At 52.8% G+C, this 137,880-nt stretch overlaps 6 protein-coding genes and 1 long non-coding RNA gene across 29 annotated transcripts; 4 read left to right on the top strand and 3 right to left on the bottom strand.

Annotated features, from left to right (window-relative positions):
- Positions 1-9,889: 9,889 nt before the first annotated feature.
- DCAKD (dephospho-CoA kinase domain containing) lies at positions 9,890-27,309 on the bottom strand. Of its 11 annotated transcripts, none has more exons than XM_070044425.1 (6): positions 27,190-27,309; positions 21,052-21,221; positions 18,024-18,216; positions 17,456-17,659; positions 14,152-14,239; positions 9,890-11,134 (listed from the first exon to the last, which is right to left on the bottom strand). In XM_070044425.1, the coding sequence occupies exons 3-6, from the start codon at positions 18,133-18,135 to the stop codon at positions 10,843-10,845; spliced, it is 696 nt and encodes a 231-aa protein (XP_069900526.1). In that variant the 5' UTR covers positions 18,136-18,216; positions 21,052-21,221; positions 27,190-27,309; the 3' UTR covers positions 9,890-10,842. The 11 variants fall into 11 exon arrangements, with proteins under 11 accessions (XP_069900526.1, XP_060146135.1, XP_069900527.1 ...); XM_060290152.2 differs by lacking the exon at positions 21,052-21,221 and adding an exon at positions 18,970-19,168 and having other exon boundaries at positions 18,024-18,212; positions 27,190-27,304; XM_070044426.1 differs by lacking the exon at positions 21,052-21,221 and adding an exon at positions 19,033-19,168 and having other exon boundaries at positions 18,024-18,212; positions 27,190-27,304.
- A 4,430-nt stretch (positions 27,310-31,739) lies between these two features.
- On the top strand, positions 31,740-69,203 carry NMT1 (N-myristoyltransferase 1). The gene is made up of 12 exons (XM_030848911.3): positions 31,740-31,888; positions 43,449-43,557; positions 46,024-46,168; positions 55,836-55,954; positions 56,516-56,607; positions 57,511-57,627; positions 58,428-58,598; positions 59,621-59,729; positions 63,014-63,184; positions 63,783-63,950; positions 64,961-65,098; positions 65,844-69,203. Exons 1-12 carry the CDS (start codon positions 31,758-31,760, stop codon positions 65,862-65,864), a joined length of 1,491 nt encoding a protein of 496 aa, XP_030704771.1. The 5' UTR covers positions 31,740-31,757; the 3' UTR covers positions 65,865-69,203.
- Positions 69,204-71,281: 2,078 nt separating this feature from the next.
- On the bottom strand, positions 71,282-90,967 carry PLCD3 (phospholipase C delta 3). Of its 4 annotated transcripts, none has more exons than XM_030848907.3 (15): positions 89,891-90,967; positions 79,929-80,090; positions 79,602-79,830; positions 79,137-79,266; positions 77,923-78,151; positions 77,255-77,456; positions 76,939-77,083; positions 75,953-76,105; positions 74,682-74,825; positions 74,389-74,539; positions 73,430-73,546; positions 72,635-72,801; positions 72,346-72,481; positions 72,106-72,255; positions 71,282-71,963 (listed from the first exon to the last, which is right to left on the bottom strand). In XM_030848907.3, the coding sequence occupies exons 1-15, from the start codon at positions 90,039-90,041 to the stop codon at positions 71,875-71,877; spliced, it is 2,355 nt and encodes a 784-aa protein (XP_030704767.1). In that variant the 5' UTR covers positions 90,042-90,967; the 3' UTR covers positions 71,282-71,874. The 4 variants fall into 4 exon arrangements, with proteins under 4 accessions (XP_030704767.1, XP_060146349.1, XP_060146348.1 ...); XM_060290366.2 differs by having other exon boundaries at positions 90,101-90,963; XM_060290365.2 differs by lacking the exon at positions 89,891-90,967 and adding an exon at positions 88,456-88,693.
- Positions 90,705-99,134, top strand: ACBD4 (acyl-CoA binding domain containing 4). 10 transcript variants are annotated; one of them, XM_060290368.2, is made up of 10 exons: positions 90,707-90,855; positions 91,740-91,817; positions 92,212-92,341; positions 92,599-92,719; positions 92,776-92,875; positions 93,156-93,276; positions 93,499-93,585; positions 93,907-93,977; positions 94,068-94,146; positions 94,866-97,254. In XM_060290368.2, the coding sequence occupies exons 3-10, from the start codon at positions 92,254-92,256 to the stop codon at positions 95,255-95,257; spliced, it is 1,059 nt and encodes a 352-aa protein (XP_060146351.1). In that variant the 5' UTR covers positions 90,707-90,855; positions 91,740-91,817; positions 92,212-92,253; the 3' UTR covers positions 95,258-97,254. The 10 variants fall into 10 exon arrangements, with proteins under 10 accessions (XP_060146352.1, XP_060146351.1, XP_060146353.1 ...); XM_060290373.2 differs by lacking the exon at positions 90,707-90,855 and adding an exon at positions 99,003-99,134 and having other exon boundaries at positions 90,884-91,817; positions 94,866-95,005; XM_030848917.3 differs by lacking the exon at positions 90,707-90,855 and adding an exon at positions 97,394-98,083 and having other exon boundaries at positions 90,887-91,817; positions 94,866-95,005.
- Positions 99,135-102,121: 2,987 nt separating this feature from the next.
- HEXIM1 (HEXIM P-TEFb complex subunit 1) lies at positions 102,122-104,413 on the top strand. Its single transcript, XM_030848918.3, has one exon. It carries the CDS (start codon positions 102,770-102,772, stop codon positions 103,811-103,813), a length of 1,044 nt encoding a protein of 347 aa, XP_030704778.1. The 5' UTR covers positions 102,122-102,769; the 3' UTR covers positions 103,814-104,413.
- Positions 104,414-110,445: 6,032 nt separating this feature from the next.
- On the top strand, positions 110,446-115,799 carry HEXIM2 (HEXIM P-TEFb complex subunit 2). The gene is given in 4 exon segments (XM_030848989.3): positions 110,446-110,630; positions 112,087-112,321; positions 112,323-112,358; positions 114,807-115,799. Coding segments are annotated over 4 exon segments (1,245 nt in total). The 3' UTR covers positions 115,596-115,799.
- Positions 115,800-117,295: 1,496 nt separating this feature from the next.
- On the bottom strand, positions 117,296-119,469 carry LOC138842479 (uncharacterized). The gene is made up of 3 exons (XR_011377086.1): positions 119,413-119,469; positions 118,789-118,805; positions 117,296-117,470 (listed from the first exon to the last, which is right to left on the bottom strand). It is a non-coding gene; the product is annotated as an uncharacterized lncRNA (long non-coding RNA).
- Between the last annotated feature and the right edge of the window lie 18,411 nt (positions 119,470-137,880).

The raw sequence follows: 137,880 nt of genomic DNA, 5'->3' as shown, positions 1-137,880 counted from the left end.
CCCAGGGAAGGAGGATCAATGGGCTCAGCAAAGGCCCAGGATGGGCCGCTCTGAAACGTGCCATTTGCTGGGTGCCAGAGACAGCACCTGGGGAAAGAGAAAGCAGGACTCTTTCACCTCAGCTTCCTCTCTCATTTTTTATCTTGTCACGTGTGTCTCTGAAAGCTTTGAAATCCTTATTTGAATGGAATGGGAAAAGGAAAGAAAGAAAAACAGAAAGACAAAAAAGGTAGGTCCTCACATTCCCAGAGATCCCAGTCTGATGAGGGAGGCCAGATGTCTCCTGGGAACACAGACAGAGATCAGGACTCAGAGATAGAGAGACACACGTCTCTCCAGTCGAGCCACTCAGGCTCTGGACATCTGGACTTGGGGGGATGGGGAGGGGCCAGAGGGATCAGAGCCAAGGGCTGGCAGGAGTCCAGGAAGAATATTGGGAGGGGAGCATCTGAGCAGAGTTTACACTGTGATTTGCAAAATGATGTTTCATCTATTTTTTCTCACATCTGACCTTGGTATTACCTGGTGCTGGGGGAAGGTGAGCAGGATGGGAAGGGTGGTGGTGGGAGACGGATTCAAAGAGGATTCACAGACACCCCCTCCCCTTAGGCCCTGCCTGCCAGGGGCTTACAGTTTCCACTGGGCGACAAGCTAAGTGCCGTCTCTGGTGACCCAGAGTCTGAGGCCGTGAGAGATAAGGGTTCAGGGCCTGGGCCATGCAAGGGACTGTGGGAGACGGACTAGAGGAAGGCAGGCACTTCTGATGAGGTTGAGGAAGGCTTCACAGAGGAGGCAGCATGTGAGCCAGGTCCTGCAGGCCTTGGGATTCCAATAAGTAGGAGGGGGTGTGGAGAGGAAGGGTGTCGCAGGAGGAGAAAATGGCCGGGGCAAAGGCAAGGAGAGTTGGACTGAGTGCAGCAGGTTAGCTGACCCCACAAGCTGGGCTGAAGACAAGGCTCCTGCTTGTGGCGGGAAGAGAGGGCTCTATGCTAGGGGGGCTCTTTGAATGCCAAACCCAGGGGTCCACAGTTGAATTTGGTAGGCACTGGGAATCACTGCCAGTCTCTAACTGGAAAGAATGGGCTTACAGCATTTTTTGGAGACAGTATGTCTGTGGGGGCAGCCCTGTGCGGGATGGAACCAAGATGGAAGAGACCTGAAACAGGAAGAGAGAAAGTGTGTGTGTGTGTGTGTGTGTGTGTATGGGGGGAGGGGCTATGTGTGTACATGTGTGTACGTGTGGTCATGTATATACATATTTGCATGTATATGTGAGTGTGTGTGTGTGTCTAGAGCAGTGGTTCTTACTCTTAGGAGTCATAGATCTCTTTAAGCCTTGACGAAAGCTTAGACCCTTAGCTTAGAAAAATGCACGGACTCAAAATTTTGACTTCAGTGATGGGGACAGGAGGCGTGTTCACGGATCTCCTGAAGCCCATTTGCTGGACCTCCTAGGGTTCAGATCACCTTAAAATCCCAACTCTCCTGTTTCGTTGCAGAGTCTGCAAAAAGCTGTAACTGAAGGCTCACCACGGTCTTGGTCCTGGGCAGCCTGGAGCCTCTCCCCATATCCTTCCTCTGGCAAGACAATTCTGCAGCCAGGACAGGGAGGACCAGTGGGTAATAGGGGCTTCGGGGCCACTTGGGCACAGGATCAGCCAGCCCGGGTGTGAGAGCTCCAGGCTGCCGGGTGCCCTTCCCTGGTTCCCAGCATCAGCAAAAAATGTCTGGCTAGACCCAGGAGAGCTGCCTCCCTGCCAGCACTGAACGCCCTTTGAGTTGCCCTGAAGTAGCCCTGTTCACTCCTTTTCACAAATCCTAGTGCTGAGAGCAGCTGAGAAGCGGGACCCAGGTGTCCTGGCCCCCAAGAAGGGAGCTCCAGCAAAGCTGTTTCTGGGTTTGCTGTGTCACTCCTGGGGAATCACACCCTTCCTGGGCCTCTGCTCCTGCCCTCTTCCTGCGGCGGAAGCCAGCCTCCCCCAGGAGTAGGGTGGCCCCAGCAGACCCTGAGAACACACCCAGCAAAAGCCACCCAGGATGGGACGGCCTTGGAAGGGGCTCCCCTGCCCTCCCTCCTCATTTTCTCTTTCCGTCGCCCATGCTCACGGCTTCGGAAGCATACATTCTTTGTGTAAGAAGCCTTTCTACCCCTGTTGAAATGGTGTTGATCATGATCATGCCCTTTTGATCGACAGTGGAGCTCAGAGAGGGTCTGTGCCTCAGATCCCACAGCCAGGAAGCAAAAGCTCCAGGAATGAAAAGAGTGTCCAAGTCCAGCTGGCAGGCTCTTCCCTCCACACCAGGCTGCTCCAAGGCCTGGGGGATGCCAGGGGGGGATGCCCCGCCCCACCTCCCTAGGCCACTCACTCCTCCCAGCCCCCACTGAAGCCACTCTCCCCTCCCCATGCTCTGGAAAGCTCCTGCTAGAAACATCCCCCTGACAACTGCATTAAGACTAATACCCCTTGGGACTTCCCTGGTGGCGCAGTGGTTAAGAATCCTCCTGCCAATGCAGGGGACACGGGTTCAATCCCTGGTCTGGGAAGATCCCACATGCCTAGGAGCAACTAAGCCCCGTGCGCCACAACTACTGAGCCTTCAAGCCACAACTACTGAAGCCCGCGCACCTGGAGCCCGTGTTCCACAATGAGCAGCCCGCGCACCGCAACAAAGAGTAGCCCCCACTCGCTGCAACTAGAGAAAGCCCACGTGCAGCAACGAAGACCCAATGCAGCCAAAAAATAAAAATAAAAAGTCTAATGCCTCTTGGTCCTCCACTGAAGCCAGAGTCTGACATTAGACTCTGGCCTATGATTCCCCCATCAAAGCTGGTGCATTTGCCCTGTCGTTAACAGTGGGCTCCTTTGTACCTGCTGCCACTCACATAAGCGCTCCAGCACATGAGAAGCAATGGCCACGCCCCCTGGGACGCACCCACTGTCCCTCCCACTCGCGATCTTCCCCTTGCCCTCCCCACCTGGCTTCCACCCCTTCTGCCACCTCCTTGGAGATGAGCATATTCAATGAGGCTCTGCTGGGGGAACTGTTTCTTTAATTTACGCCCCCCGCCCCACGTCTGTCCCTGGAATGTGATAAAAATACCCAGAATTGATTTTTTTCTTCCCCTTCTGCCGGGGATAATGTTTACCCAGGTGTCAATCAGGAGAAGAATTTGGCTTCCTAATTTCTCTTCTCCTCCCTGGGGGCCGTGCGTCTCCCAGCGTCACAGGGACACTGAGCTGGAATCAAGGTTACTAATAATCCCCCAGCACACACAGACACCGAGAGCACATATATTAAAGTCACATATTGATTTATGTTTTCGGGTCCCTCTGCCTTGCTGCCCAGCCTCAGCCTTTCTCTCTGCCAAGGAGAAAAAAGAATTACACAGCTCTATTTATCGCCAAGATGTTTAGTGCAAAGAGCACTGTGTCCGAAGGTAATTCCCACCCCACACCCTCTTTGGGGGTCTTTTTAAAAAATAGTGTGGCATTGCCTATCCATAAGCATTTACCTTTTGTTGTTCATTCTTTAACTTTTCCCTGAAGGAAGCAGTGAGACATTTGAGGTAGACTGTCAGATGGACTTCCTGACGTGACAAATGATGGCTGCCACCGCCACGGAGGTGGTAGGGTTGTCTTGCCAGCGGAGATAATCTTGTGGCAGGTGTGCGAAATGGATGGGTAGGATGTGTGTGGACAGTGGGGCAATGGATTCAGTAACTTCTAGAAGTCACCCACCAGTCCAAAAGGCACCTTGTGATTAGTGGCTCACAAGTTATGGTCCCATTTAACAGCTGGGAAATTCAATAAGGTGAGGAGTGAGTTTACTTCCCAAGGCTTCAGGCTTGCCTTCCATCTGGACCCTGAGTTTGATGGGAAAAAACTTTCCTCCAGGCATGGGTGACTCCTGCCCTGAGGTGACTCCTGCCCTGGGGGCATAAGTCTCTGGCTGGGGGGAGGTGGAGGCGGGAAGGAGGACAGACAGTCTGGAGATTCTGATTCTTTAATGTGAGATGGGGTAAGGAAGGGCTCTCAGAGCCCTAAGCCTGGCAACCAGAGCCTCCCGCCACACCTCCCCTCCCACCCAGAGTGCGAGTCGCTCCTTTTGGTGGGGCAGCCATTTAAAAATGCCAAACTGGGCTTCCCTGGTGGCGCAGTGGTTGAGAGTCTGCCTGCCGATGCAGGGGACACGGGTTCGTGCCCCAGTCCGGGAAGATCCCACGTGTCGCGGAGCGGCTGGGCCCGTGAGCCATGGCCGCTGAGCCTGCGCGTCCGGAGCCTGTGCTCCGCAATGGGAGAGGTCACAACAGTGAGAGGCCTGCGTAACCGGGGGAAAAAAAAAAAAAAAAAGCCAAACCATTTGACTCCAGTTCCCCCAAGGAAGCTCTTGGAATGGAAGCAGTGCTGAGCGTGGGAACTCACATGGACTCAGCACCACTCTGTCCATGTCTGTCGGCAAGTTCCCTTCCCTTTCATATAAATACATCATCTCCTTTATTCTTCACAAATACTCTGGGAGGGAGAGGGTGTCAGCCCCATTTTACACATTGGAAAACGGAGGTTAAAGAATTTGCGCAGGGTCACAGAGCAGGGAAAAGGCAAGCCTCGACTACAGCCCAATTCCTGATTCCTCCACAGAGCTCACCTGGGCCCCTGCCATGGGCGCAGCCTCCTGATAGCCACTGGTGACCTTCAGATCCCTCCAGCCTCCTTCCCCGGCCCAGCCTTGAGGGCATGGCTCACCTCCAGGCCCAGCTGACTCTCCATCCTTGGTACTGGAGAAGCAGTTCCTCTTCTGATTGTGCCCAGATGTACCTAGGCTGGAGGTCAAAATATTCCGTGATGGAGGCTGACCCAGGTGCCCCCTCCCGCCCGGCTTCTGCCAGGGACTCTGGGGGGCTGGCTGCCCCCTGCCTTCCCTTTGCTGGTCTCCAGGATCTTGGCTGAAGTGCTTACAAACCCAGTGTCCCTCACTTCATTCTGGAAGTTATTTTACCCCTCTCGCAGGGCTGAGAAGTAAAGCCACGATATGCCAGCCCAGGGCAGGGCAGGGTCCCTCTGCCGTGTTAACCCCATAACCCTGCAACGTGAATGTTGAGCCCCATAGTACAGATGGGGAAACCGAGGCTCAGGGAGCATAAGCAACTTCTCCTAGGTCATCCAGAGGATAAGTGGAGATACTAGGGTTGGGTCAAGTCCACGTGACCCGAAGTCCTTGCTCTGGAGCTCCCTCTTTATCTCACTGCTCCTCCCGGGCTGTCCCCATCTGACAGGCTGGATGACGGCCGGGGCGGGCGTGTGGGGGGTAGACAGCACAGGGCGCGGCGGGAGTCAGCAACGAGGACCCTCCCAGGGAACTTTTCCCATTGAAAGTCTGTTCCCCTCGCGGCCACGGGTGATGTAGGGCTGGAGCTGATGAGAAGTGTGCGGCGGAATGGAGGCGGGCGGCGCGGGCGGCCGGGGCTGGGGCAACGCATTGAAATTCCGCGGGGCGCGGGGGGCGGCGCAGGCCCTGACACGGGTCGGGTAATTGATCTGGAGGTGCCAATTTGCAGCAACTAAATATTTGGTTTCTGCCTCTGCCCGCTTCGCACTCTGGTCAAACTTCAATTAAAAGCGAAAAGCGAGGGGGTGGGGGGCTGCACGCCCGGGTCTTCGCGGCCCGATCAATGGCGCGGAGCCTGCGGGCTGCGGAGAGCGGCGCGCCGGCCGCGGGGCACCGTGGACGAGGGCGGGCCGGGCGCCCTCTTCCGTATCGCCGAGCACCGGGCAGCGGGCCGCCCGCGAGAGGCAGCGCCCGAGGGAGGGCCCGCGAAAGCGGCTCCACCAGCCTGGAGCCGCGGCTAGGTCTCAGCCTCGCAGAGCCGAAGCCGCCCGCTTTGTGCCAAACAGGGCCAGGCCTGACAGCCCCATTGCGGACGTCCAAGCCTGTGTCCTCGGGCAGGGATCCCGGGGAAGGAGGGGCCCCGGGTCGCTGACCCCCCTCTCCCCATGCACCCACCACTTTGAGGCCGACCTTGGCAGTCAAGAGCATTTGCTCAGCCTCTTTCCTGAGAGCCGCTGGGTGCCTGGGGGCACTGGGCGCAGAGGTCTGTCTCCTCTCTGGTGTCTGCCCACCTGTGTACCCTTGGGTTGGCCAAAGCGCCAGGGGTAAATCCAACCCAAGCCCCTCCAAGGGTGGGGGTCTGAAGGAGACAGGGCAAGATGCTGAGAAATTGGGGAGGGGTCCTGGGGAGGTGGCTACAGCCTGGAGCAGGGAAAGGGATCACTGGGTCACAGCTGCTTCATATCGGGGTTCCAGATAAACACAGTACCCTGTTAAAATTGCTGTATTGTTAATTAAACAGGTGTAATCAGCAAAAAAAAAAAAGAAAAGAAAAAAAATCCCCTGCATTAGCAGGTGGATTCTTAACCACTGCGTCACCAGGGAAGTCACTGTGTGCAGTTAGTCCCTGTGGAAATTCCTGTCTGTCAAGGATCTTTCACTACTTTGGGGGAGAGACTCCAGCACTGGTAAAGGGAGCTAATCATTGGTGCTGGGAAGCAGGGGGACCTCAGGGTCTGTTGGGTGGGGCAGCCTGGAAGTAGTTAAGGCAGTTCTGGTAAAGATATGATGAGGCTTGTGGATGAGGGTGGGGGTGACAAACAGGCATCCAGGTCAGAATGGAAGGTGGGGGTAGATTCAGATGGATGGAAAGTGAGGGAGTGGGGATTGGGATCTTTTCATCTGAGTGAAGGTTTCTTAAGGGCCAGAGCTGGGAAGTAAGGCAGAGGGGCTGGGAAGGTAAGTGAGGAAGCCCTTGTCCCCTCCCACATATCTGTGCCCCACCTTCTGGGGTGGAAGGATGCTACCAGACTTACCCCTTCACCAAGTGAGGCTGCTGCTGGACCACACAGCTGCAGGCTGCAGCCCCTTTCCTCCCCTCCTCCTCTTTAAGCCCCTTCTCCCTGTCCCCCCAGGATTCCCTTGGTCTGCGGCTGGGTGTGGAAGCAGGGTCCTGCCCGTGTGGGCCCCAGCTTCCAGATACTCAGATGGCCCTGCAGGATCCTCTGGACCAGGGAGGCCTGGGTACCAACCCCATTCCCAAACACAGGGCTCTGGGGGAGGTTGGTCTCACCATCCCCCCTTTCCACCCCCTTCTACTCCAAGCAGAGGCCTCACCTCCTGGGCCCTCCTCATCAGCCATCAGTCCCATTCTCTCTCTTTGTGGCTTGGGCCATGTTTGGGGATGAGGAAGAACCCCTGCTGGGCCACCACCAGAAACCTCCCCATCTACCCCTGCTCTCCCACCCCAGGCCCTCCCTGGGGCTGCAGCAGGCCCCACGAAAAGCCAGAGCCCCTTCCCAGCCTGCAAGCTGGGTGCTTGCTCCCTCACATTCCCTCCCTCCCTCCCTCCCTCCCTCCCTCCCTCTCCCTGGGCCCTGAGCTGTGGAGAAGAATGATTTCCTGTAATTGGCCAGCAATCCGGCTGCCCGACTTGTTCTATCGACATGCTGGTTAGCTGGAAATTGTATTGGAATCTGAGCGATGGGGAGGGGAAGGTGGGGAGCAAAGGGAGGAGGCTCTTTGGGCCCCAGCTGGGTGCAGCCTCAGCTCTGCGGGTGGGACAGAGGAGCCACCAGCCACATCTCCCCTTCCCGGGGAAGGAGCAGGAGAGCAGCCCACAGAGCCTCAGCATCTCCTGCACTTTGCTCCTTTTCATCTGCCGTCTCTGGGGTCTCCCCTGGCCACCCCCTGTGGCCCCGAGGCCTCGGGTCATCACTGCCACCCTACTGCCTCTCCTGCTTCTGGGACTGGTTCCTCCTGACCTGGAGTGCCTTTGTGACAGCAGCCCTGGCTGTCCCTCTCCCATCCAATTTCTAGCCATGGTGGCCTGTTATGGAGTGTCCCAAACCTTCCCCTGCCCCTCCCTTCACCCTCCCAAGGACAGAGAGAGACTGAACATCTGAAGAAGAGTTGACAATAACTCCTAGCTAAAGACCAGAGGCGTCATTAATGGGGACAGTGCAGGTAGTGGGAGGGGCATTGTACTGGGAGTCCAGAGCGTGGGATTATGCCTGTTGGTTACTTGGGCCCCCGCGGCTCAACCTCTGAGGCTCCTGCACGCCTTCTCAGAGTTGAGGGACTTCAAGGAGATAGCTGCGGGATGTGCTTTGGAATCTGTAAGGCTCTGCTAAGTACCCTATGGCCAGCCTGGGCCTGGGGATGGGGATGGTTTTAGGGGCCCGCCTGTCCCCTTCATCCCCCCCGCCGCCGGGAGGCTGGTGCGCCTGCAGCCCTCGCTGGCGTCTTTACTGCTCCGCGCCGGGGCGGTGAGGCCCAGAGTGGGTGAACGGAGGGCAGGGCCCGAGCGCGCGGTTGCACGGTGGGAGGCCTGGGGAGCGTGCCGGTCGCCCTCGTACGGGGTGGAATGGGGACACATCCGTCCGCCCGGCGGCGCCAGCAAAGAGGACGCAGAGAGCCGCACGGCTTGTTAATTAGCGCCCGGGCCGGGGCCTAGCGCCCGCGCCTCCGCGGCTGGCGGGGGGATCTGACGCCGCCGCGGCACCGTAGGAGAGGCGGAAACGCCACCGGGAGAAAGTTAGTAACCGCTCGGCGAGCACCTGCCGCCGAGGCCCGACCCCAACCTGGGTGGGTGCTGCCACCTGCCGGCCGGAGGGGAGACCGCCCGGCCGGTCGCGGGGCCGGGGCTCCCGGGGTCCTGGCTCCTGCTGTATCCAAGGGGCTCCCGAGCGACCTAGACATGAAGCGACGCCCCAGGGGAAGTAGGATTCTTGTAAGGCCGTCTTGGGCCACCAAGCCTGGGAAAGGGAGGCCGTGGGGAGGGAGGCAAGAGGAGGTGAGTGGGAGCTGTAGGAGGACCTGGGCAAGGAGAGGACGGGATGGCATTTTCTCCACACCTTAACAGGCTGGCCATCCTCTGACATTCTGGCATCCAACTCAGTAGACTAGGTCCGGGAGGAAAATAACTCTGGAACTCTATAGTTTGCAAAGGGCTTTCGCTGTTCTCTGACATAAGCATCATGAAGTCAAGAGGTCACGTAAGTAGGAGACAAAGCCCAGTGGGCCAGAGCGATGCCAGGTCTGCTGCCCCTTCCAGGCAGGCCCAGGGACAAAGCAGGCAGAGCTCTGAAGCCTGGCTCTGACACGAATAAGATCATCCCTCTGGGCCTGGAATCAGAATAATCCATGCTATGTTACCTCCGGGTGTCACACATCCAGCAGCAGCTGGCATGCCACGCCTTCAGGAAGCACCGTCTTCTCAGTGACCAGGGTCACAGGGCACTGGGAGGAGTCCGTACCTGTCCTCCCTTACCCGCTCTTGCCAGGTCTCAAACCGGAGAAGCGGCTGCCCTCTGCCATTCTCATCCTGCCCTGGCCCTCACCCCACAGCCTGACACCACCTTACCAGCCCTTTGCCCCTCACGGGTTTGCAGTGAGTTAATGAGCTGCTCTGAAGTATGAGCAGCTCTGGGAAAGGGGGCACTGAGTATGGCCACCACAGCAATCGCATTTGTCACACTCATTTCTGGTCTTAATAGGCTGCTGGCTACAGGATCAACACATCAGCAGGTCTGCCGGCTCTGGCAAGGGGAAGCTGATGTCTACATTGGTCTAATTGGGTTGGGGAAGGAAGATGGAGTATGTGGGTGTGAGGCTGCCCCAGCACCTCCACCCACCTCCCACACAGGTACATCTGGACCTGGCTGGAATCCTCCTGGGGCCCCAGAAGAAGTCAGAAGGCAACTGTACCTTCTGGGCCCAGGGAAGTGAGGAGCACAGGTCTTAGTGTGGGAGGAGGCCAAGTCTAACCCCAATGGTACCAGCCAAGTCTGGGAACCTCGGTCAGTCGGTGATGCTGGGGGAACAATGGCAGCACAGGGCATTTCAGATCAACACACTTTATTCAGCACCAATGGCAAGTCAGGCTCTGCACCAGGAACACGGATGAATAAGACACAGTTCCTGCCCTCAAAGGGCTTACAGTCTAGTAGGAGAGACTAACCAGTTTTTGGCTGATTATTATACTGTGGATTCAGGTAAAATGTGGGGCAGGGGGTATCCCAGAGCACCTAACCCAGCCTGGGGCTTCAGATGGTGCCTGAGCTGGAAGGTAGCCAGTTGTAGGGGAAAAAAAAGGTTTTCCAGATTGAGGAGCAGCAAGGTGAAGGCAAAGAGGCCAGAAACAGCCTGGTGCACCGCGTGCAGCCTAGCAAGAGCTCAGGGAGGTAGAGTGGTAGGAGGCGGGGAGCAGGGTGCGGAGAGTGCTAGGGAAATGCCACGGTGGGACAGTGGGTCATCCCAGAAGAGGCCTGGCCTCTGCCTCACTACAGCATCACGACAAGGGGATTGTTACTGCCTCCTGGCCAAGGGCTTCAATCTACAGGGGAATCCTGCTTGAAGGCAGCCCTTGGTCTAAACTGATTTCCCATGGTCCACATAGGGGGTTTTGGCCGTGACGGGGCACGTGCTAGGAAAGGGTTCAAGCCCAGGGACCCTCCCAGCTTTAAACACTGGTGACGGCCACTGAAGGTGCTCCTCACCCCCGCCCACAAGAAAGTTACAAGAGTCTACCACTGTTGCTTCCACAGCCCGTGATGGTCACTGTTCCAGAGGGAGGGGCGCTGGGGGAGGTGGGAAGGAGCATCTGCTGACAGAGGGCTGCTTCTCTGCCTTGGACAGGATGTGCTCCGAGGAAGGGTCGGCCCAGTGCAGGGCTCCAGCCCAGATCCAGAGTGTGTGTGCTGAGGGGTTGGGAGGAAACCGGATGCATTCATTACCTGGTTTCAGCCTCTGAGGAGATGGGAGACCCAGGAATTCCTGCCTTGCAGGGTCCCGCTAGGGGGAAGGCAGGAGGTAGTGGGTGAGCAGGTAGAGGAGACTGGCGATGCCGGCCAGCCCCGTGAGGACCCCGAGCCGCAGTGGCAGGTACTCCAGGGAGCGCTCCAGCTCGGCGTGCAGGAGGACCACCTGGCGTTTGGTGACGCCCCACTCGCCCGAGTTGTCTAGAACGTGGCGGGCCATGCGGGCCTTGTCCTTCAGGGGCAGCTGGGCCTTGATCCGGGCCTCTGCGTCATCACGGTTCAGGTTGTTCCGCTGCATCAGCCGGGCCAGCTGCGTGTCTCGGTCACTAGGGACCGGGCAGAAGGGCTGCTCAGACATCCCAGGTCCCGGCCTCCCTCCCAATGGTGCGTGACGGGGGTGGACAGCCCTGGAAGCTCCTGGGCTCCCCCACCACACCCCACTCTTTGTGAGCACCCTGGTAGCACTGTGGGCTACCTGAGCCCCTCCCCCCACCACACCCCACTCTTTGTGAGCACCCTAGTAGCACTGTGGGCTACCTGAGCCCCTTAGTGTGAATGTGGAGGGAAAAGGGGCAGCTGCTGTTTCCTGCCACCAGGCCCGAGACTCCCAGTTTTAAGATGGGAGGATTTGATCACCTGGAATCGGCTACATCCTGCATCCCTGGATGGATGAACTTTACTGAAAGACCTGTGTCTGCAAACTAAGCACTTCCTTCAGCTCCCCTGGGGGCCTGGCCCTGCGGCATCAAAAACAGCTTCCCGGTCCACCACAAAGAGCCCTCTCCTTGTCTCCCCACACCTAGTCCTGCACATTCAGAGCAAAAGGACTGGGCTGAGACGGTGGCCACTGGGCTTGATGCCACCGATGAAGTGGGATGCACAGAGCCCAAGAGGAGCAAGGACTTGAGAACTGGGTCCCCTTGGTCCTTGGGACAGGACTGAGCACTGCACAGTAAGCCAGGCAACGCCCAGTCTCCCAACGCCACAGGAAATACAAAGGATGCCTCGCGCGCGCTCTGATGTTACCGCCTGGGTCCTTCCTCGGCAAACGCCCTGTCCTGCTTTTGGCTACACAGGAACTGCCCAGCTGTCCTCTGGAATGGGGTCATCTCTGTGAATGCCTAAGCCCTCAATAGGAACAAGGCGGGAAAGGGCTGCAGCAGCTGTTTTCTGCCATCTGGGGTCTCTCTGCTTTGCCACTAGGCCTGAATTTTCCCAGTTATAAGATGGGAGGATTTGATGACTACAGTTTAGTCCCCTCCTACTTGTGGCCTAGACCCAAGGGCTTCCTGGGATGTGAAGACAGACTTTCCAAGGACAGACATAACTGAACACTAGCCAATCCCAACGCCATTCAGAACTGAACGTGGCAGGAAGTCATTTCTGGCTGACTGATCAGGGAAGACCCTGTAGAAGGATGGCATTTGCACTAGCCTTGGAAAGTAGGTAGGACTTCTGATTTCCTTTGTTAGGAGGACAGCATACTGTCAAGGCCATGGGGCCAATCCCTGCCTGGCTAAGAACAAGGACTATAGCCAACCCTAGTCAGGGACACTGCAGATCTGTGGCTGGGAAAGTCTGGGTGAGAGAATGGAGATGGCCTGGGGCCACCAGTGAGCGCACACCCTTCAGACGGTGAGGCCGTGACCGGGGGCCTCCTGGGGTGTGAAGGCAGAACTCTCTGACAGCCCTTCCTGGAGCTCAGGGATAGTCCCAGATGGTTAAAAGACTGACGTTGTTTGTGGTAAGGGAACTTTTGCCCAAACATTTATCCCACAATTGGCAAGCTCCTTGAAAAAGTGAATAATCACATTTTGGTATAATCACACTTTGGTAAACGCCCATATTATTTCAAATGCCAATTAAAGGAGTCCATGAGGGGGTCCTTATTTTTGTAAAGCGTGGATCCCTTTTATGAAAAGCAAATAATCACTCATTCATCTCTTGGGCATCTCTCAAGAGCCATACAACCACATGTGGTAAAAGTGGGGCATGTATGGTACCCGAGACCCTGGGAAAGGCTGCTCTGGCTGGTGAGTGGGGCTGGAGGATCTCCTGGGGAGCAGGCAGAATCTACAAAGCTGCAATTATGTGCCAGGAGCCACAGCTATCTCTGCTCTTAGCAAAAGGAAAGCATAGGATGAGGAAGGTGGCAGGGAAAGCGTGGAGTCACCTGGTGACTGCAGACGCAACCAGCCCGTCTTGTTTACTCACCCACACTCTAGTAAGACTTTTTTTTTTTGAATCCCTTGGTACAAAGTTTCAATTGTATTAAAATTCCAAGGCAAAGAGAACTCTGTCCTCCTGGAGTTGGCTTGGCCTCAGTTGACAGTACTTCACAAACAGAGAACAAAGAACTCAGAGAGGCTGCAGGATTATAGGGCGAGACACGGGCCAGTGGGGGAGCGAAGAGGATGCCTGAGTCCCTGCACCAGGCTCAGCAGATTCAGGCTGCCTTTAAATGCCAACCCACAGCGGGGCGCTGGGGCAGAGGGCAGGGTGATGCTTAGGGCACTGAGCGCTCCAGGCCCCGCCTCCAGTGTGCTCGGAGACTCCCCCACCATTAGTCTCTTGAGAGCAACCCTGTGCCCAAAGTACCTGCAGAGCCAAGTGTCCACCTCTGTGTCTGCTGTACTTATGGGTGGCATCCAGGAAGTTTCTGGAAGGCAGACACACCCTGAAGCCTCATCTGCACTCTCACTCCGCTGGGACTACGACTCATTTTCTCTGACAGCTTGATCCTCCTCTGTTTGCCAAACCTGGATTCTGGTTTGCTTCATGTCCTGGGGGACATGAACAAAGCTCCTTCCTTAGCTGGGTTCTGACAACTCCTTCTCGGCAACTTTCTTTTCATAGATTTTGCCGATGGGTGACCCTGGACAAATTCTGTAACTCCCTGCCTTGAGTTTTCTATAACTCAGAAATATCAACTCCTGTCCTGACTACCTTATGTTGAGAGGTAAACTGAGGGAAGTAATAAATGTTTGGAAAGTTGAGAAGTGCTGCAGGAGGGAAAAGGGAACCAATGAATAAGAACACGGTCACCCAGGGGAGGGCCCGGCATCTGGGCTGAAGTGCCTCCAAGAGCCAGCAGGGGGAGCCCTTCCCAAGCACTAGAGAGACCTGGGGACCATCACTCCCCCACATCTACTCCCAGGCACATCTGGGTCAGGCACAGAGGTCAGTTTCTACAGGCTCTGGGCCCTGCTCCCCCAAACCTCTGGGCCTCCTGGCCACCCTGTGGGGAAAGGCAAAATGCAGGGGGCCATTTTGCAGGTACACGCCTTCCCCCAGGGGTCCTCCTTTCCAGCCTCGGTCAGGCCAGGCCGTGCCACACACTCACCAGTATACCACCACCGTGTGCTTCATGTACTTGAGCAGCTTCTTGGTCTCAAACAGCAGGGGGATATCCAGAATCACGTAGCGGTATCCTGGGGGGAGGCCAGGAAACCCACAAGTTCAATTCTGCAAGCACACACAGGACTATGTGCTCAGTGTGGAAACAGAGTCCAAGCCACCGCCCCCTACCATCAGGAGCTGCCCGGCAGAGGGGGAGACCTTCCGAGGAGAGGCATAACCCGAATGCTAGCCAGTTCCAACGCCATTCAGAACACAAAGCTGCAGAAAGTCATTTTGGGGTGGATGATCCAAGAAGACCTTACAGAAGGGATGGCATCTGTATTGGCCTTGAAAAGCGGGTAGGACTTCTGATACTTGAAACTGAGCAGGTGGAGGTGAGGGTTCCGGGAAGGGGAAGAGCTCTGGCGGAAGTGGAGGCCTCGAGCAGAGTGAGGCGAAGCTGACAAGGTGGTCGGGGCAGTCACAAAGGGCTGAGTTCACTTGATCTTCAACCCAAAGAGTTGTTATTTCTGAACAGGGAGATGACACAGCCAGAGCTGTAGGAGACTGGAGAGAGTTTCCAGGAATAAGTGGGCCTATTCTGCCCTACTTCACCCACTTTTCCTCAAAAAAAGAGAAAAAAAAATGATAGGTTCTCCACCAGGAGCCAGGTCCTGCACGGCGCTCTCTGCCGACTCTCCACGAGAAACTCCCATGGGGTGGTGGCCGCAGCAGCCCCAGAGGGAAAGAGGCTGCTTCTCGGCATCAGAGGCCGCCTCCAGCCAAGGATTACAGGTACGACTCTGGGGGGTGGGAGCGGTTATGACTCATACTACAGAAGTAACTCCCGTGGGGTAAAAGGCACTGACTAGCCCTCCCACTGCAAGCCAAGGCCGGCCAAGTGGGTGCAACCTCACCCACTGTGTGCGGGCATGTCCCTGGGCTACTCGCCCAGGAACACCTGGGGCTCCTATTTCTCTTTAGGCAAGTGACCGCTGTGTAAGTGTGGAAGAGCTGGCAGGGATCCAGGAGCAGTGAGAAGCGGCTGTGTGTGTGTGTGTGTGTGTGTGTGTGTGTGTGTGTGTCATGAGATGGGCTCAGATGACACGCCTTGGTTTGTCGCCACCACTGTCTCCCTTTGGGCCCCTTACCAAACCTCACCTGTGTGAATGAGTGAACAGATGGCCCGCTTCACAGGAAGACGGTAAGGATTACATGAGCAAATGCCTGTAAACCCCTCAGCAGCCCCTCACCCAGACCCTCACTCACTGCTCCACAGATGATGGCTGGCTGTTATTACTACAGCTCCCTGGAGGAAGGAGGCTGGCAGTGCTGGCTCCCCAACTCCTGTCCAGCCCAGAACAGGGGCCGAGACCAGGTCCTCACTGGGCCTCTTACCTCCCTTTTCTGCTCCACTCCCGTCCCTTCCTCTCCCTGCACTGTCCTTTCTCCTCGGCCCCTCTCGGGAGCTCGCGGACAGCTCTATGCTTCGCTGGCAAAGGGCTATTCAGCTGTCACATCCCTCCTGCTTGATAAGCTCTGCAAACCACCCTGACTCTATTAAGACATCCGTCTGCCTACGCGGAGACCTCCCAACAGCTGGTGATCTTATCTGACGTTTGATTATACCAACTCTGACAGTTGTATTTGTTATACTCATCAGGGGAAAACTGGGACTGTGGAAGCCACAGCTGTCGTCCCCATTTTTCACCTTATCGAGCTGAAAAGAGCTTTCTGGCTTTTATTTAAGTGGTGGTGGCTGGGGAGAGGGGAAGTTGGGTGGATGACACAGCGGGAGAACTTTGGAGCGGGTGACATTATCCGATGCTTAATTTCAGAAGGGGAGAGCCACTGCTGCCTCAAAGCCCTGCAGATAGATGTACTCGCGCCTGGCCTGGGAGCGAACGCGAAAGGGCAGGAATGAAAGGCAGAAGGTCTCGCTCCCGGCGGGGGTGGGCAGTGATGGGAGGGGTCTTGGCACAGATACAAGAGGCAGGACAAAGGTAGCAAGAGTCCTGAGACTGCCCTTGAGGGAGGAGGGAGGAGGCCTGTGGCAAGGTACTGAGATGGGGAGCAAAAGCTGGTCCAGCAGGGAGGATGCTGGGAGCCAGCTCCTGCCTGGCCAGAGCTGGGGGGCGGGGAAGGGAGGGTCAACACGAAGGATGTCTGTCAAGTCATCCCTTTCCTTCTGGAGGGAGGTACTGGCCAGAGGGGACAGCAGTGGGGAGAGGGTCCCCACTCTGTACATGAGAACTTGACGCATGGGAGAATTTGGCCATGATCACAGTGCAAAAGCCCGAAGAAAAGCAAGATGCCTCCCCCATACCCTCCAGGAAGCAAAGTCTCAGCCTCGTGACTGACGGCAGACAATCAGCCAGGCCTTCAACCCGGAGCCTGGGCTGGAGGCTCCAGGGCCCAGCGGCTGACAGGCCGCTCTGTAGGGGCCCTGGGCCAGCCTCTCGCCTGATCCTAAACCATTGCTCTCAGCTCTCCCCCTTCTCCTGGGGACTGACCCCATCCTGGACAGTAAAGATCAGGTCACCCCTGCCCAACGCCATCCTGAAGAACCGTGCTTGGACTGTAGCGTACGGCTTGGGAAAGGCTGCCACAGACCCCTGCTTTTCAAACACTCTCCCCTTCCTTCAGTCCTGCCGCATCACTTGGCCATCCCTGAGCACGCCAGGCTAGCTCTCTCCACTGAGGCCCAGCCCCCAAGGATCATCCTCCACTTAGAACCCACCCCCGCCGGCCCTGGCCATCCCGGAGCCTCCCCACCTTACACTCTGCAAACTTACTTTCCCAGGCGGCTCAACCAGCACCAAAGCTGACTGACTACGGTTTACATTGTCGTGGTGTTTGACAGTCACAGCGTAGACTTTTAGTCTCCCTAAGAACTTGCCCGGGTTGGCATTATTAGCCTTACTATGCAGAGGAGGAAACAGGCGTGGGGGCGGGGGTGCACTCCACAGTCACACCGCTGGAAACCGTGAGGGCCAGGACTTAAACTCAGGTCTTATGACTCCATTATTCGCCAGCTACTATGACTCCCACCCTATTAGAAAAATCAGCTTCCTGGGGTTCATGGCTCAAAAGCCTCAAGTGTCTCTTCTCATTAAACTGTCAGCCCCCTTAAGAGCTGAGGGACATCACTTCTCTCTGGGGCTGCACGGAGGACGCCAACGAGCAGAGTGAACTCAACAGCCTGGATGATAACCAGCTCCTCCCCCCGCTCCCACCCCCACCCCGGCCAACCTTTCTGCAGGGGAGAAAGGCCTGGGCCCCACCCCGTCCCAGGCCCCGGGTCTTACCCCGGAGGAAGAACTTGAAGGTCTCCTTCATCATTTCCTTGCATATCTCGGGGTGGGTGATGGAGTTGAGCAGGTGCCGCCGGTCGGGCTGGTTAAAGATCAGGTCCCCCAGGACCTTTCGATCGATGTCGCCATTCTCCAGCAAGACCTCAGTGCCGAAGGCCTCCACGATACGCCGGTGGGCAGGGTACCCTGGCTGGACGACTGTGGCATGAAGAGGAGCCTGGGTCACTCGCTGGAGCCTCCAGCCCAGCCAGGGGACTCTGAGCAACCAGAGGCAAAATGATGGCGGAACCCAGGGGTTCTTCTTTCAGTTGCAGCAAAAACAAGATGAGGGGAGGGAAAGCAGAGAGGAGAGCAGAGTGCACAGAATCCCTGGTGTTGGTCATAGGGTGAGGGGAGCTGGAGGGAAGAGTGGGAGTGGGGCAGTAGGGGGCAGGAGACCAGGGCTGATGGGAAGGCCCCCCCCCTCCTCTGAGGGCTTGAAGAGCCTTATAAAAAGGTGAGGCCTCATGGAAGGAAGGGAGCCCAGGGCATCTGCTGTGTACAACCCGCCCCCCCAACTCACCATGCCGGGCAATGACGTCCACATCAATCACCGCACAACCCAGCTGCTGGAACACCTGGATCACCGAGCTCTTGCCTGAGGCAATGCCCCCTGTCAGGCCCACCAGGAACATCTTCCTAGGAAAGAGGGAGGTCACCGGAGGCCAAGCTCCCCGGTTGAGATGGTCCCGCACAGGAAAGCTGGAAGGACCTGCCTGTGGCACAGAGCAGGCCTAGTCAGTGTGGAGCCAAATGGCTGGGGGACAGCAAGGCAAAGGCGGGGGAGCAAGACACAGCTGGCCAGGCAGAGCCTCCCCTGAGCTCGGGAGGCTCAGGGTCCACCCGAGACAGAAAACTCTTTCAGGAGAGGCCTCCAGTGTTCTTTTAAAGACACTCATGAAGAAGGCAAACTAACACTATAAATTTAGCAATCAAAACGCTGAGCAGGCAGAGCAAGGTCGGGTGCTATTAAGCAAAGAGAGCTTTCTGGAGGCTGCCGTACCCCACTGCAGGCAAGCTCCCATAGGAAAGGGACACCTGTCCCTCTGGGGTGAACCCAAGGCGCTCTCCAGATGGCCCCAGCCTCCGCTTTCTAGTCTGGGACACTGAGGCTCACGGGGAGGAAATGGCCTGCCTGCCACACCCTAGCACCGGCACCGGGAGGCCTGGTGACTGGTGTACACTGAGAGTAATAATCCCTCCTTCTCATCTAAGAAGCAGCCCAGGTGGGGAGCTCAGCGAGAGGCAGTGGCTGAGTGGCCACTAAGCCTGAGGTTTAGAGAAGTGTGGATCATGCCAAGAAGGAACGAGGGAAGGAAAACAGGCTTGGTGGGGAGGTAGCCTTCAGCCTGGCGTGGTGATCTGCGGTTCTCAGACTGAGCAGTTGCAGTACAGCACAGAGGCTAGGAGCACAGACCCTTCAAATCCAGTTGCTCCACCTGCATGCTGTGCAACCCGGGGCAAGTCACTTGCCTCTCTCAACCTCAGTTTTCTTCATCCATAAAATGGGGGTAAAATGCAGATGACAGAACCTGCCTCCTAAGGCTGTTGTGCAGACTGACCGAGAAAACACATCTACAGCCCTTGGTGCACTGCCACTGACGTGGTAAATGCCCTGGAAAGGAGGTGAGGGTGCTGGTGCAGGACGGATGCTCTGAGTCAGTCATACTGCAAGGCATGGAAAGAAAAAAAAGACTTTCATGAAGTCAGGTCCCCATTCCTGCAGCCTCAGACGATCTCACAGTAGATTTTAAGCCGTGTTGCATTTTCAGTAAACATGGTTACCATGTCCTGGACTCTGTTCCCAAACTGGGAGAAATTAAATCAAAGGCCACGTCTCTCCCATCCTTCCTTCAGCATCAAAGGAAGGATGTCCAGGACCCTGAAACCTGTCCTAGGACTTTTTTTTTTTTGGTTAAACAGCAGATTTACTGTCCTAATTACAGTTTGCTTGAGCTTATACTGAAATGAGTCTGCTTCCCCTGAGGACACACTAAACGACAGGGGGAGGCAGCCGCTCGGGTGTGGGCTGAGTGGGTGGGTGGCTTGGGGCAGCAGGGGACCAACCTAGATGTTTAAATCTGCCCGCGCTCATTCTCACCCAGGGAAGCCAGCGAGGAGAGAGGAAAATATCCACCAGAATCATCATCCACGTGGAGAGATCTAACTAAATTATTAAACCGTTTACAAGGCATTTCTCTACAATCTCTCTGAGACTGGAGTTGCCCCCAGGTAGGTCTCCCTCCAGCTTACAAAAGAGGAATTAAGGACAGGGTTCACTTGCGGGGGAAAAAAAAAATTCATCCACTCAGCTGAAGCTTTTTAAAATTTTTTTAATTAAAAAATTAAAAAAATTTTTTTTGGCTGGGCCGCACGACTTGTGGGATCTTAGTTCCCTGACCAGGGATTGAACCTAGGCCCTCAGCAGTGAGATCGTGGAGTCTTATCCACTGGACCACCAGGGAATTCCTTATTTATTTATTTTTGGTGAAGTTTTGAAATGGGATATTTAGCACCAGCGTTTTAAATCCAAACTCTGTCCTGTTGTCCCTAAAGCACGGGGTCCTCTTCTGCGGAAGACCCATCTTGAAAACAGGCCGCAGCTGAGGGAAGCGGCAAGGGCTGGTTCTCCACAAGGCCCTGACCCCTCATCGATGAAAGCAAGCCACTGTCACCTGGTCACCCAGGTTTGCCGAGTTGGGTAAGGGGGCCTGTAAGACCATGTGGCCGAACAGACCTCACCTCCTTCCTGTACACAGGACCAGGATCCGCCTCGAGACCTACTGAGTCAGATCTTGGTGTTGGGGGCTGGAGGTACCCAGGCAGTTCTGCTGTGCAACAGGGCTTGGGATGGACTCTTTGTTTACGATGGTAAAGACTGAGGACCAGAGAAGAAGGGACTTGCCCAGGACCACAACTAAAAGCAGAGCCTGGATGGAATTCAGGGCTCCTAACTCCAAGTCTAGACCCCTGCCTTAATGTACCCCGGGAATGGAAACTTAATTTACATTTAGATTAAGACAAAATAAGGATGGCACATCCGTCTGTAGGCAAATCAATTTGGGGCCAAAGAAAAATTATTTCTTGATGATCACACTGGTGTTTTCCCTCTGCAGAATAGGGGGCCGGATCTTATGGACAACCACCAGGGCACAGAGATAAATTCCAGGCTCAATTCTGCCCCAGCCTCCTTGGGTAACCCAGTGAAGAGCTTCCCTTCTTGGGGCCCTGGATGACCATCTGTAGAAACAGACGAACAGCTGCTTGGCCTCTGCCAGGAAGGCCGAGGGGATGGAGGAGCACATGCCCAGGGAAGCTGTGGGCCCCTGGCTTAAAGGGGCTGGACAAATAACAGCTGTTCCCATTTGACAAGCCCCTCCATAGCTCACTCCTTCATGAACCGCTGAACGAGTTCCTCTGGGCTTTGCAGCAACCAAAGGAAAACACAGGTCTTGCCCCACAGGAAAATTCTGAGAGACAGACAGTAACAAATGGAACCAACCAATAACAGAGCACTGACAGGTGAGCGAGAGCGATCACGTGGTACTCACCCTGGGCCTGGGGAGGGTGGGGGATGGGTCTGCCCAAGAGGCGCACTGACCGAGAGCCCACTGTCCCCTTAAGGCTCAGCAAGGAGGTAACGAAGGTTTAGGTTCCCAGCTGCCTCAAAGTCAGGCACCCAGATCCACGCAGACCTGTCCCGTAGCTCCTCTGCAGGCACCTACCAGAAGAGTGACCACCTTTGATATCCTCTTCTTGATCTGGCTCAAAAACCATCAAAAAGCTCACGATAAGTGTGGCGGTGCTGAGTGGGGGAGGGCATCAAGAGTGACGGGGGTCATTGTTTTAAACGAGGGACCAAAGCAGTCACTCTGAGTGAGGACCTGAAAGCAGCGAGGAAGCAGGCCACCTCTCTCGGTGCAGCCTCGTCCACCCCCCAAACCCAAATCAGGCCTCTGACATCTCTCACCACTTCATTTCCTCTCCTTCCCTTGTGCCCACTGTGCTTTGTACTTTTGTGTGACTATGTGTTAGATAAAATAAGCTCCACAAGGTCACAAGCTGTGTCCAGTTTGGACCCTTCTGTCTCTAGCATCTAGCCCGGTGTCTAGTGACTGTCAGTCGCTCACCAGGTGAGTGATATTGGTCACGTTATTTAAGCTTTCTTTGACTTAGTTTCTTCACCTGTAAAATGGAGCTAAGGACACCTACTCTGGGTTGCCATGAAGAGTAAATGTGTTAATACGTGCAAAGCACTTAGAACAGTACTTAGCACACAAGGAACCCTCAACCAATGTTCCCTTCTTGTTCTGACAGTGTTTGATAACTATGCGTAGAATGAATGACTGAATGACTCCAGAAGCAGGAAAGGGAATGGGAAATACTTGGGGGTCACATTCTCCCCTCAGTGGCAAAGGGGAGGCTCCCAGCCTGCTCCTCTTTCCATAAGAACATGCTGCTCACTGCCAGTAAATCCCTCCAGGAGAAAAGTGCAAACAAACAAAACACCCAATGGCTTCAAGCAGAATAAGGAACTGAGGGACTTCCCTGGTGCTCCAGTGATTAAGAATCTGCCTTCCAGTGCAGGGGATGTGGGTTCGATCCCTGGTCAGGGAACTAAGATCCCACATGGCACGCCACAACTAGAGAGAAGCCTGCGTGCTGCAACTAAGACCCGATGCAGCCAAAAATAAATAAATAAATAAATAAATAATGTGGGTTTTTTAACAAAAAAGAATAAGGAACTGATATGTGAATGGACACACTTTCTTTCCTCCCTCGGGAGAGCTCGGGACTTGGGTTGGAGGCGAGTTCCCTTGTTTTGCATCTCCCAGTCAACAGCCCCACACCGGCCTGCCCAGCCAGGGCCCGCTCCCTCATGAACTTCCAGCCTCTTTCCTCCTCCTTCTGCAGCCTCTCAGGATTTCACCCTGGGCATGTCTGACCAGCCACACGCTTCTCCTCTGAATTGCTTTCCAAAGGGGATGTATCCACGTTGCTCCAATGATCAATATAATCATTCATGAAAACGAGTTGTTCCCTGCCTTGGGACCCAATTATTTTCTTGTGGAAGCAGTGGTTGCAAAAATATATTGTTTTCCAATTAACTGATAAGTGCTATTTTTATCTACAGTTTCCTGGCTCCTGATCTTTCATTATTGGTGAGAGGCTGCTGTTCAAACCTGGGTCCAAGTTCTCTTCTCTTCGTCTGCTGGGCCTATTAAGTCACCACCTCCTTCTCCAGGCTGCCAATGACCTGGAGGGAGGCCCCAGAGCAGGTGCTGGCGGTCAGCCTCCCTCTCCCTCGGCCCTCACCAACACCAAGGGAAGGGAGGGAGGGAGGGAGGGAGGGAGCAGGTCTTTCTTCTACAGCCCTCTCCAGGCACACACCATCACTCCAGGGAGCTTTCATGGGTGGACAGGGAGGTCGTTTGGACTGGACTACAACACTGGTGTTGATGCAGAAAAAAGGATCACGGGGAATGCCAAATCTCAGGGTCTGTGAACGCAGCCACGTGGCCTAGGGCAATTTACTTCAGAGCTGTGGGCTTCTATTTCCTTGCATATAAAACGGGATTAATAATGACTACTCACGGGGGTTTCGTCAGGACTGAATGAGGTACCATATGCCCCCATCACCTCATCTTCCCCAACTCAACGTGTGACACGTCGGTGACTGCTGTCTACTCCCTTTCCCTGAAGGGCACCTCCGTCCTTTCAGCTGCTCAGGCCAAAACCCTCGGCACCCTCCTGGCTCCTCTCTCACAATCTTCATCCAACTTACCCGCGCCCCCTGCCAGCTCTACCTTCCAGCTTCACCACCTAGACAGACACGCCCGCCACCCCCCCACAGCCCCGCCAACCCCACCCACCGTCTTGCTCCTGGATTACTGCAGCAGCCTCCCAGTGATCTGCTGCCACCTTTGCTCCCCGACAGTCTGTTCGTCATAACAGCAGCTAGTGTGGTTGGATAGTGTCATCCCTCTGCCAAAACCCTCCAAGGTCCCCGTCTCACTTCAAGCCCAGTCCTTAGAGTCCCGTAGGGGCCTCCTGACAGACACAGCTCCATTCTCTCCAGGCACCCACCACTCCCCCCCTTGAATGAGACCCTCCAGCCACCCTGACTGCCTTGCTGCTCCTTGACCGTGCTGAGCACTCCCACCTCGGGCCTGTGGACACGCTGTTCCCTCCACACACAAGGTCCTTTCCCCCAAGGGTCTCACGGCTCACCCCCTTCCCCGCTCAGTTGTCACCCTATCAGAGACTGCCCTGAACATGTAAAATAGCACCGTTTCCCTCGTGTTTCACTTTTCTTCACTGCACTTATCACCCCTCAAATATTATGTCTATGTGATTATTTATTGTAATCTTCCTCTCTCCCTAGAATCTGAGCACTATTGAATTCAAGGTGCTTAAAACAGGGCCCGACGAGCAGCAGGGCCTCAGACAATATCGGCTGAATACTGTACCTAAAGCTCACAGCAAAATGTCCAGCTCTTGGGTCAGCAGGAACTCAACAGTAACTATTTTAAAATAAGAACATGTCTGTTCCAGAAAACGTACTGTGACCATCACAAAACCTCTTCCACATCACTTCCCACCCCCACATTCCTGGGCTGAGATATCTTGGGCTCACAAATGAGGAAACCGAGGCAAGGAGTGCCTAGGAAGCTGAGTGTCCCAGCAGGCAGGGACTGGAGTGTAAGAGCTGCCATCCACCGTCTGAGCTGCTCCCTGTGTGCCTGGACGTCGTGGATCCCATCTGATCAGCACCATGACCCAAAGAAGTCAGTTCTTACTTATTCCCATTCTAAAGGTGAGGAAATGGAAGGTAAAAGAAGTTAGGTATTTGCCCACCGTAGTTCCAAGTGGTCTTCGTACTGGAGGAGGCACGAAGATTTTCCAAGGGACACAAAAACATGGTTTAAGAGGAATAAATTTCAACTCAGTTTGCCAAGTGTCTCCCTATGAGAACAGATCACACTTGGAACATGCTGCGGGCTATCTTTTCCCAGGTTCCCAGAAAGGTGTAACTACCCACCCATGCCAAATTTTACTAAGGTGCATTGTTCCACGGTGCAAAATACCCCTGGCACCCCAAAGGGGTAATTCAAAATATAAGTATTCATGCCAAGAATGTGATTGTTTATAGTGACCACGTAACAAATTCTCCTGCTGAGTCCGGTGCTTTCTAAACCTTTGCCTTCAGTAAAGTTAAAGGAGGACCTAAAAGAACTGTCAGCTGACAAGTCATTAGTAATTGACATCACGGTGATTTTTTGGCCCATAACTCAAAAGATGTTCAAAGAGTTGAGTATTACTGCCACAACGAAATGTCTTCAACTCCTCTGTATTTATTTACAAGAACCAACTTTTTCAATGCTTACGGGCATGAGAGAAAAAAAAGCTCTGCTCTTTCTAGCAAATATACATGGATACGTATATGAATTTTTTAAAAAGTTCCATTTGGCTTATTAAGAGAAGCATTTTAAATAAAACTTATGTTTAACAATGATCAAAACTAGTTGTTGTGGTCAATTGGGTATTTTACAATTTTTGAACTCAATCCAAAAGAAAATGTTTAATATTATGACAATACAATTTTCAAGTGTTTTAATTTTTGTACGTATTTTTGTTGCAGAGAAGTAGGACAACAAACCAAAGACTTCGAGCATAAAATCGATTTTACTAGAAAAAAATTCTGTGGAGGAAATATAGTGGAAATACGAGTTCAAGGAGGAAAAAGGAACAATGTAAAATTTCAACCGTTAAATAAAAATTGGTGGAATTCCCTGGTGGCGCAGTGGTTAAGAATCTGCCTGACAATGCAAGGGACACAGGTTCAAGCCCTGGCCCAGGAAGATCCCACATGCCGCGGAGCAACTAAGCCCCGTGTGCCACAACTACTGAGCCTGCTCTCTAGAGCCTGCGAGCCACAACTACTGAGCCTACGTGCCACAACTACTGAAGCCTGCGCGCCTAGAGCCCGTGCTCCGCAACAAGAGAAGCCATGACAATGAGAAGCCCACGAACCGCAACGAAGAGTAGCCCCGGCTCACGACAACTAGAGAAAGCCCGCGCACAGCAACAAAGACCTAACACAGCCAAAAATAAATAAATAAATTAATTAAAAAAAAAAAAAGAATCCACCTACCCATGCAGGGGACACGGGTTCAAGCCCTGGTCCCTGGTCCGGGAAGATCCCACATGCCGCGGAGCAAGCTCGTGCGCCACAACTACTGAGCCCAAGCGCCACAACTACTGAGGCTGAGCTCTAGAGCCCATGAGCCACAACTACTGAAGTGCGCGCACCACGATAAGAAGCCCGCGCACTGCAATGAAAAGTACCCCCCCTCTCGCCACAACTAGAGAAAGCCCCCCGCGCAGCAACGAAGAGCCAACGCAGCCAAAAGTAAATAAATAAATAAGTAAATTTATATATTAAAAAAACCCTATATATAAAAAAAAACTGGTTCATGTATTCTTTTCAAAGGATGAGGGAAATCAAATCACTGCAGATTTAAGTGCCTAATGTAACAGTTTTATTTTTTAAATGTCCATATTTACAATTAACCAAAAATCATATCCTTTGAAACTTTCAGAGAAAAATTTTTGCAATCTAAAAATGGGAGAGTGGGTAGTTTTCAAAACAAAGCTAAGCTCACTGCTACTGCTGGCCTGCCTTCAGCCCTAAAGGCACAGGTACTAAGTGAGGTTCTGAACCCTTTAACCAGATTACCCAGGAGGACACATTCAGACCTTGCTCGAAAGACAGAAGAGGATCTGGTGGGAATTTAGGGCTCGAAGGAAGAACCACCCCAACTGGCCTGTCCACTTTCTATCATCAGCCAGATCTCTAGCATTTCATCGTGTCCCCAGGCCTGTCTGCACCCTGCCAAATCCATCTGATTCATTTAGGCAAAATCTGCACAGCTGGCCCCCAAAGAAACCATATGCAAAGGCTTCCACTTCCTCAACTTTAAAACTAGGACTTAACGTCAAAGTTCATTCGGGTGACAATTTCTGCATAACTGTGAGAGAAACATCTTTGAAAACTTCGTAAACAAACTCAGCTCCAGAGGCGCCAAAGCCTCCGTTTGCGAAGCTGGGAGGCGGAGAAAAGCAGGGGGTCAGGCTGCCCTCTTCATCAATGCATAAGTGGGAACTCCATGCCTCCAATTTTTCACATGAGCAGAGTCGGAAAGGTACCCAAGATCACACAACTATAAGTGGCAGACGCTGGCTTCAAAAATCAAAGTTATATCTGACCACAAAGGTCTGAAGTGCAGTAGCTTTGGACTGAACCAGAGTTTGAATTCAATTTCCACCGCCTTCTAGCTGTAAACCTTTCTTGGTTTCCACAGCTGTAAAACAGGGAAAACATCACCTTACTTAGTAGGGCTGCTGTCAAGGCAATGAGCCATGGAGGTAAAATAGTATGTGCTCAATAAACTGTAACCAAGGCTTGAAAGAAAGGCGCGTACTCTACGCTACACCACGCAGCACAACTGGTGCGCCCAGAGCCCGGCACCAGGACACAATACCTCCGGGGTGGACCCAGCTCTCCGGGGTGGCCTGATCGCCCAAGAGAGCAATGCAACCCCGGGAGCCGCCGCCGGGAGCCGCCGCCCGGCCCGCCCCTCCCCGGGCCCGGCAGCTCCCACTTGCCCGTGCGGCGCTCTACGTACCCGGGGCCTCTGACCCGGCCTCGGAAGCCGCGTTTCGCCCAGTCCCACAGACGTTCACTGGGTGGCTCCCGGAGGGCAGACGAGGCCTCAGGAGCGCGCGCACGCGGACCGGACGTCCGGCCAGCGGAAGGGGGCGGGACCGGGGAGGCGGGGCGGGACCGGGGACAGGAGAATCGGGAAAACGCGCAGCCCTAGAGCGCTGGGCCGCTGGGGACAGCAGGGTTACTCCTCTCTCCGAGCCAAAGCCTTTCCAAGCTGGGGGAGAAAATCCGGAGAGTCCTAGCTTCGAATTCAGGACTGGCCATCACTAGCTGTGCAGCCTCTAAGCACATTGTACCTGCCAGGTCTTAAGAGCACTCTGTAGGCATTAATTATCTCATTGAATCCTCACAGTCCTTGAGGCAGATACCGTCATCCCCATTTTACACAAAAGGAAACTGACATTTAAAGGTTAATCCGTTTGCCCTCCCTTAAAATGTACGTTGGCTGCAGAGCTCATTATGTCCATACAAGCCTAGTAAGTCACTTTACCTCTCACTCTCCTCAATCAAAGTGCAAATAATCGCTACTGTGCTGCTTGTTGAAAGAATTGGAAATACATAAAAGCATCTAATGGTGCCTCACATATAGTAGGTGGTCCTTAATTAACTCCTACTCTACCTCCTTTCCCTCTCCCTTAACTGTACTTCTGCTTTCCGCTTCCTTTAAGGTAGGAATCTTGTCTATCTTCACCACTAGTATCCTCAGTGCCTAGAACAGTGCCCATCATAGTAGGGATCCAATACACTGAAGGATGAAGTAATCCAACATCTTTCTCTGATCCCTCCAGTCCCTGAAACCTTTCTCCTTGATATCAACAGCACTGGCTGACATCACCCAATAAATAGGATTGCATCTCATGATCAAAGGGACCATTTGGTCCAAACACCTGTCTAGATCATCTCTGCTACCTCTACTTGCACATGTCCAGAGTCAGCAAACTCACTGTCTTTCGAGACACCTTCATGCTATCTTTGAAGTCCAGTCCTGGCAGTTAGAAAGTTTTTCCTTAGGTAATATCTCTCCTAATTCTAATCCATAGGGTCATACTAAAACATTTCTAATTCCTATTCCATAGCGCCAGATCTAATGGCCCAGTTCCCTTCCTGGACCAAACAACTTTCAGATAACCTCGATTTGTGGTTCTCCACCTTTTCCCTACTCCTGACACATCAGAGGGGTACTCAGACTCCCATCAGTAACCATGGCTGGCCATGGCAGTGATAGGAATAGGAAGATGCCTGCCTCTCCCCCAAGGTATAAAGCTCTTCCTGGGGTACATTGTTAGGAAACCCCTGCAAGATGATCCTGCTTTTCCCGGATTCTGCCTTACAGTATTGTGAGCTACTGATGTACAAGTGGGGGCTCTGTTTTCTAAGTAAGCATCCTTGTGGTCCAATCTGCCAACAGCAGATGCCTCTCTGCTCTGGGATGATCCGGGAAGAAAGGCTGAAGGGCTGCTGCAGGGGCTTCAACCCAAGAACCTCCTCTGAACTGAAGCTCCACCTTTGCAGTTTTTTTTTTTTTTTTTTGGCGGTACGCGGTCTCTCACTGTTGTGGCCTCTCCCGTTGCGGAGCACAGGCTCCAGACGCGCAGGCTCAGCAGCCATGGCTCAAGGGCCTAGCTGCTCCGCGGCATGTGGGATCTTCCCGGACTGGGGCACGAACCCACGTCCCCTGCATCGGCAGGCGGACTCTCAACCACTGTGCCACCAGGGGAGCCCCCAACTTCGCAGTTTTGAGGTGTTGCCATCAAGGGCTTTTTTGGCTCAAACACATATCCTCTGTTATTCGGGATGGCAATAATAAACTTTGAGCTGGCTCTGGCTGCTTACACAATCTCACTTCATCCTGACAATGACCTGCATCTCAGTCACCCCTGTGTCCTTAGCATCTAGCGTAGTGGCTGGACTACAGAGTTGCATCAAGTTGTGTTTGGTGAACAACCTTATGAGTCCAATAGAGATGACTCCTTTGACACCTGGGTCTTTGACTCGCTTCTTAAAACTAAACTTACTTTCCATATGTTTATTTTAAATAAATATTAATATGCAATTAAATTTATACCATCCCTCACAAATATCATTAATATTTATCCTTTATTAAACAGCTTAAGAAAACTTTCCCAGCTGGGAGATAAAGTCCAAACTCTGAAGATAAGCCTGAAACTTAAGGCCTTCTGTAACCTGGCCCCTGATCACCTCTCCAGACATATGTCTCACCATATGTCTCACCATATGTTCCCCCCCGGGAAAGGCAAAGGAGGAAGGCAATTTAGTTACTACACCAGACTTTGTGTTAAAACACCAGGTTCAAGTCCAAACTCATCCTAGGTAGCAGTGAAACTTTGGACAAATCATTGCACTTCTTGTTTTCTGACTGTAAAACAGGAATAAAACCAGCCCTGCTGGGGCTTCCCTGGTGGTGCAGTGGTTAAGAATCCACCTGCCAATGCAGGGGACGGGTTCGAGACCTGGTCCAGGAAGATCCCACATGCCACGGAGCACCTAAGCCCGTGCGCCAAAACTACTGAGTCTGCACTCTAGAGCCCTTTTGGTCACAACAGTCACATTGCCTGCCTACCTCCCAGAAAGGCTCTCCACTGAGCAAAAACTGCTCAGTTTGCAGTGAAATACAATGCAGAGTGTCTTACTTAAGCTTCGAATTGCAAGAATGGCAGGGGCCACAGACACCAGCACCATCATCCTCTACAATCACTCTTCATCAGTCATGTTTCATTAGCCTTTGTTTAACCTCTACGAATCTGTGGGAAAAGAAAATATAGGGCTGGGAATTAGAATAACAGAAGTGGGTTCTGACCCAAGGTCTGCAACTAGGTATCACTGTGATTTTTTTGTTTTTTGCAAGCACGATTTTCTTCAAGTTTCCTTCACAAAGTCGCATGAGGTATAATAGGTGAAACACTTAGAAAAGTTAAATCCATCTGACACATGTAAGGCTTTATTATTATCTCTGACCTCCTCCCTTTGCCTTCACTGCATATAAGGCATCGCAGCAGTCTTGGCCCTGGAGAGATGAGTGTGGGTAACAGCTCTCAGCCTGAGTGGGTGTCTTTGCCTCCCAAAGTTAAATATAAATGATTGGGGGCTATCTGCTGCTTTGGATCATATTTACTTCTGCTCTTGCCACTGATATAAAAACCAAAAGTTAACTATATTTAGCTGTTTTATTTGTTTTGTTTCCCTGAGTCAGATGGGAACTATTTCTTCCTACTCTATTCCTCTTCCCACGTTGAGAGTTTCCCAAAGGCAAAGATTATTTCCCTTTTTGGCCATTGGAGCTCTCTGATGATAAGAATTTGTCCTTCCCTCACCACCCACCATAACCCAACCTGAATGGGAAATCTCTAGGAATGCGACCCTTGTCTCTGGGCTTTGCTTCAAGAATCAGGTGCGATTATTCAGTCACAGGAGTGAGACCCAAGGGAGTGGACCACTCAGTCAAGGGTAAAAATAGCTTAAGATGTCAAAATTACCTTCTAATAACTGATTTCCTTGGGTAGATGTATCAGACAATGGGACTTTTGTGGTGGTGAAAAATTCAGAGGGCCTAAGACAGATCCATATTTGTACACTGATTTTGCCACTTATTAGCTATGTGATTGTGCAATTTACCAACCAATCTGGGCCACATTTCTTGTCTGTGAATAACGGGAACAGTGCCCACATTCTAGGCTTGTTGACAGGATTAAATGAGATGTACTAAAAGCCTTACCACAGAGCCTGGCATGTAAGTGCTCATTAAGATTAATTGTGAAGGGTTGCTGCGGAGAATGAAAGGGACTGTGGGTGTGGAAGAGCTTAAGTATCTTCCGGCCAATTAAGCAGCAAGGCCTGACAGAGCAGTCAGATGTCCTTGCTGAGGATCACTGTTCCGCACATCACAATTCACCGCCTCTCAAGAGGCCTCGAGCTACCAACGACCAGGGGCTGCCCAGAGTCCCGAGTGAGGAAACGCGACCAGGAGCCAACCTGGCTTCTTGCAGTAAGGGCTCTTCAAGAAGGCCCTATGCATTTGGGCTCCCAGTGCGGCACTGCCGCGGGCTTCAAGGCCTCTTACTTACCCGGGAATGGTAACAGTCCTTAACGGCAGCCAATAACGGCTCACCTGCGGCCCAGACACTAGCAAGGGCGGGATGAGGTCAAACCTTGGATTTTGGAGCCCACGCCCCAAACCCTAGACCTGCATTGAACTACAATTCCCAGCATGCCACGCGGCCGCCCGGGTGGCAGAGCGTGGGCCTCGCCAACCTTGGGCCGTTCTTTCTTCCCGCGCGGCCGAACTCCCAGAACTTCCGGGTAGTGCTGTCTTCCCACCCACGACAGCTTCCCCTCTTGATTTCTGGGTATTGTAGTCCATCTTGTTCCGGTTTCCTGGGAATGACCTTCTCCTAGCTACGGATACCTTCGCCACAAAAACTACAAAACCCAGAGTGTCGCGCGAGTTCCCCTCGTCCAATAGGAACCCCCCATGTAGTGAGGCGCGGAGGCCGGCTCTCGCAACTCAAGATGGCGGACGAGAGTGATACAGCAGTGAAGCCGCCGGTACCTCCGCTGCCGCAGATGATGGAAGGGAACGGAAACGGCCATGAGCATTGCAGCGATTGCGAGAACGAGGAGGACAACAGCTACAACCGGGGGTAACAAGATCCTCGGAGTCCAATTCCTATCCAGTCCCCCACAACCTGGGTCTCTGGGGTGCGGGGAAGTCATCGGGAGCTTAGTGTATCCCCACCCCCACCTTCTTATTGGCTGAGACATTGGAATCCTGCCTGGCGATTCGTTGCTGTCTTTGTCATTTATCAGGGGTGGGTGGTTAGTATATTAAGACCCAGAGACATTCAATACTTTTATTATATAAAAGTTCTTCTGTGTAATGTTCCACTCGTGTGGCTCAGGCGCGTCCGAGGAAAAGAGCATGTTGGACGATGGTCTTCAGTGGCACAACACAGGTCAATCTAACAGTGCAGTTCGAAAGGAACGTTTCTTATAAGGTGTGTGAACAACGTGATTAGCAGTAAACGAATAATAAAACGTTTCACTGCAGTTCACCTTCAATGAGGAAATTCATCAGGCTATACCAACCATAATTATGTTGTAAAATATCACTACTAGAGAATCCCAGGATATAAACTCACCTTATAAACCCTGCGTAATTACTGTATGATAATGTTTGGATGTATACCGTGTCTGTTGCTCCAAATAATCCATAAGTTTCCTGAACAGCACATAATTAGGTCTTCCAGTATCTTTGCTCTGTTAACTTTGCGAAGTAGCCTGGCGCTTCTAGAAATTGAGTGATGGTGCTTCCTTGGACAGTGTTTGGAAGTGGGTTTAATACTGCATCTCCTGTACTTGAGGGTCTTGCCTACTGGTAACTGTTCCTCGGGTAGAATAAATGCATCAGGCGTTTGAGTGTTGAGCTTTCAAATCAGTGTTCAGTCTTGCAAGCCACACCCTATCATTTCTCTTTCTCCATATTGTTAACAGTGGCTGGCGCTGACGCTTGCTCTCCCTGTCTATATTTACATATGTGTTTTCTAACGGAAAGTCATGAGAGGCTGTTTTGGATGTATAACTTTGGCTGAGTCTTTGGTAGTCTGATTTTCATAGCCATCCTGTCGTTTGCTGTATCGGTTGGTGGTAGTTCTGGAGGAAAAAGTAGAAGGTTGAGACCTTTGGATAAACTTTAAAGAGAAATTCTGCTACCTTAAGGCAGCGGGAGAACAAAGGATTATTTAAGTGGTTTATAAGTGGCTTGTGATGAAATCTTAGGTTAAAAGATCTAGCTTTATGTTCTTCAATCAGCTTTAAAAACCACAAGAAGAATGTAGGGGAAAAGGAAGCTTGTCAAATTTGGTTTTTATAGGACTGTGTTCTTTTGCACACAGATCTCATGTAATGAACGCCTTGTTTGGAAGTGTGAGATTCCTGAGAAAGGAAGAGCTGAGAAAGAGGAAGTAGGAACAGGAAGGAGGGAAAGTGCAGCCCTTCTGAGTAGAGATTCCAGTCATGTGAGAGTTCTTGAATTTGAAATTCGTTTCAGAAGTGAAAGTATGGCTTCATCTTTGCTGTGTGTGTAGTTGCTTTTAGTTTTCAATGCTAAACTGTCGCCTTAACCAGTGTCTGTAGCTCGTTAATTGGTTTATAGTCTATGAATCACTTTGCAAGACTGTTTGACGGAAAGTTCTGTGTTTTATTTAAAGTACAACAAAGTGGTAACCTAAAAAAAAACCTTTGGAGGTGTGTTGTTGTTGTACATGGTTATGGTCTGGGTGAACAAATTCAGTTTTTTAGCAACCCGAATCTAGATATCTGTATAAATAAGTTTGGAGGTGGCAGGTGAAAAACAGAGGACCCAGCCTGGAGGACAGGGTCTAGTTCTGACACTTAGAATCTGGGATGGAGTCAACATTTTTCCATCAGTTGTCAGAGGAGACAGTTTTGGGAAGAAGCTGTGTGGTATGATGGGAAAAGCATAGACTTTGGAATCATTCAAACCTGAGTTCAAAGCCTGGTTCTGACACTTAATAGTCCTGTGACCTTGGGAAAGTTAGTTAGCCTCCAGTTGTAAAGATTAAATGACATAATATCTGAAGCAGCCTTCCCCTTTCCTTTTATTCTTCAAATCTTCCCTGTTCTCCTTCCCCCAGCTTGCCCCCCCATCACATACTATATTTTTTTTGTAGCTTTTATCATGACAGTAGTTAAATAACATTCATGTCCAGTCCATGTCTTACCTACTGTGAGGTCTCAGCACAGGGATCCTGTCTTTGAGATGCCTGGCAGTTAGTGGGTGTTAATGAGTGTTTGCTGGATGAATGAATGACAAATGTTGAAGTTCGTAGCCCAGTGTTAGTGGAGCTTCATTTCTCCTCACTGAGGGGAAGGAAGGATGTCATATTTTCTTACACGTACACTTCCTTTTCGCAAATAAGTCTCGTAAGCCTTACTACAGTTTTAGTGAAATAATCCACAGATATCAAGGATCCTTCAATTTTTCGTGGTAGTTTTCCACTGTTTTTTGGCTTCTTGAAATTTTTCTTGCCTTTACTTAATATTAGTTTAAATGTTTTCAAAAGTGATAAAAGAATTGAAGGGGAATATCTCCTTTTCATGCTAACAGTTCTAAAAGACAGTATGCAATAAAAGTTAATGATAGTTCAAACTAACCCTGGTTCTCTTGGGCCTTTCAGGATGGGCTCAGTGCTTTACACTAATGAAGTGAAATGCGTTCATGTACTGGAATAATAGGAAATACAGTTCTGCTAGTTCTTACATCCCTTCTTTGTGTAGAAGTTTAGTTCTTGATTTTTTTAGTCATGTGTTTCTTCCATAATTAAATATTTGGTGAGTATAAATTTTACGTATACATATAAGCATACATGTGCACATGTGTGCACATATAGTATATAGGTGTGTGTGTGTGTATGTATCTGCCTGCAGTTTTTCTATCTGCTATTTTTTTTTTAAATCCACTCAACAGAGGAAAGAAAGAGGGGTAGCGTTCCACCCCTCCCCCCTCCCCAGTAACTTGCCTGGCATAAGTTACCGTGAGCAATTGAGTGGAGAGTCAGACTAAGATCATCTTTATGCTGTATCTCCCTGCAGGTCATGATTCACCTATGGGTTTAATTTGCTTGTTTGGTTTTTCCCCTTTTTAAAATTAAAAAAAAATTTTTTTTTTTATTGGAGTATAGTTGCTTTACAGTGTTGTGTTAGTTTCTGCTTCTTGTTTGTTTTTAGTGAGAAACTTATCGCTAAAGAATAAATCTTATCAGCTGGCAGTAGATTTTAATTGTGCGATAACAAACAAGTAAAGTTTATCTGGGTGTTTTGGAAAGGGAAAACTTTTAGACTATTTTGTTTGTAGGATTCGTTCCTAGAATTTATTCTGCAGTGTCATCGATAGCACTGAGATGCTGGGAAGCCATGGATCAAGAATGCTTTGATAAGGGATGTCTGTTTCCCATTCTGTTCTCTTACTCCATGGGGACAGGTTAATATGGGTTCTTAAAAGTTTTCTTCACTTCCTAATCATGAGATACTATCCTTTATGAAGAAACTTAAGAGAAAAGAAAGGTCTTTTTGAATGGAATTCCATAAAGCTATCCTTACTTGCTTCTGTTTTATTCTTCAGATTCTCCAAGAGTGGCTCTTTCCACATTTATTTGACGGCTTATAGCTGTATCTGGCTCTTAGAAGAAGAAATCTTTTTAGTTCCTTTTTCTTAATTTCTCTCTTCAGCTTTTGGTTTTTCAAAACTAGATCAAAGCAGAAATGAAAAGAGAGACCTCATCACTGATATCAAATAAGTGTTCTAATTTTATTTCCCAATTAAGTGGCAATTAAAAAGAAACTAATCAAGAGCTGCTTCAGAGAGAAGGGACTGGAGAGCAGAAGAAATGAAAAGTAAATGAGAGCCTATTTCAGGGAGACTGCTGTTCATGGCAAACCAGTTTTGCTGATTTTTCACATTGTTTAATGTGCTCGCTCTAAAATTTCCCAGCTTTACTAAGTCTGCCATTAACCCTTTCCCCGCAGAGTCCATAAGTTTTGGGACCATAAATTTAGTAACTTTAGGAGGATGCTGCTTTAGCTCTTCCTTTTAACCTTTTATCTGAAATCTCTGCCCTGCAAGCCTCTCTTCCAGTTCCCCAAGGACGGCGCTCTTGTGATTGTTGCATTTAAGGCACACAAACACTATGTTCTCTCTTGAGAGCACAAAACAAAACGAAACTAATATTCTTCAACAGGGTCGGTACTTGCTTCAGAATTTTTTCTACTGCTGCTTTCTTCGAGAGGGAGCTAAGGAGGATTCACTGTTGTTAAGTGTTCAATAAATGTTCTCTGTTGCTAGCATTACTATGTGCTGGGCACTGTGCTAAGCCCTTTACATGGATTATCTCATGTAGACTTCCCTTATAAAGACTGATTTAGCTTTTGTAATGAGGCTTGGGATTTGCAAATCCACCTCTCCCTTTGACACCCAGGAGGATCCACTCTGAACTTGCTGGATTTCTTTTCCCTCCTACATTGACTCCTTCCTCCTCACTTTGCCAGCAGTGTGAGTCCTGTCTTTGGATGCATTCAATAACCCACGGACTTTCCCAAACTAGGGAGCCCGTTGGCGATGGAGGTGACTGGCCCCTTTAAACCGTCCTTGATAGACTGGTATCTTTTTCAGAGTTCATTCCAGTGTGTGAAATCGCTGCCAGCATTGAGTCACTGCTCTGAAAATTACTGAAAATGGTCTCTGAACCGCATTTGACTTGACCTAGGAGTTGCCAGGTTACAGTCTAGCTCACCAAACCAACCCAGAGTATGTAGAATTTACATTTCTGTCTCGTTCCCACTGTAAACTACTTAGTGTATCAGAGCTTTTGTGACCCGTAAAAACCAATTTTCCTTCATGACAGGAATTGGCTTGTGCACGCTCAACATTCTGGCTAACCATCCCCGGGAGGGCAGAGGGTGGCAGTAAAAGCAGTAATCCTTGCCACAAACTGCTGTTCTTTTCACAGGCCTCCTGGGTACCTTGATGGCAGTAGTAGAGTGTTTTTATTTTTACAGTAATTTAGGACTCACTAGCAGCTTTTTATAAGAATAACTGATTGGTGGGAGTTTGCAAAGTTTGGGGGATTGCATTAAGGGATCCTGCAGTCTCAGCACGAGGACCGGCAGCTGATACAGATTCATGCCATGTAGTTTCTATCTGGGCCCCCTTGTAAATGCCATTGCATTCACCTGGCTTTGGGCCTTCTGAATACTGTACCGATAGGATTGCTGGTAAATCATACCTCATGAATAAATTGATTTGCAGAAGGGGAGTTCCCTGGCGGTCCAGTGGTTAGGACTTGGTGCTTTCACTGCTGTGACCCCGGGTTCAGTCCCTGGTCCAGGAACTAAGATCCTGCAAGCCACTGGCATGGCCAAAAAAATTTGATTTGCAGAAGGATTTCCTGATGTCTACAAGTAGAATCAAAAAGATGTTAGAGGCTAGGATTTATTAAGTTTCTCTGGAAATTTTGAATTTTAGCCTAAAAAGTTAACTTCCAGATTTTAGGGGTAGAAAACAGGTAACCAAAAGTCGTGAATTTTATTTTCTGAACTCTTTTTTTCTTTTGATCTCATAATTAAAAGTAAACCATGGGGCTTCCCTGGTGGCGCAGTGGTTGAGAGTCAGCCTGCCGATTCAGGGGACACGGGTTCGTGCCCCGATCCGGGAAGATCCCACATGCCGCGGAGCGGCTGGGCCCGTGAGCCATGGCCGCTGAGCTTGCGTGTCCGGAGCCTGTGCTCCGCAACGGGAGAGGCCACAACAGTGAGAGGCCCGCGTACCACAAACAAACAAACAAAAAACTAAACCATGGTCTGTGTTTAAGACATTGGAACCGTTTGAAGTCGTTAAAGTGGAGCTTTTTTGTTTTAACTCTTATAGAAATAGAACAGTTCCTAAGGAGGGAGAAGACAATGAATAAGAAAGTTGATAATTTAATAATAAATTTGATAATTTAAAATCTCAAACAGTGGCTCAAAAGAGCACAGCATCGCCTGTGCTTTCATAGAATGTTAACACAGCTGTCCTATGGAAACATTGCTAAAGATGTTTTGCTGACCCTCTTTTGGGTTCTAGCTTTTCAGGGTTTTATTTTAGTCTGTTATGCCTGGAAAGCATCAGTCAGGCACATATTTGTTGAACTGTCAACTGTGTGCTCAGCATAACTAGGGATGCTGTGGGAAACAGCTGTGAAAGATATGGTCCCTATACCAGGAAAATTTTTATCTCATTGAGAAGCCAGGCAGCAACACATTATATATATAAAGTATTAAATTGTGTGGGAGATCATAATCTTAAAACAGATGGACATCAATGAGAATGAGAGCTGGAGGAGTCAGGGAGGCTTTCTGGATAAAACACGGCTCCCTCTCCTCATTGCCTTTACTGTCTGCTCCTGTGATACGCAAGAATTTGTTTTAGGGCTTTCGAAGGTTCTCAGATAAATTCTCACAGGGAATGAGACTTCAGTGTTTGGGGAGGAATGGGCCAAGTAGTTAGATTGGTGACTTGTCCCTGGGTACTAGTTGGTTAGTTGATGACTCGCGTCCCTGGGCCTTGGTTTCCTCTTCTGTAAACAACAGGTTAAGCCAGATGGCCCTGAGATTCCTTCCAGCTCTGGTGGTTTAGCTCCCAGGAAAACAACTTCTGTCCCTCAGCCACGCACCTTTGAGTGGATTTTGTTATCAGTCGGATTAAGAGGAGGCCTGTGTCATGGACCTGCGCTGCTGCTGTTATCTGGAGGTTGGCAGCTCGAGCTGCTCTCTGTCAGCTTGCCCTTCCCTCCCACCAGCACACACTCTGGTGCTGCATTCTATTTCTAGAAATAAGTACTGAAGTTCATTTTCCATCTCCTCCCCCAGCCCTGACTTTATTTTATTATTTATTTATTTACATTTTATTTTTGGCAGCGTTGCGTCTTCATCGCTGCACACAGGCTTTCTCTAGTTGCGGCGAGCGGGGGGCTGCTGTTCGTTGCAGTGCGCAGGCTTCTCATCGCGGTGGCTTCTCTTGTTGCAGAGCACAGGCTCTAGGCGCGCAGGCTTCAGTAGTTGTGGCATGCAGGCTCAGTAGTTGTGGCTCGCGGGCTCTAGAGCGCAGGCTCAGTAGTTGTGGCACACGGGCTTAGTTACTCTGCGGCATGTGGGATCTTCCTGGACCAGGGCTCGAACCCGTGTCCCTGCACTGGCAGGCAGATTCTTAACCAGTGCGCCACCAGGGAAGTCCCCAGCCCCGACTTTATACCAGAGCATCCATAGGATTTCTTATATGTTTGAACTTAGAATATTTTGACCTTCATTTAAAAATGACATTTCTTGATTACTTTACTTCTCTGTTCCTGGTTTGTCATTCTGCTCATTCATCCCATATTCACTAGGTTGGTCGTTAGTGACTTGAGTTGATCAACTTTAGAATGTACATTTCAAAATTTTTATGTGAATTCCCATCTCCCTTTCCACTGCAGGCAACCCCCCCCAAAAAAGGGGGCAAGTTTCACTAATTCTCTGCTCATTATTTTGGAACCAAATGAACCGAAGTTAGACTTTGATTTGCTGTATTCCAACGTTTTGGCCAGTCCCTTTGAAGTATGTTAAGGTGACTGGCAGGTTTAGAGAGATCTCTGAGAGATTTCTGTTTTAATTTGCAGAGTCCCAGCATGCCCAGGGATACTCACCCAGTGGGTATGGACTCCAGGTCCCTTTAAAAATGAAGCCAAATTCTTTTGAGAAGGACCAGCCTAGCTTCCATGGGGTCGTTTGGTTTGGTTCTTCCCAAATCCAGATTGAAGCCATCCTGTGAAATGGTATTGGCTTCCTAAAGACCTGCTCTCAAGGCCTCTGAGCTTGGTTTCTTACGGATAATTAAAGGTATTATAATCACCTGGAGAGCTAGCCCTACTGTGCTCCTTGGAAGTCTCTTCTCCGAGTCAGTTGTCTTCCTGTTTGGGTTGTTGACTGGCAAACCATGGTGAGCTCATAGTGTTCTCATGAATATGGCTCAATACCTGGTAGCTCAGTGACAGTGACTTTTTTTAAACTTTCCTTTGTTCTTCAGGTGTCTCCGTATTCTTGATGTACAAATTGAGACAGGATCGTTGCTCAGTAGCTGCATGTGCAAATTCAAGCCAATCCAAGGAAAATGAAAGTAGCTCTTTGGTTTTAGTTTGGGTCTTGGAGTTTGCTGGGCACTTTTATTAATAATGCATAAAACAGAACAAGAGTTCTACCCAGGGTCTGTCCACAAAAATGGGGTCCAGAAAGAGATGGCTACACGGAAGTGGCTCCACTGAATTGCAAGAGCAAAGGCAGGAAGGGCGTTTTTAGCGATTTTGCCTATTTGTGAAGATGTCTACAGTCGGAGGAAGTAATTTCTTCTATTTTCCTTATGTGAAATTGTGTTTAGTAAGTATTCAGTTGTTAATATGCAGCAGTTCTTCACTTTAACCTTTCTGATTCTTTTTTCCGTAAAAACAGTTCTTATGGTAATTCATATACAGGGACCAGATAATTCATTCCATAAGCTGAAATGAATAAGGACTTATAAATTGTATCAACAGTGGAATGCTGCTTTGTCTCCTACCATCAACCAGCTTTTTGTTTTTTTAAATTTATTTATTTTTGGCTGCTTTGGGTCTTCATTGCTGTGCACAGGCTTTCTCTAGTTGTGGTGAGTGGGGGCTACTCTTCGTTGTGGTGCGTGGGCTTCTCATTGCGGTGGCTTCTCTTGTTGTGGAGCACGGGCTCTAGGCATGCAGGCTTCAGTAGTTGCAGCACGCAGGCTCAGTAGTTGTGGCACACGGGCTTAGTTGCTTTGTGGCATGTGAGATCTTTCTAGACCAGGGATCGAACCCGTGTCCCCTGTATTGGCAGGTGGATTCTTAACCACTGAGCCACCACGGAAGTCCCCATCAACCAGCTTTTAAACCTTATAATGCTGCATACAATCCGGAGACTGAAGTGAGACTGTCTCTTGAATCAGAAAACCACACAGGCTTGTCATAGGCTGCGAACAGGCCTGTGCATAATAACAAAATTGAGATAATAAGAGGAAAGCTTTATCTTCAGTCTGTAAATGGCTTTATGGTTCCTATTCTTTGCCATGGCCTTGGGGGTTTTGCTGAGCATCTGGTTTTAAGGTGTTTACCTTATTCCCCCTCTGAACGTTATCGGTCTTCCTTCCGTGTTTTGCCTTGTGTGTCCCATTAATATGGTATCTAGGAGGTGCACTTGCATCTGGATGTCAGAACCTTACACTTCGACTAAAGTCAGGACCTTACTTGCTCTCCCTGACTTTAGTCTTTCTGCAACAGGGGCCTGGTGAGAGGCCTGGCCCCACGGGTGCAGGCACAGTTATTCCCGAGCAGGGGAAGTAAGGGTGGATGAGCTAGATGGGAACTGAATGTGATGGGCCGAGGGGAAAGTGGGGCTTGATACCTTCCAGAATAAGAAGCTGCTGTCACTGTAGGCTTTCAGGCGTGGGAGGGACTCATGGAAAGCCATTTTCCCAGAGGTGAGTCCCACTGCTATGTAGAGTTTAGGAGGAGGCAGAGAAGTTGTGATGTCAGGGAGATCCAGGAAAGGCTGGAGATAACTTTAGTCCAAGTGCAAGGTTGTGAAGTCTGGATGCAAGCACTCCTAACCAGACTAGGACAAGAGAAATCTGAGGACATTCTGCAACGGGAAATAGCAGCACGTTGCCTTCTCCCTATACAGTACCACGTGCTATGAGATGATAATTAATATTCATAATAACTCCAAGGCACTTTAAGACCATGAAGCCTTTCTGAATTATAAAATAAAGCTTAAATGATACTTACCATATGGTATGCAAAATGTGTTTTATACTGTTTGAATTCTTTGAAAAATTGATTATCTAGACTGTACAGCTAAAATAAAACCCTGCACTTAGCTGATTCTGCAGATTAGGGTTCACTGTACCCTTGTGTTTGACTCCTAATTTAGACTTTTTAATGGAAGATTTCAAGGGAGGATGGCAGAGTAATAGTCCGGCATTACTCCCAGTCTGACAATGCCCAAATCAATTTAGACATGGCAAAAACCAACTACAACAGTAAATTAGGGGGCTTCCCTGGTGGCGCAGTGGTTAAGAATCTGCCTGCCAATGCGGGGGACACGGGTTCAAGCCCTGGTCCAGGAAGATCCCACATGCTGCAGAGCAACTAATCCCGTGCGCCACAACTACTGAGCCTGTGCTCTAGAGCCCATGCGCCACAACTACTGAGCCTGCCCTCTAGAGCCTGTGAGCCACAACTACTGAAGCCCGTGCACCTAGAGCCCGTGCTCTGCAACAAGAGAAGCCACCGCAATGAGAAGCACGCGCACCTCAATGAAGAGTAGCCCCCACTGGCCGCAACTAGAGAAAGCCCACACGTAGCAATGGAGACCCAACACAGCCATAAGTACATACATACATACATACATAAATCTATTAAAAAACCAGTAATTAGGAAAGCAGCCTGCAAGCTGAACCTTAAAATTCATCAATAAAATGAAGGAAACCCAGAATCAAAACTATTATCCTAAAATCAACAGGAATTGGGAAAAAACATTTGGGAGCAAATGAATGGAAAATTTTAGCAAAACACAGTATAATATATGATTTGTGTCTCAAAAATATTGGGAAACAATACAGAAAACGATAATGAAAGCCTGTAGGAAACTGTTAAATGTGGCTAAGAAACTGTTTTTGCTGCCTTCATTGGGTGACTCATGCAGAGGGAAAGCAGCATGAGAAATCCCCATTACTGTGGTTCACAGACACACACGTTTCATGTAAATCTCCTCTTAGCAGGGGTGGCTGGGTGTTCATTGCTGTTGTTTTCCCAAGATTCCTAGTGCCGTGTTTTGCTGGTGGTGATCACCCAGTCTGAGCCGGCTGGTGGTTGTTCTCAGTCCTACAGGCCTGATTTAGGCATTTCTCATGAGCGTTTGACTATTTTGGACACAGATCACAGCCACATTAAACTACCTTTTTCCTTGTTCCTTCGTCCCTTTCCAGTACTGCTTTGTGCTTTAGGTCCAGATGGGGCAACTCAGAAAACCTAATGCGTCAGGAGGGTGGGAGCAGAAGCGAGGGAGAGTTTCCAGAAGACCACTTTGGGCTGTCATCCCTTTAAATTCCAGGCTCTAAGGAAGTGTTGGTGGTATGAATGCCCTGTTAACAATTATCATTTGCCTTTGCTGCCAGCAACCTGGCAATCTAAAGAAAATAACCATTGGAATTCCCTGACTGTCCAGTGGTTGGGACTCCACGCTGTCACTGTTGTGGGCCCGGGTTTGATCCCTGCGGGGAACTAGGATCCCGCAAGCCACGTGGTGCGGCCAAAAATGAAAGAAAATAAACCGCGTAAAATAAAAGCAAGAACAGAAAAGGTCCTTTCAAACAAATAGGCCATCCTTTGCACATTGCTCCCTCCCTGGGCTCTGGTGGGAGTGGAGAGGAGAGCTGTGTCTGCGAGTGTCCTCCAAGTGCCCCTTCTGGGCCCTGGACTCTCTGGTCTGCTTCTGAAGCCAACGGGCTTGATTAAGGAGGGTCTGGCTCTACAGAAAGCTCTTTGTCAGTGTAGCTCAAAACAGATGATTTTTTAAAAACCCTGCATCAGTATTTACTTTGTCTTACAGTGGTTTGAGTCCAGCCAATGACACTGGAGCCAAAAAGAAGAAAAAGAAACAAAAAAAGAAGAAAGAGAAAGGCAGTGAGACAGATTCAGCCCAGGATCAGCCTGTGAAGGTAACAAGGAGTCTCTGTTTTCTGGTGACAGAGTCGCTTTTTCAGATGAGAGGGTGTTGGGGTAAATGTATAGGAACAGTGTGGATTGACAGTCCCCACTGGTATTACTTCGAGAGGGAGGAGTTGGATCCCTCTGCTGCCCTCTGCTGCCCTCGACCTAGGTGATGAAACTGCTATCCTACCTTAAAAGGCACAGCACGTTAGACATTGACTCCCAAGCCTGGTGCCCCCTCAGAATTTATAGGTGCATACCTGCATGGGGTGTTGTGCCGCGTGCCACAGAGCGATTCCCTTGTGACCGCCCCTGTGGCCTAGAGCAGTGGTTCTCGGCCTTTTCTGTCTTCAGTCCCCACCACTATGAGAATGAAAGGCCTGTTCCTATTAAGGCGGACCTTTATATATTGCAAGCATTCTGTTGATGCTACAGTTATTGTAATGAGAACTGAGACTCCCACAGAGCCCATTTCTGAGTTCCATAGTTGAGAACCATTGGCCTAGAGCTTACCTCTGAGACTGACACACCGACACAAAACCCAGAAGTATGGGTAAGGATTGTTTTGTTTCTTAAATAAAGCCACATTAAAAAAAGAAAAGCTTTTATTTCAGGTAAGTGCTGTCCTCTTCCAAGTAGGCCCTGGAGGAAGCTCGAAACATACCCATAATTCTTTCAGAATTGCCTCAGTTTACAGGCCTCACGAGAAGTCCAGTCTCATCATTCCAGTGTACCCGCCCCTTGCTTCTTGCCTCCAAAGTCATACTCCAACTTGAATCTCCTACCTTATTGAGATATGGCTTCAAGTCATTTTTTTGATATTTTCAATACCAAACCCACTGTGAAAAAAAAAATCCTACCGTTATTGACCACCATGCTGGCCAGCTAGGTTCTTGCCAGGCACATGGTTTAAGTTAACCCCAACCTTCAATTTCTCTACAGGGTAGGTGGGGGTCTTCCCATTTTAAAGACGAGAGGAGGTGGTTTACCCAGGTCTTTCAGTCAGGAATCCTAGCCCAAGCCCATGCTTTGGCTTTAGGGATTCTTGTTGGTTTCTTTGTTTGTCTGGGGGTGGGTGTTTGGATGACTCCAGGGTGGTTTGAACTGAAACCTTTACCAAAATGGTTCACTTTGAGATTAGAAAATCTCAACAAAACACCATTTGTATAGCCGTTCTGTTTTTCTCTTTATGAGAGTGTTGGAATACATAGTAAAGAAATTAGAAAAAAACATAGCAAGAGGAAGAAAATGAAAATCATTTCCAGTTCTGCCTCCCAGGAATAAGCAATGTAAATATATTGGTTTATATTCTCTCTTTCCTTCACAATTTAGATGAAAAAAAGATGTCGGAAAGTAGAAGTGTTAGAAGTTATGGGTATTTGTATAATCTTAAGTTGGACATAAGATCCAGAAGCCATAAAAGAAAAAGTGACAAATTTCAAACTTCTCTGTAAAAGTCAAGAGGTAAACAACAAACTGGGCAAATACTTGCAATACATGAATCAGTCAATTTAAGAGAATGAAATGAGTAGGCCATTCACAAAGAAAAAAATCAAGGTTTTTATATGAAAAGATGGTTAAATTTGAAATGAAAATTAAAGCAACATTTTTTTTCCCCTAGATTGGCAGAGATTAAGATTTGGTAAATCTGATGATGAGGGTCTTGAGAAACACACGCCCATACACTGTTCACTGGGTTGATTGATATTCTCTTTTTAGAGAGTAAGTTGACAATATATATAATCTCAAACATGCATCTCCTTTTACCCAGCAAGCCTCCTTTCTTAGACTTTATCCTGTAGAAATACGTATTCAGTGAGCAAAAATAGATGTAGAAGAAAGTTCATTGCAGCATTGTCTGTAAAACTGAAGACCAGAATCACCAAAATGCCATTGGTAGGGGGTTGGCCAGATATATCGTAGTCTGTGCACGCAGGGGACTCAGTTGTTGGAATGGGCAGGTCCATGTGACTGCGTGGAATGGTCTCTAAGACATAGTGTTTGAAGAAGAACAGTCAGTAAAATAATACTGTACGATCCAATTTGAGTCTTTGAAAATTGTGTGTGTGTTTGGAACTTGCATGCAAAAAAGTCTGAAATTATATTTGCCTCTTCTCACCCTACCTCCCAAATTTAAGACTGTTGATGACAAGGATTATATTTGAGGGATGGGACTGTTGGGTTTTTTATCTTCTGTGTGTTTTTACATTTCTGCATTGTTTGAAATTTTACGCTAAGCCACGTTTTGCCGTCAACCACCGTAAGACTAAGAAGAGGAGAAACCCTGTAGGAAGCACCTCCCTATCATACTGCTCGTCGTCGACCACTCCTTCTCCACTTGTACTTCAACAGCTGATCTCTCAGGAACCACACCGCTTCTTTGAGTTGTACCCCCTTAACTCTTGGACTTGAATGAATCAAAAGTGTTTATTAATATAATGGGCCTTTTCTCTCCCCAACTTTGTCTTGTTCAGATGAACTCTTTGCCAGCAGAGAGGATCCAGGAAATACAGAAGGCCATTGAACTCTTTTCAGTAGGTCAGGGACCTGCGAAAACCATGGAGGAGGCTAGCAAGCGAAGCTACCAGTTCTGGGACACGCAGCCCGTCCCCAAACTGGGTATGTATTCGCTTTCTTCCCCAGGCGAAGGCAAAGGCAAAGGCAAGGGCAGGGGCGAGGGATGTGCCTCAGCCATGCTGAGGGTTCTGTGCTGGATTTGTGAGGGAGGACGAGAGAGTTCTGTTGTTCCTTGGTGGTGGTTTTTAGAGGATAGTCTTTACAGTGCAGTTCAGAAAAGGCTGTTGTCCAGGGACCTTATCATTTCACAGTAACACATATTGAGAACAAGTAATGGTCCTTGTAGTGCATCATCATCCAGTATAAATCTACAAAGAAAAACAGGGCGTTGGCACATGGTGAGTGGGGATGTGCGCTCATGGACCTGTCTTCCCACATAGGTTTTATGGGGAGACTTGTTTATCTGGGCAGTGTTTAGTCTGGAGTGGGCCCGTCCCCAGCCTCTTCCCCTTGTCTCTCAGACAGTGCGTGCTTCACAGATGCAAAATAATTTGACATTTTGCTTCCCAGTGATAGTTTAATTCCACCTGGAATACCGTATGCAGGTTTGGTCGGCACCTCTTTGAAAAGCTATGATGAACTCTCAAAGGAGTGGGGCAGGCAGAAAATAAAAGGATTCTGGAAGAGACTGGTCGTAGCAGAGTTAGAGATGCCTGCTGAGACTGAGCCACAGCTCACCTTGACGGCTGACTTCAGAGGGTGTTACTGACAGAACGTTTTTGCAGTGGGTTGCATCGTGCCGCGAGACCCATTGATAGCCCAGTTGCTATTTTCTGTGTGACTGGGAAAGTAGGTGTGTTGAGAAAAACGTGTGTTAACAACAAACATGAGCGGCCTTCAGGCTGTCCGTGTTACTGCTCCCCTCCAGTGGCACAGTGAGGTTTGACGGTTCAGGCTGTCCGTGTTACTGCTCCCCTCCAGTGGCACAGTGAGGTTTGACGGTTCAGGCTGTCCGTGTTACTGCTCCCCTCCAGTGGCACAGTGAGGTTTGACGGTTCAGGCTGTCCGTGTTACTGCTCCCCTCCAGTGGCACAGTGAGGTTTGACGGTTCAGGCTGTCCGTGTTACTGCTCCCCTCCAGTGGCACAGTGAGGTTTGACGGTTCAGGCTGTCCGTGTTACTGCTCCCCTCCAGTGGCACAGTGAGGTTTGACGGTTCAGGCTGTCCGTGTTACTGCTCCCCTCCAGTGGCACAGTGAGGTTTGACGGTTCAGGCTGTCCGTGTTACTGCTCCCCTCCAGTGGCACAGTGAGGTTTGACGGTTCAGGCTGTCCGTGTTACTGCTCCCCTCCAGTGGCACAGTGAGGTTTGACGGTTCAGGCTGTCCGTGTTACTGCTCCCCTCCAGTGGCACAGTGAGGTTTGACGGTTCAGGCTGTCCGTGTTACTGCTCCCCTCCAGTGGCACAGTGAGGTTTGACGGTTCAGGCTGTCCGTGTTACTGCTCCCCTCCAGTGGCACAGTGAGGTTTGACGGTTCAGGCTGTCCGTGTTACTGCTCCCCTCCAGTGGCACAGTGAGGTTTGACGGTTCAGGCTGTCCGTGTTACTGCTCCCCTCCAGTGGCACAGTGAGGTTTGACGGTTCAGGCTGTCCGTGTTACTGCTCCCCTCCAGTGGCACAGTGAGGTTTGACGGTTCAGGCTGTCCGTGTTACTGCTCCCCTCCAGTGGCACAGTGAGGTTTGACGGTTCAGGCTGTCCGTGTTACTGCTCCCCTCCAGTGGCACAGTGAGGTTTGACGGTTCAGGCTGTCCGTGTTACTGCTCCCCTCCAGTGGCACAGTGAGGTTTGACGGTTCAGGCTGTCCGTGTTACTGCTCCCCTCCAGTGGCACAGTGAGGTTTGACGGTTCAGGCTGTCCGTGTTACTGCTCCCCTCCAGTGGCACAGTGAGGTTTGACGGTTCAGGCTGTCCGTGTTACTGCTCCCCTCCAGTGGCACAGTGAGGTTTGACGGTTCAGGCTGTCCGTGTTACTGCTCCCCTCCAGTGGCACAGTGAGGTTTGACGGTTCAGGCTGTCCGTGTTACTGCTCCCCTCCAGTGGCACAGTGAGGTTTGACGGTTCAGGCTGTCCGTGTTACTGCTCCCCTCCAGTGGCACAGTGAGGTTTGACGGTTCAGGCTGTCCGTGTTACTGCTCCCCTCCAGTGGCACAGTGAGGTTTGACGGTTCAGGCTGTCCGTGTTACTGCTCCCCTCCAGTGGCACAGTGAGGTTTGACGGTTCAGGCTGTCCGTGTTACTGCTCCCCTCCAGTGGCACAGTGAGGTTTGACGGTTCAGGCTGTCCGTGTTACTGCTCCCCTCCAGTGGCACAGTGAGGTTTGACGGTTCAGGCTGTCCGTGTTACTGCTCCCCTCCAGTGGCACAGTGAGGTTTGACGGTTCAGGCTGTCCGTGTTACTGCTCCCCTCCAGTGGCACAGTGAGGTTTGACGGTTCAGGCTGTCCGTGTTACTGCTCCCCTCCAGTGGCACAGTGAGGTTTGACGGTTCAGGCTGTCCGTGTTACTGCTCCCCTCCAGTGGCACAGTGAGGTTTGACGGTTCAGGCTGTCCGTGTTACTGCTCCCCTCCAGTGGCACAGTGAGGTTTGACGGTTCAGGCTGTCCGTGTTACTGCTCCCCTCCAGTGGCACAGTGAGGTTTGACGGTTCAGGCTGTCCGTGTTACTGCTCCCCTCCAGTGGCACAGTGAGGTTTGACGGTTCAGGCTGTCCGTGTTACTGCTCCCCTCCAGTGGCACAGTGAGGTTTGACGGTTCAGGCTGTCCGTGTTACTGCTCCCCTCCAGTGGCACAGTGAGGTTTGACGGTTCAGGCTGTCCGTGTTACTGCTCCCCTCCAGTGGCACAGTGAGGTTTGACGGTTCAGGCTGTCCGTGTTACTGCTCCCCTCCAGTGGCACAGTGAGGTTTGACGGTTCAGGCTGTCCGTGTTACTGCTCCCCTCCAGTGGCACAGTGAGGTTTGACGGTTCAGGCTGTCCGTGTTACTGCTCCCCTCCAGTGGCACAGTGAGGTTTGACGGTTCAGGCTGTCCGTGTTACTGCTCCCCTCCAGTGGCACAGTGAGGTTTGACGGTTCAGGCTGTCCGTGTTACTGCTCCCCTCCAGTGGCACAGTGAGGTTTGACGGTTCAGGCTGTCCGTGTTACTGCTCCCCTCCAGTGGCACAGTGAGGTTTGACGGTTCAGGCTGTCCGTGTTACTGCTCCCCTCCAGTGGCACAGTGAGGTTTGACGGTTCAGGCTGTCCGTGTTACTGCTCCCCTCCAGTGGCACAGTGAGGTTTGACGGTTCAGGCTGTCCGTGTTACTGCTCCCCTCCAGTGGCACAGTGAGGTTTGACGGTTCAGGCTGTCCGTGTTACTGCTCCCCTCCAGTGGCACAGTGAGGTTTGACGGTTCAGGCTGTCCGTGTTACTGCTCCCCTCCAGTGGCACAGTGAGGTTTGACGGTTCAGGCTGTCCGTGTTACTGCTCCCCTCCAGTGGCACAGTGAGGTTTGACGGTTCAGGCTGTCCGTGTTACTGCTCCCCTCCAGTGGCACAGTGAGGTTTGACGGTTCAGGCTGTCCGTGTTACTGCTCCCCTCCAGTGGCACAGTGAGGTTTGACGGTTCAGGCTGTCCGTGTTACTGCTCCCCTCCAGTGGCACAGTGAGGTTTGACGGTTCAGGCTGTCCGTGTTACTGCTCCCCTCCAGTGGCACAGTGAGGTTTGACGGTTCAGGCTGTCCGTGTTACTGCTCCCCTCCAGTGGCACAGTGAGGTTTGACGGTTCAGGCTGTCCGTGTTACTGCTCCCCTCCAGTGGCACAGTGAGGTTTGACGGTTCAGGCTGTCCGTGTTACTGCTCCCCTCCAGTGGCACAGTGAGGTTTGACGGTTCAGGCTGTCCGTGTTACTGCTCCCCTCCAGTGGCACAGTGAGGTTTGACGGTTCAGGCTGTCCGTGTTACTGCTCCCCTCCAGTGGCACAGTGAGGTTTGACGGTTCAGGCTGTCCGTGTTACTGCTCCCCTCCAGTGGCACAGTGAGGTTTGACGGTTCAGGCTGTCCGTGTTACTGCTCCCCTCCAGTGGCACAGTGAGGTTTGACGGTTCAGGCTGTCCGTGTTACTGCTCCCCTCCAGTGGCACAGTGAGGTTTGACGGTTCAGGCTGTCCGTGTTACTGCTCCCCTCCAGTGGCACAGTGAGGTTTGACGGTTCAGGCTGTCCGTGTTACTGCTCCCCTCCAGTGGCACAGTGAGGTTTGACGGTTCAGGCTGTCCGTGTTACTGCTCCCCTCCAGTGGCACAGTGAGGTTTGACGGTTCAGGCTGTCCGTGTTACTGCTCCCCTCCAGTGGCACAGTGAGGTTTGACGGTTCAGGCTGTCCGTGTTACTGCTCCCCTCCAGTGGCACAGTGAGGTTTGACGGTTCAGGCTGTCCGTGTTACTGCTCCCCTCCAGTGGCACAGTGAGGTTTGACGGTTCAGGCTGTCCGTGTTACTGCTCCCCTCCAGTGGCACAGTGAGGTTTGACGGTTCAGGCTGTCCGTGTTACTGCTCCCCTCCAGTGGCACAGTGAGGTTTGACGGTTCAGGCTGTCCGTGTTACTGCTCCCCTCCAGTGGCACAGTGAGGTTTGACGGTTCAGGCTGTCCGTGTTACTGCTCCCCTCCAGTGGCACAGTGAGGTTTGACGGTGTGTTTGGTGGGCAAGAGCGGGCTGAGGGCAGAATGAAAGCCTGGTGAGGGGAGAGGGGCAGCTGTGCCCAAGGAGAGTCGTCTACTCCAGAGTGTGCCCCTCCGGCCAGCAGGATGGACGTTGCTTAAGAGCTTGTAGAAATGCAGAATCTCGAGCCCCAGACCTGCAGAATCAGAACGTGCAGGGGATTTGTGTCCACTCTGCAAGTTTGAGAAGCTCTGCTCTGGAGCAGATGCAGTCTGTAGACAGCTTAGTCCCAATCCAGAAGCAAGCTGAGACGTGCCCCCCAGAGGGTGCAAAGCAAGGCAGTGCCTGGATGGTTGCGAGTCGTGAATCAGCAGCAGGCACTGTTCTAGAACCCTGCCCTCACCCATCCACCAGGTCTGTTGAGCTGTCCCGGTCAGCCAGGTCCCAGGCCACTGGCTAAGCCCTCCAACAAGGCTTTGGGTCACAGCAATACTATTCTTAGGGTATTACAGGTAACGGGCCCCGGCGACCACTCCCCCACGAAGCAGCAGGAAGAATCGAGAGCCACACGCTCCACCTCTGAGTGAATTGCACGAAGAGGCATCCGGGGTGGGGGGCTGCTGTGCACCTTGGCTGTTTTCAGATGGGGTCTTGGTTTGGTTTTATTTTTCATTAAGAATTTGCAAATGGGTGACTTTGCTCCATTCTTCATAGACATGGAACCTGGTGAAGAGGCCAGTTGGGATTAATGGGCTTCTCTTCTGCTTTAGCTCATTTACTCTTTGATGTTTGCCTCAGTTTCTCCACCTGTATGTAGACAGTACTCCCGTTTTGTTCTCAGAAAGCTCGTGACAAAGCCACACTATTGCTCACAGGGACCTAGATGGCCTCGGGAAGGTGGAATGGGGCTGTTTTGTTTCTCCTCGATGTGCCTTCTGGGCAGTGTGTGGTGTGGGGCTCTGGGGAAGAGTGATCACTCCAAGCTTCTGGCCAGTCTGCCTTTCAGGTCCACGGTCAGTCAGGTCCAAATAAAGGATTCCTTTGTGTCTGTGAGTCAGCACATAGAAAGTACCACATTATAGGCATCAGTTGGTCCGCGTGGCTGAGGTGTCACCCCAGTTCTGCTTCTGACTGTCCTTAGGGTAGAGTGATTTACAGCTTCTTGCTTTAATTTTTTCCACTTAACTGGGGGCTAATAATTGTGAGACTCAAGCATATCAAGTGTACTGTGTTTGCAGCACTCCCCAACTTGTGGTGAGAGTTAGATTGCATTTCACTCAAAAGACTTAGAATTCTTTAGGAGTTTAAAATCATCTGGGACTTCCCTGGTGGCGCAGTGGTTAAGAATCCTCCTGCCAATGCAGGGAACACGGGTTCAAGCCCTGGTCCGGGAAGATCCCACATGCCGCGGAGCAGCTAAGCCCGTGTGCCACAACTACTGAGCCTGTGCTCCAGAGCTCATGAGCCACAACTACTGAGCCCGCGTGCCACAGCTACTGAAGCCTGCGTGCCTAGAGCCCATGCTCCGCAGCAAAAGAAGCCACCGCAATGAGAAGCCTGCGCACTGCAACGAAGAGTAGCCCCTGCTCTCTGCAACTGGAGAATGCCTGCACGTAGCAACGAAGACCCAACGCAGCCACAGATAAATAAATAAATGTATTTTTTAAAAAAAAATCATCCTAAGTTCACCATTGAAAGGCCTGTAAACAGCCAGTGTCTTCAGCTGTATAACAATTCTTTGTGCTCCCAGATCAACTTTTGATCTCCCTTTTCAGACCATGTCCTTCTCCTTTTTCAGTCACCCCTTTTCCTGCGCTAGTCGGGGGGTGGTGAGGAATCCTTTTACTTTGCCTGACCTTAGTGGGGTGGAATCTGGCCACTGTTAGATTAGTTTAAAAAGTAACTCTCCCGAAGAAAGGGAGAAGGCGGACGCGTACTTGGTTGCCCCGGGCCCTGAGAGAGAAGCTTCCCCACTTTGTCCCTTGTCCTGCTCGTTAGGCTTAAGGTCTCCCAGATCTCACATTCTTTTCTCCCAAGTCCTTCACAGGTGCACCGTGGCGCTTGGTTTTGGATCTCGGTGTCGGAAGGCAAAGAGAGCATTTGGGGGTAGAGTGTACAGAAAGAAACCTGTTGAAGGTCCAGGGTTTTCTTTCAGAGTTCCCAGTGTCCTCCTCAGCTGCTCGCTGGCTCATGGTGGCCTAGAGACAGTTGGCTGCATTCCTGCCGTGCTCTGCAGAGCAGCCCGCACCGACTCAGCCAGAGGCGCTCAGGAGCCATTGGAAGGTGGCAGGCAGGAGCCCTGGGCCGCTCTCAGCCTTACTGGCGCCCCGGGCCGCGAGTCCGCTCAGAGTGCTGCTTTTCGCGGTGTTTGCTCTGACTCTGCCTCGCCAGCTATGTCTCGCAGATGGCACACAGCCTTGAGATAACCTGTGAGAGCTGGTTTGTCAACACGTAGATGAAGACTTACCAATTGAATATTGTATAAAAGTTCACTCAGTAATGTCACTTGACGAGCACTTATTGAGTGCTCTTTGTAAAATTCAAATCTCAGGATGTCACTCCTCCCTCCCCTCCCCCTTAAAGACCCGTTCAGGATGTCCCACAGCCTTGAGGATGAAGTCCAGCCTCGGTAGTAGCTCGCAGGGTCCTCCACGATCGGTCCCCGCTCTCCTCTTCAGCCTCCTCTCCTAGTTTCCTTCCTTCCCCCCACTTCATCTCCAGGCCTTGACTGTGCTGTTCCCTCAGTGTACCCACCCTCCCTGCCCCACCCAGTCCACTCCTGCCTAATTCCTAATTATCCTTGAGATCACATCTTTAGATATTTCTTCTGAGAGGTCTTTCCTGACCCCTCCCCCTCCTACCATACTTCATTGTCGTGGACTCTCGTTATACTGAGTGACAGGTGCCTGCTTGCTTGTGTCTTTGGTACCCGTGATGATGAGGACCTACGTCCATTTCATTCGCCAGCTCCTGCCGCAGAGCTGGCGCATTCTAGGATTCTGTGAACACATGGTGAAGGCGCAAATGGATAATGCTTGGTGCATGCAGGACCTAGTAACCAGCCTAAATGAAGTGATTTGGCCTTGAGACTGTGGTCACGTAGTGGCAAAGGCCACCAGTGTCTTGTCCATGAAATCATTTGGGGGAAAAAATTGATAAAAAAGTTCTGAAGTTTAAAAATGTCTTTTGGAGGGCTTCCCTGGTGGTGCAGTGGTTAAGAATCCACCTGCCCATGCAGGGGACATGGGTTCGAACCCTGGTCCAGGGAGATCCCACATGCCGCGAAGCAACCTAAGCCTGTGCGCCACAGCTGCTGAGCTTGTGCTGTAGATCCCACGAGCCACAACTGCTGAGCCCACGTGCCACAACTACTGAAGCCCGCGCACCTAGAGCCTGTGCTCTGCAACAAGAGAAGCCACTGCAACGAGAAGCCCACGCACCGCAACGAAGAGTAGCCCCTGCTCGCCGCAACTAGAGAAAGCTCGCGTGCAGCAATGAAGACCCAACACTACCATAGATAGATAAGTGAAAACGTCTTTTGCAAAGGGTATAAGTTCAAAACAAGATAGGGAAAATTGATTAGCACCTAGACTAGAGTAGAAATCCTTGGTACCTTCCAAGGGTCCAGCCCTTGGCTTGGTAGGCTCAAAAAGTTATACGTGGCAGGGAATTGAAAGTGGATTGACTTACATTAAACCAAGTCACAAGGGCTGCTTTATGAATTAATCAAAAGGCCAATTTCTAAACCAGGGAAAAAATATATAACCGCTTTCCCAAGGAAACGTATTTGGGAGCAGCTTATAAATAAGAGTTAGCTGGATTCTTCCCTGCTGTGTCCCCATTGTTGCCTGTACTTTGCAATCTGTGACCCTTAGCACGTTGGTAGTGACTCATTTCTTGAATATTTCCCCAGAAGATGGTGTATCTTGTGAGGCCAGGGACCTTGTCTTTTCTCAGCTCTGTCCTGGTACGCCATGTCTGACTGGTGTTCAGTAAATGTGCCGGGCGAGAGTTAGACGGTCAGTCCTGATGGTGTTGTGCTCAGCTCACGGCTGGATGCAGCCGTTTCCACTACACCTGCCCCACAGATCCGTCACTGGGAGGGTCCACAGCTTCCTGTTACGCGTTAGAATGGTGTGTTTGGGCCAGGAGTCCGAATGTCAGTAAAAGCATGAACTGAGTGCCTAGAGCCTTGTGCTGGGAGCCGTGTACTGAGTGGTCCCCTGAAAAGACTGTTTTCAAAATGTACTAAACATTTCATTCTTCTAAGTTGTGAACATGAATGAGCTCTGAATTGTGGAATCTGCCAGGGCCAAATAATTCCAGGGGCCAAAGTTAAGTGGCTGATTTGTCTGAGTTTATCAGATAGGTCTGATTTGGCAGGGGTTGGGAATCAGGGCTCTGTCTTCTCAGTACCCCCCTCACTTCTTATGTACTCCACAGGGGAAGGGTGTCCGTCCCGGGTGGAGATGTCCCATCGGAGGGTAACTTCCCAGCAGCGTGGTGTAGACTCAGTGATTCAGCCTGAAGGCGCTCACAGGGCTCTGTAAACACCGAGGGCCTGAGCTGGCAGCAGCAGTTAACTGGCCCACGTTGTTCAAAGCCAAGGCTGGCGGGACCCATAGTGAGCCTGGCGCCTGGACGCCATTGTCTAGCTCAGGAATAGGCCCAGTACGTTGTTGTTGCTGTTGACACAAAAGCGGCCTTGTTGCAACTCCTTACAAATCCATCCAGGTCGATGGGCCTGGGCCAGGGCCATGACAGCACTCTACACCAACCAGGAGGCAGGGAGCCAAACTAGTCAAGATAAATGTTTGTCATTCAGGAACCAAAGGGAGATTTAAAAGAATGTCCAAGAAACCAACCACCTTGGATCCCGCTGATTGTTCTTAAGCTTGGCCATGAATTGGCCCTCAGCTAGGGGCCAAGGGCAGCTGGAGAGATGGTCTGCAGTTGCCAGGAACAGAGTGTCCTTGAGATGGAGGGCTCCTAGGGATAGGAGGAATTTGCTGAGGTCAGTCTTTGAGCTGAGCCCCTTCCTTCCCTAGGAAGCCGAGGGTGAGGCTTATGGCTGTGCTCTTCTTCCAGGGGAAGTCGTGAACACACATGGTCCCGTGGAACCTGACAAAGACAGCATCCGCCAGGAGCCCTACACGCTGCCCCAGGACTTCGCCTGGGATGCCTTGGACCTGGGGGACCGTGGTGTGGTGAGTAGGCCTGGGTGGGCCAGGAGTGTGGACCGGCTGCCACTTTCACTAACAGGCCTGCAGTCACATCGAGGCGGCTTCTACTCAGGCCTTCCTCAAGGGCTGTCTTAAGAGCTGAGCCACGCAGGTCTGAGCAGAGCCCCCACCTGTTGCCCCTGGGGCCTGCCCACGACTCCACATAAATAGCTCTTGGCTTCTCTGGCAGGTTGAGAGTTAACCCCTGCCACTCCCCGAGGCAGATACCTTTCCTTCATGCTTTCATTTTTCTTGTTCATCCATTTATTCAGTCCCTTGTCTTAACGATGGAGTGGTTGGTTAGTTGGATGACATTCTTGGTCTGCCCCTTCATGTACTTAAGTCTGCCACTCTACCCTTGGTGGCTCAGTTTCCTATTAAGCACTAGGGTACTTGTTCCAGGAGTCCCTGCCATGAAAAGGATTTGGGAGATGAAACATAATTTTTGGTAGTTTGCCTTGTCCTGAAAGGCTTGGAGCCCCAGGGTACTGGAGTTCGTCCCCACCCCTGGCAGAACACCTCTAAGGCAGCTCCTCCTCTCTGCAGCTGAAAGAACTCTACACCCTCCTGAATGAGAATTATGTGGAAGATGATGACAACATGTTCCGATTTGATTATTCTCCCGAATTTCTTTTGTGGTGAGTTGTAAGGGCTTTCTTATTAAGGTTCCAGAGCCAGGCATAGAGCAGAACAACGACAGGGCACCAGATTTTTCATCCCTGCTAAGAGCCATCCTTTTAATGACAAATTAGTATGCGATTTTTGAGCTTCTGCATCTGAAGGAGACTTGCTTCTCGTGGAGCTTAGAATCAAAACCTTATTTAAGACAGAATGACTGGGTGAGGGATTCCTTTATGGAATTGGTACCCAGAAGAAAAGATCGTCTACTGTATAGTGACTTTATGTAAGAAGGGAGGGAGGGATGAGACCTGCTAAGATTTAAAAGAAAAGAGGTCGTTTTCTATCCATGTCCCGAGCATGCTCAGTAGTATGAAAATGACCTCGCCTGGCTGGGCCACCCACCCTCCCGGGCCTCGTTTAATATCCGGGAAGGTAGAGGCATGAGGCCAGCACGGTGGGGGCCTGCCTGAAATGGGAGGGAAAGGAAGACTGGCCAAGCGGAAAGAGAGGAGGTGATGGTGCTTTGGGGAGGTGGAGCCCAGAGCTCCAGAGGCTCCACAGCCAGCTCCCGACCATGGGACCCACTGGACTCAAAGCCAGGGAGGCCGGTGCTCCGGCTCGGGCTGTCAGAGTAAGTGAGCACAAAGAAACCGGATCAGGATGAAATCTTCACTGTGACAGCCCTGGGTTGGATGAGCAAGTAGGCCAAGTGGACTGAGCAGAAAGAGCGAGCTGTGGCTCCATCCCATTGGTGTCCAGGAGGGTTTGGCCCTAAAGAGAATTAGGAGAATTGAGCTGTTCACCCCCACTCAGGGAGGTGGTAGCACGAGCTTAGAACCAGACTCGGCGGCAGAGCCCAGACAGTCCCCCAAGGCCACTGGCGAGCAGCACCACGGCTACAGCCCCCGTCTCTCCTCTAGGGCTCTCCGGCCGCCTGGCTGGCTCCCCCAGTGGCACTGTGGGGTTCGAGTGGTCTCGAGTCGGAAACTGGTTGGGTTCATCAGCGCCATCCCGGCAAACATCCATATCTATGACACGTAAGCACCAGCGCCACTCCTACCCCCCGCATCCTCACCATCCTGCTTGGTCTGGGAAGGTGGGGGGGAAACACGCACATACTTTCCGTAGAAGAAAGAGGGAAGTTCCCACGAAGGGAGGGAACTTGGGTCATGGGAAGAAATTCATCATAGGAACCACCTGTCTGGCTCTGAATTGTTGCTGGTGCTCTTGTCTGTGACCTGGGCTGGAAGGAGTCCACCCTGAGGGCCGGTGCACTCCCTGACCAGCAGTTCAGCATTTGCATTTGTGCCACTCACGGATTGACACACTCAAGCCGCCGCTTCAGAAGTGGCGGGTGTGACTCACCACCACACGGTCACGGGGCCTTCAAGCTCTGCTCTTTGCTTTCCCTGGAAATGTCAGAACCATCTACCACAGCCTTCTGGGCTTAGAGGCTGTGGGTTCTTGGGGGAGTCAGAACCCCTGCAATCCTAGAATAACCCTTGACTTACTCTGTGGGGTTCCTGACGGCTAAAGGTGGGACCCCGCCAGCCTACTATTGGGGCTTCACCAGGGAGATGCTGTGGTGCCTTAAATAAAGGAGTTTGCTTGAGTCCCACTTACCTTTGGAGGCAGAGTCCTTAGAGAGTGGGCCCCTTGCCTGGTGCAGCAGAGCAGGGCAGTGGGAGGGCGTCCGAGTCCCGACTGCTGAGTGCAGGCAGAGGCAGAACACAAGCCTGTGCTGAGGGCCCCGGTCTCTGCAGGGCGCTCCATGTGCTGGACAGGATTACCTTGCCTGTTAAAAGCCTTGTCCCTGGGTTTTTTCCTTCCTCTTCAGAGAGAAGAAGATGGTAGAGATCAACTTCTTGTGTGTCCACAAGAAGCTGCGTTCCAAGAGGGTGGCTCCAGTCCTGATCCGTGAGATAACCCGGCGGGTGCACCTGGAGGGCATCTTCCAAGCTGTTTACACTGCCGGGGTCGTATTACCAAAGCCTGTTGGCACCTGCAGGTAAAAAAATCTCTTCTTTGCAAGGTCCTAGAAACGGCGACATGCCTGCTCTAGTTTGAGGAGCTTGTGTCACTGTGAGTCACAGTTCTGCCCCTCCGCGTGTGCCCTAGAGCGTCTCCTGCTCTGGTGTCTGATGAGGTGGGCGGTGGTCCCCACAGGAGCCGGGTGGGAGGCTGTAGGAACAGCAGTGTGCACAGAGCGTGCCCTGCCCAAAGGGGTTAGGCTTTCTTAGGTCCCCCCGATTCCTTCCATTTGGAAATGGCGGGGGTCAGTCTGCTGGGGTTTTGTTCTCGTTTTTAAGGATGAGGCCAAATCTGGATCTTTATGGTAAATGTCCTAAAGTTTTAAATGGTTGGCTCAATTTTGTTTTGAATATTATGTGGGCCGAAAGAGCATCCCTGTGTGCACCAAGCACAACCTCTGCCTTCGAAAGTTCTTTGAAACAATTGAATATTCTGCCTTAAGAACTTCAAAAGTGAAAACACCAGACAAATGCTGGAAAGGAGGAGGCAGAGGCTAAACATTCAGAGAACTAGAAGGCTTTTCCATTGACTTGATTCCAGGAGTGGTGATCGCTGTTCCCAGACAAATACTGTTACAGAGGAGTGGCTTGTGAACTTGACAAAGAAAATATAGGAAGCGCTGTGGCCACTCTGCACTCACTGTGGGGAGGTTGGCCATCTGGGGCGACGCCACTGGCTCAAGTGGGGCCCGACGGGTCTCTTACGCCACCTGCCGGCCATCTTGAGATCCCTGTGCAATTGTCCTTTTTTTTTTTTTAATATTTATTTATTTGGTTGTGCTGGTTCTTAGTTGCGGCACGTGGGCTCCTTAGTTGCGGCATGCGAACTGTTAGTTGCGGCGTGCATGTGGGATCTAGTTCCCTGACCAGGGATCAAACCCAGGCCCCCTGCATTGGGAGCGCGGAGTCTTAACCACTGTGCCACCAGGGAAGTTCCGCTGTTGTCCTTTTAATGAGACTTGCCATAGTCCTCTGAGGACAGGACATTGTGTCCCCACAGGTACTGGCATCGGTCCCTAAACCCACGGAAGCTGATTGAAGTGAAGTTCTCCCACTTGAGCAGAAATATGACCATGCAACGCACCATGAAGCTCTACCGACTTCCAGAGGCCAGTGGTGCTTCGGGGCCCTGGGCAGGGGCAGGGGGGAGGCCAAGGAGAGCCTCGCCCTCAGCAGGAAAGGAGCGGGGCCTGGGGGGGCGGTGGAGGGGGCTCTTACCAGAAAAGCAACTCAACCCGTAGTTTCCGGGTTCCTAGCCTTTCCATCCTGTCGTTCTGTTATCTGTAGCAAGGTTTTTATTTTAGTTGGACTTCCTCTGTTCTCCTGAGCCTACACCTGGGCTAGTTTCTCTGCCATCTGTTGGCAGACTCAGAGAACACCTATTCCGTGTAATTTTAGCCTAAGTGAAGCATAATGGAGAGAGGAATCCACTCACTGGTACGCAGCACATCCCAGGACCCAGCGGAAATGAGCCACAGAGCATCTGCTGCTCCCTCTGCCGAGTCAGGTGGAGGAGAGGTGGCTTGAGGTTGTGAGGGGAGCCCAGATTTCCAGTCCCAATCCTCCCGCCCAGATTTTGCCGCCGAAGGACTAGGCAGCCTGCAGTGAGCTGGTTTTCTCCTCTGGGCCTCGGTTTGCCTAGTTTGCCAGTGAGACAGACGCTCCTTGTTCTCCTGTTGTGCCTGTCTTCAGGAGCCTAATGGATCTTAAAATCCCTTCTCTTCCCTCAGAGCTCTTCCGGGCAGTGTCAGCACAGTTATTGGATGCCTGCTGATCAGAGGGCTGCCCGCCTGGACTCATCAGCCACCAAACTGGATTAATCGCCCTGGGATTGGGCTGATCCACCCCTGGATTGGGGTCATTAGTGCCCTGCTTTGAGAGCCCGCTGCAGCATAGTTAGGCACTGCCCAGGAAACCAGCTTAGGGAGCCATGATGAGTGTCCCCTTGGGCCACTGGAGAGTGTTCTTAAAGTGTAGCAGCTGGAAGAATGTCTTTGGATCTCCCCGCCTGTGGGTGAGAACCCCAGCATGGCTGCTTTTTCAGTCCAGGATTTGAGGTGTCATTTGGGGAGCTACCATGTAGAAACAAGGTCACTAAGTGTTCCCTAGAGACATCAGGATTAGCAAGGAATTATGGCAGCTAGAGGTCCTGGAACTGCAGTTTTAAATTTATTTATTTACTTATTTATTTTTGGCTGCTTTGGGTCTTTGTTGCTGTGCTCAGGCTTTCTTTAGTTGTGGCCAGCTGGGGCTACTGTTCGTTGCAGTGCGCGGGCTTCTCATTGCAGTGGCTTCTCCTGTTGCGGAGCACGGGCTCTAGGTGCACAGGCTTCAGTAGTTGTGGTGCCAGGGCTCAGTAGTTGTGGCGCACGGGCTTAGTTGCTCCGTGGCATGTGGGATCTTTCTGGACCAGGGCTCGAACTCATGTCCCCTGCATTGGCAGGCGGATTCTTAACCACTGTGCCACCAGGGAAGTCCCCTGGAACTGCAGGGTTTTTTTGGGGGTTTTTTTGCGGTATGCGGGCCTCTCACTGTTGTGGCCTCTCCCGTTGTGGAGCACAGGCTCCGGACGCTCAGGCTCAGCGGCCATGGCTCACGTGCCCAGCTGCTCTGCGGCATGTGGGATCTTCCCGGACCGGGGCACGAACCCGTGTCCCCTGCATCGACAGGCGGACTCTCAACCACTGCGCCACCAGGGAAGCCCGGAACTGCAGTTTTAAAAGCAATTCCTGTCCCCAATAAAGATGTTAAAAAAAAAAAAAAAGCAGCAATTCCTGTACACCTGAAACTAACACAACATTGTTAATCAACTATACTCTGATATAAAATTTAAAAAAAAAGAAGAAGCAGCAATTCCTGCATTAGGAAGCAGTTGTGTCAGGCAGTGACTGAGGTATATAAACTAACTCTACCCTGATTTCAGACTCGGCTGACCCCACCTTTGTGTATTAAGCCTTTGGGAATGTTCCCTCAGCCCCAGTATTTACTCCAGAGCATCACATGGGTTCATTCCACTGAAGCATTTTCTAAGGAGAAGCAGCTGTGGGGTGGGATTCTGGCATGAGATTAAATCCTGGGAGTTCTGTGCTTTTCTTCTGAATTTTACTTGCAGCAGTGTCCTGCCAGGGGCAGTACTGGGGTAGTGGTGTCCAAGTGGATAGGCAAGGCGGGCATCCAGTGTAGGCTCTACCAGGCCCGGGCTTCCATGGTGCCTGTGGCTTGGAGGCTGTCTGTGAAGTGCTCTAAGTCTATAGGAGAGTGAGCAGTGTAGGAAGAGATGAGCTGCAGTTCAGTGGGAAAAGGTTGTGAGGCTCGGAGGAGAGGGGCCAAGAAAGGCTTTACTGAGGCCCAGGAGTAGCACCGGGCTGGGCCTACCCCAGCACATCCATGGGGTGGTCAGGGTTTCTCCACCATGGCACCATTGACATTTTGGGTTGGGTAATTCTTTTTTTTTTTTAATAAATAAATAAATTTATTTATTTATTTTTGGCTGCATTGGGTTTTCGTTGCTGCATGCGGGCTTTCTTTAGTTGCAGCGAGCAGGGGCTACTCTTCATTGCGGTGTGCAGGCTTCTCATTGCGGTGGCTTCTCTTGTTGTGGCGCACGGGCTCTAGGTGTGTGGGCTTCAGTAGTTGTGGCTCACGGGCTCCAGAGCGCAGGCTCAGTAGTCGTGGCGCACGGGCTCAGCTGCTTTGCAGCATGTGGGATCTTCCCGCACCAGGGCTCGAACCCGTGTCCCCTGCATTGGTAGGCGGATTCTTAACCACTGCGCCACCAGGGAAGTCCCTGGGTTGGGTAATTCTTCATCACGGAGACCGTCCTGTGCGTTGTAGGATGTTTAGCAGCATCCCTGGCTTCTACCCACTAGATGCCATCGCACCCCTCCCTCTAGTTGTGACAACCAAAAATGTCTCTGAATATTGTCAGATGTCCCCTGGGGACAAAATTGCTCCTGCTGAGAGCCACTGGGCTAGAGAGACAGAAGATCACAGCCAGAACAGCCACTGGTCCCGAGGGTGGAAGGTTTTGTGTTCTGTGTTAGGGAGTTTGGAACAGGGAGGGGTGTGACGGGCTGTGTTTTCTTAGGAAGCCGGCCTGGGCCATGTGGATAAGAGATTGACGCAGCCTTAGTCAAGGATGGCAGCCTTAACCACGAGGGAAAGGGCCAAAGACACTGCAGGGGCAGGACTTGTGCCGGAGTGGATGTGGACAGTGGGTGAGAGGGAGCTGCCTGGGATAACTGAGGAGTCTCTCTCGAGGGGCCTGGGTGGATAGACTCAGGGTCGGGGTAGGAAGGGAGACAGTGTGAGGTTTTTGGTTCATGTAGGACTTGAGAGGGAGCCAAGGTGCTCATGGTCAGCACACCTGATGCTCTCTGGTTCTTTCTTCCAGACTCCCAAGACAGCTGGGCTGCGACCAATGGAAAAAAAGGACATTGCAGTAGTGCACAAGCTCCTCACCCAGTACCTGAAGCAGTTTCACCTCACGCCAGTCATGAGCCAAGAGGAGGTGGAACACTGGTTCTACCCCCAGGAGAATATCATCGACACTTTTGTGGTGGAGGTGAGTGGGGAGGGGTGTTCTGGGCCTCTGCCCCGTTGGCGGGGAGGCGTCCTCCCTAAGTGGCTGGAGTCCCCAGCCTCGGTGACTGAAGAGCGATTGATGGGAGTGTTGGCACCCTAGACTTCCTTGACCATCCGTGCTTGGTCCCCACTAAAGACAGGAAGTTGTAGCTTGCGTTGGCTAAGATGAGCCGTTCCTCTCCCCCTCCCCCACCCCCACTGGTGACTCCCAGTAGAGAGAGCTGAGCCCCTCTCGGTCAGGTGAGCCTTCAACTCCCTGCCTGTCCCCGCTTGGTCTGGTGCCGACCAGGTGTGCTGGGTCCTGGGAGCTGTGAGAAGGCCCTGGCACCACAGGCGGGGAAGGATCATGGCAGGTTCAGCCCATAGCTCCCCCTGGATTTTCCTTCCAGTTCTGTCCTCAAGTTCCCCCGGCCATGTGTTTTCTCCTCCGTGCATATCCTGCTTCAGTTTCCACCCATTCATCTAGAGCGGCAGAGCTGCCTGAGGGTGGTGGAGTGCAGTAGAAAACATTTTATTCCCAGGTTGCAGGAACCCTGTGCCCATGTGACACTGCCTTCTTCCTATTGTCTGCCCTTCAGAATGCAAACGGTGAGGTGACCGATTTCCTGAGCTTTTATACACTTCCGTCCACCATCATGAATCACCCGACCCACAAGAGTCTAAAGGCTGCTTATTCTTTCTACAACGTTCACACCCAGACCCCTCTTCTAGACCTCATGAGCGACGCCCTCGTTCTCGCCAAAATGGTAAGCAGCAGATCAGAGGGAAGGGGCCGTGGGGCGGTGGTGAGCACGGCTCGCAGGTGGCTGCCCACAGGCTGGGAGCTTTGAGGCCTCCTCCCCCTCGTGCTCCACCAGCCTAGCACTTTTCAGCCAGCAGCTCAAAACTAGGAGGGAGCAAGGAGCGCCCACACTAAGTGAAGGCATTGAACTCCTTCTGATTTATTTCAGTGAGTTTCGTTCTCACGGTAGGCACTGCCAAGGAGCCTGAATAGCCAGGCCTGCTCGGGGAGTAGAGGTGTTCTCCTTACGACCTCCCCAGGGTGGGAATGGGGAGATCGGTGTCTGTTGCGGTGAGTCATTGGAGCGGCTGACAGTAGAGCATGGGGGGAGGGGCCCGGGCTTCTCTTACACTGGAGAGGTCTCCAGGCAGTCCTGCCCCATGGGTTCTGCCTGCGCCTGGCCCAGCCCACTGTGCGCCAGCTGAACAATGACAGGCCAGTCGCTGCCCTGGGAGAGCTTCTGATCAAGCTGGTGAGATTTAGGAAGTGTCTGTTGCAGCCTCGAAGCAGCGTATCAAACGTCGTAAAATCCCTCGGTGCACAGAGGCCTCGGAGTTGGAATGTCAGGGAGTGAGGGAGCAGTGCAAATGCCCAGTGGCTCATGGGAGTCAGCTTTTCAGAGGAAAAGGTTCAGGGCTTGGTCTCCAGAGAGGGCTGTGGAAATTACGAGAGTGTTTCAGGGAAGTGTAACAAGGAACAGTGGGAGCGGTGGCCTGGACACTGAGTACACAAGTGTGTACTGAGGCGCACGCCGAGGAGAGGCCGGGCAGGGTGCTCAGAGCATCATAAGAACCACCCCCAGGGAGCGGGGTGCTGGCCGCAGTCTGGATGTAACATGGAAGCAGCAGGAGCTTCTGAAGGAAGATTGCTCCCCTGGCCGCCTGTGGATGGTTTTGATACGATAGAAAAGGGCAGGAAGGTGAGGTAGCTTTCACCTGTCTTCACCTGTTCCTGTCTCTCCCTGCTGCCATGCAGAAAGGGTTTGACGTATTCAATGCACTGGATCTCATGGAGAACAAAACCTTCCTGGAGAAGCTCAAGTTTGGCATAGGGGACGGCAACCTACAGTATTACCTTTACAATTGGAAGTGCCCCAGCATGGGGGCAGAGAAGGTACGTACGCGCTAGGTGCCGCCTCCCACCGAGCTCCCTCGCAGTCAGGCCCACGGCTGGGCCTGTGTGGGTCAGGGAATTGGCGTCTCCAACGGAACCAGGACCTCGGGTCTGGGATCCAGCATCAGTCTGGACCCTTGAAAAGTCCCTCCCTCTGGTGACCAGACTAGGAGGGTCCGTATTCTCCTTTCAGCAGCTGATGTGAGGGTGGCGGAGGGCATGGGCCCTAGAGCCGCGCAGAAGCAGGAAGGTAGTCTCCAGCCTCTCCTCCCACCCGGTGAGCTGCCGCATCCAACTGGGGGCAGGGCTTCAGGACCGTCTCAGGACACTGTGCGAGTCGCGTGCCCCCAGTCAGGCAGGAAGGGAGAGTCTGAGGCCCTGAGGGGGTTTTCCTCTGCTGGGCTGCTGCCCTTATCCCAGTGTGGCCCTCCCTCCCCCGCCAGCTCCAAAAGGTGGCTCAGGGCCATGGGGGTAGCTGGCGTTTACGGGATGACTGACAGGTGAGGGCACCCTTGTGCCCAGTAGTCCTCAGGCTGCCGCAGCTGCTTTCATTAAAAGATCTGGTGTATAAAGCATCAGAGGAGGTTGGGTGAGAGCCCCGGGCTCGCTGTGAGCCTGCTCACTGAGCACGGTGGCGCTCTGCGGGCTCTACCAGTCATTGGGACTGCAGGACTGGGCGGGGGAGTGGGAGAGGCTTTGGACAGCTGTCACCTCAACTCTGCCTCTCCCCCCTTGGCTCTCCTAGGTTGGGCTGGTGTTACAGTAACCAGTTGCCAGTGAGATTCTGGATAAAGCCACTGAGAATTCAAACCAGGAAATGGAGCCCCACCACTTGTTGGTCCAGTTTTCACAAACGTGAGAATCCCTGGCAAAGGGACCAGAACTGAACTGGTTTTACAAACCGCCACTGAACTTGATGATTGTATTGCAATGGCGTAGGCTGCGTGATGTCACCTCTGGCCGTGTCTCTGGTCTCCCTGTTTTCCAATTAATCACATCATTATGCAGCCATGGTCAAGGGAATGTAACTGCTGAAAACTAGCTCGTGATTGGCATATTATGGAATTAACGGGTGAATAATAAAAGTATATATATATTATATATATATATATAAATATTTTAAATATCTTTCATGTTCCAAATGTACAAGGATGTTTGGTCTCTAATGAAAAACTGAATCCAGATCATTCCTCAAAATTAGAATCTCAGGCCAGTGCCAGACAAACACGTTGGTGCAGTGAATTGTTTCCTTCTGAAAGCAGGCATTGACTTTCCTTGGGGGAGCAGGAGAAAGAGGATGTGGGGAATATTATCCAGTTCCCCTCTGAATCAGCTGGAATACTGGCTTCGAGAAGGCGGGCTGGGGTGGAAGGGCTGTGCAAGCTTTGGGGAGAGCTCGGCTCTCTTAGAACGGCAGGTGGAGTCCTGGCTGGGGCTGACTCAACTCGGAGCTTTTCCTGCAGGGGCCGCGCCTTTTCTGCATCCTGAACCTGGGCAGCGGGGATGAGCTGTGGAAGCGGGCTTCATGAATCAAGTCCCTCTTGCAATCCTCTTGGCCTGCTCCCTGTAGGAAGTCATCCTGCCAACTGAGTTTTAAATCAGGGCTCATTAGCCAGCTGTTGCCAACCGTATGTTACGGGGATCAGTCCCCTGTGAGATGATGTTTTTCCACTGCCTGGGGTGACTGGCAGTTTGAAGGGGACCTTTGACCTCCTTGTAGCATCTGGATCGTTGTGGAGACCACATCAGTGCAAATCCTGCTTAGCTCATCTTAGAGCAAAGAGCCAGGAGGACCCTGATGCCCCCAGGGTGGTTGGGCAAGGATGGCGTGGGGCCGACGATACCCAGACCTCCAGCCACCAGCCCTTGGCCTGTGCCTTCCAACCCATTAGCCATCTCTCATGCTCCTTTCCGAGACACACAGCCTGCGAGTAGCGGCAAGGAGTGGTGGCTAGACGCTGATCTGGACTTGGCGACAGAAATGATTTCCTGTTGTCGTTGTCTGAGTCTGATTTTCACTGATGGTGTTTTGTGGATTTTTGTGGTGGTGGTGATGGTTGCTGATGCTGCTGGTGGCCCCCGGAATAATGGAGCTTCTGGTCGCACGGCTGTCGTGTAGGCATCCCTCAGTTGTGCTCAGCCCAGTGGCTTGGGGAGGATCGGGCTGTGAACTGTCGGCAGCAACCCATGTCCAGGCTTGTATGTAAGTTTTGCTCTAGGAGGAGGTAAATGGTGTGGGGTGGGGTGCTTCCACCTGGCTGCTTTCACCTCTCAGCTACTTGTAGAGGGGAGGAAGCCTTAGCTCGCAGGCCTGTAGGGCCGTGTTGCAGGCTGTGGGTTTTGGTGAGCTATGCCAGAGGCTGATTCTGCAGGGTCCCCAGAGCTGGAGGGAATCGTGTGCCTGGGATGGGGCTGTTCTGCCCCTGCACACGCAGGGGTGCTGCCAGCTTCCCGCAGATGGCTGCTGGAGCCAGCAACTCCACTGATTGGCTTTTCATCAGAGGCCTCTAGGGGCCTCCCTTCTCCTTGTCGTCCCCGTGCTGCAAACTGCAGGCACTGATCATGGCTGACCTTTGACTCCTTGACTCCGAGATGCCCAGACCAAAGAAGCTGCTGTTCTTAGCAAGGTGTGCACTGCATTCCACGGACGGTGGGAGTCGGAGAGGCAGGGCTCGCCCCACAGCCATCGGACACACCCCAAGGCCCAGAGCAGCCCGCCCTGTGCAGGCTTCTAAGGATGTCAAAGAACAGAGTGCCCAACTCTCCTACCTTGGGCAGGACCTGGAACTTGGAAAAGCTCCCTGTCACAGGCTTGGTCAGCTCGGGGCCAGGTCCCAGCCCGAGCTGCCTCTGAAATTTGAGGTGCACGACAGCGCCGGGAGTGAGCTTTGCCTTGGTGACTGAAGTCACGGAATGGAAACTGTGAGGCCCGTGCCTGTTCTGGAAGAAACAGATTTCCTGGAGAGGCCCCAGTGTCTCCCTCCAAAACCCTGCGACTGCTCCTTGGACTCTGCCGTTGTCTCCTGGTAGGGACCCTGCCGCCTTCAGCGCCGCCGCCGCCCAGGTCTGCGGGAGTCGGCTCGGTGGTTGCTGTTAGTCTCCTTTTTGCCCAAACAGCCCCTGGGTTCTTCACGCGACTCGTTCCAGGACTTCAGGTCAGAGAGCTCAGAGAGAACCAGTGCTGGGGGTTTGGGGCCTTGCAGGATGGTGGACCCGTGGCTGGCTTGAACCCAACGAGGGAAAGGCCCGGGGCCTCCATACTCATCCGTGGGGACCTGCCTTGGGCAGCTCCTCTTGGTGGGCTTCCCGGGTGTGGCCCTTAACCTCTGCCTCCAGCGCTGGGCTCTCGGACTCCATGTTCCAGATGTTCACTCCTGCCTTTGGATTGACTCTGCATTTGACCCCTGACCCTGTGGCACATTCCCACGGCCTCCTCACTCTGTAAGGAGAGAGCTGGGGAGAAAGGAGGCCTCAGCTCTGGACTGAGGTCAACTACATAGGGCTCGTTTCCCCCACGCGTGCCCACTTCCGAAGATGCGGACATCTGGTTTGAAGGCCGGCCCACACCAAGCCACTTCAACACCTCGGTTTATGGAAAATTTCAGGCCTTGCTGCAGCTCCCTTCTAACTGCCGTCACATACTTGCTGAAGCCCGGGGTGGGTGTCTTGAATTCTTTGTCCAAAGATGGCCCAAAGGCCTGGATAGCTTCACAGAGCTACAGCCAGGGAGAGGGTGGTGGCAGGCCGGGGTGGGGTGTGGGGCAGGAGCGTATTTCTGGCCGGTGCCTCCTCACCCAGGGGCAGCCTTCCTGAGGCCTGGCCCGCCTGCCCCAGAACCAGAGGAGAGCTGGGGCTGTGGTTTACTACTGCAAGGTGACGGCAGGCCTGCAAACAGACCGTCCCTAGGGACGCCGTGGGGGAAATTTCACTCAATTCAGTGCAAAAATATTGACTGCCGGCCGGCAGGGTGCCACATCGGGGAACAGGGAAGTGGGAAGCTTCACCTTTCTGTCTTGGCTTTTCTCCAGGCTGTGGGAGGGCATCCATTTCCGGGGTGGGGGGAGAAATGCCAAATGCATTGTTGTTCTGCTTGGTACATCTCACTTGTTTCTAATAAAGGAAGCAGCTGAACAAAACCCTCCCGCCCTCCTGTATTCCTCTGGTCAGCAGGTGGCCGTGGAACCGATGCAGCCCCCGGCCTGGGCTGGAGCCCTCTCGCTCTGCAGGGAAGGCCCTCGTGACCACAGCACCGGGCAACTTCTGAACACCTTCCTTTGACAAGGCTGCCCTTTCAGGGCCAGCTTGGCTCTTTGCCCCTAACCTCTCCCACCCGCCAGCAAGGAGCCGGTACTGACTCAGGTTCCTCTGTGTAAGAGGAGCAACCAGGCTCAGCGCCAGCACCCTCGGTCTGGGTCAGCGTGGCTCCTCTGACGGAGGGCGGAGGCACCGCCCCTCCCCCTTGTCCAGATGTCACACCTCCCCTTGCAGGCCAGGGGCCGGGTGGTTCTGTTGAGACACTGGGGGTGCTTTTAATGCTGCAGGCCGGCAGGTCCCACTGAACCAGAAAGGTTCCCAGGAAGGGCCTGAGAAACCGCATCTAGACTTCCTGTGTGTCGTGTGTGTCCCCCCGCCCACCCCCTCTTCTCTTCCTCTGGACCTTTTCATCCATTCCCCGCATGGCTGGTGCTTCCGAGCCCCTTCCCGGGGAACCTGGGCCCTGAGCGGCACCCTGAGAGGACACAGGATCTGCCCCTGGGATCATCCGTGAGGCCTTTTCCCAGTCCTCCTAGACCCCCACCTTACGTCTCTCCCCAGCCCCAGACCAGCTGACTCCAGCTCCTGACAGCGGGCCTGCGGGCCTTCGCTCCCGTCTTAGGTTTGGGCTGGGAGAACACAGCCCTGTGGGTGGTCTCCACCCAGGGGTCTCCAGAATTACGAGCTGTGTTTCTTCTTTGCCCCCAGCTCCCATAATCAGTTCCTGTCAGCTTTTTTCCCTTAAAGACTCTCGCCCTTTGAAGGCCATCTTCCCAGCCTTTGGGCTCTTCTCCTAGCAGTAAACCCTTCCTCTGCTGCACCACGCCAGAGACGAGAAGCAGGACGGGGGGCTCAGCTGGGGCGCCCGGGTTCACCTGACAGGAGCCCCAGCCCAGGCCCTGCGGGGACCGCACAACTCTCAGTTGCCCTTCATATGCCAACACTGGACCTGGCCTCACCGTGCCCCCAACCGTGGGGCTGCAGTTTGGCCGCCTGCCTCTCCTGACAGCCGTGAGTGTTGTGTACCAAGGCCGCCCAGCCCATTCCTTCACGGTTCCTGGACAGGGGGGCATCTGGGCCCCTTCAGAGTCTGATTGTCTTCTTTCAGACACACTAATTCCTCAGAACCAAACGCCCCTCTTGGTGTAAACCGAGAGCAGGGTGAGGCTGTCACTTCCTGCATCAGGCAGGAAGGTGGAGACAGCCCAGCCCTGGGTTCTATGGGAGCAGCTTCCAGCCCCAGCCCAGCCCAGCCCCTGCCCCAGCCCACCCTCCGGGAACTGCCGTCAAGCTCAGCCCTTGTTCAGGGTTGGTGCTGTTGCCTGAGGGAACCCCAGATGCCAGGGCTCCACATTTAATCCCAGAAAGTCACCTTTCTGATAGGTCTCCTCTGGATTCTGCCTTCTGGTGTCTGGGCACCTCTCCCAGCATCTCTAGGGGGGCCTGGGGCGGCCCGCTGCTTTCCAGGCCTTTGTCTAGAAGGCTGGTTGGCTGGTGGAAGGAGAGTTCCAGGTCTCTGGGATTCGTCTACTGAGCAGACAGGGGCCTCGAACCCAGCTGAGCCTGGAAAGGGGGACTCTGTCTGGAGTCCCTCAGAGGCCTGTCCCCGCCCCCTTGAGGGCCACAACAATCCTGCTCTGGCAGAAGCCCACCTACCTGCCCCGCTCCCCGTCCAAGGCCCCTGGTGTACATGCTGTGGGGGTGGCTTTGTGAACTGCTGTCCTCACAGTCTTGTGATGCTGGCAGCAGCTCTGAGCCAAGAGGAAGGGTCAGGGCTATTTTGAGCTGCGGCAGCTCCTCCAACAGCCCTGGCTGTCTTAGACAGGGGAGCCCAGATGCAGCAAGAGGCCCAGGGGACGCTCCCTCTGCCCCGTCCCTCCTCATAGGCCTGTGGGTGTGGCCTCAGAGGTGCTCAGGGCGTGGCAGTGGTAAAGTAAACTTGCTTCTTTATTTTGTTCTGCTGTCCTCTCCAGGGCTCTTCTAAGACAAGTTAAAAATCTCCTCCTAGGTTTACCCAGGGCTGAGCCTCCCTCTCCCTGCTTGCTTTAACAAGGGAGCAGCGCTCAGGTTCCAGAGCTGGAGGGAGGAGCCCAGAAAGCCTGGAGGGGGAAGGAGGGCCTTACGGGGTGGCTAACGCCTGGGGAGGGGGCAAGGGGGTGGCTGGGCTCCTTGTGGGAAGGAGGCTGGGACGGGGCAGAGAGTGGCTGAGGGCTTACATGTCCTGCTCCCCAAGTCTCCTGGCAGCAACGGGCCTGGCTCTTCAGAAGCCACGACGACCAGGTGGGCTGAGCACCTGAGGAGCTGGGGGCATCTCACAGCCCAGGGAAAAGATCAACTGCCTGTTCTTCAGGAGGGGCTGAGGCGGCCCTCAGCACCCAGTTGAGAACAGATCCTGGCGGGCAGGCTAAGTGGGAGGCTGGAGGGCTGGCCCTCCGTCACCCCTCCTCTCCAGAGGAGGAGAGGGCCTCCGCTGACGGATGCAGACTGGCACCTGCAGAACCCAGGGTGGCTCAGCTGTGCCGTCAGGAGCGCTGGATGCAGATGTGGACAAAGAGGGTGGCTGGTGACAGTGAGGCCCCGTCCTTGGAAAGCAGGTGGATGTGGCGGTATCCTGCCGGGAGGGTAGCCCGGTGTCAGCTTCTCTGCCCACCGCCCTGCGGGGCCAGGCTCTCAGAGGGAGTGGGCAGCCCGGGTGAACAGGGTCTTGGAGGCCCGGCCCCCCTTCTCCTTCCACCCCCGTCAACCCCACCAACCTTGCTTCAGGCTGCTGAGAGGCAGTGTAAACTGGCCCACAAAGTCATTGGGGGACGTGGCGTCATAATCTTCTACCACGAACCGGACCAGCACCAGCTCCGGAGCCCGCAGCTGGAACTGCAGGGTCTGTCCCCAGCGGGGGTTGAAGCCTAGGGCGCAGGCCTGACCGTCAAGAGCCCGCCCTGCACCTGCCCCGCTCCCCGCTATCTGCCCCCAGCTCGCCCCAGCAGGGCCCCCACCGTTGTTGAGCACGTAGTTGGTCTCCTTGCACGCACAGTCTGCGGGCACCCCGTGGATCTCAATGCGCACCAGCGGGTCCACGATGGAGTTTGGCTTCTCGGCATTCAGCTTGGGCAGCTGCTGCGCGGTCAGCACCTGCGCGGGAGCGAGGGGAGCTGCAGCCTGGCCCTCCTGCTCAGGACCTGGAGGCAGACCGCCCTCCCGCGAGCCGTCCCCAGGCCTCTGCTATCCTCAGGCTGGCACCCCGCAGACAGGGACCCCAGGCAGGGTGTGGTCCAGGCTGCTGACCTGGATGGTGAAAGTCGTTCTGGGGGGTCCAGGACACTCGGGGTCAAAGGTTGTGTCAGGCTGCCGCAGACAGGCAGGTTTCAGGACATAGCCGCACTGCCCATTGATAAGGAAGCGCCCGGCATTGAGGTCCATCTCATAACCTGGCGTCTGGAAGTTCAGGGCCACTGTGGACACAGCGGGGGCAGGGCAGGGGCTCTCAGCGGCCCTCTCTTCACTGCTCAGTTTCAAGAGTCTCACTGCCCTCCCCACCGGACACACCTCATGGGGCGAGGACTCAGCTCTCTCTAGAGAGGGCCCAGGGTCCCACTGCCTGGATAGTGATATCCCACCCCTACCATGGCTGGGGGGTTTCACGGCAGCCTCCACAGCTGGAGCCGGAGGGTGGGGCTGGGGCCGGGCCAGAGGCAGGATCCAAGGAAGCCCCATGTTTCCCTCCCTGCCCCCAAGGGGACCAGGCTCCTCTCCTTCGGCTCTGCTCAGCCTCCCTCCAGAACACACGCTCGTCAGCGTTGCTTAGTGGGGACTGCCGGGCTGTGCGTGTGTGTGTATGAGGGGCACGTGGGAGCGGAGGTTTTGAATTTCCACCTGCATGAAAAGTTTTGAGATTGTGCACTGGCTCGTTTACACAAACGAGCCTGCTTTGTGTTTCCCCACCTTCCTTGTTGATCAGTCTTTTAATCACTGGCATCTATAGGACTCATTTCTCCACCTTCTGGAAAGCTGTGCGGCCTCATCACCGCTGGGGCCGCCGTGGCCCCCTGCCCACCCCCTCTCCCCGGCGCTCCCACTCACCCAGCTGACAGCCCGAGTTCCACATCTCCTGGGGGTTGTAGTTGGCGGAGTTCATCCGCAGCCCCAGTGGGTAGACACGGGTCAGTTGGCAGGCATTGTGCCTGATGAAGCTGTTCCCTGAGCGAGAGTTGGGGCAGGACTGTGACAGCCCCTGGGCTGTGGCTCACCGGGTGCCAGGGCCTGTCCCCTCCCCTCCCCCACCTCCAGAGACAAGCTGGGAACAGAGGCTGAACTCCCATCCCCAGCTCCCCCGCCCCGGCTCCTTGTTCTCTCTGATGAGGGGACGGGGGTCCTCACAAGGAGGCTGCTGAAGTCCAGAGAGGGGCAGGGACCCCCCCCCCGCTCCCGCCGCCTGACACTGCCTCCCACCCCAAGTCCCCACGTTCCCAACTTGGTGGGTGGAGCACTTGGCCCCAGGCTGGCATCCCCTGTCTTTCATGGCTCATCCCACAAGCACTCCTCCAGCCACGCCTCTGGTTCCAGGAACCCTTCCTGTACCTCAAGCCTCCAGGCCTTGGGCCAACCTGCTCCTCCTGTCTGAAGTCCCCTCCCCCTCTTCACCTGGCTGCTTCCGCCTCATCCTTCAGTCAGGTGTCTTCTCAGCCACCACTTGCTCGGGAACCCTTCTCTGGTCTCACCCCCTCCTGCTGGGCTTCCCCAGCCTCCGTCATGCCTGTCCTGCCCGACTGATCACCCGGCACCGTAATTGTCCATCTGTGTCTGGCCCCACCACTAGGCTGTGAGCTGGTGAAGGCAGACAGCAGCCTCCCCCTTCCCTGTGCCCTTTTCCCTCTACGTACGCCTGGCCGGGTGCCGGGCATGCGCTGGGCACTCATTCCCTGAGCCCCTCTTTTCACTGCCCCCGAAGCCCTTTCGCACTCCTTTCCAGATCAACTTCAGCACCTACCACCCACCAGGAGCCTGCAGGTCCCCCAGAGGCCCGACGTCCCGGCTCCTACCTGCCTCTCGGATGAGCTTCTTGGCCTTGCGCTCGCTGAGGGAGCTGACCTGGCAGGGCTGGGGCGGGGCTGGGGCAGGGCGCAGGGTCCGCAGGCGGCTGGCACAGCAGTACACGGCCAGGGCCGACAGCTCCGGGGAGATCTGCTTGGCCTGGGAGACGAGCCTCAGCGGGGGTCTGCCCGCTCCAGACCCCTGGTCCTCCCACCTTCCTTCCCTCTGCCACCTGCCCCCAAGCTCCACAGTGGCCTCAAGCCCCTGCCCAGCCCGGGCTGGCCCAGCCAGGCCCACTCACCCGCCGCCTCTGCTCTGGGGCCCCCGCCTCCTCTTCTTCGTCCTCGTCTTCGTTGTCCTCCTCCCGGTCTGACAGAATTCGACCGTCCTCATTCCGAGCAGCTGGCAGCCTCTTCCCCTTCACCAGGACCCGGCCTTTCAGCTGCTGTAGAGACCAACACGGAAAAATTAAGCCCTTTTGCCCCTGTGTCGGCTGGTCAGTCTATCACTCAGCCACCACTGTGTGAGGGGCTGGCCCAGGGTGGCGAGCAGCGAAGGAGACACAGATGAGTGATGTTTCTAATAGGAAGAAACCTATGAGGGAAACAGCCCCATCCACAGGGGACTGGCTAATGGGGTCCCTCTAAGCATCAGCATCCTACACAGCAGCCAGTAAAAGGAATGAGGCGGCTCAGGGTTGAAAGAGACGGTGCTCTCTTCAAAAAAGATCTCGTGAAAGAAGCGCATGTAGAATATGTGTTCACGTGATCTTCGTGCACCATTTGAAAGAGAAGATAGCTATGTACATAGCTATATAGATGCGTGGGAAAGTTCTGGAAGGATACACAAGACACTGCTGAAGATGCTCACTTCTCCAGAAATAGGACGGGGGGAGCGTGAGTGGAGGAAAATCCGTGTTCCATTGTGTATGCTTTTCTGCGGCTCCATTTTTTCTTTTACCATATGTATGTTATTTTCATACCGACAAAAAAATCACACACAAAGGTGAACCTACATTCCTTGCATAATTTGGGATTGGAAGGAGGAGGAGAGTTTTCTCAAAGAGCCCCAAAAGGATGAGTGTCCTGAAGGGGCAGATGAAATGCTCTGGGGGTTGGGAGGAAAGGAGGAAGGACCACTTCTGGCCAGAGAGCTGAGGAAGTTGTTAAGGCCACAGGAAGAGGCCCTTTACGCTGAGCTAGAGCTCTAAGCAGGTGGCGCTTGGCGAGCACAGATGGCTAGGAAGGGAGCTTCAGATGGAAGAGACAGTGTCAACCAAGGCCTTTGAGATGGGAATGGCCGAGCCTGCAGGACTCCGTGGGCAGAAGGCAGAGCGGGGAGGTCAGGGCCAGGTCGTAGAGGGCCTTCGATGCCAGGTGACAGGGTGGGGTGTGTCTAGTCAAAATGGAAGGCAGACAAGTGGCAAGACCACAGGGTGGCAGATGTCAGATGAACGGAGAAGCGGAGGAAGGTTAAGACAGAGAGAGGGGAGGGGGCCTGAACAAGGGAGGTGGATGTGGCCCTCGGAGCCAGACCCTCCCCCCGCCCAGGCTGGGGGTTCGGGAGCATCACCTCTGGGGACGGCAGCTCTTCAGGGTTCTGGGAGTCCAGCAGCTGCGTCACCAGCATGTCCCCTAGGATGGTGTGGAGGTGACGGGCCATGGCAGCCTGCTGCTCCAGCCCACAGTGGTTCTCGAGGGACAGGATGACGGGGTACGGAGACAGCTGTGGGAGGGAAGGGCAGCAGCTCAGTCACTCACCCCTCCCCCACCAGGACCCCTGCTATGCCCGGCCCCCAACCCCTTTCAGGCCAGGCAGGCAAAGGCAGGGCTCTGCAGAACCCACTCTGGGGGAGACTGAGTGCGTGGATATGGGACACACTGGGGTCAGTGTGCACGTGGAGGGGCAGAGGTCAGATCTGGGGCCTCGGGGAAGGGGTGGAGTGTCTGGGGAGCTGAGGGTGGCTGCAGGAATGTTTTTCTTTTACAAATGTTCTTTATCTGTTAATGACACTGACCATGTCGTTTAGGTTGCACACTTTTGGTCCCAGCCCATCATTTGCTGACGGTAAGGTTTGTATAGCTCGACAGAAGTTGCAATTTTATGTAGGTGCAACACAGAGCCTCTCTTTCACGATTTTCTCTTTGCGAGTCACGATTAAAAGGTCCTTCCCTACCCACAAGGTTTTCTTCTGGAAATTTTACGATTTTAATACATTTACTAAATATAAGGGTGGGAGAAGGGAGCCTCTCACCCAGCTTTATTCTACCCCATTGGGCAGTTGTCCCAGCAGGACTTGGTGAAAGTGAGTCCCTGGGCAGGGGTTTCTTTTGTTTCGGGGGGTTTTTTGTTTTGGGGTTTTTTTGGCCGTGCCACACGCGGCATGCAGGATCTTAGTTCCCTGACCAGGGATCGAACCCGTGCCCCCTACAGTGGAAGCACAGAATCTTAACCACTGGACCACCAGGGAAGTCCCAGGGGTTTCTTCTGGAAGGACCGAGACCAGCTGATGTCATGGGGAAGGCTCTGGGGCTGGGCGTGGGAGTCCCAGGGCTCACCGTGAAGGCATGGTCACGCACTGCCTGGATCACGTCTCGGAAGAGGATCTTGGAGGTGAGGGTGTGGCCATGGTAGATGACCGGCTCCCCTCCTGGCCCCTCCCAGCAGTCAAGCTCCACACAGCGGCATCCCTGGGCAAAGGCTCTGCGGACAGATGGATGGATGGGCAAGGTGTCATATGGGTGGCACAGAGCAGGGCGATGGACAGGCCCCCAGGTAGGCCCCAGGAAGCCCATGGCGGGAGCTGAGCCCCATGTCCATCCCCAAACTGGCTCCCAGACATGTTCACTCCCACCATCCCCCCCACTATGGTACCTAACATAGGCCTCGGTGCTGCTGGGCCCACCGATCTGAGAGTCGGTCAGGTAGGTGTTATGGGAGGAGGAGATGAAGTAGTGGGCCAGGGGCTGGTTCATGTCCTGGAACACACACGTGTGGGCCGGGTTCAGGGCAGCCCCCTCAGGCGACAACAGGTACATCATGAAGCCATCCAGAGTCATCAGCTCGTGCTGCTTGGCTGAAGGAATGGGCAGAAGAGAGCATCACGGGGGACCCCTTTGTCTGGCCCTAAAATGCCTCAAAGCTCACTCAACTTAGTAATAGTGAGCACCTGTCTACTGACTGGACTCCACGTAAGTTACGCCTTTTTTTTTTTTTTTTGGCCACACCTCGCAGCTTGCGGGATCTGTTTCCCGACCAGGGATTGAACCCGGGCCACGGCAGTGAAAGGCTGGAATCCTAACCAGTAGGCCACCAGGGGACTCCCAAGTTATGCCATTTAATTTCAACCCAACCCTGTGAGGACGGTACATTACTATGCCATTTTACAGATGTGGCAGCTGAGTCTCAGAGAGGCAAGGTAACCTGCCCAAGATGGTGCCCACAGCCTGTAATAGCAGAGCCCACTTAGCTGGGAACCCGGACCTGTCAGATGCCGAGCCCTGGGCCGTGTTGGCCCCAGCCCCATCTGTCAGACCCCTCACCTGTCTCGTTGAGCTCATAGGTGTGGATGAGCTGCTGGGCGTGGGCCAGTGTGGCGTCATCCTCACCCTGGTCCTCCAGGAACTCCAGCAGCTCGGGGGTGCTCAACACCCGGTCCTCGCCCGAGTACCGATGGAAGATCTCCTCCAGCTCGGGGCGTTTCAGCAGCCGTCGCAGAAACTCCTCGATCTCAGGCCCCTCCAGCCACTCATTGTTGGAGCGGTCACACTCCTGGAGAACAGGAGGGAGAGATTCAGAGGAGGAGGACACCCTGGGAGAGTTGGCCTGCGCTGACACGCCCGTCATCCACCACGTCTGGGAAGGAGGCACTGTCCACAGTTTCACAGGTGGAGAAACTGAAAGCTAGCCAGGCTCCGGGTCTCACTCAGACTCACACAGCTGCTAAATCACAGGGCTGGGATTCTAAGAAAGGACTCGGGTTCATTGCCTGTTCCTCTGCCCCACGACCTACTCCAAGAATCAAGATGTGGGAGGAGACACTGTGAGCCCCGGGCAGGGCTGAGCCCCGGGCAGGGCTGAGCCCCGGTGCCAGAATCCCCCCTCCCGTGTGTATACGCTACCGTTCTCAGCCTCACACGTTCACACCCAGGGGCAGTGAGCAACACATAACAGAATTCACGTGGCGCTATCGGCCCAGGTGCACTGGTGCCGTGGCCCCTTCTGTCTTTTGGGGTCACAGTCAACATCCACACAGGTGTCTCCACGTGATCCAACTGGGCCACGGATGCACAGCCCACCTACGTGGGCCCCGTCTGTGCTCCCACATGTGGGGTGTACATGGTCACGTGTGGAGGTGCCACACATGCCACAGTGGAGGGGGGTGCGCTCCTGTGTGTACCCGTGAGCCTGAGGTCCTCCCTACCTGGGCTCTGCCTGAGGGTGAGGAAAGGAGCTCTGGGCCAGCACTCCCATCCTGGCCCAGTGGCTTCACTGGGTTGAAAGTGTACCTAGGCCCAGATGTGGCCTTTCTGCAGAGAGAGGCCACTCTCCACAAAAGCTGGCGGGTGGGAAGGGGGAGGGAACTGGTGGCTCAGATGGCTGGGGGAAGGCAGAGAGCAGGTGGGAAGGGGGAGGGAACTGGTGGCTCAGATGGCTGGGGGAAGGCAGAGGGCAGGTGGGAAGGGGGAGGGAACTGATGACCCAGATGGCTGGGGGAGGGCAGAGAGCAGAGGCCAGAATGGTGGCAGATGCCCACCTTGAAGAGGCCGTAGGCGTACATGTCGTTCATGTCCACGTTGACCATGCGGAGCAGGTTCTTGATCTCCTTGAAGCTCATCTTACTGTCCTGGTTGGAGTCCGCTCGATGCAGATAGAAGTGGATCCAGGTGTGGGTGCTCAAGAAATACTAGAGACAGGCTGGGCCCAGCCCCCTGCTGACAGGTAACTGACAGGTATGGCATACCCCCACCCCCGCCCTGGGGGCTCCCAGGTTTGGGGGCTGTGGTTTCCCCTCAGCCTGTGGACCCCCTGAGTGCCCCAGCCGCACGTCCTCCACGGGAACGGGCTCCCCGTCACCACCCTCGGTTCTTAAGACAAGGGGCTCTATCTCAAACCGCGGGTCCCTAAGGGCGGAGCCACGCCTCCCCTGGGCCTGAGGGTCCTCCCGGCACACGGCCGGCCCCCCTCCCCGCGCGGTCCGCTGCCTTCCCCGGGAGGATATTGGTCGAGGCGCTCGCGCTGGCTCATGGCATCGAGGCGCGCGCGCAGCTTGGCCAGACCGCGCACCCAGCGCTGCGCCTCCTCGGCCGTGGGCGCCGCCAGGTCCAAGTTCTTGCGACGCCCCTTGAAGGCGATGGTTAGGCAGCGCGCCGGCTCGAAGGCGCCCCCGAAGCGCCGCAGGCCCTCGGACTGGTGGCCCTCGCGGACGGCCTCGATGTGCTGCACGAAGACTGCGGAGAGGGACGGGACGCGCGCGGCCGGGTCAGGGCGGCGGGGCCGGGCCTCCACTGTCCCCAGCCTGCCCGCGCCCGCCCGGGCCCCAGCTCACAGATGTGCTGCGAAGGCGCGCGCGGGATGCGCCGCTGGAACCACACGCTCAGGCCGTCCTCCTGCAGCCGGTACAGCCGCTCCTTTTGCCATGTCCGCGAGCGGATCTTGCAGAGCCGGGAGCCCCGCAGCATGGCGCGCACGTCCTCGTCCTCCGTCAGGCCTGCGGGGGCGGGAGGGGATGGGCATCCTGGCTGGCCCTGCTTGCAGGTTCCCTCCACCCTCCTCCCAGCAGGGAGGTGCGGCCTCCTCCCCAAGCCTCTGTAAACTCTCCCAGGCGGCTCTTCCTCTCCCTGTAACAGGCCCCAATACCGGCTTTGGCTGTAGGCTCTTTGGCCCCAAGGCCTGTGCTTGGTGTGTCCCACCCAGGCCACCCTGGGAGGGGTGCCAGTAACAGGCCTGCCCTCCCCCGTGTCAAGCAGCCTCGTCTGGAGGCCCTCAGAGCAGAGCCCAAGGCGGCGCCTGGGACTCAGGCCTCGCTAAAGGTCACTCTTTCTGCCACTCCCCTCCATCACGGCCTCCAGCCTTCAAGCCTGGAATCTGCCATCAACAGCCTTTTCCCTTGACACGAAAACCTGACCATCAAGAGGGTAGTCTCACTATCTAACCTAAATCTTTCCTGCTGCAACCCAAGCTCCTCACCTCTGCTTTCCCGAAGACAAGGGAGGACAGCAGAGGTCACTCTGGCTCCAGGGTCTCAGACCAAGCATGCCAGGCCCAGTCCTGCCTTGGCCAGCCTGGGGCTGATCTCCAGATGCCCTGGTGGGGCCCAGCTGAAAGCATGATCTCCTGTGACACTTGGTATCCCCCTTGCCCAGCCACTGTCACAACCCCGTGTAACCCCTGAGCCCACATGTGCTCTCCGGTCACAGCGTCCATCCTTCTTAATAAGACAAAATGCTTACAAAGTACCTACTACATGCCAGACCCCACTCACGTGTTAACACACGAGAAAACAAGTGCAGAGATGCTTCAGCAACTTGCCAGAATTCCATGGCTGGGGAGTGGCAGAAGCAGGCTTCAGACCCTGGAGGTCAGGCTCCAGCACCTTCGCCCTTGGCCACTACACTGACCCCTCTGCTCCTTCTATCCTCCTCCCTCCCCCAACTCCCTGCAACCACCCTGGGCTTGAGGACCTACGAAAGAGCAGGGTCCGAGGAGTCAAATACCAGCTCTGTCACTCCCCAGTTACACGGCCTTGGTGGCACTACCCTGTGACAGCTCTAAGCCTCATGTTCGCCATTCATAAAATGGAGACCACAATAGTAGCTGCTACAAAATCCAAAATTCAGTCAAGATGCTGCCCATCCTGGTAGGGCCACACCCTGCTCAGATCTTCCTCAGCAGGGGTCAGAACCAAAGGTTTATGAGCCAGGGGACAACAGAACGTGTGGAAACCAGACAAACTGTAGGGTCCACACCCTTCGGAAGGACGGAGGCAGCCAGGAGTGGATGAAGGCCCAGAGTTCCCAGGGAACCGAATCTGGATTTATATGTGACGCCTCCAGATTTTTCAATGTTGGCAATTAAATCAAATTGAAACAAAAAACCCCCAAAACACCACTGTTTGGGCCAAAAGAAACAAGACAGTGGGCCTCTCTTCCTCCCTTTATTTTAACAAGCTCCCAATACTGGGTTTGGCTTTAGGCTTTGTGGCCCCAAGGACTCTGCTTGCCCAGCTGCAAACCCTGACCTGAGGAATCAAGTCTAAATTCCTGGGGCTTCCTCTCACTCTCTCTAGGAGCCTTTGTAGGATCATTCTCCCATCTCTTCCTCAGACTGGGGTCCTTCAAGGACCACCTCCTCCAGGAAGTCTTTCCTGATTTGTCCTCAAATAGGAGTTCTCCTTCCCTGACCACCAGCAACACTTTTTACTTTAATTAAATCACCCCACCTAAACTGTAATTTCAGTGGACCTTAATAAGCCCAAGCGCTGGGATATCCACACCTCAGTGCTTGTCCCAGAGCCAGGCTTGCAGCCAGTGTTTTCTGAAAGGGGAGGCAGATGGACAGACAGCTGGGGACTAAGTGTATTCTAGCCCCAGCCCTGAGCCATCTGTCCAGATGTCAGGGCAGCAGCCTTGTGGGTCAGGGTTTCTCAACTCCGGCTGTGCATCAGAATCACCTGGTGGAGGTTGCAAAACCCATGACCCAGAGATTCTCATCCAGCAGGTACAGGTTGGGGGTTGGACATCTGTATGTTTAAAAAGCTACCTTATGAAAAAAAAAAAAAAGCTACCTTATGACTTTGAGAGTGACTATAATGGAGAATCATGGACTCAGGGGCAGGAGGAGAAACCTGCCATCCTTAAGAGGCTATGGTCCCCCTTGGGGCCAATTTGTGACCCTAATGGCTCCAAGGGGTCTCTCAGGGTTTAGACTGTGGCCTTCTGGAAGGGTCAATGCCCACTCAGTGCCACCTAGCCAGGAAGGGGAGGTGGAACCCTCCTTCTTCCAGGTAAAGAGCTGGAACTTGGCATGGGCCAGGCCAAGAGACTCACCAGACCCTCAGGCCCCTATCCCCACAGGTTCCCCACATCCAGGCAACCTCTGCATTCTCTCATCCTGAGGAACAACAGAGTGGGGGGCAGGGCATTCAGGGGCACCTGCAGCGCCATCAGGGCTGAGCCCGCCCCTCCACCACCCCCTCAGCTATGGGAAAGGGGACTCCTCATCCCCATGACAGCCAGGCCCTGCAGCTGCACCCACCTCCCCTGACTGGGCCAGCCCTGTGATGCCAAGGCCAGAGGTTGGGGGGGGGAGGTGGAGGAGGGGGGCTGGTGCATGACTAAGGCTGGAAATGGAGGTGAGTCACTGAAGGCCTCTTTTGTCCAGAGCCTGCTGCAAACAGGACATGGAGAAAGGCAGGCTGAGCTCCCGACCAGCACCCCACCGGGACAGGTTCCCACGCTGAGGAGGCCCCTACTCCTGGCTCTCACCCCCAGCTCCCCAGGAGCCTGCTGGGGGAAGGGGTGACATTCCATTCTGCCCACCCAACCAGCACAGGCCCCCCGGATCACACTGCCCCTTGGACCACACTGTCCTCCAACCACACTGCCAGAGGAAAAGCCACACAGAACGAGGGTGAAGTGCCCGGCTGGGCCAGGTGCCGAGTCCCTGGGTGGGTGCCTCTATTTCTCCACTGCTTGAGCTTCTGAACCCTAGGGTAGTGAGGGGGCTGAGCTGTCAGATGGGAGGGGCAGGACCAAGGGAGGTAAGGGCGTGAGGTCAGGAAGCAGGCCCAGGCCCTGGGCAGTGATACTGAGAGGGGCCTGGCCCTCTGCCTAGCCACCCAGTAAACATTTATCGGTCCCACCAGATCCAAACCCACAGATGTTTCCTCGACCTCATTCCTACCTGCTTGGAGCAGGAGTGCAAGCTGCCTGCCTCCCGTGGTTTCCATGGATTCTCTATCTATCCATCTCTGCCTTGAACCTGGAGCTGGGCTGGGCCAGCACCATGGCCACCTCAACCGAGCAGGTGGGGGAACAATCACGAAATAACAGTAGTAAAAATGAGGACAAACAGTACCAAAAGGTGGAAACAACCCAAGCGTCCATCAACAAATGAATGAATAAGCAAAATGTGGTCTATGCATACAGTGGGTTATTATTCAGCCATAAAGAGGAGTGAAATCTGATCTCTGTTACAACACGGATGAACCGTGAAAACATTATGCGGGCTTCCCTGGTGGCGCAGTGGTTGCGAGTCCGCCTGCCGATGCAGGGGACGTGGGTTCGTGCCCCGGTCCGGAAGGATCCCACATGCCGCGGAGCGGCTGGGCCCGTGAGCCATGGCCGCTGAGCCTGCGTGTCCAGAGCCTGTGCTCCGCAACGGGAGAGGCCACAACAGTGAGAGGCCCGCGTACCGCAAAAAAAAAAAAAAAAAAAAAAAGATGAAAACATTATGCTAAGGGAAATAAGCCAGACCCAGAAGGACAAATGATGTACGATTCCATTTACATGAGATACTAGAACAGTCAAATTCACAGAAACAGATTTTATATCACTTATACCTCAATTTAAAAAAAACTCAGAGACAGAAAGTAAATTAGAGGTTACCGGGGGCTGGGGAAAGGGAAGAATGGTGACTTATGTCCTAATGGTTACAGAGTTTCTGTTTAGGGTGATGGAAAAGTTTTAGAAATAGCACAATATTGTGAATGTAATTAATGCCACTGAATTACCCACTTCAGAATGGTGTACATGGCCAATTTTATGTTATATATATTTTACCACAATTTTTAAAAATTAAGGGACTTTGCTGGCGGTGCAGTGGTTAAGACTCCGTGCTTTCAATGCAGGGGGCACAGGTTCGATCCCTGGTGGAGGAACTAAGATCCTGCATGCCACACAGCACAGCCAAAGAATAAGAATAATGATAATGTAATATGCCAGAAACTGCTGTACACTTTACATGGCCGAATGGTATGGGATGTGAATTAATTCTCAATAAAGCTGTTGAAGAGGCACAGAGCAGCTAACGAACTTGTCCAGGGTCACAGGGCAGCTGGGGTGCGTTCAGAGTTGGGGGGCCTCACCCAAAGGGCTCTGTGTGACTGAAGGAGCACACAGGGCTCTCTGTCTGGGGCCCGCCCACAGGAGGCGCACAGTAAATGATAACAAAGAAGGAAACCAAGGCAGTGCCGGGGGTGGGGGGTGGGCAAGGACCCGGGTATTCTGCTCCATCCCTGCTCCTCAGTCCCATGGCTTGCAGCTGGGCCCCTCTCCCGCCCAGTGTCATCAGCTGGGGCCCAGACACCTTCCCTGAGCCGCTTATCTCAGCCCCCAGAGAGGGGCCAGGAGGTGGTGAGGAACGGGCAGCCCCACAGTTTCCCAGTAACCACCTGCAGCCTGGGCGGGTTGGGCTGTGTGTGGTCTGGGGCCAAGGCTGCGGGCAGGAATCTGCCTCACTGGCAGAGCTGCAAGGGGCTGTGGGGAGGCCAAGTTTATCCCTGGCCCTTCAATCCCACCTTTCTCACAGGTGGGCCACTGATGATCAGAGAGGACTCGCTGTGTATGCTAAAAACAGTGTGGGTGGCCCGAGGCAGGGGTGGATGCAGGGGCCATGTAGGGGGTGGGCAGAGGCCAGAGTGGGCTGGTGGCAGGGGTGGGAGTGCTGTGTGGTCACGGGGCGTGTATGCAGAGCAGGGTATGTAAGGAGTGAAGGTGTGTGTAGGGTGGTGTGTGCACATCAGGTGTGTGTGTGTGTGTGTGTATGGGGTTGGTGGGTGGGAGGTGGTCAGCTTGGCATGGAAACTAAGGTGTGTGTGTGTGTGTGTGTGTGTGCGCGCCAGTGCACACTCAGGAAGGGCCCACGGGACTCCAGTAGGAATGTGAGACATGCAGGGAACAGCGACAGCCGACAGCTTCATGCCAACGGGGGGAGGGGAGGAAGAGCAGCTTTTCCCGGTGACTGAGGCCATGAGGCTCTGGGAGGGGACAGGCAACGGCAAGGGGTCTCAAACTCCTTCCCACCGGAATCCTCAAGCCAGCAGGTAGCCTCAGCACCTCGGGTACCAAACGCGTCCCCCTCGCCCTGACTGGCTGCCACACCCAAGGCTAGAGCCTAGCGGAGCTCCGTGCCAGAATCCATAACATTCCTTGAAGCATCAACAAAGTCAAGAAAGGCAGGCGGTGCTTCCCCTGCTCTGGGTGGACGTAGTGCGATAAAGGTGGCAACACTCTTCTCCGCAGGGCCAGACCAGGCGTGAAGCCTGTTTGGGGGCTGAGATCGTGGAGCGGGGCTCCTCAGAGCTGAGGAAGGAGGAGAGGTGAGGGGGGCCAGGATGCAGGGCAGAGCCAGCCCCCCAGCCCTGCCTGGCACACGCCGGCGCGACCAGGAGGGCTGCCCACCCCTCCCACCACCCAGGCCAGGCACCTCCCCAGACCGGGGGCTGCTCTGAAGACCGCCCCACCTGCCAACCTCGCCCCTGGCAGCCCCACTCACCCTGCAGGAGATGCCCTGGGCAGGCCATTGGGAGAGCCCGCTTTCCCTGCGGCACTTGGCGGTGTGTGCCGACGGGGGAGGGAAGGCAACAGATTCTGCCCACTTAGTGCTCTGCTCACAGGAGGATTAGCGGCAGGGTGGAGCATCGGGGCACAGGGACAGTTCCAGGCTCTGGGGAGATAGGGCTGCCAGACAAAATTCAGGATGCCCAGTTAAATGTGAATTTCAGATGAACAAAAAATAATAATATTTTAGTATCAAATATTTACATAATTTGGGACATACTGATATATATTTTTTGGCAGCCCTATGAGGACACCCCTGGCAGCTGGCAGAACCACTATGGGAGAGGGGTGTAGCAGGCCCCTCCCCACCAGGCTTAAATCACTCATTCATTCATTGTGTTAGGAGCTTGGACACTGGGCCAGACTTCCTGGGTTCAAATCCTCTCTTAGCTACTTCCCACCTTGGAATACGGGGCAAGTTACTGAACCTCTCTGAACCTCAGTTTCCTCACTTGTAAAATGAGGCTAATGGTCCCACCTACCTCATAAGGTTGTGACATTAAACGAGCTAATACAAGAAAAGCGCTCGCACAGTGTTATAAAGGTGGTAATTAGTATTCATTAATTCCAGCAATAATGAGCTCTCATTGAGGGCTTCCCTGGTGGCGCAGTGGTTAAGAATCTGCCTGCCAATGCAGGGGACATGGATTTGAGCCCTGGTCTGGGAAGATCCCACATGCCGCGGAGCAACTAGGCCCGTGAGCCACAACTACTGAGCCTGCGCGTCTGGAGCCTGTGCTCCCAACAAGAGAGGCCGCGATAGTGAGAGGCCCGCACACCGCGATGAAGAGTGGCCCCCCCTCGCCGCAACTGGAGAAAGCCCTCGCACAGAAATGAAGACCCAACACAGCCAAAAATAAATAAATAAATAAATTAATTAAAAAGAAAAAAAAGAAAAGAAACGCTGTTTCTTATTAAAAAGAGCCCTCATTGAAAACGATGGCTTTGATGGCAGACAGACGCTGCCTCTTAACCGCATGGCCTTGGGCCGGTGACTTCACCCCCTCCACCTCAAGTTTCTTATCTGTGAGGACAGTGACAGCACCTTCCCCTGGGGTGCCCGAGGATTAAGTAGGATCTGGGCTACTGCGAGCTCAGCCCTGCCCTGGTGCTCACTGGGCTCCTCTTCTAGCTCTTCAACTGTTCCCTGGCTTCCCTGGCGCAGGCCAGGCCAGCAGCCCAGCCTGGGGGCGGGAGATGGGAGCAGAGTGGACCCTAGGCTCCACAAATGACTCCCACTCAATGCGGGGGCTGCTGTCCGTCCCCCCTCATCTCGGTTTCCCCCAGTATGGCCCCCCTTTCTTTTCCTTGGGCCCCTCTTCACCTTTGACTCTGAGCCACTCCCTGCTCTAGTCTCTTGACCTGATCGGAAAGAAAATCTGTCCTCTGTTAGACTAAGGGGTGTGGCAAAGGCGGTGACAGGACACAGCCCTCAGGGTCATTTCAGGAGAGGCAGCAGCTGCAGGGGTCATCGTGGAAGCTACCTGGCTGGTAGACCTAGGACTGGGCCTTTATGGCCAGGGCAGTTGGGCCCCAGGACAGCTGGGTTTCACCTCCACCTCCACCTGGACTCAGTGAGGCCTGGGGAAGGGACATTCCCCACAGACTTGACATTCCTCTCTCTAAAGGCAGTCACTCAACAGGACGGTGCCGCAGTCAGCGGGGAGGGAGGGTGGCGCAGATGGCATTCTGACACCCACATAGTTCCCAAGAGTGTCACTGTCACGGGGTGCCCGGAGCTCCCGTTCAACGTTACTCAGCCAAAGGGGAATGAGTCTTGGGCTCAGCTGTAATTATTTGTCTACAAGTGGCTCCTGGCACTAGACTGTTCATTCCCCCAGGGCAAGGTGCTGTGTCCTCCATCTCTGTAGCCCCAGCCCTGACACTGCGCTCTGGCATGCGGACGGGGCTTAGCAAAAATGTATGGAATGAGGAGGCAGGTAGGTGTGCGGGAGCATCACCTCAGCCCTCCCAGAGTACCCATAACCCCCGCAGGCAGCTGACTCCTGGGGCTGCTTCTCTGGCCCAACACCAGCCCTTGACTATCTCAGCAGCACCTCAACTCCCCATGGCCATCGACCTCTCCCCAAACCACCACTGCCCCTTAGACCACAGGATGATGACGCTGCCACCCATTAGAGACACCTTCCAGATCCCACCAACTGCCAAGTCCAGCCCGGTGCATCTCCCTGTAGTTCTGGAATCCATCTCGGCTGTACCGGCCCACTTCTGAGCTCCCCGTCCCCCCCGCACACACACAGCTTGCCCAGCTGACGCCTCAACCTCCCTCCTGTGGGTCTCCTTGTTTCACCCCTGCCTTCGTCCAACCCACCCCTACTCTACAAAATTCCTGCCTCTCTCCTCCGGCCTGAGACCTTTCCCGGGCTCCTGTCACCCTCCAGAGAAAGTCCATAACCTTATAAGCAGGGGCCTTGAGGACCCAGCCTCCACCTGCCTCTCCCCTTCTGCCTCACTCTAGTCTCCCTCCAGCTCCAGGGTGCAGCCAGGGCTCACCAGCATCTTGGTCCTTCCTTCACAGCCTTATTTCTTTGCTTCATTGTCTGACATCCTTGCTGGTACTTCAGCTCTCTGAGGGCCAGGACTGTGTCTGCCTTGTTCGTTGCTGAATCCCCAGGGCAGAGCATAATATAGGCACTCAATAAATGTTTGTGGAATGCATGTGTGATTGATGAAAGGTAGGGCAGAGACCTCGTCTTCTGTCTCCATAAGGAGAGTGCCAGGCACGGCGCTCAGAACACAGCACTCAATAAATTCAGGTCAAATGAATGAGAGGAGGCAGAAGTAAGAACAGGGGGGTGGGGCTTCCCTGGTGGCGCGGTGGTTGAGCATCCGCCTGCTGATGCTGGGGACACGGGTTCGAGCCCTGGTCTGGGAAAATCCCACATGCCGTGGATCCGTGCACTACAACTACTGAGCCTGTGCTCTAGAGCCCACGAGCCACAACTACTGAAGCCTCTGCGCCTAAAGCCCATGCTCTGCAACAAGAGGAGCCACTGCAATGAGAAGCCCGTGCACCTCAACAAAGAGAAGCTCCCCTCGCCGCAGCTAGAGGAAGCCTGTGCACAGCAACGAAGACCCAATGCAGCCAAAAATAAATAAATAAAATAAAATTTAAAAATCTTAAAAAAAAGAACAAGGGGTGGAGGACAGTGGTAAAGAGAAGGTAAGACCGGCTATCGGGACCTCTGATTTTTGCTCCAAGATTCACACAGGTCTTCGGGCAGCCCTGCCCTCTGTTCCCTCAGCCCCACTTCATTAACTATTCTACCGACCACAGTTCTACTACACCACTTCACTTTTACAGTATTTTACATTGTATAAAGTGTAAAACTCTCACACATAACCCCTCGTTCAAGCCCTCAACCCCCCAGTCAGTCCCACTTTGCCCCGGTTCTGAGACGGGGCCAGGGGCAGTGTGGGGGACATACCAACTTTGCCCTCTATTAGCTGTGTGGTCATAGACAAATTCCTGACTTTCTCTGAGTCAGTTTCCTCATCTGTGAAATGGGGATTATACCACCTGCCTCTCAGGAAGGTGAAGAAGATTGAAGGGCACCACATCTGTAACCACCCAGTGCTGGCCAGTGTCTGGGAGATGCTTGATAAACCATAGTTACTTTCCTTTCCCCCACTGACTTCCCTCAAATCTGAGAAGGCAACTCTGGCTTTCTGACCCGAGGGTAGGGCGCCTCCTGGTGGAAAACAAAAGCCATCCTGGGAGCCTCGCTCGGACCCCAGGACCTCGGGTGACCCCAGGTGCGACCTCCCCTCCCCCGCTGGAACGGTGCTGGTCTTCCATCCCTCGCCGGACTCCCCACAGCCCCATTGGGAAGCCCACCAACGGCTCGCCGGAACACCCCAACCCTCCCAGGCTGCGCCCCCGGGGCCCGTCCGCACCCACGCCGAGCCGCCCCAGCCGCTCACTGACCCATCTTCTTCAGCGCCCGCAGCCCGGGCCTCTTGTTGCCGCCGTCCTGGGGTGCGGGCGGGGACGGGAGCGCGACGGGCGCTGCGACCTGGGCCGGCACCGGGGGCTCCTCGCGCCGCCGATGGCGGCTCCTCCAGCGGCCGCACAGCATGGTCGCGGGGCCGGGGCCGGGCCCGGGGTCTGTGCGCGGTGTCGAGCGAAGAAACTTACCGGCGCCGTGAGGGAGTCGGGAGGAGGAGGTGTCGGGAGGAGGGAAAGAGGGAGGGACGAGGGTTAGGGAAGGAGGGACCCGGAGGGAGAGGGCGGGGCCAAGGATGGCGTGGGGAGGTGCGAGGGGGCGGCGAAGGGGGCGGTGACCCAGGCGGGGAACCGTGCCCTAGAGGAAGTGTGGGGAGGGGGCCTGACCCGCGACCCCGAGTCTCCGCGTTAGGCCCCTGCTCCTGAGTCCGCCTCCCCATTCTCCGAGCGGTCCTGGGATCCCGGCCCTATCGGAGTCCTGAGCCCCCATGGTGCTGGGGGGAGGCATCGGAGGGAGCGACGGCCGCCCTCTGGCACAGACACCCTCTCCTTTCCCCGGACCCTGACTCAGTGTGGACTCAGGACCCCTCTCCACCCTCCTCCTCCCCGTCCCGCCTGAGGGCTCAGAAGGAAGCCAGACAGGGGATAGGGTCCGCGAGCCGGATCGTCCTGGGCCTAGGGTCCGCGGGCCCGGAAAGTCCCGGGAGCTTAGCCGGGCGGCAGGGCAGCCCGAACCGGAGGAGTGGGGGGTGGGGGGGAGTGGGAACTGACTGGAGGTGGGGAGGGAGGAAGGCTCTGGCCATGACGTCATAGGATTAACCCTCTCCTCGCCCGGCTAGTTGCCGTCCCCAAAGGGGTAGAAGACTCCAAGCTGACTGGTCTGGAGAGGATGGGGTGGCGCGAAGCCTGGAGACCCCGGCAGAATCTGTGGTTGGCGGCTTGGACAGGTTGGCACCCGCGCCGGGCCTTTGATCGTCCTCGGACGGCCACCGCACGCTGCGTAGATGTCCTTGGCATCAACTTGTGGATGAGCGTCGAGTGCGGGTTCCGGTGACCGTGTCATGCGTACACTTACTACATAAGAAACCACCTGCGTATTTGTGCGCGAGGGGTGGGATATGTGCGTCTTCTGCAGCAAGTGCCCTGGGTCGGGGGTGGAGGGCTGGGTGCACACCGCCACTCGGCGGCGGCCGGGAGTGTGTCATCCCAAAGATAAAGCTTAGTTTCTCAGGACCTAGATTTGCCACCTACTGCTCTACTCCATTTTCAGATATCCCGGACTCAGAGATTCCGTCCGTGCTGGCTGGCGTCTCCACACCTCTCTGGATATTCTTTCTAAATATTTAGTCTTCTCCTCTGTACTTTTGATCCTGCAATTCCTTCCTCCAGAAATGACCTTCCTCATTCTTCTCCTGGCTTACTCTTAAGGCTTCCAAAACTCAGCTCCAGTGTCCCTCCTTTAGAACCCCTGACCTCAGAACATGATTCCCCCTTTTATCCCCAGCGCCTGTTACGTGTCTGGAGAGCTGAGTTGCGTGGCTCGAATCTGGGGGACCTGGGTTCAGCTGACTAGCGGGTTTCCACCAGGGGGGCGCAAGAGACAGCGTCATTTCACGGTGTCCACCAGGGGGCGCTTCCGCCTGCCTCTGGCGATCCAGGGTTGAGGAACCAACCCGCGGATTTGCCCCGCCTGATTGGGAGAGGCACGGCTAAACTATTTGCATAATCTCGAAAGGGCCGCGTTGAGTGGTCGAGATGTAGAAGAAATCTGAAACGGGCTCTCTCATTGGCTTAAATTTTCCCCCTTGCTCCGCGACCCCATCCGGGCCAGACCCGGCCAGGAGGTCAATCGGAAGCTTCCGGCTAGTGGCGAGCGGGAACCCAGGTGTCCGGGCAGTGGGCGCTGAGGGTGAGTGTCGGGCGGCCGGGCAGCTGAGCCGGGGTATGGGGGGCCGGGGTGGGAGGATGTTTGCCCCGCCCTGTCTCCTCTCGGCTTGCGGGTTCTCCTGTCTAGGAGTTGGAGATGTGCATCTAGAGAGGCACTTGCCACCTGTCTCTCCACCCACACACCGAGGTCCTCTCCACCCATCCTGGCCCCACCCACGCTGCCTTGGGGTAGGAAAAGGTGTCTCCTCAGTCGCAGCTTCTGACCTCCCAGGGTGTCTCACTCAGGCCTCTAAAGAGCTTAGTTTGCTCCTGGAAAATGGACCAGTGACTTACAGAGGCGTGTGCCAGGGAGGAGTTGGGGCGGGGGGCAGGTGGGGCGGGCTGGAGCCTGCTCACACACAGGTTTGTTCTTGCAGAGTCGCTCAAAAGTAGGGCCCCAAGGCTCAGAGCAGCTGGGTATGGGTACCGAAAATGAAAATCCAGAGCCGGACTGCCAGAAACAGTTCCAGGCCGCAGTAAGCGTCATTCAGAGCCTGCCTAAGAACGGTGAGGGCATGGGGACCCGCATTTGGGGGTCAAGACGACTGGGGTCCGCCTCCCAGGAGGCTTTGATCCTGGCAGTTTTTACAGACAAGTCCCTGCCTGAGTTGTCCTGGGGGTCCCCTCTGCCACCTGCCCCTGTCCAGCTGCCCTGGTGGGACCCCTCGCCATCTCTGCCCTCCCCAAGGGTGGTTCTCCCCCCACCTCCATCCTCTTGGAGCTGGGAGTGATGCTTTCTCCCCCACTTCCCAACCCCTGCCCAGGCTCTTACCGCCCCTCCTATAAAGAGATGCTGCGATTCTACAGCTACTACAAGCAGGCTACCATGGGGCCCTGCCTGGTCCCCCAGCCTGGGTTCTGGGACCCTATTGGACGTTATAAATGGTGAGCTCCCCATCGGCTGGGCAAACAAGCCTCAGCTGTCAACCAGCATTTCACAGCCTTCTGTCCCCCAGGGATGCCTGGAACAGCCTGGGCAAGATGAGCAGGGAGCAGGCCATGTCCGCCTACGTCACTGAGATGAAGCTGGTGGCCCAGAGGGTAGGGAGAGGCTGCAGACTCCTCTCTGTGACCAAGCTCTCAGCCAGGTGGCCTGCCCCCCACCCTTCCAGTCTGACCCCCATTATGTTTCCTGCACGTTGATACCCCTATGGGAATTAACCACCTTCATGCTGTTCCCCCACCCCTGCCTGTCTCTGGTTCCTGACTGGGCACAAGGGGGAGAGGTATGACAGGGCAGAAGCAGGGTGGAGGCGGCCCAGCTCAAGGGGGCAGTGGTGGGAGGGGCCAGCCCTTCCCCATTAGACCCCCTCCTGCACAGGTGATCGACACGGTGCCCCTGGGCGAGGTGGCAGAGGACATGTTTGGTTACTTCGAGCCCCTGTACCAGGTGATCCCTGACATGCCGAGGCCCCCGGAGACCTTCCTGAAAAGGGTCACAGGTCAGGCCCCCAGGCTGGGAGCTCCACTAGTGCTGACTGAACTGTCTCGGGGGGCTGCTCAGTTGGAGGGGAGCCTGGGGGCAGAGGGCTCTAGGTGATGTCCCTGTAAGGACCGCAACCAGTGCCCCTGATGGGGTGGGTCTCAGGCAGAGTCCATGGCTAATTGGGGAGCAGGGGCCTGATGTCTTCCCAGCCCCACCTCTGGGTGTTGTGTCTCCGCAGGTTGGAAAGAGCAGGTGCTGAATGGAGATGCTGAGCCTGCCCCAGAGCCTCCCTGCCTTCCCAAGGAACCCGCACCCCCAAGCCCAGGTCAGTGCCTGGGCAGGAGGGGCAGAGGGCAAAACCCAGGCCGGAGGTGGGGGGGACCTCCAGGCAGGGTGGAGGGTAGCAGGTTAGGTGCCACGCTGTGCCTATCACGCCTCGTGCCCAGACACTGAGACCGCCTGCGTTCCCAGAGGCCAGGGGCAGGTTCTGGGATTCCTGATCCAGAGCCCCACTCAGGGAGCCATCTGTGCCTCTTGTGGCAGTATCTCTAGTGTGCCCTGGACAGATGCCTCTGCCTAGATGCACCCCCCTCCCCTCCCTCCATGGCCTCCCTCTTGTCACTAACCCTACTCATCCCCTTCTCAGAGTCCCAGCCACCCAGGGACCAGGACTCTGAGGTTTTCTGTGATTCCATGGAGCAGCTGGAGCCTGAGCTGGTGAGACCCACTCCCATTGCCTCCCCTTCCCTACCCCACTGGGCCTTAGCTGCTCCCACCACCCCCCTTGGACTTTGTGACTCTTCTCAGCAGGTTGGGGCAGAGCAGAGGGGCGCCCTGGGAGGAGAGCTCAACACCAGAAACAGCACCGAGTCTCCTGCAAAGAAAGGTGAGCCCCTGACTGACCCTTCACCCGCTTTGGCCGTTCCCATGGTTCTGGTGCCCTGGGCCTTCCCCTGGCTGCCCTCGTGGGAAGAGGTGAAATCCAACGCTAGGCACTGGAGAGAGTGCCTAGCCTCTGCCCAGGAAGGGTTAAAGCCAGACACTGGCCTGGATGGGCAAACTCACTGCCCGGCCTCCTCTCCGAGGGCCGCCAGGAGTCTGTACTCTTGGCTGGCACTGAGGAAGGGCAGCTGGGGTAGAATTCCTAGACCAGCTCTCTCACCTATACCTACGTGGTCTTGAGAGTCATCCTCTCTCTCTGGGTCTCCCATTTGGGACTCTCTTAGGACAATGAGTTCTGCCCTGTCCCTTTCTAGAACTTCCAGTGTGCCACATCCCATAAGGGCACTTTCATAAATATTATCTCCTTTATTCCTCAGAGCGAGCAGCCCTGTGAGGGAGATGACATAATTTTCAGTTGACCAACGAGGCTTAGAGAAGTTACTGACTTGCCCAAAGTCACACAGCTAAGCGGTAGTCCTGCTGGGATTCAAACCCCTGGCAGCCCATTACTCAGCCACATGGATGGGCTTCACAAGACTCACACTTGGTACAAGGGATCGCACTCTACTCTTATTCTCCCTGGACCTGCCCCAGCCTGCCACCACCCTGCCCCTAGCTGAGCTGCCTCCTGAGTCCCCTTCCCTGTGTGTCTGTGCACTGCAGGGAGATTGGAAAGCACCCTGCTGGGGCCCCAGGAATTGGACACATGGCTGGTGGGGACGGTTCGGGCGCTGCAGGAGAGCATGCGGGACGTCCAGGGGAGACTGCAGAGCCTGGAGAGCATGCCTGTCCCCCGCAAGCAGGTGAGCCCTGTCCGAAGGCCCAGGGCAAGGCTGGGGCAGCACTTTGAGGGTCTCTTTTCTGGACTCCTCATCCAGCCACTTCTGTCTTTGTCCCCACGTCTCTGCCTGCTCACACCTCTGCCTTCTCCAGAGAATGTTGTGGCTCGTGGCGCAGGCAAGGAAGTCAGGGGGTCTGTAGTAATGCTTCCAGCCTGGAACTGGGAGAGGCCCTCCTTTCCTGCTCTTATCTCCCTCTGCCTGAAGAGTAACTGAGGACAGATGGAATTCCAGCAGTTGGAGGGGCCAGAATGTGTCTGCTCTTTGCATTGGGGCTGGGGGTGTGTGTCCCTATTGCCCCTCAGTCAGGACTTCTGTTCCCAGATTTATTGTCTCGCCCTACCCAGATTCAGCCCTTGCATCCCTCACTCCCTTCTCTCAACTTCTAGGTCTGCTTACCCTTTACACCTCTGCTTCTGCAAAATAAATCACAGCGGCCATTTCTGGAACCCCAGCTGTGTGCCAAACACATTACCTGCATTATCTCATTTTATCCTCAAAACAAACCAGTGAAATAGGTTTTCTTTTCATTTCCCTTTTACTGATGAGGAAACTACAGCTCTGAGATGTTAAGTAACTTACCTGAGGGTACACAGCCTGAGAGCTGCTTTGAGGATTAGATGACATAATGCATGTAGGTGCTTCCGCAGTGCCCGGGGGGGGGACTTCTCATATGGGGTTCATTGTTAGTATTAACGTTAAGTAATGGAGCTGGGAGTGGCCCTAGGTCTGTCTCCCACCAAAGCTGGCATCCACCACTCACTATGAGTGAGTCTGTTCTTGCGAAGCCTGGAGTGGTGGGGGCAGGGGACGGCTGAGTTCCTGGATGCGGGGGAGTCACTCACGTGACTCTTCACCCCCTTGGCACAGTGGGTGTCAGCCAGGTTGGCAGGAATTCCCTCAGATCCACAGCGGCTAACCTTTCAACACTCACCCCCCAGGGTTTCATTTATTGTTTACCTTTTACTAATTTTATATGCTGAAGATTTTAAAGGTTTCCACCCTGAGATACTTGGATTTGCATCTCTAAAAATAGGACATTCTACTACCTAGCAAAAACAAAATTTTATCACACACAGTAATTCCTTCATATCATCAAATACACAATCCACATTCAAATCCCCTTTTCCACCTTCCCTGTCTGTCCAGGCCAGGAGCCTCTGTTCTTAAGACTCTGTTAGTCTAGACTAGTCCCTCTTCCCTGCTACTGACTTGCGGATGAGACTGGATAGTGGTCCTGTAGAATGTTCCACTCTTGTGGTCTGTCTGATGACAGCCTCCTGGCTAGTTTACATGACCAGATTACATCAGAAGTGATGTTCTTTCTTTACATCAAGGGACACATATTTGGATGTCCTACCGTGAATGATTTTAGCGTGGACCACTAGCAGGGATGAAGGGGTGACAGTCTGTTCCCACCACTTGCAGCCAGGGAATGTCCAGTTCCCCATCAAGCCCATCTGACATACAGCTTTTGACAATTGATAGATACTCCTTGCCTGGATCAATAATTTATTTACTGGTTACAAAAAACGTTGACTTTTAAATTCTATTATTCCTTTAACATTTATTAGCTGTCATTTTTCTGTAGAGTTTCCCTGATCATCTAGGATTTCCCTGAAATACAGTGCCTTATGGAAGGCAGAATAAGTGCTTAATTCTTTCTCTTTAATTATCTATTTTTAGAGTAAGGAGTTGATTTAACAGCCACCTCAGTGGTGATAAATTTCCCCTTTCTCTTTGAGTATCATCATGAACTCATGGATTTTAAAGACTCAGTATTTCAGTCAACTGCAATCATCATTCTTTTTGATGCCCAGGCTGTCACAACTTTGGTGGGACCCTTTCAAGCTGGGTCCTATGTTCTGGTAATTTGACCTCATTAATCTTTAAAAGCTTCCTTGCTTCCTGGTACAAGACGTCTCACATTCAATTCTACCTTCCCTGCTCCAGACCTAAAATCTGCCACTTCTCCATTCAGCAGAGAATGGTATTTAGAAACTAAAATCTGAGCACCCAGGGTCCTCATTTGAAATATGTGGCATGTCCTTTACAATATGGGGTCTTCGGGCCACACCAACAGGGTCACTGCTTTGTGGCCCAGAGGAGACGCCTCGAAGCCAGTCTCTCCACTCAGCAGCCTCTCCAGCCTTCAGCCTTCTCGGCACCTTGGAGGAGGATATGGGAGGGAGTTAGGGCTCAACGTGTCAGGGACAAACTGGGAGCCCCAGTCCTCAGACTGGGGAGAGGGAGGCAGAAGCTCCCACCTGAGCTCTGCAAGCAGGTTGCGAAGGAGGGCCCAGCCTGTGCTGAGGCCCGGGCTGGCTCCTGACTCTCTCCCCTTGGCGGCAGAGGCCAAGGCCCGGCACTGGGCTCTCTGTTCCCACGCTGCTCTTCTTCCTCCTGTGGCCCTTCATCGTCCAGTGGCTCCTCCGACAGTTTCGGACCCAGAAGAGGTGACTCTCAATGGAGGAGTCTCTGCAGCCAACGGAGGAGACTTTGAGCCTTCCTAGAGTTTAGGAGAACGGCGTTAAACCCCGCTCCCACCCCCTTCCTGCCCCAATTAGTGTTTGCCTTGGCACCTCTCCCCTAATGGGGAGCCGGATAGGACTCCACTCTTACTGCAGCTCCACAGAACTCCCCTCCTCTCACCCCCAACCACCTCAGGCTCCCTGGGGAGGCTGCACGTGTGGTGCACGTCCCCAGTTCAGGGTTGGCGGCTGATTCTGGGGCGGAGCTGCCGGGTCTCAGCCTCTGCCCTCCCCAGCCTCTGGGTCACCTGACTCCTTTCCCACCCTAGCCTCTCCCCGAGGAGGCTCAGCTCGTGGGCAAGTTGGGACTTGGGCCGGGGCCTGGAAGAATGATTGGCTGGGAGGCCTGACCGAGCTGGGGAAAGGCGGAGAGAGCTAACCCCGGGGGAGGGGAGTCTGCTCCGTTTTCCTGGCCGCCCTACCCCCACATATACTCAGGACGTCTTCACTAAACATTAACTTACAAAAGAGTGTTTCACTAAATAAAATAAAACCTTCATCTTCTGCCGTCTGGGCTGCCACGGATTGAGGCGGGAAGCGGGTCCGGGGCGCGCGAGCCTCAAGTCCCTTCCCTGCCCCCTCCCCCGCTGCCCGTGGACGGCCCCGAGAGGCCAGCGGGCGGCGTCCCAGAAGCATTTCCCAGCTACCCGGGCTAGTGGAGGCACCAGCCCAGGGTCTGGAACGGAGGCGGAGGAGATGCGCCGTGGTGGGGGCGGGGCCAAGGCCGCGGCCCCGCCCCCCGCCCCGTCGTGGCCGGGGGGAGGGAACCGGCGAGCTAGGGGTGGCGGGAGGAGAGGAGTGCGGCGGGGCCCGGGCACAGGCTCCGTCCACGCCCGAAGGGGAGGGCGGCTACTCCCTGCTCCGCGCGCCAGGCGTAGGGTCGGGGCCGACATCCCGGCCCCAGAGGTGCTCACTGCCCCCTTCCCCCTCCTCAGCTGCTCGCTCCCCGTTCCCCCTCCCGGTGACCTCTGCGCTCGGGCTTTCCCAGGGAACTTTCTGGAAGGCCAAGGCCGGCGGGAGCTTCGTTCCCGCCCCTCCCAGAGGAGTGGGGGCGGGGCCCTGCGCGGGAGCCCCGGTCGGGGTGGGCCCAGTGCCGGAGCGTGCAGAGACCTCCGGGGGTCGCTGGCTGCTGCAGACTGCTGGGGCTCCGAAATTTTGAGTTAACCCGTGTGTTAAGGATGGACAACTGGAGGGCAGTGGAAGAGGGACCAAATTGATGCTGGGGATGCAGGAGTCGGGCGGAAGCCAGCTCCACCAGTTGCACATACTAGCTGTGTGACCTGGGCAAGATTCTTAACTGCTCTGAGCCTGGGTTGCTTTGTGAGATAACGATGAAGATCTCTTCATCATAAGGCACTCCAGGGGTTTAAGTGACCAGGACAGGGGCTTCCCTGGTGGCACAGTGGTTAAGAATCCGCCTGCCAATGCAGGGGACAGAGGTTCGAGCCCTGGCGCGCCACAACTACTGAAGCCCGCGCGCCTAGAGCCCATGCTCTGCAATAACAGAAGACACTGCAATAAGCCCGCGCACCGCAACGAAGAGTAGCCCCTGCTTGCCACAACCAGAGAAAGCCCGCGCACATCCAACAAAGATCCAACGCAGCCAAAAATAAAAATAAAAAAATTTAAAAAATTAAAAATAAATGACCAGGACCTGTAAATGCCTAGCAAAGAGTTAAACCTCAGCTAATATCAAGGTGCGTGGCCTCCTTTCATAGAATTCTAGAGTTACGAACTATCAGTCTGGCCACCCCTCCCCTAATAGGGCAAATGAGTCCATATAGCTGAGCCCTGTCCAGTAGACTGAGGTTGGGCTCAGTTTACCTTCCAAATCCCCTGATTGAGGGTACCCAGGAGTCCTCAGGCGTCTGAAAATGGAACAATTTGGAAGTCTCTGACTCTCGGTCGAGTTCTCTGCAAAGACTCTTTTCCTCGGGGAGCTCCCAGTGTGAGGGGCAGCTCTTGCTCCCGGGAAGCCTCCTGTGTGACTGATGAAGCAGCACAGAGGAGGGGCAGGCTTTTCAGATAGACCTGAGTTCTTGGAAGCCCAGGGAAAACAGGCTAGGATGTTCAACCTCAAAACACCTGGATGTGCCTCAGGGTCACTCTTGCTTGCCTCTCCCTCTGGGCATACCCATCACCACTTCCCCACAGAACCACTCGAGTCCCCAGACAAGACCTGTCTTGGGATGAGATGCTTGCTCTTCATAGAATGCCCTACTTCATGCTACTCTGCCTGAAAATGCTTCGTCTTTCAGAGACAGCCAAGAAGTCACCTCCTGCATGAAACCTGTCCACAATTCTCAACTCCTAAGCAACTTGGCTCACAAGCTCCTACCAGGAGTTTCTTCACTTGCTTACTGTGGTTTGATGGCCTCGCTACACAGTACCTGAGTAGCAAGGATGACATTTTATTCACCATTGTGCCCTTCTATCCGATGTTTGCTAAGTGAAGAAGGGCCTGGGGTACTTCCCTGGTGGTCCAGTGGTTAAGACTCCCCGCTTCCACTGCAGGGGGCCAGGTTCGTTCCCTGGTTGGGGAACTGAGATCCCTTATGCTGTGTGGTGCAGCCAGAAAAAAAAAAAAAAAAAAAAAAAGGTTGGGGGAGAGGGTAAAAAAGGAGAGAGAGAAAAAAGAAATAAGGACCTGAATTAGGCTGAAGTTGTTGGAGATGAAAAGGAACCAAATCTAGCGTTCTTACGAAAAAAAAGGAATTCTGTGTTTGTGACAGAAAGAAAAATGGCACGGGGTCACACACAAAGACCTTCGCTTTAGCTGAAATTGCCACTCAATTGTCATGTGACCTTGGACAAGTCAATTTCTAAGATTTCTTATCTCTAAAATGGAGACAATAATCCCTACCTTGCCTAACTCACTGGGCTGTTGTGGTGGGGCAAATGGTTCTGTGTGTAAAAGAACGTTGTGCGGTGGAAAGCCGTTGCAATGTAATACACGGCAGCTGAGGAAGAAATAGTAAGAACAGTAAGAATAGAACGGGTCACTGTGCGTATGGCAAGTGGGAGAAACTGAGATTTCGGGGTGATTTTAGGCCTAAGTGAATTGGGCGGAGGGTTTGGGCTACTCCCGGCCCCTGTCCTTTGGGCGGGAGCTTGGAATCTGGAGAATTTTCACAAGGAGACTATGTCGCCGCCCCCCTCCACTCCGCCATGAATCTGTCCCACAGTTCTGGGCCAGAATCCCCCTGCCTCCATTTCTGGGCAAGGCTTCCTCCTTGCGGAAGCCTCTGGCTCTGCTTCCCTCCCGGTATTGCCCAGCGCCCACTGACAAGGAAGAGCCTCTGTGGCTGATTCCCCCTTCTCTCTCGACTAGCCAGGCTCGATTATTTCAACTCAGCATTAACTTCGAACCCCTCCCCCAACAAAGAGGCTCAGCAGCAGCCCTGGACTCTCCTGTCCGGGCTCAGGAAAATGTCCTGGTCGGTTCCCAACTGAAGAGACCAAGACGGCCCCAGAAGACCATTTTCTTCGATAGAAGCTGAGGCCCGGGGAGGGGGAGGAGGGGGCGAGGCCTTACAGGCCGGGTCTCGGGGGAGCCCAGGGCGCACACCCGGTGCTTCCCGGCCCAGGCGAGAGCCTCGGTCACGGCCCACCATTTTGCACTGGCCCCTGGGGCGGCGGTGGCCCAGAAGGACTACGCTGGGGCTGGGACTCGGCCACTTTCGGCCAAGGGTCCCGAGACCAGTCCGAAGGCGGACATCAACCGGGACTCGAACCTGCTTTCTCATTTTCCGAGGCCTAGTCCGAGGTTGCTGCCCTAACGCAGTCACACTGTCCCTTTAAGGCGGCACTTTTTATTCTTCATTTGTTTACTTCTTCATGCGCTTTTTTAAACAAAAATGTGTTCACAATATCCTTCCGCAAACGTCAATCCCAGTCACTAACCACACACCTTAAAGACATTCGTATAATTTTAAGAATCGAGAATTATTAGCCATGGGCCAATATCTCTCTTTACAGAATTAAATCCTCGTTTACACTTTAGGGACTACTTTTTAGGAGTAAACCATTCTTGCTTTAGCTAACAAGTGTTTATGACCTTCAGAACCTTTCCGCTGAGGACAGAATACAATAGTAGCCTTTAGGACGCACCTTTTCATAAAAATATTCTGTGCGGGTCCTCATAGGCCATCGAATCTTCTCGTATTCCTGAAGCAGAATGGTATGGTCCAGAACCCGCCCCATCTTCTCTGCGATCGGCCTTCCTTCCTCGGCGAGACATGTGCCTCTTGACCAATGGGCGCTCACGTTTCTCTAGCGAGGGATAAACGATGGAAGGAGGTGGCCTGGAAGACGCCCCCGACGCGCCCTGGGATTGGCTACGTCGCACGGCGCGAGAGGACGGCGGGCCTGAAAGATGGGAACTACGACTCCCAGCTTCCTGCGATGGGGACCCCGTTACGCATGCGCATGGGCGGGGCGGACCGTCTTCTATATAAAAGGGGCGCAGAGGGCTGGGAGGCAGCAGTTGGAAGTTGGCAGGTGGAGAGGCAGGTTGGGAGGGGAAGTTGGGGGAGGAGGCGGAAGAGGAGCTGTCGGAGGGGGGAGGAGGGAGGGAGGAAAAAGAGGAGGAGGCGGAGGAGAACTGAGCTGAGCAGAGCATCGAGCCAAAGGGGAGATGAGTTTGTCTGTCCTCGGCTGAGGCTCCGGCCGGGCCTAGGGAAGTGGGAGCACGGGTTGGAGCGACACCCGTGGAAGTGGGAGGAGGAGGAGGCTCTGGGACTTTAACCCCTTGTGGGCTCTGCGGCAGGGGATTTAACCCTTTGTGGATCCGGCCCCTCGGAGTCAGCGTCATCGGGTAGTTTTAACCCCTTCGGGGCTGGGTTTAGCCCGTTGGATTTAACCTAATCTCCTTGCCCACCAACTCCTTGATCGCGGGGGCGCTCTGCGGGGAGGCTTGAGGCCCACCCCCCCCTGCACAACACCTACTGTTCCTGCTGCTGCACCCCCTTGGACCCGCTAGCCGGCCGCGCTGTGGGCCCTTAACCCTTTACTGACTTGAGCGCCCCCAAATTGCAACTGGAGTTTGCTGACAGAAGGACTGGCTGAAGGCATCACTGCAGGAATTACAGACCGAAGAGGACTGTGCTGGACATTTTTGAAAGAAAAGAAAACCCTTTTTTCCTTAAGGACTTACAGCCAAAATTCTTCAAACTCCGAGAAGAGGATTCTATTAGCAATGGCCGAGCCACTCTTGTCAGAGTATCAGCACCAGCCTCAAACTAGCAACTGTACAGGTGCTGCTGCTGTCCATGAAGAGCCGAACTCTGATCGCCCCCCAGGCGCGGAGGAGCGGGTGCCCGAGGAGGACAGTAGGTGGCAATCGAGAGCGTCCCCCCAGTCGGGTGGCTCTCCGGGGCTGGGCGGGGAAGGGAGCCTGGAGCTCCAGCCGCCTCCCGTGCAGACCCAGGTCTGCCCAGAATCCAGCTGTCCGGAAGCGGGTGAGAAGGGCCAGAATGGGGACGACTTGTCCGCTGGCGGTTCCCCCCAGCCGGCGGCGGGAGGGGAACAGAGGCCGAAGGCCAACAAGTTGGGAGCTTCTACCGCAGGGGGCGAGGAGGCGTGGGGACAGCAGCAGAGACAGCTGGGCAAGAAAAAACATAGGAGACGCCCCTCGAAGAAGAAGCGTCATTGGAAACCGTACTACACGCTGACCTGGGAGGAGAAGAAAAAGTTCGATGAGAAACAGAGCCTGCGAGCTTCGAGGATTCGAGCCGAGATGTTCGCCAAGGGCCAGCCAGTGGCTCCCTATAACACCACGCAGTTCCTCATGGATGATCACGACCAGGAGGAGCCGGATCTTAAAACCGGCCTCTATCCCAAACGGGCCGCTGCCAAATCTGACGACACCAGCGATGAGGACTTTATGGAAGAAGCGGGCGAGGAGGATGGGGGCAGCGACGGGATGGGAGGAGACGGCAGCGAGTTTCTGCAGCGGGACTTTTCGGAGACCTACGAGCGGTACCACGCGGAGAGCCTGCAGAACATGAGCAAGCAGGAGCTCATCAAAGAGTACCTGGAGCTGGAGAAGTGCCTCTCGCGTATGGAGGACGAGAATAACCGGCTGCGGCTGGAAAGCAAGCGGCTGGGCGGCGACGACGCGCGGGTCCGGGAGCTGGAGCTGGAGCTAGACCGGCTGCGCGCCGAGAACCTCCAGCTGCTGACGGAGAACGAACTGCACCGGCAGCAGGAGCGAGCACCGCTGGCCAAGTTTGGAGACTAGACTGAAACTTTTGGGGGGGGAGGGGGGCAAAGGGGACTTTTTACAGTGACGGAATGTAACATTATATACATGTGTATATAAGACAGTGGACCTTTTTATGACACATAATCAGAAAAGAAATCCCCCCTGGCTTTGGTTGGTTTGGTAAATTTAGCTATGATGTAGCTTGTGTGCTTTCTCCTGTTCTTTAATTATGTGAAACTGAAGGGTTGCTTTTCTTGTTTTCCTTTTTAGGAGTTTTTTTCTTTTTTAATGTGTAATTTGACCAAGTTATAAAGCATTTTTCTGTTAAAAATCCCCTCCTTAAATGGAGCTATAAGGTGGCCAAATCTGAGAACCATTCAATTCATTCTAGTTATAATAAATTTAATATTTGTACATGTAATGTAGCTTCAGTGTGATTTCTAGAGCTAATTCAGAATAGTACTGACTTATGTGATTGCGTTTTTGGGGGGGTAAAGGAATCATCTAATTTGTCCATTTTCAAAAAACAATCTTTAATGGGAGAATTTTCAATTTGCCCAGTTTTCCCTTGAATGGGTTTTAGTGTGCTACAATATACAGTTCCGGCAAAATATAAAGATTTAATTATCTTCAGTACTTAAGTGTGCTTGTTTTCTAGTGCCTTGGTTTTCTTTCTTGATGCTGGAGAAATAAACCAGTGTTGGGTGTTTGGGGAGTAGAAAGTAACTACAATCAGCAGCTTAAAATTTTAATTCTGCTTCTCAATAGCCGTTCAAAAGTCTATTAACAAAAACGTGAGCCTAATTTGGCAGCTTGTCAGGTTCGACAACTGACAGCCTCATTTCATTCCTACAAGTGTGGTTTTAGTCATTCCCCTCTCCTCCCAATAAGGCTGGAAGTTGTTCTTGGATGCCTGGAAAAGGCTCTTCGTAAACCTCTTGCTTTCTTAGTGCAAGCAATGGTTGGATAGACTTGTGAGGCAGCTCTTTATGTTAAAATATTCAGAGGTAGAGAATATTATATTTATAGAGGAAATGGCCATTTGGGGCATTCCAAGGACTTAACCCTAATTGTCCAATACTTAGGTGCTCCCTATACCAAAAAAAAAAAAAAAAAGGAATAGAAGCTGTCCACCTTTCCATGAGAGTCAAACTAAAATTAGAAATGCCCCCTCACTGCAAACCAAATGTAAAGCTTCTGGTTAAGGAGCTAAATTAAGTCCTTAGGGGCCAAGTGGGAACCATGCACCTTCCCTATACAGCCGCTATTCTCCTCAATCTCCTAAACTACTGATAGCTGCTTAGTCCTTGAGTAGTTCTGCTCTTGAAAATGCAGGGAGGCCCTGAGAATTAATTTCTGCCCCCAAATCAAAATAGTAAGAAATTGTAAGATTGTTCCCTCCTGTCACCATGATTAACCCAGCCCATCTTTACCTGCCCTGTGTCAGTGTTTCCCTAGAGCAACTGCACTGTTCAAATCACTAGCACAGGGGTTCCTTCACATGGGGCCTTAGAAACCATAGGGGGCCTTGGGCTCCATGAACCCCATGCAATTTTATGTAGACTTGTATTATGTGTACATTTTTCTGGGGCGAGGGTTCGAGAGAACATGAAGTTATCAAACTCCCTGAAGGTTAAGAACCCTTGGGAAAAAACCTCCCATTGGGAAGCTTGCTTTTGCAGCTAAATGAAGTAGTGGAGGTGGTGGGTATGTCAAGAGTGAAATGCACCTTATGATGCATGAGAAGCAACACAAATCCATGAATCAAGGGAAATTATGGCAGTTAAGCCTGACTCAGGGCCTTCAAAGCTGGACTGAGCTGGCCCTATTCTGGCAGATGGTCCACTGGAGACGATGTATGATCAGCTTTTCCTTTGGCCTAAAAATTACATTAAAAGTCTATTTTGAAATAGTTTTTGTGTTTTTAATTTTCCTTCTGCCATGACGTCATGCAGCAGTCCCAGAAGCAGCAACACTGCCCTCTGCCTTTACAGTGCACAGCAGAAGCCTCATTTTGACTGAACTATATAGGATGCAGCAGTGATGACCTCTGATTTCAGAAACTCTTCTTACTTAACAAGATGAATTTAAATATAACCATCTTGTTTCCCCGACTATTAGTCTTAGAAAGACTCTTAGTGCATTTATCATCAGGAAAAAAGTGTAAGTTTTAGGAGACATTCAATCCAGTCTTAAAAATATATATAAATATTTAGCTTTAAGTAACTGTCATAAATTACTTTGATTTACCTTGAGATATGCAACTTTGTCTGAAGTTTGCTTTCAAAGGCACCGACATTTTACTGCATTTATTGCATTTATGCTCTTAGAATGATGAGATTTGTGCAAAATTTCAGTTTTCTATCACCACTTTCTACATTGAAACACCTAACATATTGCTCTAAGGGCAGAGAGAAAAGACTCTGAACTACCTATACTAACAGGATCATGACAACTGATCCTCAAGTCCACTCTAGCCTTTCACTAAAGGCTTTTCTGCTAAACATTGTAAATGAGCTGCTCCAAAGATCATGCTTACACATTAGCAATTTCAGTTCTCTTTCTTATACTGGGGCCTGGATATCCAGCCAGGGCAAAGCACTTCCCAAATTTTGGAGACAGCTGGCTGGACTGCTTAATCCTCCTCTGAGTAAGGAAAACTTTTCTTGGGCCAGCCTATAACCTAAAGTGACCCTCAAGAGACAGAGCCCTTTAGATTTCAGTTTGCAGGGGAACAAGCCAAGGAGCTCCAGATTGGTTTAGTTCTGAAAAATGGACTAGGTATCTAAAGAGAGGAAACATTATAAAATTAGACCAGACTAGGAGTCAAAAACCAGGTTCCTAGTTATACCTTTGACAAATACTAGCGGTACAACCCTGGACGCATCTCTTATTAAACTCTCTAAGCCTAATTCTTCATCAGCAAAATGGGGCCGTGCCTACTTCACATAACTGCTGTTAAGGATTAAAGGAGACAGCATGAAAATAGGCTATCCAAAAGTAAGGTACCATTGGTATCATTATTGGTTCTTTTTAAGACCAGAGCAGTTGCCCATTTGATCAGTATTTTAATTTTCACTTTGTTCAGAGTAAAATAAAAATCCTTTGCTTGGGGAAATATAAATAAATATACTTTAACCCAGTGACTTCAAAAGTGAGAGAAATCAAAGAGGGAATCTACAGAAATAAACAAAATCCACAACTAAATAGTCTACCTTCAGAAAACCAATGTTTAGTCAAATATTAGGTAATGTACTACAGGTGTCCCCCTGTCCACTTACACCACCAGAAAGGAAACAAGTATTCACAACAGTGTGACAGAAAAGCTGGCTAGAGTTAAATAGCACTGTACTTGTACCTAAGTACACCTGAGTTTGTGAGTTCTTTTAAATGATTTTTCACATTTCTCAAGCAAGATTATTGGAATAAAATTCCACTATCCTTTCTCGTGTAAAGTGTAAATGGTTGTTGCTAGAAATAAAAACTAATTTTTAAAAGAAAATGTCAAATTCAAGCCCTGAAGAGTGGGATCTGCTTACCAAAGGGTAATAGTCATACTCTGTAAGTAAGACAAAATATATGGTCTAGGTGGCAAAGATTCACGATTTGGCCAATTTCTGCCACTTGTCCTTGAATGCTGGAAAGCATACAACCTCATTTCATTTCTTGTTGAAAAAACAAAGGCTGGTTTCAGACAGATCAATAACACAGCTCTCACAAATCCTCCTGAATGAAGTTTTTCTTGGGCTTTACTTAGAGGCAGTCCAATTATGACAAATGATGTAACATGGGTAACAGCAGGAATAATCCTAGTAGTTTACTAACAAACTTCTGCACACCAACAAAATTCTTTCAAATGGTTGAGCTGGTACCAGGAACTGTTGGTAAGCCTCCTGAAACAGCTAGTGTGATTCTTTCCCTCAATACAGCACCAAGAGCAGTTACATCTGACTTAGAATTTTCCAAAAAGAGCAAAAATTCAGAAGCGTATTGTAAACCCTCATCTGAAGGCATATTCTATTTGATACATCCACTGACTGTGTGTGAAATGTTAAAAAGCCCTGGATCTACGGTGATCAAAAAGGATATTCCTGAAGGAAAATGTAGGAATTGTAGAGTGTTCCATGCACAAGAATTTGAGAAAATGACAGCATCACTGCTCTCGTAAACTACCGAGTAGAATTTGTCCTAAACTCCAGAGCGTCAGAGAAGATTTGAAGTTCTGAAGTTGGCTTTAAGCACGCAATTCTGCATACCTGGATAACTCCAGGACAACTTTCAGTCAAAGGCAGAAGACCAACAAGAGGATGGAGGGGAATGTCTAGGAGGTTAGTTCTACCCTCCTCTCTGGGTCTTACTAAAAGTGCATTTAAAAGAGCAAACATTTGAATTTAAAAAGAGAAAAGACAAAGAGGATGGTGAGGGCTAAACAAAGTAAAAAACTAACTGGAAATCAAATAGTTCAGAAGCAAGTATCTTCATCCTGAAGAGGAGGACTGCTGCAAAGAACTACTCCTACCTCTGTCAATGAATGCTGCTCACGCATAGCCACTACTCCCAGGAGGTGGCCATCAGGCAGACGTAAAACATCCAGGACTTGCGGTAACAACTGCTTGGTACCCTGAGACTGACCCTCGTTCAACCTATTTGGATGGCCCATGGCAACCAAGGCCACACTTTGGTAAGGTAGGCCTCCCAAATGCCCTAAATAACCTTTGAAGCAGAAGTCCTAAAGTTTCCAAGTAACGAAGTTAGAGCAAGTAAATGTTTACATGGCCACTGAAGAGTAGTTACTCAAGGTATTTATGAGGGAGGCTGCATTGATACCATTTTCAAATTAGGAAACTGAGGCATATAGGGTTTGTCATAAACCACAGAGCAACTCATCTGAAAGAGGAGAGCTGAGGAGGAAGTTGAAGGTCTAGTCGAAAGTTAGACAACAATAGACTCAGCAACAAAACGGCCAGTTTGGCCTCATCTTCAGGATTTGGCCTCTAGCCAAGCCAACCAAATCTGTGGTAGCACACACAGAAATAGAACCTGGGAGTTCCTAACTTCCAGTGCTGTGTTTTGCTCAGTAGATAACCAAGGGACCATTAAATGAACTGATTTTACTCCCAACTTCTCTTATCAAGGAAAGGAAAAGCTTATGGGTCAACCTTAAATATGATAAACTTTCATCTTTAAAAACAAGTACCAAATTTCTGCACCTGGTACAGTATTCTCCACTTAGTAGCTTCCAAAGGTTTAACTATAGATTACTTCACAATGGAGGATAAATCACAGTCTGAGATCCTCCGCCATTAAATTCTTGACAGAGGAACCACAAAGATAGTCTTTAAAGCCCCTTTCAGCTGTAACTATTTAACTCCTACCAAGTTAGTGTCAGCTTTTCCTAACTGGCATATTCTCTTGATCTGAACAACAGTGTGAAGTGAACATGACATAAGCCAAGTCAACCCACAGCATGAATCAAGTGTCCTGAAGCTTTATTTAGGATAAGTGGTTCAAATTTTAGATTAACCTGAGTCAAAGGTGATCGTATTTTTGCAATCCAGTTCTAAGACTTTCTCTGAGAACATATGGGGGGCAAAGGGAGAAAACAGTTAAAGCTATGGAACTGTCACTCTTACAACTTAAAAAAAAAAAATCACTTTATTAATAGGAGGAACAGGGCTTCAGTTCTGAAGAAACTTTGCTATTAAGGCCAAATGCTTCGGAACGATTTGACCATCTGTAATCAGCAATGAGACGCATCACAAGGTACCCTCTAAGATAAAGCTCACCGCCCAGTCACTCTCCTAATTCCGAGTCTACCTAGGCATAATTTCAACTGACCTTTTAGCAACAACATTAAGCTACCCCTGACCTATGAATCTCTCTGAATTTAGATTTCAAGCAGTAAGAAACAAAATGGTTTCATCTGCAATTCAAGAAAAGAATTTCACATCAAACTTCAATCCTTAAGAAGCTGCTACAGCTATACGGTTGAGTGTTTATTTTCTCAAAGTAGGTTTCCCCTGCTCCCCCAAACGCCACATATATGAAGTAGCTCAAAATTGCAATTTCTATTTTGGTGGCCATCTGGGATCCACAGAAGTGACTTTCAATTACTTGTTATTTCAAAATAGAGATTCCCTAGTAACAATGCACCAGTGGCAAAATACTCCCCCATTTTGTTTCGTCTGTGGGAGAAAAGTTCTTTAAACTGGAAAGAATTTGTAGCCTTATAAAGACTACGTTGGACTTAGTTCGTTTTTTCCTTTAGGAGGGCGGCCATCTCCAAAAGTTTTGGTAAAAGTTATGGCTCAGATTTCAAAATGCAAACAGATGTTCCTGAAGCATCCGAAATGGGCCACTCCATGTTTATTCCCAGAACCGTGGCGACTCCAAGTTGTTTTGTGTCCCAACTCTGCAAAGGGCAAAAGCGCAAACCCCTTTGGTGTAAACTTTCAAGAGACGTGGAACAGCACACTTTTGGAGTTTCCCAAAGCGGCTGGCGACGTGCGAGGTCAGGTCGTTCAGATAATCGGGGCTGGACAGGAGAGATCTCGAGGGCAAGAGCGCTCAGAGATTTCCACGTGCCCCGATCTAGCTGGTCCCTGGGGAGAATTAGTGGTTGCTACAGTAGGAAGAAGGCTGTTCCTGATCACAGCCCTGGCCGCGGGATGGCCTTGGTGTACGGGGGGAGATGGTGGGTGCACCTGGCTCTCTGCCCTCGGAGTCTCCAGCTGACTGCCACGCCAGAGGAACGCGCAGTCGGAGCTGCGACCTCCACCCGCCCCCGCGGCGCCCATCGAAGTGGGGGTTCCCGCTACGCCGGGCCTCGCCGCTATACCCAGGCCCCATGGGGGTGGGGAAAGAACTTAGCGGAGCTCGGCATCGGGATCTGCGTCCCCGTGGAAAGAGCAAAGGAGAGTCATTTCACCCGGTCTCTACTCAGCTGGGGTCTCGGGAAATACGCGGTAATTACCCAAGAACCCCGCCCTCTGTGAGAGGCGAGGCTGCGGGGCTGCCGGGATGGTTTGAGGACCGGGCCCGGCCAGAGAAACTCCAACCTTCACCCCCCCGCGGTCCCCGGTCCCACCCCCCGCCGTCTCCCGGCGCCGCCACTTCAGGCAGCCCACTCGGCCCGGCCTCTCCCCGCGCCCGGACCACCCCCCATGGGGTGCTCTCACTGCGCAGCGAGTCCCTCCGCTGCCTCCTCCCAGCCCAAAATGGCGGCGGCGGCCACCGATCCTTCTCGTCGCCTTCCTCTAGGGCCGAGGATCCCTCCGCGTCCAAGCCCCTCCCCTCTCAGCCGGATCTGTTTTCTGCCCAGTAAAGATTAACGCCATCAATGAACTCTTTAATTGAGCTCGGAGAGGCGGTTGGATTGTGCTTCCGCACAGCTAATCGTTGACGAAAAAGGGAATATTGGCAGGCGAGTGGACCAATCAAAGGGGCATCGGTGAGCGCGGGACGCCATTCGCGCAAGGGTAGATGGGTTTTAGAGTTTTCTGTGTGTCTGTTGAAATTACAGGATCTTGATCCGCCTTCCCTAGCTAGAAGAACTACAATCCCCAGCAGGCACCGCGCTGCCAGGACGGGGTGGGGGGCCTTCCCCCAACCTCAGTGCCTGAGCGGCTTGACCAGAGCTGCAGCAACTGCAGCAAGAGGTAGGGCTGAGCCGTTGGGAATTGCAGACAGGCGGTCGCACAGAAAGACACACAGATGTAGTCCTGTGCATAGCCCCTGACAGCAAATAGGTCAGTTCCGCCTTTGCAAAATCTCCTTCCCGGATCATTTCCCCTCTTCCAAGGAATCCTTCCTTATCCCTGTTGGGTTTCCCTCCCAGCTGCCTGTAGTGCGAAGACTTCTTACCCTTTCCTCCGTTTCCCATCCTGAGAAGAAGGAGGGAGGCAGGCCAGGCCCTGTAGGTGAAAAGGCCTCAGCCCCAGGCTGGGCCCAGTCGTGTGTTTTGAGGTGATGACTTCTGGAGCCCAGCCTGGGGAGGAGGTGGGGGCCTGCAGTCAAGGTTGGGGCCGCTGGAGGCAGTGGGGAAAGGACTCCTCCTCGGGCTTGTCGGAGCCACCGACCCACTCCACTCCCAGCCTGTCCAGGTCATTGCTGTGTCTTCGCCTCCCCAGGCAGTCTTTTCCCCTCTTTGGTTGCTGGGGGAACAAAGCTTAGGCCTAGCTTCCTAACTGCCAGCCTGCCTCAGTGAGTTTCAGGAGAAGAGTATAGGATGTAAGCCCTGGCCTGGGGCCTGAGGAACAGGACTGGGGAGATGGCCCCTTAATCTCCATTTGACCCCTTGCTGGCGTTAGGTGTGAAAACCAGGCTGGAGGCGGCCCTTCATTTGAAAATGAGGGTGTGCAGGTCTGGTGCTACAAAATGGCTGCCGCTGACTTGGTAAAAATTTGCTGGGTAGCCAGAGTCTTCCTGAAAATTCTCCCTCGGGACTTAGATTTCTATTATTTAAAGCAGGTGTCACTAGTTAAAAGGCATCTGCTGAAAGATTTGGAACAGAAGAAGGTGGCTACTCCAAACCAGACCAACTGTTAACACAGAGTCACCAGCAGCCCTGGAGGAGGCCAAGGTAAGCCCCATTCTCCCAACCACCTGAGTGCCCTGCGCATGGGCCCTGCCAACTGGGATCCCGGCTTCTTGTCTCAGATGTGTTAGTGGATTTGGAAAACCAGTATTTTTAAATGAGTCCCCACTACGTGCTGAGCAATATGGCAGATTTAATTCTGCGCTATCTCATGAAATCCTAGTAGCCATTCAGGGTAGAAATTACTATTTCCATTTCAAAGAAGCTGATGTTCTGAGAGCTGACATGCCTTTTCTAGAATCATGCAGCCAGCAAGCAGAAGACCCAGGGTTTAAACTTAGCGTCTTAAACACTGCCTTGCATTTTGTCTAGGCTGTGAACCAAGTCTGAAGCAGGGAGAAGAGTTTGAGCCATCGGTTCATAATTTAGGATGGAGGTTAGGGGGTAGGAAATCACCCAGGAGAGAGGGGAGAGACAGATTGTATCAGAGAACATCTAATGCATGCCCTCAGAGAACGTCACCTTCTGATCTGGCAACAGGAGCCCAAACCCTCCCACCCTATGCTCTCTCTCACCGGCCCCCACCTTGCCCATTCTTCTCCCCTAGTCCACAGCTCCCTGTAGGTAAGAAGGGAACTCTAGTCCTCTGATCCACCCTACCTAGCTACTTCCAGTAAATTTTCCAGATTTATTTAATTTGGAGTTCATGGCATGTCAGGGCCTGAAGGTTCAGAGAGGGCAGATGACTCACCCGGGATCACACAGCTTATCTGCAATAGTGGTGATGGTGGAAAGGGGACAAGCCTTCAGGAGGGAGACAGCATGTGGGGCTGAGGGGCAGGGCTGGCTTGGGTGGGGGGCTGGGAACGGGTGAATGACTGTGCGCACCGAAGCAAGCCCCCTTGCCTCGGACTTCCAGTGGCCTTGCCTCTTCCTGGGTGGGGCAGAAGGTCTTCTCAGTTTGCCCAAGACACTGGTGGTGACAAGGCCTGTCACTCTTGATTGTATTGTTACTTTATGACATTCTCCCCGCAGGTAAAGTAACAATACAACACAACAAACAACACACACGTACACACACTCCAACGTACCCCATCCCAAATTATGAAGAGAACTTTGGGGTCTCCAAAACGCACGTTAACACACCTCCAGCTCTTAAACAGGGCTGCGTGCACCCCCCAGTACACCCCCTACACGCGTGTAGACTCTTAAACAGGGCTGCATGCACCCCCCAGTACACTCCCTACACTCGTGTAGACCCATGCTCAGATGTCTCTGAACCGTGTTGAACATTATAAAACACTGTGCCAGTGGTGGTGGTTATTATTAGAATTCACCAAACCACAAACTTCCAGCAATTCATTCTCCTCCCCCAGACTCAGTACTTCCACCCTCACCACGGCAGAGATAAACAGATGCCCTGAACACACGCACGCTTGACAGAATCCTTTCCGCCTCTTAGATAAGGTGTAGAATTCTCTGGGCTACAGACTGGAGATTGGTCCTTCCTCTCCCTAGTGCTTTCCTGCCCCTCATGTAGAAGAGTGATACCAACTTGCCTGGAATAAATACACTCCATTCACCCTAGAATGACAGAAGCGAGAGTGTCATGTTCCAATATCTTTTGGATCCCCGCCCCCCACTTCTGGGCTTATGTCATTTAACATATATTTATTGAACACTCACCTTGGGCCATGCTTAGCGACACAGTGGTGAGCTGAACAGACACGACACATTCTTCTAGGAGAAAGACAAGTGGTAAATGGTAATGTGCTAAATGCTAAGTGGGACATTAACTGTCACATGACAGGGAGTCACCGGGAAGGGGAATGGGGGCTACTTAGATAGGGTGGTCAGGGAGGGCCTCTCTGAAGAGCTGACATTGGAACTTAACCCTAAAGGATGAAAAAGAATCAGTTATGCAAGTAGCTGGAAGCAGGATTGGCAACATGATTTGTGGGGTCAGTGCAAAGGGCTCTTGATTCAAAAATTACTAAGAAGTTCAAGACAATGACAGCAGAGCATTAAGCAAGGCGTGGGGCTTTTCTGAATGGGGGGCTCTGGGGGACTGTACAGGCCACTTGCAAGGAAACCAGCTCTGTCTGAAAGATAAGCTTTCTAGAAAGAGGGAAGAGCAAGCGCCGTTTGGGCTTCTGATCAACCAATAATATATCAGGAGCCGCTTCCCATCCCATTTCAAAGAGTATTTATTGAATGTCTGCTCTGTGCCAGGTGCTGTTTCAGGCATTGAAATTACAGAGTGAAATACACAGGCAAGATTCTGGCTCTCACCATGAGTTTGCTTGGGGAGGGTTGGGGGACAGACAGCAGACAGGTAAGCCCAGAGACAGACAAATGGTTGTAGAAGGTGCGAGGCTAGAGAGGGACCAAGTGAGCTGGGTGTAGGCAGGTCGGCTTCAGGCTGGATGAACAGAAGATTGTACCATGGGACGGGCCATCTGTGATCTGTCCTCCATTTTCCTCTCTCTTTAGACCTCTCGTGTTCCTGGGAGCCCCAAAACATCCCCCGAGCCTCATGACCCTGGAGGTTCCCTGCCCCTGACACCCCGGATGGAGAGCCACTCAGAGGAGGAAGATCCTCCCGGCAGTGGCCTAGGCTGGAACGGTAGGGGTCCCCGGGCCCAGAGCCCAGGGCGCTGCTCAGTGGAGGCCGTACTGGCACGGAAGAAGCACCGCCGGCGGCCTTCAAAGCGCAAGCGGCACTGGCGGCCCTACCTGGAGCTGAGCTGGGCCGAGAAGCAACAGCGGGATGAGAGGCAGAGCCAGCGGGCCTCCCGGGTCCGAGAGGAGATGTTCGCCAAAGGCCAGCCCGTGGCGCCCTACAATACCACCCAGTTCCTGATGAACGACAGAGACCCCGAGGAGCCCAACCTGGATGTGCCCCAAGGGGCCTCCCACCCAGGCTCCAGTGGGGAGAGTGAGGCCGGGGACAGCGACTCGAGGGGCCGAGCCCATGGGGAGTTCCAGCAGAGGGATTTCTCCGAGGCCTATGAGCGCTACCACACTGAGAGCCTGCAGGGCCGTAGCAAGCAGGAGCTGGTGCGCGACTACCTGGATCTGGAGCGGCGGCTGTCGCAGGCCGAGGAGGAGACGAGGAGGCTGCAGCAGCTGCGGGGCTGCACCAGCCAGCAGCCCTGTCGCCAGGTGGAGGAGCTGGCCGCCGAGGTAGAGAGGCTCCGGACGGAGAACCAGCGGCTTCGGCAGGAGAATGAGATGTGGAACCGAGAAGGTGGCCGCCGTGGTGGGGAGCGGGGCACCTAGGGGTGCCCCCCCATCCAGGCTGACCCAAGGAGAAGGTCCCGTTTTGTACACACTCAGGCCAGCCGAGTCTCAAGGAGGCAGGTCTCAGCACCTCTGCGCCCCCTGAGAACAGCTAATTTAGGTTCCGGCTTCCATCTTGTCATTTCCACAGTTTGTTCTTTGATGTCATCTTATTTTTCACAAAGGAATTAAATGATTTTGGTGAGATCACTTGGGAGTGGCTAGCATTGATTTCACTAGGGCTGCTCTGAGAATCAAAGCACTTCCATCGCAGAGAGGCCTGGGGCTGCCCCCAGCCTGGGAGGACAGCAGACCCCTGCATCGGGGGCTTCTCAGCGTCTCCAGAGTGCCTGAAATCTGCTCCACGTATCTGGGGGCCATCAGACTGCTCTGAAGGTTTTAGAGAGGGGAAGGCAGAGGCGGGAGGGGTCTCAGTCAGGAGTCACCAGGTTCAGCCAGAGCCTGACTTAAGATGCAAGATCGCTGTGAGGACCTGGGAACTCCCCCGGGAGGGGAGAGGGCTAGGCCCAAGTACAGGGGTTTCTTCAGGGTTTGTTCCCAGGCTCCCTGTATTTTCCCTGTCCTCCCCACAGTGTAGACGGCTGGGCTGGACAAGGTCTGGGTGCCTTGTGTCTCTCTGTGCTTGACAGCCTCCCATCACCCAGCTGGGGGTTGGGCAGGAGGTTAGGTTTGCCCCCTGACCTCCTAGAAGAGCGCTTACAAGTAAGCGCTCAAGGGGACTTTTCTCCTGATGGAAAATAAGCCCAAGGCTGGATGGGCAGGGGATCGATCCTTAGCAGAGCCGGAGGCTTGGCTTTCGGGGTGCCATCCTGCTGCTTTTAGCCTAATCACCTGTGTGGTTAATTCCCTCTGAGGTGAGCCCCTCACCTGTCTGTCTGATAGAGAGCTGAGTCAGCCCGGATATGCCACCAACCCACCAGCAGTCTTGGGCTCTGAAGCGAGCTCACACGCCCCTCACACGCAGACCCACCTCTCCCCAGACACCTTGTCTCTTGTTCTTGTGCTGCGGAGTGTCAGGCTGCGGTGGTGGAGGGGAAGTTAGTCAACTCACCAGTGAGCCTGTATTGGCTCTGCCACCGTGCACAGGGAGGGGCAGAGGCCTGGCGGGCCCGGCCTAACCTCGGTTCCAGGAGAGCTCATCTTGACAGGCCACACTGGGCGAGAGAAGGGCTCAGGCCTGGGAGCCGCTGGGATGGAAATGTTGAAAAATCCTGTGTGTTGCCAGGACAACTTTCATTTCTGCCCTGTCACACCCAGACCTCTCCAGCGTCTTCTACAGCGAAGTAAGGCCAGAACGGATCCTAGGAAGGGATGGGTTTTAAGAGAGCAAAATCTCCCATCTTTGGGGTCTCCCCCCACCCAACCCTGGCTGGGAGTCCTAGCCCCCTCCCCTTTGATCCCACACACCTCTGTCAGGAAGGGCTAGAGGAAAGATTGTCCCCACTTTGCAGATGGAAAACCCAAGGCTCAGAGAGGAAGCGGCTTTTGGATTCCAGGAAAGCTGGCCCTAGGCCGGCCTTCCCCTGTGGGGTGCTAGCCAGGGACCTGAAGGCCCCTGGGCAGGGTGCAGGCAGCCTCCCAGCTGCTGCATTCCTCAGCGTGGAGCTGGAGGGAGAGGGGAGGGCCAGGGCCAGGACAAGGTTGTTTACCCGGAGGCGCGCGCGCGCGTGCGTGTGTAAAAGTAACTAGGAGGGGAGAGGAGATTCCAGAGGGCTGCCGGAGTGTGGGGGAGGGCTGTGGGTGCAGCGTCGAGGGAGAGGGTGCTGGAGGTGTATCCCTGAGCAGGCAGGAGCTGCACACGGGGGAGGGGAGAGGTGAGGAGCTTGGCCTTTCTTGGTCAAGGAGCTGAGGAGCCTGGAAAGAGAAAAGCTGCTGCAACCCCAACAGACAGACAGACACACACACACACACACACACAATGGCTGAAGGGCTCTGGGTCAGGGTCACACTGAGGTGGGTTCATTTTCCCAAGGCTGGTGGGGCCCAGGATGGGGCAAGAAAACAGAGGAGCAAAACAAAAACAAAACCAGAGGAGAAGGGTGTGGGATGGGAGAGTGTCAGGAGGGGCCGAGAGGGATCAGTGAAGAGTCAGTGTCACCTCCTTCCCCCCACCTGGGTCCCTGACCTCAGTACCCAGAACCCAGGGTAGAGCTGGCGTGACTCGGGGATCGGCACTGGGGAGGGCCAGCTCAGCCCCGGTGGCCAGATGTGGGTTCTTTTTGCTTTTCCCTCTCGAGCTGCCTGGTCCTGGGACCCCACCTCAGTGAGGAAGCTCCAGTTTACAGCCTTCACCACCCTATCTGCTGGGGAAACCGGGCTTAGACACACTCCCTTTTTCTCCCCAGGCCTTTCCAGAGCAGATGCTCAGTGCCTCATTCCCTCATGGCCATTTGCTTTCCAGGACCATCTCGGTCAGCTGGGCCGGGGGAGGGAGGCCCAGAGAGGCAGGTAGTTCCCAGGAGGGATTTCGTACCCTGGTCTGGGATCCTCCTTTCTTCCCCACCCCAGGTGGACACCCCTGTGTCCAGTGGACAGTCCCTGCCTGCAGTGGGGTCAGAGAATGAGAGGTGATGGGGTGCACAGAGCAGCTGAGGCGGCGGGAGGAGCTGCCAGGACGTGGGGAAGGGGGTCTGAGGTGAAGTAGTTCGGTATGAGTGAAGAGGGTGGCCAGTTCCCATTGCGCCCCGTTGGGCGCGGGCAAGGATGGCACTGGCCCTTTAAGTGGGGATGCCAGTCAAGGCCCTCCCCCAGCCAACCCAATTCGAGGGCACACTGAGCATGTGCAGGAGCTGTGGGAGCCGGAGGGGAGGGAAGTGGCTGGAGAGATTCCGGAGGGAGCACCTCTCCCCCCCCTTACTTCCTGTAGCTGCCCCCTCTCTCCTTCCTGGGTCTGACAAAGGAGCCCACGGTGCTCAGCCAATCCCTTCCCCCCCATCCCAGACCCCCGGTGGGTGCTGTCCTCTGGGGGCTCTGGGGCCTGCAAGGGGGTGACAGGTGGCCCCTCAGCCCTGGGAGGTCTCCGCAGCCCCCCTGCTGCCCGGAGGTGGCACCCACACGCAGCTCAGTGCCGTCCTCACTTCCCCGCTGTGGGAGGGTGGTGGGTGCTCTTCCTGCTGCTTAATGTGTTCGATTTCATTCCATTGGTGCCAGGATTTCTAAAGGAACTGCCTACCTTGATGATGCTCTGCTCTGAAAATTAAAAGCATTTAAGAAGATGAGGTCCCTGCCCCCACCCCCGGGAGCATCCAGTCTAAAGTCTGAGAGGAAGCAAACGGCTCGCAGGCTAAAAGCGCCTGCCCCGCTCCCCCTCCTGGTTCTCCCTCCTTCCTCTAAAGGGCAGGGGCTCCCAAGTTCACGGGATCAAACTCTGCTTCCTCAACCAGCTGCATCCTCCAGGCCACCCTCCCCTGCAGCCTAGGAAACCGCCCCCCTCAAGCCTTTCCCCCACCTCCAACTCCCCTGTTTCTGCAACGACGTCCTCCTTCCTCCCTCACATCAGGCTCTCCTTCCCTTCCCCCTTTGGCACTTGCCCACTCTTCTTCCTGTAATCTCTTATCTACAGGTACCCTTTTTTCTTTTTTTTTCTTTCTTTATTTTTTTGCCGTGCCCCAGCGGCTTGCGGGATCTTAGTTCCCCCGACCAGGGATCGAACCCGCGCCCCTGGCCGTGAAAGCGCAGAGTCCTGACCACTGGACGGCCAGGGAATTCCCCAGGTACCCTTATTTTCAATTGAGGTGAAATTCACGTAACATAAAATCAACCATTTTAAAGTGAACAATTCAGTGGCGTTTAGTACCTTCACAATGGGTACAGCTGCCACCTCCGTCTAGTTCCAAACATTATCAACCCAAAAGGAAGCGCCGTCCCCATTTCTGCCCAGGCAGCCATCAACCTGCGTCTGTCTGTATGGTTTTACTTATTCTGGGTATTCCGGTGGTAGAGACAAGAGGGAAAGACTCGTCTTCTGGGGCCTGTATACCGAAAAGCACAGATTCCCTGAGGGCCTTCTGTGAAGGGAGCGCTGGACCAGGAGTCCCGAGCCCTGTGATCCATCCCAGTTCTGCTTCTAACTCAGGAGCCTCCCCTCCCCTGTTCAACGGGGCTGGGGGGGCTTCAGGCCAGGATCCTGGGCCCTCCAAGGGCTTACCCCTGGCTGGGAGCTTCTGTCTGGGATTGTGATGCCGGGCCTGAAAAATCTTCCTCTTTGGGCTTCCCTGGTGGCGCAGTTGTTGAGAGTCCGCCTGCCGATGCAGGGAACGCGGGTTCGTGCCCTGGCCTGGGAAGATCCCACCTGCTGCGGAGCGGCTGGGCCTGTGGGCCGTGGCCGCTGAGCTTGCGCGTCCAGAGCCTGTGCTCTGCGGCGGGAGAGGCCACAACGGTGAGGCGCAAAAAAACCCTTCCTCTTTAATACTCTTGGCTCCTTGCTGCCGGGTCCAGGCACTGAAGGTGGCCCCAGGAGACTGTGTGATTAGTACCGTGGGGTTTGGGGTCAGAGGCATGAGATGAGGAAACTTCGGCTCAGAGAGGTTGAGAAACTTGCCCAAGGTCCCACAACTCCTGCTTCACTGGGGTAGCAGCTGGTGCTATCTGATTGTATTCGAGCTTTGACCACTGTGTTCTCCTGTCTTCAAAGAGATGAAGGAAGTTAAGGGCTTAGCAAAGCGCCAGCCGTGTGGGAAGTGCTCTCAACTGGAAGCAGCCACACATTTTACTACTTTGCGGAGCCCTGCATAGCCCTGAAGTGAATAGCTCCATTCCAAGGTGGTTCTTGGGAGCTCCCCTCACCCCCCCTTACCTTATCTTTGTCCTCCACTGGCCTCCTTAGGAGGACAGCTTCTGTGGGGACTGAGGGGCTGCCTGCACCCTGAGCCTTTAAGGCAGGTGGGAGTGAGAAAGCGTGGCTCCCCTCTCCCCTAGAGAAGGAGATGATATTGCTGCTTTCAGCAGAGCTCAGTTCACCCATTTCTCCATGGCTGAACGTCCACCCCTGCCCCGCAAACAAAAAGGACTTTGTGGACCCACGGGAGGGAGGGGACTGCATAGGCCTGGCCTGGCAGCGGACAGACTGAACAGCTGGCTCCCCAGTTGGCCACTGTGTCCAGGCTGCCTGTGGGCATGGACATTCCAGAGACCACCTGCCCCAGAGATCCTCCCGGGACCCCATCCAAGATGGAAACGCCCAGATCAGCCCCCTGGGCACCTGCTGTCTCCTGCCTCAGGACAACCAGGATGGGCCCCCTCCCCTGCCCCATCCCTACCCCACTCCAGTGGCTCTGAGAGGAAGTTCCCAAGGAGACTAAGTTGTGAGGAGACGTGATGAGCGTGTCCAGAGCCTACCGCGGCCACAGCCCAAGGTTACACGGAGAAGGAAGGGAAAGGGGTCTTTGGGGGTCTATAGTCTGTCCTGGCTCCTGATCCTTCCGGCACCCTCCTTGGGGTTCTCCTTAGGCCCACACACACCCAGTCAGCCATTCAGACTCCTTTACCATAGTGTGAGGACTTGGACACAGGGAAGCTGCCGGATTTCTCACAGCCGTGCCCGGAACCAAGCCCTGTGGCTGCCCAACTGGCCAGCATCCTCTCTTACTGTTGTGCCCTCAAGCCCCACTGTCCTCTCTGGCTAGACTTCCCTTCCTTGGCTTCTCCGTCCCAGCCTCAGCCATTTCCCTCTTGGGCCTTTGATAAACAGGATCTTTTCCTCTGGGCCCCTCGTCCAACTGTCCTCACTTGTAATCCACATCAGCTGTGTTTGTAGCCACAGGCAACACCCCTCCCTGGATTCACCCCACTTCCAGGATCCTTCTCAGCTCCCCTTCCTCAGCTGCCTCTCCCCCCTCCTCCCCTGGGCTTCAGATGCTAGACGCCTTTTTTTAACCTTCCGCATGAATTCCCCAAATCTTAACACTATTGAAAAAGTCTTTTCATCACGATTTGAAATTCCATGCTTGTCAAAAACTACCTTCACAAATGCATTTGTGAGTTTTCTATTCCACTAATTTTAAATCTATCTCATTTATTGATAAACTAATCACATTAAAAAATTCTTATCGCTACTTAATACGCTTTAATATCTGATAGCTCTATTGTCTCTCCTTACCCTTCTTTTACTAAAGATTCCTGGATATTCTTAGATTTAAAATTTTTCTAGAGTACATTTAAAAGCAGTATGTCCAGATACCCTCCCCAAAGCATATCTTTATGTATCTATATATAAAGATATAGATAGATATGCAGATACAGACACAGATATAGGTATCGTGGAAGGAAGCATGTGAGAGAGTTCTAGATGTTACCTAGTTCAATATCCTGTCTTTAGGCTGAATTAAATATCTTTCTAAATCCGTGACTCTTTCTTACATTCTTTTTTTTTTTTAATATATTCATTTATTTATTTATTTTTGGCTGCTTTGGGTCTTTGTTGCTGCACGTGGGGGCTACTCTTCATTGTGGTGCACAGGCTTCTCATTGCGGTGGCTTCTCTTGTTGCAGAGCCTGGGCTCTAGGTGCATGGGCTTCAGTAGTTGTGGCTCACGGGCTCAGTAGTCGTGGGTCGTGGGCTCTAGAGTGCAGGCTCAGTAGCTGTGGCACATGGGCTTAGTTGCTCCACGGCACATGGGATCTTCCCGGATCAGGGCTGGAATCTGTGTCCCCTGCATTGGCAGGTGGATTCTTAACAACTGTGCCACCAGGGAAGTCCCTCTCTTATGTTCTTTAACCTTTTTTTTTTTTTTTTGGCCGCACCACGTGGTTTGCAGGATCTTAGATCCCAGGATCCCATCAAACTTCTCCCCCTGCAGTGGAAGCTCTGTGCCTTAACCACTGGACCCCCCAGGGAACTCCCAGTCATTGGAATTTTAAAGGCTTGGTGCTGGGGTGGGGTGTGGGCGTAAAGTGCAGGTTCAGCCAGGGCTGAGAACTAGAGTTCTAAGAGTTCCGAATGTTCTCTCTGCCCAGCTTGCCTTGGCCAGGTGTGTAGGTGCCTGGCATCTGTCCACATCCCTAGGAGACTCCAAGAAGGCATGACCTCCAGTGGGCAGACGCCAGCAGTGAGTCAGGGTGTCAGGGTGTTTGGGGAGCCTTGAAGGGCAGACCAGGGGATGGGCAGAGCTCAGGTTAAAGAGCAAGGAGGAATTTCCACCAATTAGTGGAGGGTCCAAACTGTCCCTGGAGACTCGCAGCCTCCATCACTGGATGTGCCAGAGCTCATGAGGAAAGGCAGGAAGTGAGACCAGAAAACACGCTGAGGGCCCCTTCAGCAATCAGATTCTGAAATTCTGCCTGGCAGAGAATCATTGCCTCATGGCCACAGCGGCACAACCACTTGTGGTTTGTGTGCGATGACGATTCTGCCCCATCTGGGCGGGGGTGGGGTGGGAGCTCTGGACTGGGGATTACCCGGCCTCCTGCTACTGGCATCCGTCTGTGAGCAAGTGTTGTGTATGAGTCCGCCTGAAGTTTCAGGATCATATGCTATCCTTGCTTCCCTTTTTAGTGCCTTCTTGATTATCTCCTGTCCCATTTTTCCTTGCTTACCCAGAGCAGAGGTAGGGAGGGAGGAGGCCACTAGGAGGCTGGGCAAGGAGGGTTCTCTAGGGCCAGCTGGGCTTCTCCAGTGCAGAGGTGAAGAGCACAGACTCTGGCATGGGACTACTCAGGTTCAATTCTGCCTTATTCTGTCCACTGCTGCTCCCCACCCACTGCAGAGTAGGAGAGGCACCTTCCCCGTCACCTCTCTGGACACATACGTCCTCCTCTGCTGGTGAAGAGACGCCGTCTCTCACCAGAAGCACCATTTTTTCATCCAACAGATATTTACTGGCTGCGTTAGTCTTCTAGGGCTGCCATAACAAAGTCATGAACTGAGTGGCTTGAGACTGTAACGTCTCACAGTTCTGGAGGTTAGCAGTCTGAAGCCAAGGTGTAGGCAGGCCGTGCTCCCTCTGAGACCTGTAGGGTTGCAGTCCCCAACGTTTCTGGCACTAGGGAGGGACTGGTTTCGTGGAAGACAGTTTTTGCATGGTCAGGGGGCATGGGTCAGGTGGTGATGCGAGCAATGAGGAGCGGCAGATGAAACTTCGCTCACTTGCCCACCCCTCACTTCCTGCTGTGCAGCCTGTTTCCTAATAGGCCTCAGACCGGTATGGGGCGGGGGGGGGTGTAGTTGGGGACCCCGGCAGGGGAAGAAGTTTCCTTGCCTCTTCTTAGGTTCTGGAGGTTTGCTGGCAATCTTTGGCATTCCTTGGCGTGTAGATGCATCTCTCTGATTCTTTGTCTCCCCTCTCTGTGTGTCTGTCTCTGTGTCCAAATTTCCCCCTTTTTTTTTTTTTTGCGGTACGTGGGCCTCTCACCGTTGCGGCCTCTCCCGTTGCGGAGCACAGGCTCCAGACGCGCAGGCTCAGCGGCCATGGCTCATGGGCCCCGCTGCTCCGCGGCATGTGGGATCCTCCCGGACCGGGGCACAAACCCGTGTCCCCTGCATCGGCAGGCGGACTCTCAACCACTGCGCCACCAGGGAAGCCCCAAATTTCCCCCTTTTATAAGGACACTAGTCTTGTTGGATTAGAGCTCACCCTGATAACCTCATTTTAACTTGATTTACCTATGTAAAGGCCTTATTTCCAAATAAGGTTACATTTTGAGGTATTGGGGTTTGGACTTCAGCATATATTTTTTGTAGGCGGGGGACGCAAGTCAGTTCATAATAGTAGGTGTCTGTGCTGTGCCAGGCACTGTGCCAGGCACTGGGGGGTAGCACAGTGATGGACACAGCTCCTGCCCTCATGGAGCTTACCTTCTCTTGTTGTCTTTTTTCCCCTACAGCTTCTTATTTATTACTAACTCTTGTTGGTGAATCACACTTGAGTGTTCAAAGCGCTTTCATTCACGTGAGTTTCTTTGGGCGATATGACGAGGTCCCCACTTCACAGATGGGGAGACTGAGTTTTGGAGTGACTTGTTCAGGGTCACGTGACTAAGCAGTAGTAATGCCAGTAATGACAATATTCAGCAATTGCTAGATTCCAACCAGTGCAAGTGTCACACACTACATCACACACTTGATCCCCTCAAGTATTTTTCAAGATGAGGAAATTGAAGTCAGTTACCCAATGTCATGGGCTGATAAGAGGTTGCACTGGGACTTAAACCCAGATGGTCCAGTTCCAGCGTCCATGCTCTTAGCCACCACCACATGGCTCACTACAGCGAGATGCAGCCTTGTGCCTTTTTCTCTGCCCTCTGCTCCGCACCAGCAGTCAAACCTGATTTCTCAATGCGCCCTCCATGCCTAGCAGAGAGCAAGTCACCTCTGCTCTTTCTTATTGAACTTCTCTAAAGCTCTTTCTCCCTTCCTGCTGTCTTCTTGTCCATCTCACTCTGGACACAGTTGCTTTTTTAAATGTTTAATTTATTACATAATATTTTAGACATAAAACAAACACCTCACCACCCAGTTAAGGAAATAGCAGTATTGCTATTATTGTTGAAGCGCCAGCAGCAATCCCTCCTCAACTGCATTCCATACCCTAAAGGGAACCAGGATCCTAGATTGACGACAGTCATTTCCACACATCTTTAGAAACACAACGTTGCTTTTGACTGACAGTAAGGGATTTTTGAGTTTGATTCTTGACAAGGAAACATAGCAGGAGGTGGGGATCAAGGTGGAGGTGTAGCTTGAACTGACTCTTTTTTTAAAAAATAAATTTATTTATTTATTTATTTTTGGCTGTGTTGGGTCTTCGTTGCTGCACGCGGGCTTTCTCTAGTTGTGGCAAGTGGGGGCTACTCTTCATCGCGGTGCGTAGGCTTCTCATTGCGGTGGCTTCTCTTGTTGCGGAGCTCGGGCTCTAGGCACGCGGGCTTCAGTAGCTGTGGCTCGCGGGCTCCAGAGCGCAGGCTCCGTAGTTGTGGTGCACGGGCTTAGTTGCTCCGTGGTATGTGGGATCTTTCTGGACCAGGGCTCGAAACTGTGTCCCCTTCACTGGCAAGCGGATTCTTTTATTTATTTATTTTTAACATCTTTATTGGAGTATAACTGCTTTACAGTGGTGTGTTAGTTTCTGCTGTATAATAAAGTGAATCAGCTATACATAAACATATATCCCCGTATCTCCTCCCTCTTGGGTCTCCCTCCCACCCTCCCTATCACACCCTTCTAGGTTGTCACAAAGCACTGAGCTGATCTCCCTAGGCTATGCGGCTGCTTCCCACCGGCTATCTATTTTACATCTGGTAGTATTTATAAGTCCATGCCACTCTCTCACTTCGTCCCAGCTTACCCTTCCCTCTCCCCGTGTCCTCAAGTCCACTCTCTACCTCTGCGTCTTTGTTCCTGTTCTGCGTCTTTATTCATGTTAGGTGGATTCTTAACCACTGTGCCACCAGGGAAGTCCCTGAACTGACTCTCTTTTGAAAATACATTCCGGGGCTTCCCTCGTGGTGCAGTGGTTGAGAATCCGCCTGCCAATGCAGACGACACGGGTTGGAGCTCGGTCTGGGAAGATCCCACATGTCGCGGAGCAACTAAGCCCGGGAGCCACAACTACTGAGCTCGCGTGCTGCAACTACTGAAGCCCATGCGCCTAAAGCCCATGCTCCGTAGCAAGAGAAGCCACTGCAATGAGAAGCCTGCGCACCACAATGAAGAGTAGCCCCCATTCGTCACAACTAGAGAAAGCCGGAGCGCAGCAACGAAGACCCAACACAGTCAAAAATAAATAAATAAATAAAATAAATAAATGTATTTTAAAAAAAGAGAATACATTCCGATGAAATATTTTAGACACAGAAAGGTATATAGGATGATAGACTGAACCTCCTCCTTAGGAAATAAAACATTAAAAAGAATCCCTAGGGTTTTCCTCCCTGATCGCATCCTCCCAGATGAACCACCCACCTGAATTTAGGGCTTATTTTGAGCTGAATCCTGGGGGAGGAGCAGGGGCTTGCAGTCAGGTGGGGGTGGGAAAGGGCATCACTATCAGAGAGAACGGCAGGGCAAAGGCTCGGAGGAAGGAGTTTGGCAAGCGGGTGTTGGGCACGATGGCAAGCTGGGTATGGGTGGGGGAGGAGGGCGTTTGGGAGGTAGCAGGCAGCCCCGCCCTCCTCAGGGACCTCACTTCCGTAATTCCCTCTGTCATTGCCCTAATTACATGGACTCACAGTGAGCTGTTAGCTTCACTCTGAGATCCTAAGGGTAGTGACCCTCTTAGTCATCTTTGTCACCCCTGCATCTAACATGGTGGGTGGCACAAATGGGGATTTTATTAAATTTATTAATTTATTTATTTGGTGGCGCCGCACATCTCGCGAGATCTCATTTCCCCAACCAGGGATTGAACCCAGGCCACAGAAGTGAAAGCCCAAAATTCTAACCACTAGGCAACCAGGAAATTCCTTATTAATTTGTTTTCTCTCTCTTTCTCTCTTTTTTTTTTTTAGCCCACCGCCTGGCACGTGGGATCTTAATTCCCAAACCAGGGATGGAACCCGTGCTCCCTGCAGTGGAAGCACGGAGTTTGAACCACTGGACCGCCGGGGAAGTCCCCCTATTAAATTTAAATTGGTAACTGAGTGAATGAGTAACTGTTTAACTGATCGCAGCCTGCCTTGGTCGGGGGTGCTGGTGGCACGAAGGCAGTCTGAATGGAAAGTCTGAATGAGAGTTTTGGAAGAGATTCGTCATCTTTTTCCCCATCAAGTACAGCGTGGCACTGCCTTCATCTATGTTACCAAGCAGAGACCGTGCTGGAAGGCACATCGGTGAGGGGGAGACATCTGCTGTGCAGACAGGTGTGTGATGATGTGATGGATGACAAGACGGGCTTCTCCCAACTCTGGCCGCCACCAGTGTCACTCACAACCCTTCAAAAACTGTTAGCTCTGGAGGTAAGTGAATAATCACTCTCCCACAGGAGTAGGTAGGACCTATTTCTCTTCCTTAAAAATAACCCCCTCCCCTGTGTTCATCAGGCAGTTAAACTCTGCTGATTGCTGTAGAGGCAGCCGCTTGTTTGCATTCCTAGAAGACCCTCTCAGGGCTGGGCATGCTTCGGTGGGTTTTGAGTGGTGAGAAGTGCTTTTCTCAAGAGTCTGCATTCCACAAGGGGCCTAACAAACAGATAAAACGCATCTGCAATTAGCGGCATCTCTTCACACACAAAGAATTAATGTGCTGAAGGCTGTTTGTTTATTCTCTTGCATGCGTCAGATATGACCCACAATCCTGTTTTGGTCAAACCTTGGCTTAGAAAGCCCCCTTTTTCTGTTCCATGGAGAGATTAAATGCACTAATACAAAAAAAAAAAAAAATTGAACAACCGTATAGATAAATCTTAAAAGGTTTCGGATAAACAGCAAGTTATTAAAAGATTTTGGCAGTATGATTCGCAGAAATTTAGGCCACCAGATTCTGAATTTGCAGAGTTCCGATTAATGAAGCCGTTTTGTTCCTTCTCTGTACCCTGTAATTCAGTAATTCTGTAATTCATCTCAGATACAGAGAGTGCTGAGTGAGGCTGGGGCCTGCATTATGGCTGTTCCCTCCCAGCCTCCCCGGACTTGAGGGCTGGGGAACAGTGTGTGGGGTGTGCCCTGGACTTGGGATTTGGCGTGGGGAGACCTGACATTGAACTTTGGCTCTGACGATTTTACTGGCCAAGTGATCTTTCATTCACCGACATTTGTTGAGTGCCAGGCACTAGATTGTCACCAGAAAGACAAAGATAAATAAGACACAATTCCCCCCACACACACACTTTTGTTTTCCTTTTTTAACGCTGAGGGGTACTTTTAAATATGTCAGGCAATCAGAAAAGTATAAAGGATACAGAATAATAAAATGAACACCCACGATAAGAACAACCTAGCTTCTGAAAAAAAGCTAGAAAAACATTTGAAGTCCCTTGTGCATAACTGAGTCCCCTGTCTCCCCCTAAAATGGAGCCTCTGTTCTGCATTTGGGGTTTATCATCCGCCTGCATGTCTGTTATTTGTACAACCTGGGTATGTATGCTTAAACAAAATGTAGTGTTAGGTGCTTTAAAAATTTCTATGAATCATACGACCCAAATCTTTTCATAATGTGGTCTTTGCACAAAAATGTTTTCAGATTTATTGATGGGATACAAGTAGCTCAATTCATTTGTCTCTTCTATCTTAGTGTATACTTTTTATTGAAGTATAACATTTATTCAAACAGGTGCATAACTCATTTGTACAGCTTAATGAATTTTCATAAGGTCAATACACCTGTGTAACCACACCCAATAAAGAAACAGGACACTACCAGCACCCCAGATCTCCCCAAGCCTCGCTTTTAATCACCAAGGGCAACCTCTATCCTGACCTCTAACATAGACAAGTTGGCTGTTTTGGGACCTTCTGTGAAAATAAACATGCTATATGTACCTTTTCTGTGCTAGGTTTCTTCCCACCAACATTATGTCCATGAGATTTATCTATGTTGCTATGAGGAGCAGGTGATCATTTTTCATTGCTGTATAGTATTCCATTGCATGAATATCCTAAAATGCATGAATTCATTCTGCTGCTGCTGTGCATTTGGGTTGTCTCCAGTTTTGCGTGGATTATGATGAGTGCTGCTATGGAAATTATCTTACATATCTTTTAGTGCCCATGTGCACACATTCCTCTGGGGCATATATCTAGGAGTGAAAGTGCTGGGTCGTACTGTATGCATACAATTAGCTTTGACAGCAACTGCTAAATGGTTTTCCACTTCTACCAACTGAGTATGAGAGTTCCTTTGCTCCACATCCTTGGCCAACACTTGGTGTCTGCTCTTTTCATTTTAGCCATTCTGGTGGGGAAGGGCTTCTTTTTTTAAGTTAAATTTACTGTGCTAAGCACTTTCTATGCATTTTCTTATTTTGCTGTCACATCAACCTCATGCGGAGGGTACTGCCATTAGCCCTGTTTTATAGATGAGAAAACTGAACTTGAAGAAATGAAGGAACTTCCTTAAGGCCACATAGTGAGGACAAGAGCAGGGCTCCCAGGTTTCACTGTCTCCCATCAAGTGGTCTGGAACCCGCTCTGGCACGGGTGGGGGGACCCAGGAAGACAACTGCAGTAACTGAGACATCATGTGAGGTGCAGGGGTCACCCCAAAGCTGAATGAGATCAACCCCACTGGGAGAGTCAGGAAGAGTCACAGTGGAGCACTGGATTGAAGTGGATCCCTGGACAAGCCAACTTAGAGTAATAGTGCCCATCTCCAGTGGTCCTAGTGAGGATTTTTTTTTGGTTGTGAGGGCGGATTTAAAGTGCTGGCATTAGCTAAGACTCCTTGTACCTCGCACAGAGCTGGTGCTCAGTGAAGGGCTCTTGTAGGCCTTAGTGATCACACAGGATTTGGAGAACTTCACACAGTTAAATGGTCCTTCCTGCAGCCAGAGGGATGGACCAAATGACCTCTCTAGGCCCCTTTCACCCCGAGTCTGGGAGTGCCGGGGAAGAGTGGGAGTAAAGGGCCAGCTCCACCTCCCAGGCAGGGGAGACCTCTGAACGCCCACCCCAGCCCCCTCTACTGCAGAAGGGCTGTGAGAGCAACTCCCTTCCACACAGGAAAAAATAACCTCACTGGGCATCAGGGCATCTCTCCACCCGCCTCAGCACCCTGTCACCCCCTCTCCATCTCCATCCTGATCCCTGGACCCAGCAGAAGGAGCTGGAGTCTAGGAAAAACAACTCCTGGAGAAAGGCCCAGGGAGGCTGGGGGTGGGCTGACGGGGTGCACAAGTTTTGAAAGCCCTGGGGCCGCTCAATTGGGAAAAGGAGGAGGGGGAGGGGAGTGAAAGGGGGAGAAGAGGAGGAGGAGAGGGAGATGGGGCAGAGAAAAGGGGAGGATTAATTTGCTGCTCGGATTCTAGGGCCAAGGACTGAAGCCTGTTCCTGCTTATCCCCTCCCCTCCTCCACCGGGCGTCAACCAAGAGAATTGCCTTTAGGACATCCAAGGTGGGGGAGGGGGTGCGGGGAAGCTGAGGCCCCCGGAGTGGGAAGTGCAAGGATGTAGGGGGAGCAAGGGTGTGCGAGGCTGTTTACAGACCCCAGTGGGCTGGGTTCTGGAAAACACCCCACGGCTGACCTTCTCCAGGTGCCGCCTGAGCCCCTGCCAGGTTCTGCCAGCGCTGGCTCAACAGCGACACCTGCTGGCCGGGCCCCTCCCTGCGGGGCGGGGCTTCCCCTCCGCCCAGGGAGCCCAGCGGGTGAGTCACTCCTGGCTGGATTGGCGACCGAGCGCACCAGCTGTCGGATCAGAAAATGTCGCGGCCGAGGCGTGTCCCCCAGCGGCGGGCCTCGTCTCTTCGGGTCGCCGTCCCCGGCCCTAATGCTGCCCTGTACACCCAGGACACCGACCGAGGGTCCGCCCTGGGCCAGCCCAAGGTCAGCGTTGGAGCAAAAGAGCAGGATAATGGGCGCTAACCTCAGGAGGCTCCTGGTTTGGGTAGAGTTTTTTTTTGTTTTTTAAAAGTTTTTATTTGGAAAAATTTTAAGCTTACAGAAGAGCTGCAATAAGATACAAAGATCCTTCATATACGCCTTACCCAGATTCACCAGTTGTTAAAATTTTGTCCCAATTGCTCCCTCTCTTATTCTCTGTGAAATATATATTTAATATTTGTTTATTTATTCCCTGAACCGAGAGAAGTGGCAACCGTCATGCCCATTTACCTGTACATACTTTAGCGGGTATTTCCTAAGAACAAGGACATTCTCTTGCATAAGCACTCTTTTCAACTTTGGGAAACTTCAAGTTGATACAATACTTTCATCTCATTTACTGTTCATATTCCAATTTTACCAATTGATTCAATAGGGTCCTTTAGAGTATTTTTTTCCCTCTAGTGTACGATCCAAACCAGGATTATGGATTGCATACAACTGTCATGTTTCTTAAGCTTCTTTAATCTGGAACAATTCCTTATCTTTTTTCATCTTTTGTGACATTTTTTCAGAGTAGACCTCCCTGCCTTTTCTTCTTTTAATTGAGTGTTCCTCATTTGGGGTTCGTCTGCTGTTTCCTTAGGGGTAGATTCAGTCTACACACCCTGGGAGAGAATACTACGTAAGCAATATTTTATGTTCTTGAGGTGGGATTCTCCACCTTAAGGAGTTCGTGGAACTCCTGAACCTCTAAGGATTAACCCATGAGTTATCTGTAAAAACTTGAACCAGATTTTCAACACAGGTTAAGAATGGCACCATAAATTATGTGTGTGTGTTTTCTGTCTGCTGGTGGCTGGCTTAGATTTTTTTTTGCGGTACGCGGGCCTCTTACTGCTGTGACCCCTCCCGTTGCGGAGCACAGGCTCTGGACGCGCAGGCTCAGCGGCCATGGTTCACGGGCCCAGCCGCTCCGCGGCATGTGGGATCCTCCTGGACCGGGGCACGAACCCGTGTCCCCTGCATCGGCAGGCAGGCGGACTCTCAACCACTGCACCACCAGGGAAGCTCTGGCTTAGATTTTGACCCTCTCTTCTCCCCTCACCTCCCTCCTGCTGCCAAACTTGCCCTTGAAATTCAGAGCTCCCATGGAAAGCATTATTCTTTTTGAAGGCTACTAGGGACACCCTGATTGCTCAACTCAATCGTCTTCATAGTCCTTACCCTCTTGACCTCCTCCCAGGGCTGGAATCTAATCCTCCTCCCTGACACCTCCCAGGCCCTGCTTCCCCAGTCTCTGCCCATCCTCCCTCCTCAACAAATGATGGAGTGCTGGCTGGGCCTGCTGGCTTCTCTGGGAGTCAGCCTTGCAAGTGTGGTTTATCCGGGGAAATCTGCAGGTCCTGGTCTTTGTTGTAGCCTCCCCACACCCCAGTGGGGACATCCTCCCCGTTCTTGTCCTCAGATGGGTCTCTGGACTCATTCGCCTCCCTGTGAGAGCTCAGCCTTCTCACGGCGTCTACATCCCCTCTCTTCTTCACTAACATAGGAGGGCAGGACTGGTCCAGTGTCCACCCCCTGTCTGGCCCAGTGGATGCCCCTCAGATTCTAGGAATCCCAAATGGAACTGTTTATTTCTCTCCCCCTGTGACTCCTCCTTCGTCCTTGTCCCTGTTGTGACCCACCATCTCCCCATTATGTCCTCCCCAAACATGAGCTGTTTTTCACCCTTACATCAAAGCCATGTCTTCCCTCCCTCCCCACCCCTCTGCTTCTCTCTCCTGGTCTGTTGTTCTGTTTTGTTTTGAAATCCCTAACTGGTCTTCAGTTCTTCCTTCTCTTTCTGATGTGCCCAGCTGGCCGTGTCTCTCTTGCCCCTCCTGCCCCCATCAGCCACCAGCTCAAGTCTCATATCCTTAGCATGCCCTCCAGGACCTTGAGGATTGGGCCTGTGGATCCTTCCAGACTCCCACCCTCCCCCCTCTAATCCCATGCCCCTCATTCCAGTGGCCACTGGACCTTTGCATATGCACATGCTGTTCTCTCTGTTTGAATGGCCATTCACATTCCTTTTTCCACCCCCACCCACTAATTTGGTCAAGTGCTCAAATGACACCCTCTTTGTGAAGACTTCCTGACATCCTCAGGCTGTGCGGCCTTTACATCTGGGCAAGAGGGGTGCAGCTCTGACCTCTTCCAGGTGAGGAGCTCACTGGGAGGCCTGCCTCACCGTCTGGACCAGCGCTGTTCAGTAGAACTTTCTGCGGTAATAGAAATATTCTTTATCTGTGCTGTGGCCACCAGCCACATGTGGTTGTTGAGCACTTGATATGTAGTTCAGTGGGACGGAGAAATTTTATTTAATTTTAAATAGTTTAAATCAAAATGCAAGTAGTTACATGTGGCTAGTGGCTACCATATTGGATCACCCAGGGCTAGCACATGCCTTAGGGACCTGTTACCTCTGGTCCCCTACCCAGAGGGTCCCAAGCCTGCTTCCAGGGCCAACACAGGCCACCCTCCAGGTTTATTCTCCTGAGGGCAGACTGTGCAGCTGGTGTGCACAGCTCTAGTGGTACAGATGGGTCAGGGTGCTTGGAAGGGTGTGGGTGTGGAAGGGGCTTGGCTATGCAGCCTGAGGTGTGTGTGTGTGTGTGTGTGTGTGTGTGTGTGTGTGTGTGTGTGTGATTGTGGCTCCTCTTAGTGCAGGACAGAGCCGGGGGTGTTCCAGTGCAGAGCTCTAGTCTGAGGATTTATTTTTATAACTGGCTTCCCAGGTCCTCTTGAAGGTGTATTTACAAGGGTGAGAGGATAGAATGTGTTTATCTGGGTTGGCTTGCTGTATTTATTTATTTAATATTTATTTATTTGGCTGGTTTGGGTCTTTTTTTTTTTTTAAAGAATCATCTTTTTTTTTTTTAAATTTATTTATTTTTGGCTGCGTTGGGTCTTTGTTGCTGCACGCGAACTTTCTCTAGTTGCGGTGAGCCGGGGCTACTGTTCGTTGCGGTGCGCGGGCTTCTCATTGCGGTGGCTTCTCTTGTTGCGGAGCACGGGCTCTAGGGTGCGTGGCCTTCAGTATTTGTGGCACACAGGCTCAGTAGTTGTGGCTCGTGGGCTCTAGAGCACAGGCTCAGTAGTTGTGGCGCACAGGCTTAGTTGCTCCGCTGCATGTGGGATCCTCCCGGACCAGGGCTCGAACCCGTGTCCCCCGCATTGGCAGGCGGATTCTTAACCACTGCGCCACCAGGGAAGTCCCTGGTTTGGGTCTTAGTTGAGGCATGCAGGATCTTCGTTGCCCCATGCAGGATCTTTGTTGTGGCATGTGGGATCTTTAGTTGCGGCCTGTGAACTCTTAGTTGCAGCATGTGGGATCTAGTTCCCTGACCAGGGATTGAACCTGGGCCCCCTGCATTGGGAGCATGGAGTCTTAGCCGCTGGACCACCAGGGAAGTCCCTGGGCTGGCTTGCTTTATAACTGTTAAACATTTAGATGAATTGTAAGTGGGCTCCAGTTGACTTCTTGTCCTGGATCCACAAGCGTCAGGAGTGGAGCTGGGGTTAGTTTCCTCTTCTGTGGCCCGTGGGGCACACAGAACCTCCCTCACGCCCCCCACTCTCAGCTGTGAGCTCTTCCGAGTCAGGCCCAGTGTTAATTCTTCTCTCTTCCCCGGTGCCTGGCAGGCTGTGGGCTCACCAGACAGGCTGTTGGCCCACCAGAGATTGTTATCAAGTAAAGCGGTTCCGCTGCTTTGCCCAAGGCCTTGTCCTGATCTTGGCTTTCATCACAGTGACCTCTGGGTCGGCGGACTGGCTGAGAGGGAGACCTTTGAAAACCAGCTGTCCCTGGATTGGGAGACACGGTAGGGAAAGCAGGACCCCAAACCTGGATTCTTGTCTCTGCTCTGCCACTTTCTTGACCTTGGACAAGTCACATAATCTCTCTGAGCCCTAGTCCCCTCATCTGTAAAAAAATGGGGATAATAACACCAACCTTAGCATGTTACCATGAGAATCAAACTAAACTAAATAAGACCTTTTCACAGACGCTGTGCCTGTATGCAGCAGGTCTTCCATAAATGTCCCTCAGTCAGCGTTCATTAAACATTTACTGTGTGCCAGGCAAAAGGCTTTGTTCCCATCATAGGTGAGGTGACCTCTAGCCTGGAGGGTGGGTCTGGGTGCTCCCCGTGGCTCCCTCAGGCCGCCCTCGCCTCTCAGCTGGGCAGCTCTGGGCACCTGTGTGCCCCGCTTCATTTGGCCGCTGGTCGAATGGGGCCCCATCTGCCCCAGTTTGTGTGGACTTCAGGGCCCGGCATGAAAGACCACGTTTTGCACTTCTGGCTGGGCTAGCAGAGCTGGTTGAGACAGACCAACCGACGGACAGACCTATGACGGCTGTGGTTTGTGGCCTCTCGGCTCAGCCAGACAGCTTGGAGCTTGAGACGCGAGCAAACGCCTCCTTGGCGGACTATTTCGAAGATGAAGACAGTTGATCTGAGATTAAGATTTACTGTTAACTGACAAGCCCGTCCCCGCCTCCCTCAGCCGTCCATTCAGGGGCACTGTGAAAGCGAGAGGGCCAACCTGAGTCTGCATCCCGGCGGTGCCGTTTTCCGACTAGGTGACCTGGGCTCCCTCACCATTAGCAGCCTCAGTGGCCTCATTAGGAAAATGGGACCAGAATAATCCCCAACTCACAGGGTTGTTGTTTGTAACTCATCCTTTGGGTCTTCCCTTCCCAGACTCAGTGATTACCTTCAAACTCAGCCTTTCACACTTTCTCCTCCTCCTCTGACCTCAAGACTGACTAATGGGGACTTCCCTGGTGCCGCAGTGGTTAAGGATCTGCCTGCCAGTACAGGGGACACAGGTTCGAGCCCTGGTCCAGGAAGATCCCACATGCCGTGGAGCAACTAGGCCTGTGAGCCACAACTACTGAGCCCATGTGCCACAACTACTGAAGCCCGTGCGCCCTAGCTCTCATGCTCCCCAACAAAGACAAGCCACCACAATGAGAAGCCCGTGCACCGCAAGGAAGGGTAGCCCCTGCTCGTGCAGCTAGAGAAAGCCCGCGCGCAGCAATGAAGACCCAACGCAGCCAAAAAAAAAGACTGACTACTGCCAAGTTTGTTTTACAGAACCCCCCCAAATATTCTAGATAATTTCTAATTTCTTGTATGAGTTCTTCAACGCATAAGTTATTTAGAAGTGCATTTTGACATTTTCAAATTCATGGGGTCGCCTTTGGTTTTTGATTTCCTTTTTTTTGGCCGCCGTGGCTTGTGGCATCTTAGTTCCCCCACCAGGAATTGAACCTGGACCCCCTGGAGTGGAAGCAGGGAGTCCTCACCACTGGACCACCAGGGAATTTCCAATTGACTTCTAATTTAATTATATTGCTGTCAGATAATGAGGTCTGAATGATTTTTTTGAATTAGTGGGGACTTGCCTTATGATCTGATATGTGGTCACTTTTGTTAATGTGTGACTGAAAGCAACAGTCTGTTCTCCAGTAGCCCACTGGAGTATTCAAAATATTCAATTAGGGACTTCCCTGGTGGCGCAGTGGTTAAGAATCTGCCTGCCAATGCAGGGGACACAGGTTTGAGCCTTGGTCCGGGAAGATCCCACATGCTGCAGAGCAACTAAGCCCGTGTGCCACAGCTACTGAGCCTGCGCTCTAGAGCCGGTGAGCCACAACTACTGAAGCCCGCGTGCTACAACTACTGAAGCCTGCACACCTAGAGCCCGTGCTCCGCAACAAGAGAAGCCACCGCAATGAGAAGGCCTTTCACCGCAATGAAGAGTAGCCCCTGCTTACCGCACCTAGAGAAAGCCCGCGCGCAGCAATGAAGACCCAACGCAGCCAAAATAAAGAAAGAAAGAAAAAAAAAAGAGAAATGCATTGAGAAGTCTTGCTCCCACCTCTGCCTTGTCCACCCTGTTTCCCCAGAACCTTATAGATTACCACTTTTATTACCTTCCCTATGTAAATTCAAGCAAAGGCAAACATTTATTCTTATTTCCATCTCCTTTTCTTATACAAAAGTTAACATACTATATATACTGTTCTGCATCATAGTTTTGCTTCAAAGTATATCCTGAGGATCTTTCCATATCAGTAATTCTCTCTCTCTCTTTTTTTTTTTTTTTACAGCGGCATAGTCTTCCACTGGGGGGATATACCATTTTACCACAGTTCATTAAACCCTTCGCCATCTAATATAGTAGCCACATGTGGCTATTTACACTGAAAATTGCAATTAAGTAAAATTTGAAATTCACTTCCTCAGTTGCACTTAGTAGCTACACGTAGCTAGTAGCTACCATATTGTACAGCACAGAGAACATTTCCATCGTCGCAGAAAGTTCTATTGAGTTGCTGGTTGAACTAATCCCCTATAGCTGAACATCTGACTTACTTCCAGTCTTTAAGAGCTGACAGATGATGAGTCCCATCCCTGGGATGCAAGAGAGCTAAGTGAGAACTGCCTAGGGAATGCTGGACCTTCAACCTCAGATCTCGAAATCTTGGAGGCTCCTGCAAGAGAAGCACTTTTGGGTTTTTTTGGCCACACGGCGTGGTCTGAGGGGATCTTAGTTCCCTGACCAGGGATCAAACCTGTGCCCCTGCAATGGAAGCACAGAGTCCTAACCACTGGACCGCCAGGGAATTCTCAAGATGAGGGCTTTTGTGTTTGAGGCAGAGGCTTGACCAGGGCCTGGAAACAAGAGTGACCCTTAAGGACAGGCTTCATGCTTAACCCTAATCCTCTACTTCCCTCTCCAGTCCTACCGAAATGCAGTCCTATTTTCTTTCATTTAATATTTAAGTCCTGTGCTGAGGAGACA

Source organism: Globicephala melas, chromosome 20, assembly GCF_963455315.2.
Source record: "Globicephala melas chromosome 20, mGloMel1.2, whole genome shotgun sequence".
Classification (NCBI taxonomy): Eukaryota; Metazoa; Chordata; class Mammalia; order Artiodactyla; family Delphinidae; genus Globicephala; species Globicephala melas.
This window is presented reverse-complemented; position numbering and strand designations above follow the sequence as displayed.

Excerpts from the sequence above, each read along its gene's own strand:
- DCAKD (XM_060290146.2), bottom strand. The coding sequence starts at position 18,047 with ATGTGGACGTCATTGCCCGGCATG. Across the intron at positions 14,240-17,455 it reads CTTCAAGTTCTTCCTCCGGG|GATACCGCTACGTGATTCTG; the intron begins GTAAGACCCGGG and ends GCCTCCCCCCAG. Across the intron at positions 11,135-14,151 it reads CACACGGTGGTGGTATACTG|TGACCGAGACACGCAGCTGG; the intron begins GTGAGTGTGTGG and ends CCCGGTCCCTAG.
- PLCD3 (XM_030848907.3), bottom strand. The coding sequence starts at position 90,041 with ATGCTGTGCGGCCGCTGGAGGAGCCGCCATCGGCGGCGCGAGGAGCCC. Across the intron at positions 78,152-79,136 it reads ACGCCTACGGCCTCTTCAAG|GAGTGTGACCGCTCCAACAA; the intron begins GTGGGCATCTGC and ends CCTGTTCTCCAG. Across the intron at positions 74,540-74,681 it reads CCCCAGAGCAGAGGCGGCGG|GCCAAGCAGATCTCCCCGGA; the intron begins GTGAGTGGGCCT and ends CTCGTCTCCCAG.
- HEXIM1 (XM_030848918.3), top strand. The coding sequence starts at position 102,770 with ATGGCCGAGCCACTCTTGTCAGAGTATCAGCACCAGCCTCAAACTAGC.
- ACBD4 (XM_060290369.2), top strand. The coding sequence starts at position 92,254 with ATGGGTACCGAAAATGAAAATCCAGAGCCGGACTGCCAGAAACAGTTC. Across the intron at positions 93,277-93,498 it reads CTTCCTGAAAAGGGTCACAG|GTTGGAAAGAGCAGGTGCTG; the intron begins GTCAGGCCCCCA and ends GTGTCTCCGCAG. Across the intron at positions 93,978-94,067 it reads AGCAGCTGGAGCCTGAGCTG|CAGGTTGGGGCAGAGCAGAG; the intron begins GTGAGACCCACT and ends GACTCTTCTCAG.
- NMT1 (XM_030848911.3), top strand. The coding sequence starts at position 31,758 with ATGGCGGACGAGAGTGATACAGCAGTGAAGCCGCCGGTACCTCCGCTG. Across the intron at positions 43,558-46,023 it reads CCCAGGATCAGCCTGTGAAG|ATGAACTCTTTGCCAGCAGA; the intron begins GTAACAAGGAGT and ends TGTCTTGTTCAG. Across the intron at positions 63,951-64,960 it reads CCCTCGTTCTCGCCAAAATG|AAAGGGTTTGACGTATTCAA; the intron begins GTAAGCAGCAGA and ends GCTGCCATGCAG.